We start from the raw sequence: 103,880 nt of genomic DNA, 5'->3' as shown, positions 1-103,880 counted from the left end.
TAAAAAGAAATAAATCAGTTTATATTTGGAAATTTATTTTAACATTGATCATTGAAATTTCAGCATATTAAACGTGAGTCACAACTAAGCTGGTGCCTTATTTAGGACTGTGAAAATGTGAGTTTGTAATCTTACGGAACACATCAAATATGGAGCCAAGATTGGGAGACTGCATACAACACTGCATTCATAAAATAACACATGAAGAACGTTGAAACATGTGCAAGAGGAAATTAACCACAACCAACTGATTCAATTTTCACCCAAAAAAGTTACGTTCATTGCGCAATCCTGTCCGTCATGAAATTACCACACACTGGTATACTAAATTCATACTAACTCTCTGTGAAATCTTCCCGAAAAGAACAGCTGAGGGCTACTTTGATGCTTACACCACTTGCTTCACGTGGCCAACTTGGTTTACACAAAGAATGTAACTCCACAATAATTATGATAATTAAAGTAAAGTACATCGAAACGCAATTTACAAAAGAAAAACCTTGAACTGGTTACTATCGGCTTACTATTAACCTGATGAGTCAAACAATTGTATAATCACGTGGTACTGGTCTCATAAAGTACACACCATGTGGGTTGAACACAAAGAAAAGTTTCTATATTGAAAAATATTGTCAAGACGAGACATTATAATCTCACGCACATTCGCATTTAAGATTGATGATCTTAGAGTTACTGATCAACACGTGGTTCCACCTTACTCACAAAGTAGTGACAAAGCAAATACCGGAAGATATTCTGAACTTCAGACTCGAATTACACTGCGTTGTAATTTAAGATAACTTTAGATACACTCCTGGAAATGGAAAAAAGAACACATTGACACCGGTGTGTCAGACCCACCATACTTGCTCCGGACACTGCGAGAGGGCTGTACAAGCAATGATCACACGCACGGCACAGCGGACACACCAGGAACCGCGGTGTTGGCCGTCGAATGGCGCTAGCTGCGCAGCATTTGTGCACCGCCGCCGTCAGTGTCAGCCAGTTTGCCGTGGCATACGGAGCTCCATCGCAGTCTTTAACACTGGTAGCATGCCGCGACAGCGTGGACGTGAACCGTATGTGCAGTTGACGGACTTTGAGCGAGGGCGTATAGTGGGCATGCGGGAGGCCGGGTGGACGTACCGCCGAATTGCTCAACACGTGGGGCGTGAGGTCTCCACAGTACATCGATGTTGTCGCCAGTGGTCGGCGGAAGGTGCACGTGCCCGTCGACCTGGGACCGGACCGCAGCGACGCACGGATGCACGCAAGACCGCGTGATCCTACACAGTGCCGTAGGGGACCGCACCGCCACTTCCCAGCAAATTAGGGACACTGTTGCTCCTGGGGCATCGGCGAGGACCATTCGCAACCGCCTGCATGAAGCTGGGCTACGGTCCCGCACACCGTTAGGCCGTCTTCCGCTCACGCCCCAACATCGTGCAGCCCGCCTCCAGTGGTGTCGCGACAGGCGTGAATGGAGGGACGAATGGAGACGTGTCGTCTTCAGCGATGAGAGTCGCTTCTGCCTTGGTGCCAATGATGGTCGTATGCGTGTTTGGCGCCGTGCAGGTGAGCGCCACAATCAGGACTGCATACGACCGAGGCACACAGGGCCAACACCCGGCATCATGGTGTGGGGAGCGATCTCCTACAGTGGCCGTACACCACTGGTGATCGTCGAGGGGACACTGAATAGTGCACGGTACATCCAAACCGTCATCGAATCCATCGTGCTACCATTCCTAGACCGGCAAGGGAACTTGCTGTTCCAACAGGACAATGCACGTCCGCATGTATCCCGTGCCACCCAACGTGCTCTAGAAGGTGTAAGTCAACTACCCTGGCCAGCAAGATCTCCGGATCTGTCCCCCATTGAGCATGTTTGGGACTGGATGAAGCGTCGTCTCACGCGGTCTGCACGTCCAACACGAACGCTGGTCCAACTGAGGCGCCAGGTGGAAATGGCATGGCAAGCCGTTCCACAGGACTACATCCAGCATCTCTACGATCGTCTCCATGGGAGAATAGCAGCCTGCATTGCTGCGAAAGGTGGATATACACTGTACTAGTGCCGACATTGTGCATGCTCTGTTGCCTGTGTCTATGTGCCTGTGGTTTTGTCAGTGTGATCATGTGATGTATCTGACCCCAGGAATGTGTCAATAAAGTTTCCCCTTCCTGGGACAATGAATTCACGGTGTTCTTATTTCTATTTCCAGGAGTGTATTTTAGAGCTAAACCTGAAATAAAGGTGATTAAATTTTCAGTTAGGCTGAACTTAAGAAATCCATTGTCCTACGGACTTAGCAGACACGCTCTTAGCCGGAGATCTTACCACTTCAGACGCTCACCGCGGACAGACTGCCCTGGGCCCCTACCGAGCGTGCTCAACAGATACAAACGGAAGTGACCAAAGAGGCAGCTTCCTATACCAACACGAGAAGTGACGGACAGTACCATACTAAGAATAGAAACTTCTCTGCTTTTAGAAAGCGTAGCTACCTGTTCCGACGTTGGTCCTATTGTTCTCTAGCAGACATGCTTGTCTGCTACCATCAAGCATGCAACTAGAAATACATTTGCTCATTCATCCTCTCACACAGAAGGGAAGGGGGATGACAGCATCTTATCATATACAGTATATAAAAGAAAGCGGATGTAGTTTCTGTATGAGACTGTGTGACATGAATTACATATAAACTGCGTTTTAAAGTGTAGTAGTGTGACAGATCGTTCTTTTTTATGTGTAAAAGTAACACGTTTCACTGCTCAGTCTCCTCCCAGATAGTCAGAAACACCACAGTAAATCTAGAAAAGGAATTTATACCGTAAATGACAACATATTTCAGAAATTAACATGAAAGGAATCCAGCAGGGACCTTTCAATATGGTCCTGAATATAGTAATTGCCATTTCATTCAGTTTACCAATATTTGTCGATTTATGGTGCGTCCGTAAGAGGACTCGCCCTTCAAAGAATTGTGTAACACTTTTCAGTTTCTTGTTATAAATTTTCTTTCTATACTCGACCCTGTTTTCTAGAGTAACTATGGCTTGTTTCATTTTATCTTGTAGTGTCATTTCTTAGTGGGTACCTTCGGTATGGGCGACTCCCACTCATTCGTTTGCTTTGTGTGAAACATCAATTTATTAGGTGTGAAACCTGTTGAAGAATGTGGAAGGTGATTGACAACTTGCATGAAAGAAGTTACGTATTCTACCAATTTTGTGTGTTTATGTGGTTTGTATGTCTTAATAACCCTGTTAAATTTTTTAAAGACTCGTTCAACTGGGATTGCTTCTGGGTGAAAAAAGCTTACTAATATGTGCTTTATGCCCTGTGACATCATAAATTGTTTCCAATGCTGCCCAACGAAATATGAAGCATTATCAGTTAGTTAGTTTACCTACTCTTCTCAAATAGTCTCCCTCAGTTCTTCTTCTGGTATTTGTGGATGTTACATTTTTAATGGCATCCATCTTGACATGTTTTCAGAAAATGTCGTAGTGCTACTACGTATTTTACTCCTCATTTACGTCTCGGATATGGACCAGCTGTGTCCAGGGAAACTATCTGTAGAGTATTGGGTGTAACTCAGTATATTTTGACACATGTGACTGTTTTGATTTTTGACATACTGCACACTTTCTTGATACCTGTAGGGCTCATCTTCTCAAATTCGGAAAATAAAAAAGTGTCGCAATTTTTTCAGCGCACTTGCACACTCCATAGGGTCCCCATACTTCATGTGTGTGTCTTATAAATTCGTCGACATAAACTTCAGGAACACACACACACACACACACACACACACACACACACCATTGGTCAGATTTCTCATGTTTCCTATGAAACAAAACGCCCCTGTACTCCTGATACCATTTACTTACCTTTCCACCTTCATCTTGTTTAAGGTATTTGCATGACTACACTCCATCTGCGATCATGCTGTTGTATAATTTTCATCTGCTTACAAAATCTAAGATAATCAAATTGTTGTGTCGTACCTTGCAAAAATAACGTTTTGATTTCTGCATCGTGCTCTGCTAATTCATCAAATTCCTCTAAACCTAGTGGTAGTCTAGACAAGGCATCTGCAATAACATTCTGAATTCCATTGATATAAATGATTTCAAAATCGAATTCCTGTAAATATAGACACCACCTAGCTAATCTATGGTGCAATAGCTTACATGTTTAAAGAAATGACAGTGACTGGTGGTCTTAGTAAACTTTTGTATTCTTGTCCCACAAAAAATTTTCAGACTTTTTAAATACCCATATTACCGCTAAACTTTCCAATTCTGACACAGAGTAAGACGTTTCTGCTTCTGATAATGTGTGACAGGCAAAACTAATGACTTTGGGTACTTCCTAACCCCCTTCCTCTCACATCTGAAATAAACATGCCCCAAGCCCTTGAGATGAGGCACCTCTGCATGGACAAAAACCCTTTGACATGTCAGGGTGACTAAGTATGTTTGCATTTACCAATGCCTGCTTAATATTATTAAAGTCGTCTTTACACTTATCATCCCATAACCAAAGCCTATTTTTTCTTAACAAGTTGAGAAATGCATCAGTGTTCATCAGTTGCTGTGGTACAAATTTACAAAAAACCAAGCTAGTCCTATAAAGGCTTTTAGTTGTTTTTTATTCCTTGGAGCTGGACAGTTGTGTATGGCATCAACTTTTTTCGGATCAGGAAATATACCTTGTTCTAGCACAACATGTCCGAAAAATTTGACTTGCTCCTTATCAAAACTATACTTTTTTAAGTTGGCTGTTACTCCATAATCTGAAAATCGTTGGAGCACCTGCTCAATGAGCCTCATATGTTCTAACTAAGTGGGTGTGGCTACATATACAGTGATTTTGCTAAGCAGTTCTGGTCCTAAGACCTTGTCCAATGCACATATGAACACTCTTGCGCTAATGTTCGTAACTTCTGCCCCACAAACAACTGTAGTAATTTTTCGACTTTCTTCATGGAGCTTTATTTGCGAGTAGGACATTTTGAGATTGAGTATACTGAAATATTTTGTATTCTAAAACTTTAGAACCTGTTCATCCAAATTGTCTGGTCTTATGCATGCTGGTACTATAATCTTATTGATACCTCTAGCATCGAGAACTAATCTTACGGAACCATCTGGTTTGCTTACTGTTAATATTGGACTACAATAATGTGAAAATGAAGGTTGCATAATTCCACATTTAATCATATGATTGCTCCCTGTCTTTACTGCCTCTCTTTTTTCCCGTGGAATAGGATATGACATTACTCAAAATGGTTCATGTGGATAGACTTCAATTTTACATTCATAGCCTTTGATTACTCCTGGCTCCTTCCTGAAAACATTAGCATACTTAAATAACAAGTTAGAAAGTTCTTGTTGTTGTGTCTCATTTAGTACCTGTGATTCACTTAGTTTCTACTTTACCATTTCGTAACTAACCTCAGCGTTCGCTTCTTGTTCAGTATCGAATATGTTTGTGAAATGCACAGCTGGGAAGGAATATTGTACTACGACATTTGACTCTGTTTTTTTTTTTTGTTACTTTCATCAGGTGTTTTGACTAAATCAGTAGAATAGATCTGATCCGTTACATAAAAGTGGCATTTACCATTACCTATATCAATCTGTGTTTTGTACGTTCTAAATGTGTGCATGCCAATAAGTCAATTAACAATAAGTTTGTCAATTATAAGAAAGTTGCACTTCACTGTGTAATGTTCAGTTTGTACAGGAATAAGCGCTTATTGCTTAACCAATTTAGTCTTACTGCCAATAGCAGTTTGCACCTTGCAATTTTGTACAGAAAATATTGGGAACTTACCTTCCTTCTTCAATTCAGAAAAAAATGCACTTGACATTAGGTTGGTAGTTGATCTTGCATCTAAAATTAACTGTGTGTCATTGTTAAATATTTTCATCTTAATGATTGGTTGTACTTGTTCTTCCTTGACCTTACCTACTATATCTAACTCATATGGATACAAATCATCTTTGATGTCGCCTCGTTTGTCAAACGTTAAGATACATGCTTGTAGTTGGGCCTTGCGCCCACTCCCTGAGAGGTCAATAGCCTGGGGCTTTACGATGACCAGTTGGTGTATTCCGATGGCGTGTACTTCACCAATTTATGTCGTCGTTAGCTGCTGTGCAGTTATTTTGCTGCCCAAAGGTTGGCCGTGGCACAGAGTACAACATGGCATTGTCGTCGCACATCGACCACTGCTGCGGCTGACTGCTTCTATTCATATTCGGCATAGTGCCTTGTGATGGTGAATTGGAATTCGATCGTGTGCTGGAATTACCCCTGTTGTTTTGAAAATTTCTTTTAAATCGTTTGTTTTTTCCATTCCTGTTACCGAACTCATTAGCTATGGATATGTAATTTTGCCGTTGGGCGTACCAACCTTTTTGTGTGTTTAAATCGCGTTTTACTGACTGATTTACGTAATTATGTTGTTGTGCCTGACCTTCTATTGCGCTATGGGGTACAGGTCGTTCCTCATAGGTTAAGTCGATCGAATCGAGCACTGACAGAAAATATTCAGAGTCGTGCTCCGACGTTGTGACCAATTTCTCTCTAGTGTGCGATGGTAAACGAATTTTTAAAATTCTTAACACGCCTACTTGCGATATTGGGTTGTCCAGTAACGTGTCTTGTTCAGGTATTTTTCAAAGTAACCACGTAGACTACCGTATTTGCCACTGAATGGTGTGGGATTGAAAACCTCACGTCTGAGTCTTTCTTGCACTGCTTCAGATCAGTATTTGTCGAGGAAAGCTCTTTCAAATTGAATATAAGTGTTGCAACGTTCGGCCACTTTGGTTGCCCATAAGAGCACATCACCTTGCGTATATCCTACTACAAATCTGATTTTCTGTGCTTCCGTCCAGTTGCGTGGAAATACATGACAAAAAGCACTAATAACTACTACGGGATTCATTCTTTTACCTTCGGTAGTGAATGTAGAAAATTGTCTATGCCTCAGCAAACCTTCGTCTGCAAAAATAGTTGATAAACACATGGCATTTTCGGTCGTATTTGTGTCATTATGGTAGTTATCTGTAATTCCAGCTGGTAATTGTGCAGGTATTGGAGTTGTGGATTTACATTTTGCAACCTACAACTGTCACTGGTACCTGCTGCGGGACTCGTGACAATTTGTGAATGTATATCAACAGGTTGTGGTTTGTTTACTGTAGGCTGTGTATTATTTACATTCATATTTAGAGATCTGGCAATATTTTCATCCAAAAGATTGCAGATCCTATTTTCCATGGCTTGTAGCTTAATGTTTACCTGGTTCACGATTTCCTTTTCCTTTTTCTGAATAACCTTATCTACTACATCTGTGTATAACTTCTCTGCAGTGGTATGACCCTTATCCAGCGTACCTGCTTCAGCTTGACTAATGATACCACTCAGATTTTCGATAATCTTCTCCCTCTCCTTCATAGCACATGCTGAGTCAACTTCTAAGGATGCTACCCTCAAAGTAAGCTCTTCTACAGCTAGAGGTACACTTTCATATTCCTTTGTTAACGACAGTGTTTACATTTTTTACTGTCGAAACTAACTGGTTTTGTGTGGCTTCAATGTTTATGTTTGCGTCTGTAATTTTCTTTATCTGTTGTTCTACGAGAGCGTGATGGTCATTAAACCAATCTACCTTCTGTTTTTACTCCGAAATGTTACTGTTAAATTCAGAAAGTACTTCATGATTTACTTGTGTGTTCATATTATTCCATTTTTGGTCTATTTCAGTGCGATAATTTTTGGCTAAGTCATCGAATTTCTGTGAGACCATGTCTTGCAAATCCTTGAATACTTATTTTTGTTCTTGTTTCATTACATGTAGATCTTGTGTGACAGTATTCATATCTTGTGTCAGATTACCGAAATTGGTGTTTTGTTGCTGTTTTACCAAGTTCATATCATGTGTAACAGTGTTTTGCTGCTGTTTTATATGATCTAATTTCGCACATATGTTAGACAGTAGCTGTCATACCGAGTGCTTCAGTTGCACTACTGTGGTTGCTGTCAACTGTAATTCCCAAGTTAATGTTGGTGCTGTGACCAAGTGGTGTTTGTGACATGTTGTCAAGATTCATATTTTGACCACTCTCCGATGTTTCCGTCATGAACGGCATGTCGCTCTGGTAGAGGTGTGATATCGTCTCATCAATTGCAAATATTGTGTCGTCAAGGTCATTCTGTGGTGGCGTGTCGCTCCTGTGAAATTCATCTCTGATCTACTTAAACTTTCTGCAGTAGTTATGCATGGCGCCTGAACTTCAAGTGTTCGATCTTGCTATTCTACGCCATCTTGGCTGATTGCGTTTTCGCCATCGGTATCAATAATGGGCATATATTTTTCGGCCATATTACATGAGCTTTTAAATATAAATTTTTAAAAAATCTTAAAAATTTCTCGCATTAATTATTACACTTGATAAATGCAAATTACATGATGTCACAGCCTGTTTTTTTCATCTATTATGATGCTCAAATTATTGTGTCACAATTCGTTGCTTTACTGACTACACATATCACACAGAAAATTTCTTGTAAATTATTATTTTTTCAGCAATGTTCAAGGAAGAAAATAGTGAAGAAAAGGTTTCTATCTACATCAAAGGAGGTGCTACCAAGCATAACCATGCAAGAAAGTTGCGTAGCCGTCCTACCTTTTGTTGCGCCGAATAAAACAGCTTACTATGGAAAATTTTAGGTGACTTGGGTCCAATTGTCAGTCCATTCAAAATTTTTCTCCTCCACTTTTGGCTTTTTGTAATACTTGCTGCCCCGTTGTGATTCATCCGTACAGAAAATACAGCAATTAGTTTTTGCAATTTATAACAATATCATAAAACAACAATAGTTAACAAACACTATTTACGACCGGTGCCCAGAAGTCCTGGCACACAGATCTTCAATTGCAATATATTTAAAAAAATTAATGAATTAATAATTAATGGATTGAATATTAGTAACTGAATATGAACTGAATTGGTCGAAAAGTCTGCTTGTGCATTGGGCTTCCTTACAATTTTGGTGAAGATGCAGGCAGCTCAAGGACTCTGTGGGCAATGGCGCTTGTCGCAATTACACAAAAATTCACACACATCCATAAATAAAAATGTTTTATATTAGTCTTCTATGTTGTGTTATTCACGCTCACTTAAATACGTACACTTAGACTGTAGTACTTTTGCTCTACAAATGTACACCCTTCTCTCGTACAAGATAAAAAGCTCGACTGTGTTCTACTACTAAAAACAAAAAACAGTATGTCAAAACATGAATGTGAAATAATTAATTAATTGGTTGACGCTTTCCTAATTATTGCCTTTCAATCGGTATTTTATCCTTGATTGTTCTTAAAATACTAACTTAGCGGCATCCTGGGGGTCTTACCTTATGTTCCTGTACACTCAACATTTGGAGAACATCTAATCCAAATGGTCCATGCCCCTAACCCACTTATAAACACAGTGCTCTTAAACCAAGAAGCTAAAGGATGCAGGCTAGATACACTTGAAGAAATACAAATTTTCAAACATCTCCTTTATGATAAAGACATCTTGCTTAATGAACAATTGCAGTTGAAAAATAAGAACTTCTTCGGAGGATTTCAGCCCTTGCTTCATCTACCATGATGATGTGGGACTTTCTGTGACACCCAATGCCAGTGCCCTCTTATCGTCATGTTTACATACGTATTTCACGTAATCATTGTTATTTTCTGTAAGTTTAAGACTTTTTCACATTTGATACACATCAAATGGTGTATCTCTGAGTTTCGTGAAGTTTGCATACATGACTTCTTATAACTGCCTTTATATTAACTTGTAGCGTGGTAAGTCCTTACATACTGCTTATTAACCCATTAAATCTAATACTGTATAAAGCTTATTACACACCCCAATACCTGGCTATGACATCCAGCCTTTATGTTCTTACTAGTAACTTCGGGTATTCCCCGACTATACCCAGCATATTTAATACACTAACCTATGTTCAATGCTGCTTCAAAATTTGTTACACTCCAAATGGTGTATTTCTATTTAAGAGCTTCATGAACTTTGCATGTAACTCCACTGGCTATACTGTCTTCATAATGTTTTGTGACATTGCACGCACCTATTATCCGATAAATCCATTACTTTATATGATTGTCAGTAGCTGGCTATGACATACAGCCATCTGGTTTTCTGATGTATTAATTGTTGATCTCATATTGTGTATCTAACCGCTAAGATGTATGAGACAAATGGTCTTATTATCATTTACAGGCTTTAATTCTTAGCTAATTTCCATATATGTCATTCACTGTTAATCTTAACTTATGGTTTTTTCTTATTAAAAGGTTCCTTTACGCTATATAATGTTATCTGCCTCTCATAGAACTGTACCTTCAGTCATTATGGTTTATTTGCCAGTAACATTTTTAGCTATTGTAACAAATAATTTTATCGGTTAATGTTTATTCTTACTTATGTACAGTACACTTCTTATAAGTCTTTTGCATTTTATGGAATGGTTATTTCAGTGACTTATGATTTTAATGCTATTAACAGTCCGAACTATTGTAATAAACTATCTTCCATAATAATCTCAGTTAACATTTTCTGATTTTAAGTCAGTATTACTCAGCAAGCACATGTGCGTGACCACAAGCTGAGCTCTCTGCATTGCTGTCCGCAGCTCCCAGTTACGACTCGGCACCTGCGGCCCACTTGTCTGACCCGTTTGTGTGGCCTGTCGGCAAAACATTAGTAATAGTGACGCAGTCTTATGAATATGTACTGTATTACTAACATTTTGTTTGACAAGGCCAGTATGTGGCATGTTTTAAATTTAATTTTATATTGTGACATTTATGTAGAAGGCTACATTTTTATAGCCGAATCCTAGGAAACGTTTCTTTGTTAATGCAACTGGAGGCTGAAATTTAATATAATTACATTTTACAGTTGCTGACTCTGCTGAACCATGCAAAAAATATTTAAATAATTATGATTTTAGTTTTGCCAGCACATTGGTATAGATGAGTTGGCTGATAATTGTCAGTTGTTTAGTAACCCCAGAATGTTCGCAAATTGTCTGATAAAAAGGCTAATCTGATATTTCATTTTTGTAATGTTTCCAAGATTTGTTAACAGAGCTATTTCTAATTTGATGATTTGCATTTATGCTGGTTTAGTGAGGTTAGATAATACTTGTTGCATAAATGAATCATACATGAATGATACCTCAGAACTGCTTGTATTGTTGATCTGTAAATGTAGTCACTTCATGTACTCTATATGCACTATTAAATCAATAAATCTTGAGTTAATTGGAACCATCTGAAAGAGCGTACTAATTTTTTCTGATAGTGTACTTTCACCCCCTACTTTCTAGTGGTATTCTATAGGTCACTCCATATATGGTGGGACCATTCGAAAAAGATATATTTTGCGCTCAGTTATTTAGAAAGTATTGTAGCTTTGTGGAGAGCAGGACACTCTGAGGAATCTCCTTCTTGAGATGACTTCCAAAAATTTAAAAGGAAGTGCTTGTCTCTAAGTACTCAGGACAAACTAACACTAGAACTTCTCAATCCCAAGTACTACAATAGTATGTTGGTGAATTGTAAGAAGTACACAAAACAGCATCTTGCAAAATCTAAATATCTAGACAGTCTGTTAGAGGAAGAGCATATAGCTACAGTCATAGACTTCCTTAACATATGAGAAAAGAAATCTGGTATGGGAGAAGGTCAACAGTTAGTGATTTATTAATATTTATTGAAGGATTAGAAATGTTCAATAAGGATTGTTGTGGTTTATGCGCGGTGAATGTTGCCAAGACGAAAATAATGAAGATAAGTGTTACCCACCAAGGTATCAACAGAGGTGAGAAAATAAGTTCTGTAAGGTGCATAAGCAGTGTATATGCTAGGGGCAATAATTAGACAACTAATTTCCCCCAAGTAATTACTCCCAGTGATTTTAATAATGGAGAAATCCAGGTATCTATCGTTAGCTCTTTTCCTAATCGACAATCTGGAAACATAGAACTTCATGGGGCAGGAGCCATGCTCCAGGGCATGACAGTAAAACTAGACAAAATGATTAGGAGATTAACTTTAACATAGCCATGAATCTTTGTTAGATTCTATGAAGTTTCAAGGGAAGGCACAAGTTTATAAATAGATTTCCACATTGTGAAACAAGCGTCACCTGGTTAGCAGCTTACCATAAGTTACATGAAGTACTAGTAATTGACGATTTTGTACAGTATTGAAATGTAATGAATTTCATGGTTGGTTTTGTGGATGTTCTTGTGGGACAGGCTTTACTTTAATGTAATTATTAATTTTTAAATTTCTGTGGAATAGTGACTTGAAACGACCTCGCTAACAGGATTAGTTTTCTATGTACACTACTGGCCATTAAAATTGCTACACCACGAAGATGACGTGCTACAGACGCGAAATTTAACCGACAGGAAGAAGATGCTGTGATATGCAAATGATTAGCTTTTCAGAGCATTCACACAAGGTTGGCGCCGGTGGCGACACCTGCAACGTGCTGACATGAGGAAAGTTTCCAACCGATTTCTCATACACAAGCAGCAATTGACCGGTGTTGGCTGGTCAAACGTTGTTGTCATCTAAGGAGGAGAAATGCGTACCATCACATTTCCGACTTTTATAAAGGTCGGCTTGTAACCTATCGCGATTGCGGTTTATCGTATCGCGACATTGCTGCTCGCGTTGGTCGAGACCCAATGACTGTTAGCAGAATATGGCATCGATGGGTTCAGGAGGGTAATACAGAACGCCGTGCCGGATCCCAACGGCCTCGTATCACCAGCAGTCGAGATGACAGGCATCTTATCCGCATGGCTGTAACGGATCGTGCAGCCACGTCTCGATCCCTGAATCAACAGATGGGGACGTTTGCAAGACAACAACCATCTGCATGAACAGTTTGATGACGTTTGCAGCAGCATGGACTATCCGCTCGGAGATCATGGCTGCGGTTACTCTTCACTCTGCAGTGGAATGTGTGCTGATATGAAACTTTCTGGTAGATTAAAAATGTATGCCAGACCGCGACTCGAACTCAGGAAATTTGCCCTTAAGTATTCTACAAACAGTGCTACCCAAGCATGACTCCAGACTCTTCCTCACAGCTTTACTTCCGCCAGTACATCGTGTACTACCTTCCAGTCTTCATAGAAGCTCTCCTGCAGAACTTGTAGCAGCAGCACTTTTGGAAGAAAGGATATTGTGAACACATGACTTAGCCACCTATGGGATGTTTCAGAACGAAATTTCCACTCTGCAGCGATGTGTGTGCTCATATGAAACTTCCTGGCAAATTACAACGGTGTACTGAACCGAGACTCGAACTCAGGATCTTTTCCTTTTGTAGGCAATCTTCCACAAGTAAGTACCCTACCGAGTGACTTACCTAAGCACGACTAATGACCTGCCCTCTTAGCTTTACTTCCACCAGCTTTTCGTCTCCTACCTTCCAAACATCACACAGGCTGTCCTGAAAAACTTGCAAGACTAGCACTCCTGGAAGAAATATATTCGGAAGACATGGCTTAGTGAGGGTGATTCTAGAATGAAATTTTCACTCTGCAGCGGATTATTCGCTGATATGAAACTTCCTGGCAGATTAAAATTGCGCGCTGGGTTGAGACTCGAGCTTAGGAGCTTTGCTGTTCAGGGGCACATCCTCTACAAACTGAGCTACCAAAGCACGTCTCATGACCCTTTACCAAAGCTATACTTGCGTCAGTACCTCGTCTCCTACCTTCGAGACATCACAAAAACCCTTCTGCGAAACTTGGAAGACAAGCAGCCCTGGAAGAAGATATTGTGGACATGTGACTAACCACAGCCTGGAGGATGTTTCTAGGATGAAATTTTCTCTCTGTGGATGAGAATCTAGTGGATTTTTTTCCTTTTTGGGGACATTTAAAATCCTTTGTGTATTCAATTCTCGTGGTCAGTGTCGATATTCTGGGAAGCATATCATAAATGAATTTGACCCAAATGTGGAACACATGAGGAGTGTTCCAAAATGTACAGCAAAGTATGAAACGCAGGCTCAGCTGCCGCACAGAAGCAGTGGGTGGTCACTTGGAACAATTTCTGTAAATCAAACTGTTTTTAGTAAATGGGTCATTTTTTGCCATGAATAACAAGCTCTTTCATATTTATAAATGTTTTTCGTAAATGTATTATTTTTGCGGCATCAATAATATATTCAATCATAGCTCCTTAGCAAAACGAGGGATTCTCGGACCGATGTTTGTATGAACTTTTTGTAAATTTTTTATGTCACGAATAAATCCTTAATATTTCTGACATGTCTTCATATACCTTGTATATTGTGAAATGTTTCTATGCTCTTTGCCGTTAAGTGTGAATCACTGAACAAAGCCACCGTGTTGCTAAAAATCTACGAACAGTATCCATAGTATTTAAAAAATTTTGGAAGACTGGCAATGGCAGAAAGAACGTCGCTTCTCCTGCGTCGGATCGTTTTAATTCTGTGCCGCTTGTTCTTGGTTCAAACAAAGTCTCAGACTCCATAGATGTACCTATCAAAGTGTCTTGGCAATGGCGAGTGGTGGGAGGAAAGACGAATGGTGGAAGGTGTGTACAAGATAGTGCAGAAGATGGAAAAAGGAAATGCATGTTATAGGAAATGAGTTTGTTACCATGATATACATCAGTTTGAGGGGATGGGATAGATGTTCTTAACAGTGAAGAATTTAAAAGTTGACAAAGCCTCACGATTTAGAAATGCCGGAAAATGCTACATCGTCGGAGTCCTTCAACCAGGATGATCCCCGCTATAGAATTACAATGCCACAGCAAATGGCAGCGTCGTGTACGGGAGCATTGTTGACATCTCTTGTAGGTGAGATTCAAACTCGTTTTGGTGTGTTCTCCAGGAACGATTACGTAATCATGTTGATGAACATGGTGCGTGCATGCGAGGTATGATGTTGATACTTGATTTGTTTACCTTACAGTGACGCCATTTGATGTGGTGAAGACGAGATTACAAACACAACAGAAGAGACTACTGTCAAATAAATGCTACTTATACTGTAATGGCCTTATGGATCATTTATGTCCGTGTGTCAGCAACGCAAATGGTTCCCAGATACCAATACGAATGCCTACGCCGAGCACACATTTCAGTGGAACAGTGGTGAGTGTAGTTGTGTTTATATCTCATGAATCTTAGTTTGCAGAACTGAGTAAGTCGTGGATAAATGTAAATGATGTACGTGTATGAATGCACATTGTACTAGATGTATAGTTACGGAACGGTGATGTTAGTTATTTGGTAATAACTGTACGAATATACGAATGGCTTCCACTAGTATTTTGCGTCGTTGCATCTCCGGTGATTTCGCCTCCATGTTTAATTTCGTTGGATTTATTCGTTTCATGAACTGGAGTATTAACTGAAATCATAATGACAATTGCTTGGTTATTTTCCCATTTGTTTTAAGAATTTCTGTGAACGTTTTATCTAACAATCTCGATAACAGATCTGTTTAACACACTATTAAGCTTACAGTAGTTATCTCAAGACTTAAAGTGGGATCTGACAAGTTGTTGGATTATGTTTAGACCTGTGCACTGGACTCTCTCTGTATTATTTTGTAACCCTTGGTAGTCTTTGTCCGGATAGTATATAGATCTAAACTAATAATCCTGCAAAGAAGATGCAATTCTCATAAAATTTTGTTATGAGAAATTGTTCTTGTTTGATGTGCCTGGTGTGTGTGTGTTGGTGTTATTGGATGCCCCTCCTCCTCAGAAGTTTTGGCTGTTGTGATAGACTGATCTGTAGCATAACCTCAGTTCAGGTGATAATTTCGTTGTGAGTTGCGAAATCCAACAAATGTGAATGCCAAATAAAGGTTCCGGACTTGTAGCATAGCCTGATGTTTACATTCGCATCACAGTTACAAACTATGCTGAATCTAGTTCACTCTTTGTCACAATTTCAGCTACAAAGTAAATTCAGAAAATTTAAATTATGTAATGGGTAAATATCTGATCAGTATTTTGATGCATATGCTGTACATATATCGCACACAAAATAAGGAAAATTGAAGGAGGAGAGGGGCAGTGTGGCTCTCTCTTGTGCCATCCTTTTCATTGCAAAGTAGCATTTACACCCAGCTTCCAGAATTATTTGTTAGATATATTCCGATCTCTGTTTTTTCCCCATCAGGTTTTGTTCTCTGTGGATCCGTATGTAGTACCGTGGAAGTTACTCGTCAGTATCTCGACGCATGTCCTATCATAATGCCCAGATTCCCATTTGTGGGTCGACAGAAGCGTCCGATCCCACGCATCTGCTTTGACCCGTGACGTGAGGGTGTTGTCGTGTGTGACGTCATGACGGCACGGAGTTAGGTTTGTGAGTGTGGCGTGTTTGTAGATGTCGTCGTGTTGTGGTTTGTTGTGCTCTCTGGTGGTATTTTCAGGGTTTTCGTTTGTGTGGTGTAATGGGCTCAGTTTGCTTTTGCTCATTATCCAGAATTGTTCGAGTGTCGGCTGTGTTTGTAGTGTAATTCATTTCAGTGAGTTAACGATTTTGTGTGAAGGTTAATTTAGTGTTGTTCGCTGTACATCGTATGGTAATTTTAGTAAAATTAATCTGTTGTTTATGTTCACGAATGGATATGACGGATAAAATTAACAGTGCGCGGGTCAAGGGAAGTTTTCGATCCCATTGTGTGGCTGTGTATGTTGATATTGGTATCGAGAGATGTTTTTGAGCTATATAGGCCAAGGGAAGTGTTTGATCCTAACTTATGGGATCGGGAGCTGCTGTTGAGCTATATAGGTCAAGGGAAGTGTCCGATTCCAGATGATTTTGTGTTTAGTGGTATTTGTGTAGTTTTGTGATGATGGTTTTTTTCGTTGTTTTTTGTCTAAATTTGTTTATATTTAGTTTGTCCCCACCCAAAAACACCACATTTCCCGCGCTAGTCCCATTAGTGTCATTAGGCTTTTTGTGGAAAGTGCGTGTGTTTGTTTTTCGATGTATTTTCGTTCTCATAATGTGTATGTACCGACTTTATATGCGCCATATTGGAATCTTGGTTTATGGTAGTTTCCACCATATTTGTGACGTCATGGGTCAAAGCAGACGGGCGGGATCGGACGCTTTCGTATTTCCCCCAATTGTTTCCCATATATTGCTTTCCTCATTGCTTCAGTTGATGACCTCCACAACTATTAGCCCATCAGCTACTTAATTTTCGGCATACTTCTGCAATACGTCTCAAACACTTTGATTCTTTTATTTTTTCACTATTTGTGACCCACTTTGATACAGTTTTGTGGCCCAGAAGTATGTTCTCAGAAGTTTATTGAATTAAAGTCCTGTGTTTGCTACATTAAACTTCCTTTAGTCAAAAATGCCTTCTATGTCTGTGCTAATATTCATATGTCTACCTTGCTTTATCCACCATGCGTTATTGTGCTTCTAAGGTAGCAGTATTCTTCACTTCAGCTACTACATAATCCCAAATTTTTATGCAAAATTTGTTATAAATCTTGTTTGTGGTATTCCTCATTACCTTTGTCTGTTTTTGGTTTACTTACAGTCCATATTCTGTGGTCATTAGACTGTCCAGTTCATTCAAGAGATACTTTAATTCCTCCCCACTTCCATGGAGGATTGCAATATAACCGTAAAATCTTATTGTTGGTGTCCATTAATCGTGAATTTTAGTCTCGCCTCTTTTTCGCATGGACCTTGTGTTCCATAGATCCCATTGAGAAAGGGAAGCTTCAGGGATGTGGAACAAGTTCACTTACACATTAATAAAAAGCAAGCAAATCATATAAACATAGCTTGTCAAGTGAGCAAACAGTAAACTGCCATACTGCTTATTGGTGATCAAGTTTATGATAGTTTTCTTTTTTCAAATAAAGTGTAAAGAAAACTATTGGGCTACTTAAAAAAATAGAGAAGCAGAAGCTGCTACCTTATCAGTTACACTGCAGCACTACTGTTAGCTTGATAGTTGATTTCAGTGTCATTTAAAAAAAAAAAAATGCTAAAACAAAATCTCAGCCAGAAGAGCTTAGGCCCCCAGTGATGTCCAAGGAAGGAAGATAAGGATGTAATATTCCATCAAGGGATGGAGCACAAGCTCGGCCTGTTTCAAGGGTGGGGAAGGAAATCGGCTCCGCTGTTTCAAAGGAATTATCCTGGCATGTGCCTTCAGCGATTTAGGAAAGTTGCAGAAACCCTAGATCTGGATGGCCAAAAACGTGTTTGAATCGTCGTCCTCCTGAATGTGGATATAATGTGCTGATCACTCTGCTACCTTGTTTGGTGGCAGTGTTGATGCTTGTCTTTTATTGCCTTCATGATATTGTTGTGCAGGTTGAGAAATTCCTTCTGGGTATTCAAATTATTTGTCAGCCTCCCCCCTCCCCAGGTGTTCCACAGATCTAAATATGTATCTTGTTTCTACGTAAAAAATTTGGATTCCAGTTCTGCTGCAGTTTTCTAGAGTTTTCCATTGCCAAACTTTACAGATACACTGGAGAAAGGTGAGAGTGCAGCAGACAAATTTAGTTCCAGAAATTTTACTGAGTTCGATATGATTATTTTGTCCAGAATATGACAGATGGGGACTACAGTGAGTCAGCCAAAAGCCAAATATCGAGTAGTGAATTATGACATTAGGTTTGAAGTACACATAGATTCCAGAACTGTTATGAGGCAGGTAGAAAAATAAAAGTATTTAATTGTGATAAAACTGGTGTGGGTAATACAGATATAAAATATAGAGTACAACAAGGCAGAAGTTTCTTGGGGGACAAGAATGTTTCCAACAACTGTATGAAGATAGTGGGTAGACTTATAGTTTAATCTGCACTATGCTACGGATTTTAAATGCTGGCCACAAAAAGACCTGTTGCTTTGCAAATGGATTATTTGTAAAGGAGTAACAGAATGGTGAGAAAAGGAAGAAACTAATTAAGCAAGATCTACGATGATGACAAATGATTCAAAAGGTAATTGTTGAACTGGTACAGACGTTTCTCAAGAATATCGGATCATCAGTGATCATAGAAAATTTTTGCATAGAAAGCACCTTGGCATTTTCAAAGAGAGTATGTGGACGAGGTGAATTCGAAATTGATTTGTTGACTGCAGGTTCCTCGGTTTTGGCTGTGTTAGGTATCGATCTTCTGCCCAATAGTGACATGAAAATTTGTGCTGGGCCTTGACTCGAACGCATTTTTCACCCTTATCTTGAGTGGCTACCTTAACCACCACAGTGATCCTTGTGTATGCTTTGTGGGCCGACCCAAACTTTTGTATGTTGCACTGTCTACATCCTTATGTCGCAGTCAACTAAGTTTGCCACCTGGTGCACACAATATTACTTGGATACCTGCAACAAGGAGTGAGACAATGAGGAATCAAGACTAAAGTTGAAACTCCCTGGCAGATTAAAACAGTGTGCCAGACTGAGACACTCTTCAGAACCTCTGCGTTTCTCAGGCAAGTGCTCTACTGACTGAGCTACCCGAGCACAGCTCACGACCTGTCCTCACAGCTTTATTTCAGCTGGTACCTTGTTTCCTACCTTTCAAACTTCAAGGAAGCTCTCCTGTGAAACTTGGAAGACTAGCACTCTTGGGAGAATGCGTATTGTGTAGACATGGCTTAGCTACACCTTGGAGGATGTTTCCAGAATGTAATTTTCACTCTGCAGTGGAGTGTGCGCTGATATGAAACCTCGTGGCAGATTAAAACTATGTGTCGGACTGAGACTTGAACACAGGACCTAGCAAGAGCGCTCCTGTGAAGTGTGGAAGGTAGGAGACGAGTTAAAATTGGAAGTGAAGTTGTGAGGTTGGGTCGTGAGTCTTGCTTGTGTAGCTCAGTCAGTAGAACATTTGCCCACGAAAGGGAAAGGTTCTGAGTTCGAGTTTCAGTCCGCTACACAGTTTTAATCTGCCAGAAAGTTTCATATCGGCGCACACTGCGCTACAGAATGAAAACTTCATCGTGAGACCGAAGTTATCACCGTGTGCTCACCTTGACTTTTAGCACTTGCATGCATGTCTGAAAGAAGAGACACTTAACGATTCACAGCTGTATGAAATAATTCAAATTTGAATTCCTTGACATCAACTGAAATAGTCTATATCAATTCAGGCAGGCTAGGAAAAAATCTTACCTTCATAGTCTCAGATGTTATTCAATTTAGCATATGTTAAAGTGAAGGGCTAAGTAAGGAACACGCAATTTTTTTGTTTTCTCCAAAAAAAACTTCTGCTCAGAGATACAGCCCACCGAAGATGATACTGTGCAAACCATTTTGAAGATGCGAATTTCGGTAAAAATTTTAAAATGTTGTATCTCTGGAACAGTTCTAGATATTTTGTTGGTCTTTTTATGTGAAAGAAAATTGCTTTATGGTTACAAAAAAAATCCTCCTTTTGGGCTTACCTATCGATGTTCTTTTACTATAGTGTTCTGAACTTTTTAATAATTTATGGATTTTTTCAGAAATGCCAATCCATAATTTTTTTCTGATGATTAGTACCATGTAGTTCTAACATCCATGAAAAGGGGAGCTTCCACTTTTAGCTTGAACAGGTTTTATAAATAAATGAATTTTTTGCCATACATAAAACCTTTTTTGTTACACACACTATCACATAACAGGTTCATAAAAATCAAATTCTTGCTGTATTTAACATAATTTTAATTTTGAAATATGAGTAAGAGACTCATTTTTCATGCATTTTAAATGATTCCAAAGTGTATGTGAAAGGTCCAAAGACATAAAGTTTTCAATTTATACAACTTCTGTGCACTCTGTTTCGTACTGAAATTAGCTGGTCAACAAACTAAAAATGTGGTCCACTGCTTCAGTATCTTCCTTTGATAGAGTGATGCCTTCCCGTTGAACCAATAGGAACTGAAGCACTTACAATCTTCAAAACATTGTGAACAGAAAGTGAGCACTTATGGCGTTGCTGCTGTCCTTCAGCTGGAAGCCTATATCCTGCAGCTGGTCCATGTGGTAGCATTAAGTTCACTACAATTTCATTTAACTCATAATTGGTGTCTGTAATCTCTACAATCGACCAGTGACAGTCTCTCTCTCTCTCTCTCTCTCTCTCTCTCTCTCTCTCTCTCTCTCACACACACACACACACACACACACACACACACACACACGCTACAAACATCCCCCTTCTCAGGTTGTGAATCTGAATATTACCCTGCTGTTTCTGAGGTGTTGGCCAAATGAAAGAAATTAATTCTTTCTTGCTCTTTAACGTGCTTGCAATATGAGTTCGCCCATCAGTTTGTTTGGACAAAAGGATGAGGGCTGTTGATGTGTAAGATTTCACAACACTGGTAAAATCCTCAGCATTCTGAATCGCAGCTGTGTCTGGCCTGGAAAGATTGTTTTGTAGCATGGTGCTTCAGCAGGCCTCTTACTCCATTACAAGGCCCCTTCCCGTTTCCAGTATCACTGTATACGCAGTCAGTTGGCACAAGTGACATACTCAATTCAAATAGCTGGTAACGATTTTTAAAATGACTAGCAGCAGCATCAGAAATAATGATCATCTTCTCTGCCCCTGTTTGCAGTTGAAGAATTTTGCACACTGCTAGCAAAACATGTGTTGAGTCATGTCATGTGTCATTACTTATAACTGGCAGCGGAGTGTGCGGTGATATGAAACTTCCTGGGAGGTTGAAACTGTGTGCCGGACCGAGACTCGAACTTCGTAGAGCACTTGCCCGCGAAAGGCAAAGGTCCCGAGTTCGAGTTCGGTCCGGCACACAGTTTTAATCTGCCAGGAAGCTTCAATAGAAGGACCTATGACCTTTGAAGTCTGGTCGCTTCAACCCCACAAAACAACCAAAGACAATAGAAATAAACATTGTAACAAAGAAATTAGTAAGAAACAACTTCAGTGAAGACGTACATTACCCTTGAAAGTTAAAAAAGATATTTTAAAATAAAAACTATCCAACTTAAAAGTAATCACTACATGGTTCTAATCAACAGAAAAATCTAACTCTTCTGTAAATTATAAAAAAATTCAAAAGGTGACAGTAAAAGAACTATGACAGATATGTCCAAACAGAGGATACTATTGTAATTATAAAGCAATTATCTTACAAATAAAAAACTCGTAACAAAATATCTAGAACTGTTACAAAGATACAGCATTTTTAAAAAAATTCCAAAATTTGCTTCTTCAAAATGGTGTTCGCAGTGTCATCTTTGGAGGCCTGTATCTTGGGGCAGGAATTTTTTTTGGAGAAAACAAAAGATGTGTTTCTTACTTACTCCCAAGACTAAGAAGTTAACCCCCCCCTCCCCCCTGAAGTGATATGGATTATTCCAGTTACATTAGGTGTAGATCTACTACCCAATTGCGTCATATGAATGAAATTCAAGTAGACATGTTGTGTTTGGAAGTTTGAGTTGATCTGGGGAGCGTGCACGGATAGCTGTGACTGCTTGCATAAAGTAGCAAATCTAGGATCGAGTCCCAGTCCTGGACAGTCGTGTCTCACTATTGGGTAGTAGATCTATTCCTAACACAGCTGATGTCCAAAAGTTCAGTCATTGAATCAATTAACAATAATTTCGCACAGCTGTATGTTATCAGTTGCTGTTTTTTTTCTTCAGACAAGCATGTAAGAAATGAGGACATGTTGTCGTGCGCACGAGGCTGACACCCAAACACAAAGCCTCAGTGGAGGACAACAGGAATACAGCAAAACCGTGATCCTCGTATTAATTAATCCAGTATAATAATTGCAATAAATAATTAGTTTCCCGAATAATGACACCGGTCTCTCGACACTGTCCCTCACAGGACGCGTTCGTGAAGATCGTGCGGACGGAGGGTGTGACGTCACTGTGGAGCGGCCTGAGCCCCACGCTGGTGCTGGCGGTGCCACTGACTGTGATTTACTTCACGTCGTACGAACAACTGCGGCTGCTGATTCGCGACCGGCACGGTGGCGTGCAGCCCGTGTGGGGGCCACTGGTGGCGGGTGCCGTGGCACGCACGTGGTCCGTGTCCGTCGTCAGCCCACTGGAGCTGGTGCGCACCAAGATGCAGTCCCGCCGCCTCTCCTACCTCGGTGAGTTGTGGGGACACCTCTCTCCGCAACTGGAGGAACCGAATGCCAGACGAGCAGTCGCTCACAGTCGGTGGATAGCTCGTTCCGTCCGCTCGGTAGTAAATCGGGTTCCGAACTGACGGAACGAGTTTTACACTAGGGCCCAGTCTGACACCTACAAAGAACTGCTTATCTGACGTTTCTGCAGCCCCTCCTGACACCCCACTGTATACAGCGTAGTGTTTGGCACCCAGCTGCAGTATCAGACTGCCATTTACTGTCTGCTCTGGACTGATGTTCTCGAGGAAAGGGTGACTTGACAGATGTGACGGCACCTAGGTGTCCACCTACTGACTTGTCTCTTACTCTACTTTGATTAAAATTACAATTTTACCATGAAATTGCTGTTTTTTGTTGGACAGCAAACCTCATTTCTGAGAATTTGTTTGCTCGATCTTTCCTAATTGTCTCGAGAATAAATGTCAGAACCTCAATAATTTTATGATGACATTAAAAGAAAAGACTTTTTACTTAGTTTCGTTTGAGTGTCCGTTACTACTTGTTTCCATTGTTGCACAGTGTTTTCAGTGAGATGATCCTGCATGCCAAATGGATTTCAGAGTTCAAATTTTACAATATACAGTACTAAATGAGTGCAATAGGCCATTTGTTTTCACTTTTCCACATTTTATTAATAATCTTTGCTAATTAATACCAATCAACATTAGTTCAGAATACAGAATGGCTTTCAGCTGTAGTGGAGGGTGACGGCAGTTGTAGTGTTTCGTTTCCTCGGGGTTCTGCCGTGAAAATATAAAATAGAAAATCTGATTGGGTTTTGAATTTTGATGGAATAAGTTATGGATAAGGCGGACTTCGTATTATTGATTGAGCCAGTGCTGTAATTTGACCGTGCGTGGCAGACCGGGTCGGCAACACTACAATAAGCGACTGTAAGGAAATAGCATCAGAAATAAGTTGAAATTTGCCTTATAAGTCTGTTAGAAACGTAGTATTAATTATAATATAGTCTTCTTAATTTTCTTGTAGGACGACCTGTTTTCATTGTTCTCTGTCTGTTGAAAATTCTTTAAGTTGTCACTGTCAGGATTAATTTATAAATTTGGCGATAACCATTTCGAATCACTATTGAAATAACTTTGTTTCGTAATATAGTTTTAATTTCCACTTAAAAGCGTATTTAACACAGCGCTGAAAAATACACATCTTTCGTATGAAGACGGGGGAGAGAGAGAGTAATCGAATAGTTGTTAAAATCAAACACCTACATAAAAAAAATCTAAATTATTTATAAAAATCGGTCGCTGGCACAGCGCTCTCCTGCATGCGTGATCGTAAATCATATCTTTGTATTGGCGGAGGCGCAGTAGTCAAAGTACCGTTACAATGCCTCCTCTACTGACACGCTCCGCAAGCGAGCGTGGCAGTATAGAAAATTTATATATGAGAAAATAAGAAATTAACATATTACAAAAAATATTTCTGAGCACATTGCCTTTGCATATCAGTCTTTGTATACAGTCTTTTTGGTGTGTATCTTCTTTAGGAGTCGTAACATTAATGTCTTTGAACTGCGGCTTATTATCGTTGCTTAGCACAGCGCTTGAGTTCAGTTCACATGATTCGTGTTTACAATGGAATTAATTCGAACAATAAATGTTTCTATTATATTGCTCCAATGTCTTTAAACGTAGTATCGGCTTCTGAGTGTGTGTGTGTGTGTACTGCCTGGATCTCTTGTGTGTGAATTGAAGAAAATCCAAAGTTTGTTCAATGTGTCAACACGAAATTGTGATATCCAGCAGTCGAATTTTGGTGGCGTCCACCAGGGTATAAATGGTCAATGAGGGCACAGGAAACACCTCACTGCCTACGACAGGTGATGAGCTTGTCCTTCACACCAACCTGAAGACCTGCCGGCTTCCACTACACCATACACTTCAAGGCATTTTGACACTACGTAAATATTTCTTGACCAGTGTTCCATCAAGTTGGTTTCTTCTTTGCATTTTCAGTTCCATATCTATGAATCATGTGCTACATGCACAAGTCCTTTGCAGTTCATTAACATCTCCTTAAAATACATTTCTTGATATAATAAGTACATAAATATACAAATATTTATAATTAATCATTACATGAGATATTTACATTGTTGTCATATAGTGCATATACAGAATTAAATGAAAAATGTAGTAAATTTTTACGTTACATTCAATTTCATTGTGCTGACATGTGAATTACATTACATTCAGATTGAAATATACATTTTATTTGTTAGCTCATTCTTTTTCCTTTCTTTCCTTTTTTTGTTCCTTTCCCTATCGTTACACTTGCAACATTTTAACTGTGGCAACTCGCTAGAATATTCAACTTAAAATTCATCTTGCGTCCTGGAATAAAATTTACACATATTTCAAGCTTCGAGACAGCGCTTTGTAGGAGGATAGGTTCATGAGATGGTTGCTAACTACTTCATAAATACTAGTAAAGTCATCTCCTACAGTGGACTACACAAAATAAAATATGATAGACAAAATACATGTTTACTTAATATAATGTAAAATGTCCTATACCTAATACCGTTTCTGAGTGTGGTGTCCCCACTATTGCTGTTTCTAAGAGTGGTACCCCTCTATTACCGTTTCTAAGAGTGGTGCCCCTCTAAATATCTTAAGATCCTACAAGTATGTACATCAGTGTGGTAAGTGTATATATATATCTAGTTCAAGTCAATCATGTTCCTATAAAGTATGTGTGGTTTGTCTTCTTCCTTTCATGAGTATCAAGCAATATAAATAAATGTTTCACTTAATAAATAAATAAATCTTCTTAGTTCTTGTCAGATAATTGCTGCTTGAAACTGGAAAAAATGTAGATTTCTGTACTCACCAATTTTTTTGTTCTTCAGTCTTGTTGCAAATGTAGCATCAGATATACAGTTTTCAGTCCAAAATTTTTCTTTCGTGTCCATGCAAATTATTTTATGGAACGTTATTCTTTTCCTTTTTTTTTACAAATTAATTTCCTCAGCATGAAAATGAAAATTAACACGAATTAACAACAGGGCAAACAATATTTTGTAAATTTCATGCACGTAACATTACAATTGAAATGAATGAGAATTAGTCCAAATTCATTTTCTGATGCTATTAAGTGATTAAAATTAGATAAAATGTCCAAAATTTATAATAATTGCACTTGTGTCAAATCCGGAGTTTGTAAGTCCTGTCACGGTCGCCAATTGTAGTGTTTCCTTTCCTCGGGGCTCTGCCATGAAAATATGAAATAGAAAATCTGATTGGGTTTTGAATTTTGATGGAATAAGTTATGGATAAGGCGGACTTCGTATTATTGATTGAGATAGTGCTGTAATTTGACCATGCATGGCAGACCGGGTCGGCAACACTACAATAAGCGACTGTAAGGAAATAGCATCAGAAATAAGTTGAAATTTACCTTATAAGTCTGTTAGAAACGTAGTATTAATTATAATATAGTCTTCGTGGCTGTTTTCTTAATTTTCTTGTAGGATGACTGGTTTCATTGTTCTCCGTCTGTTGAAAATTTCTCTAAGTTGTCACTGTCAGGATTAATTTATAAATTTGGCGATAACCATTTCGAATCACTATTGAAATAACTTTGTTTCGTAATATAGTTTTAATTTTCACTTAAAAGCATATTTAACACAGCGCCGAAAAATACACGTCTTTCGTATGAAGACAAGGGAGAGAGAGAGAGTAATCAGATCATTGTTAAAAACAAACACCTACGCAAAAGTAAATTTAAAAAAAAAAGATCAAAATTATTTATAAAAATCGGTCGCTGGCGCAGCACTCTTCTGCATGCGCAATCGTAAATCATATCTTTGTATTGGTGGAGGCGCAGTAGTCAAAGTACCGTTAAACAGTATATGTTGGGGTCTGCTTAACTGCAATATCTAAATGAGCCTGATTTCAACATAAAGTTGTTCTCCTCCTGCCTTCTATACTGAATTTGCAGGTAAGTTAGCCCCTCTTGTAATTATAATCTATTATAGATTCCTTTAAAAAAAAAACCATACCCAGTTCTTGAAAAAAAACTTAGGTCACACCCATTTACAAGAAGGGTAATTGAAGTGATCCACAAAACTGCTATCCAATATCCTCGACATCGATTTGTTGTAGAATATTAGAACGTATTCTGAGCTCAAATGTAATGATCTATCTTTGCAATGCCAACCAACACGGAGTTCGAAAATGTTGATTATGTGAAACCCGACACTCACTTATCTCACATGATGTACTGAAAGCTTTGGATCAAGGCAATCAGGTAGATGCTGTATTTCTTGATTTCCAAAAAGCACTTCTCAATATTGCACCTATGCTTATTGTCAAAAGTGCAATCATATAGGGTATGAAATGAAATTTGTGACTGGAATGAGGATTTTTTGGTAGGGAGGATGCAACACGTTATCTTGTATGGAGAGTCATCATCAAATGTAGCAATAACTTTGGGATGTGCCCCAGGGAAGTGTATTGGGATTGTTGCTGTTAATGTTGTATATTAATTACCTTGCAGACAATATTAATAGTAAAATCAGGTTTTTTGCAGATGATTCAGTTATCTGTAATGAAATACTATCTGAAAAAGCTGCATAAATATCCAGTTGATTCTTGATAAGATTTCAAAGTGGTGCAGAGATTGACAACTTTCTTTAAATGTTCAGAAATGTGGAATTTTGCACTTCACTAAATGAAAAAAAATCCTATGACTATAACATTAATGAGTTACTGCTGGAATCAGCCAGCTCATACAAATACCTGGATGTAACATTTTGTAGGGATATGAAGTGGAATCATCACATAGGATGAGTCATGGGTAAAGCAGGTGATAGACTTCAGTTTATTGGTAGAATACTGGGGAAGTGTATTCAATCAGCAAACGAGTTGGTGTGAAAGTCACTCGTGGAAACAGTTCTGGAATGTTGCTCTCATGGGTGGGACCATACCAGATAGGACTAACTGGGGATACTGAACGTACACAGAGAAGGGCAGCACAAATGGTCACAGGTTTGTTTAATCTGTGGCAATGTGTCACAGAGATACTGAAGGAACAGAACTGGAAGACTCTTGAAGGTAGATGTAAACTATTCTGAGAAAAGCCTATTAAGTGTTTCAAGAACACACTTTAAATTCTTACTCTTTGACCATACAACTACTCCCTGCGTATTGCTCGTGTAGGGATTGTGAAGATAAAATTAGAATAATTACTGCATACACAGAGCCATTCCACTATAATTCTTCCTGCACTCCATACGTAAATGGAACAGGTTGAAACCCTAATAATTTTTACTGTGGTACATACAATCTGCCATGCACCTCACGGTGCAGAATGTAGGTGTAGTTTGTTGTTGTTCTGTCATGGGCTTTCTGATGATTGTACTTGTGTAATAAATTGTATTTGAAATATTAATGTATTGCGTTGTTACAAGAATGGTGTATATTGTGTTATTTGCTAGACAATGAGAATTTCATTACAACTTCTTACAATTACTTTTCTGGTGGATGGTGAACAAGTCTGAGAATTAAAGAGCTGTCACACAAGAGCTGCAATATGTGACGAGCGTTGCTGAGGTGCACATTTGTCTGTGTGTGAAGATAGATACTAATCGAGCACATCGGAATGTTCGCAGAGATCGGGGAGGCTCTGAAGACTCTGTACCTGACCCGTGGGGTGATGGGCTTCTGGCGCGGCCTCGGCTCCACACTGCTTCGTGACGTCCCCTTCTCAGGTACGGCTCGCTCTGACCCGCTGGTTTCTGCAGTCGCTCTGCTCGTGTCTGCAGTCCTCAGTACTCACTCTCCTCTTCTCCTGTCTGTCTGCAGCACTGTATTGGCTGAATTATGAGGCACTCAAGAGCAAGTTCGGTCCACCGACACCGTCCGTCAGCTTCTCTTTCTTTGCCGGCGCCGTGGCGGGCTCGGTAAGTCGGATGTCCTTTTGCCTGCAACATTATTGAACGGTTTTTATGTGGTCTGTGTGGTATTTGATTTTGTTAAGAAATTTGCCTTTGGGTTGGTCGGTTGTAGGTGACAGTGTCTAGTCGCTGTTGTACCTCGTAAGTGGAACAAATCGGGACTCGATACTCATTACAAGCGTGCTCTCTCTCTCTCTCTCTCTCTCTCTCTCTCTCTCTCTCTCTCTCTCTCTCTCAGATAGTGTGAATCCCACTCAGTAAGTAGAGATGGAGAATGGAGATAAAAGATGTGTTGTAAGATGTGTTTGTGAAGCTGATTCTCTTTATCGCCTAGTCGGATTGTTTTTTCACAGAATGCCCTGTATTTTCTATGAAGCTCTACAGAAAAACCACTTCAGCTGTTTGCAGTTCTGAGAACAGTTCCTAGGTGTCAGAAGAAATGAGTAGCCAGATGTTGAATGTGGTTTCTTGAACAAAAGGCTATCATTGCTAATTTATCTTTGATTCCTTCTGAAAATGAGATAAATTTTGATAGTTACTAAAATGATGTATCCAATACAGTACAGTATCAGTAACACATACTACTGACATGAGGGGGAGGGGGGAGTACTTTTAAGAAAAACACGCACGTAAGTTGTTGTTGACTTCCATTAACAACATTCTTTTTAAAGAGATACTGATATATATGTAGGGTCCCAGAACCTGAAACATCTTTTAGCACTTATTTGTTGTGTGAATCTGTTTGACTTAAATTTTGTGGATTAGGTTTAGTTGAAAATTTAAAATACTTACAGCATATGATAGAAAACTTCATTAAAAACAATATTTTTCAAAGGTTTAGAATATAATGTACACTATATTTACAGAAGGTGGGCACACAGAATCTGCTCCTCTCCTCCCACAACACCGACCACCACCACCACCACCACCACCACCATCATTGCTATTGCCAGGGTTAAACTAAACTTGACAATATCTCTAATGGTCAGCATATAATAATTATGATGCATATGCATCCCATTAAACAAGCAAGATTCCTTAACAACCGAGTAACATCAGGACTGTGGGTATGCCTCCCTCAGGTGTATTTTAAGCACTTACTGTAAAGATGACATATTAAGCCGGCCGTTGTGGCCGTGCGGTTCTAGGCGCTTCAGCTCGAAACTGTGCTGCTGCTACAGTCGCAGGTTTGAATCCTGCATCGGGCATGGATGTATGTGATGTCCTTAGGTTAGTTAGGTTTAAGTAGTTCTAAGTCTAGAGGACTGATGACCTCAGATGTTAAGTGCTCAGAGCCATTTTGACATATTAAGTTGCAGACAGGCACAATAAATACACTTACACATAAGTTTTTGGTCAAAGTCTTCGTCAGAAAAAGAAAGAAGAACATGCACAAGTCTTTCACACAAGCAGACATACTTCACCCACACACGATCACCAGATCTGGCAGCTCGGACCAGAACGCGACTGTCACGTGGAATGGGAGCAGCAGTCTGGAGGCGGCGGGGAAGGGGAAGGGACAGGGGCAGCATTGTATGGGTGGGGGAGAGAGGAACACTGTCTGGCAAAATGTGCAGCGTCTGGAGGTTGTGTGGAAGGGAGGTGGGAAAAAGGAGAGGAGCAGCGAAAGATGGGAGGGTGCACTGGCAGAAGGCGGCAAACGGAGATGGGGAAGACGAGGATCGGAAGGAGGTGATGAAAACGGAGGGATATGGAAGCTATTGCGCGGAGGGCATGAGCACAGTACGTTATCATAGGTTGAGGCCGGTATAATTGTAGGAGTGGAAACTGTGTTATACGGATGACTCCTGTCTGTGCAGCTCAGGAAAGCTGGCGGTGGAGGGGAGGATCCGGATGGCTAGGGTTGTGCGGCAGCGATCGAAATCCGGCACGTTATGTACGTGTGCACGGTGTGCCGTGGGGTGTTAATTTGCTCTCGACCATTTATCCTGTTGGACAGCTGTTTGGTAGTCGTACCAATACAAAAAGCTGTGCAGGTATTGCAGCAGTACGTGTTACACATGTCGTATGTCTCGTACCGGCCTGAGGAGGTTAGAGTACACGGTGATGGGGGTGGTTCATCTATAGCTACAACACTACTCTGCAATTCCTAATTATGTGCTTGGCAGATGGTTATCATATATATTTACTGTACATACATGTTGTACAAGCAAGTGTCCCTAATGACCAAATGTCATCAGGACTCTGAGTATGCCTCCCTTAGTTGCATATTGCGTGATGAAATACGTATGTCCATATGTGATGAAATGCACACAAGTTTGGGACCCCATAATGTACTGTTGCATGAATTATACGATCTGTCACCGCAAAAACTTATACGTATTTCACTATACGTGGATACGTGTATTTCATCACGTAATATTGAGATGAAATGTCGCCCAGTGTAAACTGGTATTGCCTCCGAATTTTGAATTACAGTACCTTAAAAGTACTGATCTCATTACTCTTGATTTTCTTGTTCTGGTAAACCATATAATCTTATGATGGAGGACTTTTCTCCTTTACAGTCTGCTGGAACTGAGATGAGTGCTTATCTTTCTCTTCAACTAACAACTGAATCATAAAAAAAGAGTGCTTCATCTCATATGTAAACATATTGTACCACCAGCTACAATAGACAGTGTTGTTTGTAATTCAGATGTCTTTTTGTTAATGTCCACTTTCCCCTGACAAGACTCCATGTTTAGATTAGCATTTGTTGTCTACTTTAGTACCTAAGTCAGCAACAGAGTGCCTAATCCAGCACCTAACTCATTACTTAAATGTGTCTTAATTGTCTCGATCTCTGATTGTACAGCTTTTATATTTTCATCTAGTTCATCTTGGTTCGCATTCAAATTTTCACTGAAAAGTTTAAACCACGTGGGTATATTTGCCACGAGCTCTTGTCATGACCGACGTTCGATGACAGAGAAAAATAAACTTAAAACTAGTCCAGATCCACTGTTCACTGTTACAGTGCCGAACATCACTCAGCAGTGTCAATAAATTGATTGCCGAACTGCTTGTAAGTACCTCACAACCTCCATCACTACCACAAACAACCACAGAAATTCAACTCAGACCAAATGTAGATCACTTGTTTTCTTGTGAAGCTCAGGACGACGTGGCACCAGAAGGATGTAGCCAGGATTTTGTCAGAGATATTTGAGAAAAGGGGGGGGGGTTCAGATTTGTTAAAGCTGACATTAAAAAGCTCATGTTTTTTCATTTATTTTGTGACACAGTTATTTGTTTTTTAATTTTATGTATGTAATTTGCTTTCAGGGGGCTTTCATACAAATAGCAAGAAAAACTTATCTTAAAACAGTGTGACACATATTCTCAACATTACAACTTACCTGAAACAGTCAGAATTCCTTCAGCACAACAAAGCATCCAGAGTTCTCCAGTTCAGTCTCAACTTTAATAAAAGTATCTTTCATTTCATTAAAAGTCAATTGATAACTTTTTCCTACAAATTATTTCAATAGTCATATTGAAGCTGTAGCAACCAAATTTGAGCTACAGGTTTGGGATTTTAGCACTGGCTCATGCATTGATTTCAGTTAGAATTCCAATGTATGCAGCTTCACAAATCAGCTTGTTTTAATCCACAGTAATATGGTTTTACAGCATGTGATACTGGTAAACTCCTCTATTCAATGTACAACATACATTGTTGTTTGTATGATGTTTATTTACAAATACCTTAGAGTTGTGACAGTTGAACTCTCTTTTCCATGGATATTAAAAATGAAACATTTCGCAGTAGAACATTGTTCTTGTAGTAAAACTTGAAGATATGATATCTTGCTGTTCCACAAGTGGGCAATCTTTGTGCACAGATACATAGTACATTATGATGTTCGCTAGCCACTTTCCAGCGTAAATATCGTTGAACTACCCAAATTGTTGAAATCTTCCTCAAACCAACATTAAAATTAAATACTATCTTTCTGAGAAATAAATAACTTACCCGAAATATAGATAAATACTGTTACAAGGGAAACGAAAATGTTATTTTTGTATCATTTTGTCTAAAACTTAAGAAACTCCAGTTTGGAGATAATAATAGAACTTTTGAATAGGAACTACTAAACACAAATATATAAATAAAAAATAATTGATTTGAGTAATTTTAAATGGATTAAAGCAATTATTATATGAATGTCTTGTATCACTTACCTTTGCGCTATAGCAACAGGCAAATTACAAACTTTGTTAACTGATTTATATGAAAATATTTTAATGTAGTACAACAAAGTGAAAATGTTATTTGCTTACACTATCCATGTCATATAAAATCAGACAATTCGTTGAAGATTAGATAGGGCTATACATTAAACAAACATTTGTTTTACATGTAAGATGAACTTCTTAGATAATTAATTATTTAAAAATATGTTTGTTCTAATTGAAATTTGTCAGTTATTTCCTAGTAAAAGTCTTCAGTTATCCTCTTGTGTCATGAAATTTAAGAAAATTTGATTATCATCTTCAGGGCTGTTGGAATAATCAGATCTCGTATGATTCTGTTCGTTACAGAAGCTAGAACAATTTTTGATTGTGAAAATGCAAAAAATTTGGAATTATTCAAGCTTACACTTTCTTAAATTTCCTCATTTTTGTATTCATCTGTCATTTCTGGTGACATAGAGAGATCATTTTTTGCAGGAAAGAATGTCATGCACTTAAACGAATCAGCCTAAATGAGGAGAATTTGGATTACTATTTATTTATCGTATGGCTTTTAGTGCCACGATTCTCTGAAGAGATTTTTGCCTTGTCTTTGATGCAGCTCTTTCCATTCAAGCAGAGAGGCTGCACCTTTAAGGGGATAGGAATCTGTCACAAAAGAAAGAATTTTGGAAGAAACTGGCTGTGATCTGTAGTAAGGGACCAACCCTGGAATTTGCCTAAACTGAGAGTGGGAAACCATAGAAAACTATTTCCAAGGTTGTTGGTGGATGGCTTTGAGTCCCACCTCACGACCTGCATCCAGGCATTGCTAGTTCAGCACCTGAATCTACTGTCGGTGGAGAAATTGGAAAACCGGGTTTTCGAACTCTATTTAAAAATAAAATAAAATGCACCACAACAAAATATGGAATTCTGAAATTGCATGATTTTCCTTTGATTGTGCATGTTTGTCATTTGATAGTGCATGCACGTTTTTAGATTTAATTGTGCATGGAATTCCTGGCTACAGTTGTTACAGTATATTAGAATATAAACAGATTTTGGATGAAAAGGGGGCAGTGAGCGGGTATGCAGGGTGCAGTCAGCTCGGTTGAATTCAACCAGCCCCCTGAAAAAATCTTTTAAAAACATGCAAACTATAGACTGTGGTGTCATCACATACTCCTTCCGCTCTTCAGAAACTGGTTTTGGTAATTGAGCGTTGCTCAGATGAACAGATTCGGTGATATTTTACTGTCTGGGTTACTAATGATGGAATTTTGAGCAATTACTTTTTTTTTTCGTGTGCCCATCACCCCTTTGATAATATTTTTGTTGACCGGTGCAAGCTTGAGGTGGCACAGGCAAATCCAAGTGTATTTTTATGCATTGACTTTAATTTAAGGTTATTTGTAAAGATGTTTACCATTCACTGCCTGCTAAAATACTGCAACTCCAAAGTTATGCCAGTCTTCAAGTAACTCCTGTGGTAATATTAAACTGCTATATATAGGTAATGAGGCTGTTGTAGTATTGTGTACCTATTTTTAATGTACCATAACAGTAGTGGACGAATCAGAATTTGTTTCCCCTTTCTTTATTGTTACAGACTTCTCCATAACTAGAAACTAGGCCTGACACAACAGCACAAAACCAATAAATTGCAGCACTTAGACTAAATTTAAGTGCAAGTAGAAACTGAACTGGTTAAAAAACAACTGAGCCAAGTGTGGTCAGCAGTGTACTATATATGGTCTTAGCTAAAGTAGAGATGGGTGATAGCCAATAGTGTTGGGGATACATAAATATTTTAAATATATCAATGCTATTGCGGACTATCAATAGTGCATATCGCTTTCTTGTTGTATGATTGAAAATCAAAATATCTGTCAATTTACTACATGGCAAATAGGTCATGTGAAATTTCATTTAGGTGATTGAGAAGGGGGGGGGGGGGGGGGGAAGAGTCCGGACCTCCGGGGTACATTCTTAGACACTGGCAGGAAGCTGGTGTGACATGCCTGCCAAACTGTGTTGTTCACCAAAGGTGGCGGGTTGAGCTGATGTTATGGTAGACTAATGAACTGTAGACGGAACTGCAGCCGCTCCCGTAAGGTAGCTGAATCAGTGTTGCTGTTGTTGAATCTTCCGAGCAGCAATCTCTGATCTTGTGACTTGTGGACCTATAATAAATTGTCTTTGATGGAATATTGTTGACAGTTTTCATAATGAATAGTGAACACAATAATTCTTTGTAAATTTGTTCAAATGCAGTGTGGAGAGTAGTTCATGCACTGCTGTGATTTCTGTCGTTGGCCTGGTTGGTTTTGACAACAATGATGTATTCCAGATTCCTTTTAAATTATGTAATAATTTTCTTCACAGTACAGAAATATTTCATACTCTGCATTTTGGTCGTGAAGATGAGTGTAATGTCACTTGACATGTACCTGCTGTTGAATTTAAAGTTACAATAAACTGTAAATGCCGCACTAGTATCTCTTATTTTTTCTCATTCTGCTATACTTTATAATCTTCTGATGGTGGACTGCTACTCCTATGCAGTTTGTGCTGGAAATTAGTGCTCATCTGTTTCTCCAACTGTTGTTGTTGTCTTCAGTCCAGAGACTGGTTTGATGCAGCTCTCCATACTACTCTATCCTGTGCAAGCTTCTTCATCTCCCAGTACTTACCGCAATCTACATCCATCTGAATCTGCTTAGTGTATTCATCTCTTGGTATCCCTCTATGATTTTTACCCTCCACGCTGCCCTCCAATACTAAATTGAGATCCCTTGATGCCTCAGAACATGTCCTACTAACTGATCCCTTCTTCTAGTCAGGTTGTGCCACAAATTTCTCTTCTCTCCAATTCTATTAATTACCTCCTCATTAGTTAGGTGATTGACCCATCTAATCTTTAGCATTCTTCTGTAGCACCACATTTCGGAAGCTTCTATTCTCTTCTTGTCTAAACTATTTATTGTCCGTGTTTCACTTCCATATGTGGCTATACTCCATACAAATACTTTCAGAAAAGACTTCCTGACACTTAAATCTATACTCAATGTTAACAAGTTTCTCTCCTTCTGAAACGCTTTCCTTGCCATTGCCAGTCTACATTTTACATCCTCTCTGCTTCAACCATCATCAGTTATTTTGCTCCCCAAATAGCAAAACTCATCTACTACTTTAAGTGTCTCATTTCCTATCTCTGACAGAATTAAAATGTCAACGGCAAATGTCAAAGTTTTATTTCTTCTCCATGGATTTTTTTTAAATTCCTACTCTGAATTTTTCTTTTGTTACCTTTACTATACACCCCCCCCCCCCCCTCCCCCCATGAACCATGGACCTTGCCGTTGGTGGGGAGGCTTGCGTGCCTCAGCGATACAGATGGCCGTACCGTAGGTACAACCACAACGGAGGGGTATCTGTTGAGAGGCCAGACAAACGTGTGGTTCCTGAAGAGGGGCAGCAGCCTTTTCAGTAGTTGCAAGGGCAACAGTCTGGATGATTGACTGATCTGGCCTTGTAACAATAACCAAAACGGCATTGCTGTGCTGGTACTGCGAACGGCTGAATGCAAGGGGAAACTACGGCCGTAATTTTTCCCGAGGGCATGCAGCTTTACTGTATGATTAAATGATGATGGCGTCCTCTTGGGTAAAATATTCCGGAGGTAAAATAGTCCCCCATTCGGATCTCCGGGCGGGGACTACTCAAGAGGATGTCGTTATCAGGAGAAAGAAAAGTGGCGTCCTACAGATCGGAGCGTGGAATGTCAGATCCCTTAATCGGGCAGGTAGGTTAGAAAATTTAAAAAGGGAAATGGGTAGGTTAAAGTTAGATATAGTGGGAATTAGTGAAGTTCGGTGGCAGGAGGAACAAGACTTCTGGTCAGGTGACTACAGGGTTATAAACACAAAGTCAAATAGGGGTAATGCAGGAGTAGGTTTAATAATGAATAGGAAAATAGGAATGCGGGTAAGCTACTACAAGCAGCATAGTGAACGCATTATTGTGGCCAAGATAGATATGAAGCCCACACCTACTACAGTAGTACAAGTTTATATGCCAACTAGCTCTGCAGATGACGAAGAAATAGAAGAAATGTATGATGAAATAAAAGAAATTATTCAGATAGTGAAGGGAGACGAAAATCTAATAGTCATGGGTGACTGGAATTCGATTGTAGGAAAAGGGAGAGAAGGAGACGTAGTAGGTGAATATGGATTGGGGCTAAGAAATGAAAGAGGAAGCCGCCTGGTAGAATTTTGCACAGAGCACAACTTAATTATAGCTAACACTTGGTTTAAGAATCATGATAGAAGGTTGTATACCTGGAAGAACCCTGGAGATACTAAAAGGTATCAGATAGATTATATAATGGTAAGACAGATTTAGGAACCAGGTTTTAAATTGTAAGACATTTCCAGGGGCAGATGTGGATTCTGACCACAATCTATTGGTTATGACCTGTAGATTAAAACTGAAGAAACTGCAAAAAGGTGGGAATTTAAGGAGATGGGACCTGGATAAACTGAAAGAACCAGAGGTTGTACAGAGTTTTAGGGAGAGCATTAAGGGAACAATTGACAGGAATGGGGGAAAGAAATACAGTAGAAGAAGAATGGGTAGCTTTGAGGGATGAAGTAGCGAAGGCAGCAGAGGATCAAGTAGGTAAAAAGACGAGGGCTAGTAGAAATCCCTGCGTAACAGAAGAAATATTGAATTTAATTGATGAAAGGAGAAAATATAAAAATGCAGTAAATGAAGCAGGCAAAAAGGAATACAAACGTCTCAAAAATGAGATTGACAGGAAGTGCAAAATGGCTAAGCAGGGATGGTTAGAGGACAAATGTAAGGATGTAGAGGCTTATCTCACTAGGGGTAAGATAGATACTGCCTACAGGAAAATTAAAGAGACCTTTGGAGATAAGAGAACCACTTGTATGAACATCAAGAGCTCAGATGGAAACCCAGTTCTAAGCAAGGAAGGGAAAGCAGAAAGGTGGAAGGAGTATATAGAGGGTCTATACAAGGGCGATGTACTTGAGGACAATATTATGGAAATGGAAGAGGATGTAGATGAAGATGAAATGGGAGATACGATACTGCGTGAAGAGTTTGACAGAGCACTGAAAGACCCGAGTCGAAACAAGGCCCCCGGAGTAGACAACATTCCATTGGAACTACTGACGGCCTTGGGAGAGCCAGTCCTGACAAAACTCTACCATCTGGTGAGCAAGATGTATGAAACAGGCGAAATACCCTCAGACTTCAAGAAGAATATAATAATTCCAATCCCAAAGAAAGCAGGTGTTGACAGATGTGAAAATTACCGAGCAATCAGTTTAATAAGCCACAGCTGCAAAATACTAACACGAATTCTTTACAGACGAATGGAAAAACTAGTAGAAGCCGACCTCTGGGAAGATCAGTTTGGATTCTGTAGAAATACTGGAACACGTGAGGCAATACTGACCTTATGACTTATCTTAGAAGAAAGATTAAGGAAAGGCATACCTACGTTTCTAGCATTTGTAGACTTAGAGAAAGCTTTTGACAATGTTGACTGGAATATTCTCTTTCAAATTCTAAAGGTGGCAGGGGTAAAATACAGGGAGCGAAAGGCTATTTACAATTTGTACAGAAACCAGATGGCAGTTATAAGAGTCGAGGGACATGAAAGGGAAGCAGTGGTTGGGAAGGGAGTGAGACAGGGTTGTAGCCTCTCCCCGATGTTATTCAATCTGTATATTGAGCAAGCAGTAAAGGAAACAAAAGAAAAATTCGGAGTAGGTATTAAAATCCATGGAGAAGAAATAAAAACCTTGAGGTTTGCCGATGACATTGTAATTCTGTCAGAGACAGCAAAGGACCTGGAAGAGCAGTTGAACGGAATGGACAGTGTCTTGAAAGGAGGATACAAGATGAACATCAACAAAAGCAAAACAAGGATAATGGAATGTAGTCGAATTAAGTCGGGTGATGCTGAGGGAATTAGATTAGGAAATGAGACACTTAAAGTAGTAAAGGAGTTTTGCTATTTGGGGAGCAAAATAACTGATGACGGTCGAAGTAGAGAGGATATTAAATGTAGACTGGCAATGGCAAGGAAAGCGTTTCTGAAGAAGAGAAATTTGTTAACATCGAGTATTGATTTAAGTGTCAGGAAGTCATTTCTGAAAGTATTTGTATGGAGTGTAGCCATGTATGGAAGTGAAACATGGACGGTAAATAGTTTGGACAAGAAGAGAATAGAAGCTTTCGAAATGTGGTGCTACAGAAGAATGCTGAAGATTAGATGGGTAGATCACATAACTAATGAGGAAGTATTGAATAGGATTGGCGAGAAGAGAAGTTTGTGGCACAACTTGACCAGAAGAAGGGATCGGTTGGTAGGACATGTTCTGAGGCATCATGGGATCACCAATTTAGTATTGGAGGGCAGCGTGGAGGGTAAAAATCGTAGGGGGAGACCAAGAGATGAATACACTAAGCAGATTCAGAAGGATGAAGGTTGCAGTAGGTACTGGGAGATGAAGAAGCTTGCACAGGATAGAGTAGCATGGAGAGCTGCATCAAACCAGTCTCAGGACTGAAGACCACAACAACAACCACCTTTACTGCTTGCTCAATATACAGATTGAATAACATCGGGGATAGGCTACAACCCTGTCTCACTCCCTTCCAACATTTCTACAGAATCAAAACTGATCTTCCCCGAGGTCGGCTTCTACCAGTTTTTCCATTCATCTCTAAAGAATTCATGTTAGTATTTTCCTGCTGTGACTTATTAAACTGCTAATTTGGTAATTTTCGCATGTCAACACCTGCTTTCTTTGGGATTGGAATTATTATATTCTTCTTGAAGTCAGAGGGTATTTCGCCTGTCTCATACATCCTGCTTACCAGATGGTAGAGTTTTGTCAGGGCTGGCTCTCCCAAGGCCGTCAGTAGTTCCAATGGAATGTTGTCTACTCCTGGGGCCTTGTTTCAACATAGGTCTTTCAGTGCTTTGTCAAATTCTTCACGTAGTACCATATCTCCCATTTCATCTTCATCTATGTCCTCTTCCCTCCTTTCCATAATATTGCCCTCAAGTACATCACCCTTGTATAGACCCCCCTATATACTCCTTCCACCTTTCTGCTTTCCCTTCTTTGCTTAGAACTGGGTTTACATCTAAGTTCCTGATATTCATACAAGTGCTTCTTTTTTCTCCAAAGGTCTCTTTAATTTTCCGGTTGGCAGTATCTATCTTACCCCTAATGATATATGCCTCTATATCCTTACATTTGTACTTATTCCAATTCTCTTAGTGCCTTACAATCATTGCAGAATCTGTACCCAACTGAGATGGTCCAGCTGATACATGACCGACTGTACTTGCTACAACGGCGGGGTAAGGAGGTGTCCTTCTCCTGGGTGCCTGGTCATGTAGGAATATGGGGGCAATGAACAGGCCGATCGGGCTGCCGAGGAGGCCTGCAGAGAGCAGGATGTGGTCCAGTGTCCTATTCCCTTGCAGTCTGTCATCTCTGCACTCCACAAGAAGTGCACGGAGTTGTGGGAGGAAGAATGGGTGGCGGTGACGGCCAATAAACTGCGGTTGGTGAAGTCAACAACTCGGCTGTGGCGTTCCTCCTGCCGGTTGATCAGGCGGGAAGAAGTGACCCTCACGCGTCTTCGGATCGGGCACTGTCCTCGCACACGTAGCTTTCTATTATGGCGGCAGGATCCCCCGTTTTGTGATGCATGTGGTGTGCACATTTCTGTCCGGTACATTTTAACAGACTTCATTTTATACCGCGATGCTGGGCAGAAGCACAAGTTGATGGGGATCAGCCCTGTGTTTTAGCTAATGACGAGACGGGTGTGTCTAGGGTTTTAAAGTTTTGTGATGTGTCTGGACTCTGGCCTAAACTTTTAGGCTGTAGGTTTTAGTGTATTGCAAAGTGGCTGGCTCCTCCCTTTTTTCCTTGTGGTCAGCCAGCCACTTCCATCTGCTATATTGTTTTAGCTCCCTCTACCACTTTCTTCCTGTGTTGTCCGTGTTTTAGTGCTGACTTCATGCTTCGTTCATTTCGTAGGCACATATTTTTCCAAGCTTGTTACCTGTGTTTTATGTTCTGTTTTATCTTATTGTTCTGAGTATTTTCTTGACACCCGTCTCAATTTGTTACTGAGCTGGCACTGAAGACCTTGCTGTCGTGCACCCATACAACCCTCTCCATCCATCCATCCATCCATCCCTCAGTAATGCTGTATTCCCTGACCTTTTGAAAATTACTGAAATTATACCAGTGCATAAAAAGGGATGAAAAACTGACACTAAAAACTACAAGCCAATATCATTAACCTCAGAACTAGGCAAATTGTTAGAGAGTAATACTAAATCAAATTGAACCATATTTCACCAAACACAATCTGTTAAACAACCTACAACATGGATTTAGAAAAGAGAGATCTACTACAACAGCAGTAGCATCTTTTATACATGAAATATTAAATAAGCTGGACAAAAGTGACAAGGTAATAGGCACTTTCCTAGATATGAGTAAAGCCTTTAATACTGTGAATTGTACCATTCTTCTGTGTAAGCTAGAAGAGTACGGGTTGAGAGGACTAGCCTTGAAATTACTTACCTACTATTTGAAAGACAGGAAACAGTGTGTAAAGCTAACTTATAAAAATAATGAGCAGCTCCTAACAACTAAATCAACCTTCAGGACACTTCAACGTGGCGTGCCTCAAGGAAGCATACTAGGGCCTTTTCTGTACCTCGTATATGTAAATAACTTATTTGAACCCCAAAATTGCACAGTTGTAAGCTATGCCGATGACATATCCTGCATCAGCTGTGGCAGTGATATGCAGTCTGCAGCTAACAGTACCGAGATCAGTTTCAATACTCTGTCCGCATACCTTACAGCAAACAAGCTTCTTGTAAATAAAGACAAAACGGTAATAATGAAGTTCATCCTCGGTTATAATGCTGCCATAACTGATACTGTATTTACATCCCCATTGGGTCTTGCATATGCAAATTCACATTTTTTGGGCATCGTTGTTGATGAACACTTACCATGGAAATAACATGTTCATAATATTTGCAAGAAAATCAGTAGAAATGTGTATCTACTGAAACGGGTCTCAGCCTTCGTGGACCATGATACTTTAAGGCAAATATCTTTTGGGTTGATTCATCTGCACCTTCAGTATGGTATTGAGATATGGGGTGGGGCATCAGCAGTTCATATAGACAGACTTTTTAGATTACAAAGAAAGGCAGTAAGAATGGTAGCCAAGGTAAAGAAGAGAGAGCCTTGTAGAGACATCTTTAGAAAATATAAAATTCTTACAGTGTACTCATGTATATACTGCAGTCAGTCTTGTTCGTGAAACAAAATCCTGAATTTAATATGACAAACAGTAATGTACACAACTATGATAGACGGGAAAAATTTTCATAGAATTGTGACCAATAAAAAGGCAACGGACCACAGCCCACATAGAATGGGAGCAATTTTCTACAATGCACTACCCTGTGAACTCAAGAAAGCAAATCTAAATATGCTAAAGAGTAGAGTGAAGCAATTATTAATAGAGAAGTGTTGTTACTCTATAGAGGACTTTAAGTTGTTGTGCCATCTTGGAAAACAGTGATATAGACAATGTCTCCGATCTATCAGTGGTATGAAAGAATGTAATTATACACTGTATTATGTGTACTGTACTATTATAAATATAAGCTAAATTATGTTACACTATAGAGGAATCTACTTGTAGTGCCCTTTTGAAAAATAGTGTGTACAGACATGTGTCTGATCCATATGATGTTATGAAAGAATGTAAATATTTTAAAAAGAAAGATGATGAGACTTACCAAACAAAAGCGCTGGCAGGTCGATAGACACACAAACAAACACAAACATACACACAAAATCTAGCTTTCGCAACCAACGGTTGCCTCGTCAGGAAAGAGGGAAGGAGAAGGAAAGACAAAAGGATATGGGTTTTAAGGGAGAGGGTAAGGAGTCATTCCAATCCCGGGAGCGGAAAGACTTACCTTAGGGGGAAAAAAGGACAGGTATACACTCGCACACACACACATATCCATCCATACATACAAGACACAAGCAGTTGTATGTATGGATGGATATGTGTGTGTGTGTGTGTGTGCGAGTGTATACCTGTCCTTTTTTTCCCCCTAAGGTAAGTCTTTCCGCTCCCGGGATTGGAATGACTCCTTACCCTCTCCCTTAAAACCCATATCCTTTTGTCTTTCCTTCTCCTTCCCTCTTTCCTGACGAGGCAACCGTTGGTTGCGAAAGCTAGATTTTGTGTGTATGTTTGTGTTCGTTTGTGTGTCTATCGACCTGCCAGCGCTTTTGTTTGGTAAGTCTCATCATCTTTCTTTTTAAATATATTTTTCCCATGTGGAATGTTTCCCTCTATTATATTCAATGTAAATATTTTACTGTATATGTGTAATGTAAGCTAAATTTTCCCGACAATGTCCGAAAACTTTTTGTTATATGCACAGAAAATAAATAAATAGTTATACCCTGTGCAAAATTATACCATATGGCTTCCTCCTTCATTCATTACCCCCATTCCATATTCATTTACTACTTTTCCTTCTCTTCCTTTTCCTACTATCAAATTCCAGTCACCCATGACTATTAAACTTTCGTCTCCCTTCGCTGTCTGAATAATTTCTTTTATCTCATCATACATTGCATCAATCTCTTCATCATCTGTGGAGCTAGTTGGCATATAAACTTGTGCTACTGTTGTAGGCGTGGGCTTTGTGTCTATCTTTGCTACAATAATGCGTTTACTATGCTGTTGTTAGTAACTTACCTGCACTCCTATTTTTTTTTATTCCTTATTAAACCAACTCCTGCAGTACCCCTATTTGATTTTGTAATTATAATCTTGTATTCACCTGGCCAGAAGTCGTGTTCCTCCTGCCACCAAACTTCACTGATTCCCACTATATCTACATGTACATCTACATGACTACTCTGCAATTCACATTTAAGTGCTTGGCAGAGGGTTAGTCGAACCACAATCATACTATCTCTCTACCATTCCACTCCCGAACAGCGCGCGGGAAAAACGAACACCTAAACCTTTCTGTTCGAGCTCTGATTTCTCTTATTTTATTTTGATGATCATTCCTACCTATGTAGGTTGGGCTCAACAAAATATTTTCGCATTCAGAAGAGAAAGTTGGTGACTGAAATTTCGTAAATAGATCTCGCCGCGATGAAAAACGTCTTTGCTTTAATGACTTCCATCCCAATTCGCGTATCATATCTGCCACACTCTCTCCCCTACTACGTGATAATACAAAACGAGCTGCCCTTTTTTTGCACCCTTTCGATGTCCTCCGTCAATCCCACCTGGTAAGGATCACACACCGCGCAGCAATATTCTAACAGAGGACGAACAAGTGTAGTGTAAGCTGTCTCTTTAGTGGACTTGTTGCATCTTCTAAGTGTCCTGCCAATGAAACGCAACCTTTGGCTCGCCTTCCCCCACAGTATTATCTATGTGGTCTTTCCAACTGAAGTTGTTGGTAATTTTAACACCCAGGTACTTAGTTGAATCGACAGCCTTGAGAATTGTACTATTTATCGAGTAATCGAATTCCAACGGATTTCTTTTGGAACTCATGTGGATCACCTCACACTTTTCGTTAATTAGGGGCAACTGCCACCTGCCACACCATACAGCAATCTTTTCTAAATAGCTTTGCAACTGATACTGGTCTTTGGATGACCTTAGTAGACGGTAAATTACAGCATCATCTGCGAACAACCTAAGAGAACTGCTCAGATTGTCACCCAGGTCATTTATATAGATCAGGAACAGCAGAGGTCCCAGGTTGCTTCCCTGGGGAACACCTGATATCACTTCAGTTTTACTCGATGACTTGCTGTCTATTACTACGAACTGCGACCTTCCTGACAGGAAATCATGAATCCAGTCGCACAACTGAGACGATACCCCATAGGCTCGCAGCTTGATTAGAAGTCGCTGGTGAGGAACGGTGTCAAAAGCTTTCCGGAAATCTAGAAATACGGAATCAGCTTGAGATCCCCTGTCGATAGCGGCCATTACTTCGTGCGAATAAAGAGCTAGCTGCGTTGCACAAGAACGATGTTTTCTGAAACCATGCTGATTACGTATCAATAGATCGTTCCCTTCGAGGTGATTCATAATGTTTGAATACAGTATATGCTCCAAAACCCTACTGCAAACCGACGTCAATGATATAGGTCTATAGTTAGATGGATTACTCCTACTACCCTTCTTAAACACTGGTGCGACCTGCGCAATTTTCCAATCTGTAGGTACAGATCGATCGGTGAGCGAGCGGTTGTATATGAGTGCTAAATAGGGAGCTATTGTATCAGCGTAATCTGAAAGGAACCTAATCGGTATACAATCTGGACCTGAAGAGTTGCCCGTATCAAGCGATTTGAGTTGCTTCGCAACCCCTAAGGTATCTACTTCTAAGAAACTCATGCTAGCAGCTGTTAGTGTTTCAAATTCTGGAATATTCCATTATCTTCCCTGGTGAAGGAATTTCGGAAAACTGCGTTCAATAACTCCGCTTTAGCGGCACAGTCGTCGGTAACAGTACCATCGGCACTGCGCAGCGAAGGTATTGACTGCGTCTTGCCGCTTGTGTACTTTAAATACGACCAGAATTTCTTCGGATTTTCTACCAAATTTCGAGACAATGTTTCGTTGTGGAACCTATTAAATTGAAGTCCGTGCCAAATTTCGCGTGTCTGTAAATTTTAGCCAATCTTCAGGATTTCTCGTTCTTCTGAACTTCGCATGCTTTTTCCGTTGTCTCTGCAACAGAGTTCGGACCTGTTTTGTGTACCACGGGGGATCAGTTCCATCTCTTACTAATTTGAGGTATGAATCTCTCAATTGCTGTTGCTACTATATCTTTGAATTTGAGCCACATCTCGTCTACATTTGCATAGTCTGTTTGGAAGGAATGGAGATTGTCTCTTAGGAAGGCCTCTAGTGACACTTTATCTGCTTTTTTAAATAAAATTATTTTGCGTTTGTTTCTGGTGGATTTGGAAGAAACGGTATTGAGCCTAGCTACAATGACCTTGTGATCACTAATCCCTGTATGTCATTATGCTCTCTATCAGCTCTGGATTGTTTGTGGCTAAGAGGTCAAGTGTGTTTTTGCAGCCATTTACAATTCGCGTGGGTTCGTGGACTAATTGCTCGACATAATTTTCAGAGAAAGCATTTAGGACAATCTCGGAAGATGTTTTCTGCCTACCACCGGTTTTGAACAAGTATTTTTGCCAACATATCGAGGGAAGGTTGAAGTCCCCACCAACTATAACCGTATGAGTGGGGTATTTATTTGTTACGAGACTCAAATTTTCTCTGAACTGTTCCGCAACTATATCATCGGAGTCTGGGGATCGGTAGAAGGAGCCAATTATTAACTTAGTTCGGCTGTTAAGTATAACCTCCATCCGTACCAATTCGCACGGAGTATCTACTTCGACTTCACTACAAGATAAACCACTACTGACAGACACAAACACTCCACCACCAATTCTGCCTAATCTATCTTTCCTGAACACCGTCTGAGACTTCGTAAAAATTTCTGCAGAACTTATTTCGGGCTTTAGCCAGCTTTCTGTACCTATAACGATTTCAGCTTCTGTGCTTTCTATTAGCGCTTGAAACTCAGGGACTTTCCCAGCACAACTACAACAATTTACAACTACAATTCCGACTTTTCCTTGATCCAAGCACGTCCTGTATTTGCCATGCACCCTTTGAGATTGCAGCCCACCCCGTACTTTCCCGAGGCCTTCTAACCTAAAAAACTGCCCAGTCCACGCCACACAGTCTCCGCTACCCGTGTAGCCGCCAGCTGAGTGTAGTGAACTCCTGACCTATTCAGCGGAACCCGAAACCCCACCACCCTATCGCGCAAGTCAAGGAATCTGCAGCCAATACGGTCGCAAAACTGTCTGAGCCTCTGATTCAGACCCTCCACCCGGCTCTGCACCAAAGGTCCGCAGTCGGTTCTGTCAACGATGCTGCAGATTGTAAGCTCTGCCTTCATCTAGTAAGCAAGACCGGCAGCCTTCACCAAATGAGATAGCCACCGGAATCCAGAGAGAATTTCCTCAGATCCAAAGCGACACACGTCATTAGTGCCGACATGTGCCACCCCCTAACATTAACCTATCCATTTCCCTTTTTAAATTTTCTAACCTGCCTGACCGATTAAGGGATCTGACATTCCACGCTCCGATATGAGAACGCCAGTTTTCTTTCTCTTGATAACGACGTCCTCCTGAGTAGTCCCCACCTGGAGATCCAAATGGGGGACTATTTTACCTCCAGAATATTTTACCCGAGAGGACACCATCATCATTTAACCATACAGTAAAGCTGCATGCCCTCGGGAAAAATGAGAGCTGTAGTTTCCCCTTGCTTTCAGCTGTTCGCAGTACCAGCGCAGCAAGGCCGTTTTGGTTAGTGTTACAATGCCAGATCAGTCAATCATTCATAATGTTGCCCCTGCAACTACTGAAAAGGCCGCTGCCTCTCTTCTACGTCTACATGTACATGGATACTCTGCAACTGCAAATCACATTTAAGTGCCCGGCAGAGGTTGATTCGTAAGTTCATAGTATTTTTCCAAATGAGCAACAAGGCCTTCGTCGGAGAGAAGAGAGAGTGCACGCGCAGGCGCGCCCGCGCACACACACACACACACACACACACACACACACACACACACACACACACACACACACACAGGCGACTGCAGTCTCTGGATGCTGAGAAGTATGGCATTCTACTTCACTATTTACAACAGTCTGCCATTGTTGGAGTAATTTTTTGATTCTGCAACTGTGGAAATTGTGTGGCTCTGAGATGAATAACTCGTTGAGGCTCATTACGGGTGCATTTTCATCGGGAAAACAAGTTCCTTCAAGGTTGTTTGATACAGAGCAGAAAAGATGAAAGGCTGAGGGCACAAGATAGGGCGAATAAGGTGACTGCGGAATAGCTTCCCAGCCAACTCCTGTATAGTGCTTTTTGTCAGTGTAGCAATAAGGGCTGGGAGTTATCACGGATTAGCATCACTTCACAAAGTCTTCCCGGTCATTCTTCTCGGATTAAGTCTGCGTGGCATCTCAGTTGTTGACAATAAATGTCAGTAGTGATGGTTACACCTCAGGGAGCAGTTGGTAGTACATCACACCATTGCTGTTCCACCAGGAGTATAACATTAATGTAGGTTGATTCTTACAAAGAAGAAGACAGCAACCAGCCACTATTAATATTGCTATTTATTTAAGTAAATAGCTCTGTAACAGGTTTCGAACTGACAAGTTCATCATCAGATGGCTGTTCACATGATTTGCAAGATACACTTTACATAATCGGCAGTTTTCGATTTTTATTCTTCCACTGTGGCAAAATATTCTTGGTGTGTTGGTGCCATCGAAATCTTTGTGTCAACTTTACATGTGGCAAATACTTGTTGGTGTGTGTGTGTGTGTGTGTGGCGCTTTGCACAATATGGTGATTTGAAAATTATATAAGTGCTGCGTATATTTTGGAATATTTGAAAAATACAATCCTGCAATTTTGCAACAAAATCGTGCGGAATTTTTAATAGCACCAACACACAGAGAATATTTCGGCACAGTGGAAGAATAAAATTCGAAAACTGATGATTCTGTAAAGTGTATCTTGCAAATCGTGTGAACAGCTGTCTGATGATGAACTTGTCAGTTTGAAACCGGTTATTTACTTAAATAAATAGCAATATGAATAGCGGCTGGTTGCTGTCTTCTTCTTTGTAAGAATCAACCTACATTAATTGTACACAGCCATGCTCTCACTACGTCAGTTTTAGACAAAATCTTTTGTGTATGCACAAAGGTCTTTGTGTGGGGAGTTTGGGCTCAACCATTCCTTTCTTTTCCTTACGTTAGCATTTCTTGTCACCAGTAAGGATACAGCATAGGAATTATCAGTGTTGTTCAGGAGCCAATTGTTGACAAGCAAGCATAGATGTGCTTGTGGTCACTGATGATATTTATGATTTTGTCTTAGACCATGCAGACCTGTACTGCCTGTGTTTGAACCATCCCCATTACACGCAAATGTCACACCGTAGTGGAATGTTCGCAGTTCGTCACGTTTGCCAATTCTCGAGTACACTGAAGTGGATCATTGTGGATTAATGTGTTTTAATGATCTTCGTCTCAACCCCGTAGATCTTACTGAATGTAGAGTATCACTAATGTCCAAACAATCCTCCTTACAACAGGAAAATCATTTTCCTTGCCGTGCTCTGTCAAATGGCATTAAGCCCATATATAGTGCAAATGTTTCTAGCTACCTCCACTGCTATCACACCTCTATTAAACTCAAACAGAAGAATATGTTGGAAATGTTCAGATTTCTCCCCTCAATTCCATTTTCTAGCGTCCACAACTCCACTCGCAATCTCCAGATGACAAAATGATAATATGTAAACTCAGATAGCTACAGGGAAATACAAATAAATATTACATTTGATAAATAAACCCGTAACAGCTGGAATACCAGCGTGCGAAACAAAAACACTGTAAACCTATGCACCAACCTGATATAAAAAAAAATTTGGGGCATTATCCGAATAAAATGCCGTATACCGGTTTGGTTTTTTAATAGTACTGCACAGGTACCAAGTGCGTCTTTTCTATGTAGATGTTTAATTAATTCAGTCGATTTCTAGCTATTTCAGTGCTACTCCTTCCCACTCTCTCCCTCACTTACACACGTACTGCCATCGTGTGCCCTAATTTTCCTCGGCTCGAAAGATATAGGTGTGATGTCAGTTCACAATTTGCATTTGTGAAGCACCTCCTAATGACAGTCAGCATGATATTTTATGATTTATTATTGTGGTTTAAGGGTAAGAGCCAGATCTGGGGGAATTTACAAAGCATTCGTGGATAAGAGTGAATGGGAAGGCTTAGGACGAGGATTGGTCACAGACTAAGTATACAAGCAAAGGAAAGATTATGGACAATAGGCAAAGGGTAAATTGAGTTTTATACTGAATTATTCTACACTAGGTATATAGTATAAGAATGTGATTAAAAATGTTATTTTCACCGCTTTGGTAACAGCCATATTTTTTAGCAAATAGAATTACCGATCTACCTACGTAACTCTTACGTAGTGCACTGTCACCTCTTGCTTTACTGGTCTTTACTATTGTATTGTTCCACCGTGTGAGTTTACAGAAGGCCAGTTATGTGCCAGTTACTTTGATTTGTGTTGGGATTTCTCCCTTGTACTGGCAAGTGGTCCTTTCAATGTCAAATACCAGAAAACCAATCTGTGTATAATGTCTCGGGTATTAGGATGACTTGCTAATCTCTCTGTGTCATCCCACTATCTGATCTTCCCCAACCTCTCCCTCTTTCATCGCTGAGGCAGAAACTAACAGTACCAAAAGCTGGGAATAAGTTCTCACTTTCAGATATGTCTTTGGGCAATACTCGAATATCACCCCTTGATAATAAGCACCAGCCAGCCATTCTCTCTTTTTGTAATTTTGGAGGACACCTTAATGCCTTTCTGAGCTGATTTTATGTGCTTCGTGCAAATTCGCATATGTTTTAGGTATCTTTATCTATTTTGCATCACAGTGTATTAGGCATTTGTATAACGATTACTGTAGATCACAATTTTTGCTGTTAAACCCACCTTTTCCTTCAGCATGATAATAGTGTGTACATTGAAAGTGGTAATTTAAGTTTACAAATGAGTGAAAAAGTAAAAGAAATGAAAACTACATTTGTTAACGTTTTTACTTATATTCTGGAACAGTGTCTGATTTTGTTTTAGCTGTAGGGACGTATTACCTGTTAATGCTAACAGTACAACTCTGCTAGTTACAATGATATCACTGCTTCAAAGAGGAGACATCAAATTGACTAATACTTGTATGCAATGACTTACCTTTTTTTAGATTGCTGCCATTGTAACGAACCCGTTTGACGTGGTGAAGACGCACCAGCAGATTGATGTCGGTGAAAAGGAAATATACTCAGGTAAGATGTTTGACTGCCACATCTTTTTTTATGTAAGTACCATCACCGAGGTCAAACTGAAAATTTCTACTCGGCCGATTTGAAGGTTTGAGCCATATTGTTTGGAATTACGTGTGCCATATTTTATGTTTGTAGTCATTTATTGTAGTGCTACCAGCCATAACTCATCTTTTGCTCAATGTAATGGTTGTTCTGTAATTTTTCATCTTCCCATCTACTGTGTCTTGCTCACACATTTTGCATGCCATTTAATTTCTTGTTTGTTATTTCATTTGGGATGTAGCTTCCTTGTGCACAAATTCCCTTGTAAATATTTTGTGTGGTATCCATTCCTTTACTTTAACACATCCAGTATTGCTTCTGTCCCCTTTCTATACTGAATATTCCTTTCTCCACACTTTTTATGACCTGTACAAAGAACAGATAACTATATTGTGGAGTTCTGATTTATGTCCATCTCTTGCTGTAAGAGTAAATGTGGAGCTATCTTTCGCAATACATAACTGAATTCTGGAGGAAGTTAAAAGAATGTTCAGGCAGGATTTCTGGCATACAAATATGTCTGATGTTTAACACCTCTTTCACACAGTATTGCCAATAGTTTGACAACATTGTAGAAAGGAAAGGGGGTTACTCACTACATAGTGGACGTATTCAGTCACAGCCAGACACAGTGAGAAAGAATGATAGAAATATTTCGGCCTTTGGATAAAGTCCTACAGAAGTAGAAAACGCGTGCGCGCAACCCCCCCCCCCCTCCCCCAGCCCACCCCCCCCCCCAAAAAAAACAGTTTCTAGGGTGCTAATGCCCATCTACATCGCTGTTGGGCCTTAGTACCCAGAGACAGTGACCGTGTATGCATGAGTTTTTTGTTGTGAGAATGTATGATAATTTTGTGCTTCTGGAGAAAGACTTTGTCCAAAAGCTGAAATATTTCTAGTATTCTTTTTCATCGAGCACATCTGTGACTCAATACCTCTGCTATGTGGTAAGTAAAAACCAGTTGTTTCCATATTACTGTTATTTCGTCATGGGCTTCCCATTGTTTGTGATCTGCTTGACAATTTTTAAACTCTCTCCCCTCAGACACAGATAGCCATTTAGTTGCCCACTCTGACATGCATTATCACTAAATTCAGTTCTTTTTATCCAGTTCCGGTACAACTGGCTCGTGAGCGGAAGGCCATCTGTGATAAATGCCATACTTTGGCAGTTTAGGAGAAATAGCATGTGGAGATCTTGTTGGCTCCAGCTATTTCTCCTGTACACTGTCTAGGGACTATGTACACGATTTGGTGATGATGGCGTTGCTTGACAAGTAGCATTTCCTTAATTATGCCTTCAGTGTTTGATTTTATGTGTGTTTTTCTGTAAGGAAAACAAAGTGCTTTGCAATGCCTGTAAACTATCGTAATATCAATCAACCTCAATGCTGGTAGGTATTTGGCACACATTATGTTTTGCCACTTCCATTATTGTTTTTTTGGTATGATGTCAAGTGTACTGTGTTGTAATTGTGTGTTGATAACCGATTAACATACCCTCACTGTGACACCAGAAGAGAGTGCCTACTTGAAAACTGCAGAAATAAGGGCAACTAAAGTAGTTTACCAGAAAACAGAAATGAGAAGTGATGTGTAATCGCAATTTTTGGAACTGGCGGCCATTTAATGGGAATTGAAGTGACCAGAAAAGTGTGCTGCTGGTTGCATTTACCCGTTCACTGCCAATATGCTCAAGGCGATTTAATCAGTGTGCTTTAGTTTGCCAATATTGTGTAAAATAACAATTAGCGTAATATTGATTTAACCACACAAGGTGTAAGGAGTCCAGAAGAACATCATCTGTGTCGTGTCATTTTTAAATAACAGTCCCCACCTAGGTTTCTACTTGTCGAGCTGTACGATTCGTACACAGACATTTCTGCACATCACCTCAAGAAAGAGATCCATTATGTTATCTGTCTGGCAAATACGAGACAGAAGAATGGTGCATATGTCGAGACGGTGTGTCCGTCATTCAGGAAAGTGTTTATCAATTAAGTGGCAAATGGATAACATAAAAGATTGAATGTTTTTGTGTTGTCAAATTCCTCTCAATTCCTGCAAGAGTATCTTGTATTCATTTAATTTTAGTTACTACTGAAGGAACGATGAAATCAAGAAATTAATATTTTTGTAATTAGAACTTTGGGGCTAAGTTGTTCCAGGTAAATTCTGGGATGATCTATTGTCTACTATAGGTTGCAACTGCCTCTTCATTCCATGCCGAAAGTGAAATTTGCACATTGTACAAACAGCCTCCCCCCCCCCCCCCCCCCCCCCCTGGTCACACCACCACCACCACCACCACCACCATGCCGTGGTTGGCTAAGGCCAACAATAAGTTAGCAGCAATTGACCATTCGAGGTGTCTGACAACTTGTTCCTACTGCTGTTTGGCACCAGTTGTGTATTTCTTGTATTAGAAAGTCCCAAATATCACTAAAACTGTTGTGAAGACGCTTCAGTTCGTCTATCTTCTGGTTGTATACACATTTTCTCTAGATCTAGAACTTATATTCCATAGCTCATAGTGAAATTCGAAAATTGTAGTTGAACTTTCAAAATTAGTTAATGTTTGTACATTGGAAGAAATTTTGTATTCATATTTCCAAAAATGAGGGTGGGGAGTTGGGGTAGGGAGTAAAAGCTTAAGAGACTATGTTCAGCCCTGGCCCAGGGGGAAGCCCAGCCAGAACATCGGCTCTTGGACAATGTGGAACACAGTACACAAGGCACAATAAAGAGTTGTGAAATTTGAGTCCAAATTTAAAGTGGCCACACAACCGTCCAGTAGTGTTGCTGCCCTTTTGACGAGGGCCCTGCTTCGCAGAGAGCAACAGTTCATCCTGCCTCCTGTACTGTGTCTTCTCTCTTGTGACTCACATTTTTATTTTTGCCTTTAATTTACGATCATTTAGTTCCCCTCCTATGTGGAACTGACAAAAGGTCTTCAGAACTCATTAAAAGAGGAAATCAAAGTAATAAAATGTTGAGCTTTGAAATGACAAAATTATAGTAGAAATGTAAATAATAATAATAATAATAATAATAATAATAATAATAATAATAATAATAATAATAATAATTCTTTATAGAACGAGCAGAAACTAGCAAAATACACAAAGCAATCACTCATATAAATACGTTGGCTACACCATTGCAATTTCATAACCACTTCTACAACCCTTTAAATCACATAACGTTAACAGATACAAAGAAAGTAAATTGGAAAAAGAAAACACTACATGGCAAGCACCTGTATCATCTAACACAGCCACACATCGATCAAGACGCATCCAACACATGGCTAAGAAAAGTGAGACAGAAGGATTCATAATTGCAATACAGGATCAAACAATAAACACCAGATATTACAGCAGGCATATTATTAAAGATCCCAATACCACAACAGATAAATGCAGAATTTGCAAACAATGAATAGAAACAGTAGATCACATCACAAGCGGATGTACAATACTAGCAAACACAGAATACCCCAGAAGACATGACAATGTAGCAAAAATAATACATCAACAACTTGTCATACAACATAAACTAATAAAACAACACGTTCCCACATACAAGTATGCACCACAAAATGTAGTGGAGAATGATGAATACAAATTATACTGGAACAGAACCATTATAACAGATAAAACAACACCACATAACAAACCTGACATTATACTCACCAATAAAAAGAAGAAATTAACACAACTAATCGAAATATCCATACCCGAATACAACAAATATACAGAAGAAAACAGGAGAAAAAATTGAAAAATACATCCAACTGGCTGAGGAAGTCAAGGACATGTGGCGTCAGGATAAAGTTGACATTATACCGATTATACTATCAACTACAGGAGTCATACCACACAATATCCACCAGTACATCAACGCAATACAGCTACATCCAAACGTATACATACAACTATAGAAATCTGTAATTATTGATACATGTTCAATTACCCGAAAGTTCCTAAATGCAATGTAACATATACCGTACAGTTAAAAGGAAGTCACGCTTGATCAAGGTCCGTGTCACTTTTCATTTTTATCCAGTCATAACGTCTGAGAAAGCAAAGAAATAATAATAATAATAATAATAATAATAATAATAATAATAATAATATGAGCATACATTGTAATACCTTACACCATTTATCTGATCTCAATAGAGGCTGAACACAGGTGAAGGTGGCATCCTTGGTCTCTCGGTAGGAACCGTCCCAGAATCTGCCTTGAATGACATTGAAAACAGTGGCAAAACCAAATTGTGCTACCGGGTCTGTACACTTTTCAGATTGGACAGTTTCTTATACCTGTCTCTCCATCTCAATGACTTAAAACTACTGTAATTCAATCGAGTGGACAGGACATACTCCTATTCACAGTTATTTGATTCTGTCCTATTCACTTCAGTGAATTCGACTTGTGTAAAGTAATTTAATATTTCTATGAAGACAAAAGTTGGTCTTCTGAGAGAGTGGTAGACCCTCTCTTGGAATCAGAGTGGAAGAGGGACACACAAAGCATGACCTCTGTTTTACACGTTTCCTGTCCTTATCTCGCTTCTCCTGCTACAAATTGAAATAACACTTCAGAAAGTTCTAGATTCACGCCTCCGCCTTTATGCGATTCTGCTGCGATTGCTCCGTTCGTTCCCATTTCTGCAGTTTGAGAGGCCCGATTCTCCAGTGTCACGTCACATTCTAATTTGTGTCGTGTCGAGCACCTCCGCAACTGTGGCTGTTACAAAGTGGGACGAGTGTTTGCTGTCTGCTACATCTGTTTTCACTGTTACTTAATGCACACAGTTTCTCTCACTTCGTTCCGACACACGACTACCACCCGACTTCCTCAGTTCCGAAATACCTCATTACCTTCACCGAGAGGTCTACTAGAAGTAGCGTGCACAAATCGGCCCGTCGCAGAGGTCGGAAAGTCGAGAAAAATGAAGTTTTGCACACCTTTACTGCACGGTCGGTGCTGCAATCTGTAGACGGGTGCCGAGTGTGTGCTGCTTCCGGTGGACCCCTCCTCCCCTACTCCCACCTCCCAGTTTCCCCACCGCTAATCTGAAGTGTTGGCCGTCGCTTATGTGCAGGCAAGAGGAAGCCCGGCGGCCCGTGGTCAGTTGTGGCCAACGCCATGGCGGGCTCTCTCCGTCACAGCAAAGGTGCGTACCTCTCATTCTAACTCTACACGTCATCTCGTGACGTCTTGTTCCTAATCGATTTTGTTTCCTTGTGCTACTGTCGTAACGGTGAGTATCTGCAAAATATTTTCTACTGTTAATTGATATGTGTATGAAGATACATTGTGAGGGTGCTCAAAAATATTTCAAAATGCTGCTGTTTACCTCAAGTAACTGGTCCACTGATACACGACTGAAATTTGTTAGCATATTCCTCACTGCCATCACCTGCATTAACACTACACTTTGACTTGCAAGTTTATGAATCCCCCTCCCACAGTTTTTCATGGTAGGCAGGTTTGTGTAGCTACATCAGTTGCTGACAAAAGCTTCGTTGCTACCAGTTTTGACCTATATGTGGATTATGTACAAAACATTTATTGTGTAATTGTTATGCAATTGTGAACAAAACAGACTGATACCAGTAGTAAATTATAAAAAAAAAATAATAATTTTACAGATTCATATAATTTATCAGTATGTACGTATTGGTTTAAAAATTCATTAGAGCATTTTGCTTTCTAATCCATTACATATACAGGGTGTTTATAAATGAATATCAGTGTTTTAACACTTTATAATATTTATTACATTAAACTTACAGTTATAAATGATATGTCAAACGAAAGAGCAACTCAAACAGTTTTACGAAGAACCGTATAAATGTTCAATGTGGGCACCATTTGTCACACAGCACACACCAAGTCTATAGCCGAGTCCTTCCCAAACCTTGATAAGTGTGTCTTCATTGATTGTAGCAACAGCTGCTTCAATCCGGTTTCATCATTCAGGGATGCGATTTTTTCCTTTGGGGATTCATCAAGGATCGTGTGTACGTGCCTTCGTTACCAGCAGACCTCCCTGAATTAAGAAACCAGATTGATGCAGCTTTTGCTATAATCACTGAAGACACTCTTATCAACATGTGGGAAGAACTCGGCTATGGACCTGATGTGTGCCGTGTGACAAATGGTGCTCACATTGGACATTTATAACGTTCTTGGTAAAACTGTTTGAGTTGCTCTTTCATTTGACATATCATTTGTAAGTGTAAGTTTAATGTAATAAATGTTATAAAGCATTAAAACCCCAATATTCATTTATAAACACCCTGTAGTTGCGTTAATATTGAGTTAAATGGGTGAGCATCTCTGTTACACACATCAAAGAAAGTTTTGCATCACCCTGATTCCCAGAACTCCTGAAGATAGACATTGACAGTGGATATTGTATCACAGACACAGTCCCTTTGACTGTTCAGAGATGTCACTATACCCGCCTGAAGATGTAAACAACCATGCATGAGCAGCACCTCAGACGGAGGGGGTTCGACAGCAGATCATATCCAGTCATCCCTCCAGGAAGGAGGTACATGGCTCGTGTTTTCTGTAGGTCAGTGCCTAGACGATCAATACCACAGTTCGATCACGTCCGCATTGTTACTTTGTGCCAGGAAGGGCTCTTAACAAGGGAAGTGTCCAGGCGTCTTGAAGTGAACCAAAGCAGTGTTGTTCGGACATGGAGGAGATACAGGAACTGTCAATGACACGCCTCGCTCAGGCTGCCCAAGGGCTACTACTGCAGTGAATGAATGACTGCTACCTACGGATTATGGTTAGGTGGAACCCTGACAGCAGTGCCACCATCTTGAATAATGCTTTTCGTGCAGCCACAGGACGTCGTGTTACTACTCAAACTGTGCGCAATAGGCTGCATAATGTGCAACTTCACGCCCAACGTCCGTGGCAAGCTCCATCTTTGCAACCACGACACCGTGCAGCGTGGTACAGATGGGCCCAACAACATTCCTAATGGACTGCTCAGGATTGGCACCACGTTCTCTTCACCAGTGAGTGTCGCATATTCCTTCAACCAGACAATCGTCAGAGACGTGTTTGGAGGCAACCCTGTCACGCTGAACGCCTTAGATACACTGTCCAGTGAGTGCAGTAAGATGGAGGTTCCCTGCTACTCTGGGGTGGCATTATGTGGGGCCGACGCACAGCGCTGGTGGTCACAGAAGGCACTGTAACGGCTGTACAATACGTGAATGCCATCCTCCCACCGATAGTGCAATCGTATCGGCACCATATTGGTGAGGCATTCGTCTTCACGGACGACAATTTGCACCCCCATCGTGCACATCTTGTGAATGACTTCCTCCAAGATAACAACATCGCTCGACTAGAATGGCCAGCATGTTCTCCAGACATGAACTCTACCGTACATGCCTGGGATAGATTGAAAAGACTGTTTGTGGACGATGTGACCCACCAACCACTCTGAGGGGTCTATGCGGAATCGCCATTGAGGAGTGGGACGATCAGGACCGACAGTGCCTTGATGAACTTGTGGATAGTGTGCCACGACGATTACAGGCATGCGTCAGTGAAATAAGACGTGCTACTGGGTATTAAAGATACCTGTGTGTACAGCAATCTGGACCACCACCTCTGAAGGTCTCCCTGTATGGTGGTACAACATGCAGTGTGTGGTTTTCATGAGCAATAAAAAGGGCAGAAATGATGTTTGTGTTGATCTCTATTCCAATTTTCTGTACAGGTTCCGGAACTCTCGGAACCGAGGTGATGCAAAACTTTTTTTGATGTGTGTTTTACACATCACTAATAATCACTCACTGTCTGGACACATCTTGTCTTTCATTGCACACAATGGCAAATACCTCTCTCGGCAGGCCTGCTTATATTATTCTTAATATGCTCACGTCACAACTCTTCTGAAAACTTATTTACTACTACTACTGCTGCTGCTGCTGCTGCTGCTTCTACCACCTCCATCACCACCACCACTACTACTATTGTGTTAATACCAATGCAAGCTACTGAATTCATCATCAGTTTTTGTCTTTAACTAGCTGAAAATTGAGAACTAAACTGCAGTTCCCTGTCGGCAATAGCTCCAGTTAAATATTAGAAAAAGATAATATTGCATAAGAAAGACTGACATGTATATTTAAGAAATGGGTACAGAAAGACAGTAGACAAGTTCGATGGTAAGCATACCTTATCTGTATGAGGTAGAGGGATCATTGTAGTAGTCACTTGGGTGGTGGACACAGCTGTTCACATATTGTCAGTGGTCATTGAGCTCAATATAAGTGGAGTTATATAGTGAATCTGAAGAACAGTAGCCCGTAGTGAGGTAAATACATGTTTCAACTATGCAGGAATGAAGTTTTTGCCAAGGTTGCACTGTTGGCATATTAAGAATGGCTTCAGAAGGTCTTATGACAGGCTTTTTTGCCACAGTGAGCAACAGAGGTACAGATGTCTCCAGGTAGTGAGAGTGCATTAGTGACATGTAATAACAACACTGGTGCTCACCTATTTAACCCAATATTAAGGCAACTACATGTAATGCATTAGAAGGTGAGATGATATGATGATTTTTTTCGGCTGGTAAGTACATACTGATACATCACGGGAATTTGTAGGATTTTTAATTTTTTTACTGTTTAGTCCTGATATTATTGTCTGCATTGTTCATAATTACCATGTGTCAGAAGATGATCTAGACCAGGGATCTCCAAGCTACGGCTTGCGGGCCGACACCAGCCCGCAAACACCATCGATCCAGCCCGCATTGACGGGTCATATGTGCCCCTGTCTGGCCCACCGTTATTTTCTTTTATTGCAGTCGAACCTTGCTTATTGAGCACCTCTCATAAGGAGTAATTTGCACAATGAGTAAAAGAAACTGAATCGCTTAACGAACGATTTTTCACGTAGAGAGTTTGTTTAGTGTTTTTTTTCCCTTCTGTCTGTACTAACAATTTCAAAAACCAACACTTGGCCTGGATCGCTCTCTTTACCCGTTATGAATGAACACACAATCGTGTGTTGTCCTATAGACTAACACTCTGTAAAGTAGAAGCTATATTCAATCAGCTGTACTGAATGCAATGTGCCTCTCACCGCAATTATCACCACTGCTCGGGCTTTCGCAGCAGTGTTGCAAATTTTCCACAAAGATGTTCCAAGATCTTTTCTTCACCTGCGTGTGTTAACTCTTTTCCTTGCAATGTCTGTTTATGAATTCCAGTTCTGATTTTTTTAACTAACACAAATTCATTAAATGTGCCTGTAAAGCAGTAGCTATGCGTGCTATGAATTTAATTAATAATCGTGCTATGCCTCTCTTTTGACAGATTTTGAAGCATGGGCATAAACAAATATCTCTTGACAACTTTCTTCTAAAATAGGCTGTACTGTATTATGAATAAAAAATTACAATATTGTATTATAATTCTGTTTGAATACCTGTTTCTTTGGAATGGAATGTATTGATCTAAGTTTTTTCACAGAGATAAGTAGTATAAAAATGGGAAAAAAGCTATGTACAAACTTATGCAACTGATCAAACTGTGAGAGTGAAAGACTCTTATAAAGTTCCAGCAATGATGAATTAAATATTTATCTTTACAAATCAACCATTTCCATTTGAAGGTCATTGGCAAGACTTCCTAAATTGGTGTTAAAAGGATTTTGAAAAATCTTGATATCAATAGCAATTTTAGAAGAGACATTTTTTGTTCATTGAGACTGAAACAAAACAATTTTTTGTCAAAAGGATTTAATATAAGTGTATAAAACAGGCAGGAGCCAGTTTGTTTCTTGTAAATTTAAATTGAAGTTGTTCATATGTTGAGTTAAATCTGTACAAAATAACAACTTCCATAACCACTCATTGTTTTGTAATTCAGTCAGAGGACGATTCCTTTCGTTCAAGAAAATTTTGATAGTTGTTAAGAGTTCAAAAAATCATGTCGGAGCTTTTCTGCAGCTAAGCCAGCGTACTGCTGTATAATATGGTAAGTCATTCCTTCAGTCTCTTCAATAAACTTGCAGAATTAATGATAATTGAGAGCATGTGATCTTACATAGTTAACAGCTGACATGACTGACATTCAAACTTTTGACATATCCAGACATTTTCGACATTTTCTACTGCCTCTGACTTGAGAGCAACAGTAGCTTTATTTGTTCGTCACATTCTTGCCATCATCAGTTGTGATACACCTTAAGTTTTTCCATTGAACATTGTTTATCTGAACAACATTTTCATCTCACTTAAAAGTTTCTTCCTCTGTGGCCATGCCGTGAATACTAAGAATGTCAAGCAGCTCTTCATATACTTAATGATTCTCGTTTATTCCTCAAATCAAAATTAACACTTCTGGAGTATCTGAAACGTCTTCTGACTCATCCAGAGTCAAAGAGAATGGCTCTAAGTGTTGAGTTTTCTCAGACAATCAAGTTAATATATTTCAGCAATATCATTTACTCTTCAAGCCACAGTGTTTGCTGACAAACTGAGGTTTTCAAGTAAACTACTTTTTCCTGGTCACATCTCTTCAACTGCTGCAATCGTGCAGTCCTTCCGAATTTGCTGTAAGTAGATGTTTTTACATACTTTGCTGTTGAGTGAGCCATGCAGAAACTAGCAGGACTTGGTGCTTCTTGTTCAGCATTCACTCAGATGCTGTTCAAAGATGTGCGTGTTTCTAATCATTGACTTCTATTGAATTTGAATTAAGTCAGAAAATGCTAGTCCCGTAATGATGTTTCATATTGTATTGTTTGAGAACTGATATTGTTTCATTGCAAATTATACAGATTGCCTTATTACTTGACTCAGTCACAAAATATTGATGCCCCATTGCTTTTTAAAATTTATGCACTCACTTTCTATCCTCCTTTACTTTTCCATATTTGTACAAACCTACACAAGGGATGTAACTGCAAATAAAAATTATGCCAATTAATAGTATTAAGAGCAAGGGTTCCGAGTAAAGAATTGTACGGGCTTTGTCTTTAAGGCAATTTTAATCGAACTGGATACTCACTGTTAAACACACTGTATGTCGACTAAGAAACTTTTGTCACAATACATATTAGTCCCAGTATATTTTGTGCTTCAGATCACACATGTTGCCTCTACCCACAAGATAGTGCTGCACTACTGCACTTCTCTACTTTCCCAAAGACACTAATACTAAAATTTAGCATTGTCAGAAATAGTTGTAATAATACATAAAGCGCAGCACACACATCAGCTGTTACTGCAGCAATGAAATGATCTGGACACTCACCCGTACGTGACAACAGAAATTGCGGAGTTGAGTCCGCCCCTGCTTCCTGTGTTATAGATATCTCACTCTCTGTCTAGTCCCGAAACAAAAATTTGTGCGTAATCTGACACTGCAGTATGTCAGTATGCTGTTCAACTTTTCTCTAACTGTGCAAGCGGTGGCCACAGGGAACTGAGAGATAACCCCTATGACTGCTGCGAGGCAAGCAGTGTCGGGATGAGAAGATATCCCACAGTGCTTGCATTATGTTCTGACCACTCGTTGTGATGTTAACGATAACAGAAGTAACGAGGTTTTGCAAAAGTGTGTTAAGACAGTCATGAGTGGTATGTATTTGTAGAAATGTATATGAAATTAAATTAAAGCCACATCTCAAGATAAAACAATAAGCAACTCGCTGCATAATGACCACTGCGGTGCCACTCGGTGTCAGTTTGTGGCAAGCATCACGAACACTTCTGAATTGTACCGAGAACAAGGGTATACGGCTTCAACAAAACTTAGGGCTAAAATGTTTGGAGGCTTCTGATTGAGACCAAAATTGGTATCAACACCTAGAAAGTTTTTGTCAGCAGCTGACAGCATAGCTACACAAATAGGTCTTTCACAAAAGTTAAGTTTCATTGAGTTCTGCCAAATCCTTAATAGGGAACCGGGCACAGTTTTGTTTGTTGGAAAACATTTCCTATCAAATCACATTTCCTTCTAAGAGATCAGAAGCAAAGAACTTGTGGCTGAATTTCAAGAATAAGACGGACAGTGAAGACATTTAAGTCCCAACTGAAACCTTTTTTGCTGTATTCGGTACTCTGTCATCGTACAACTGCAAGTGAGGCTTTCGCGAGCTCTTCGCTCTGCTTTGAGTTTTTAGTTTGGATAGGACCAGCAAAAACAAAGATTTACACAACCTGTGCAGGCAAATTAAATACTGTGGCTGCCGTCAACACGGTTGTCATTATCTTCAGAAAAAGTTAAAAGTTAATTCAAATTGTAAAAATAGGTCAGTAGGTAGGACACAAGAGACGTAGCAGTTTGAACTGAAGACAATTGACAGACCCCTACCCCTTCGTGTTTGCTGACTCTGAACACAGTAGGCTTCCGTACAGGTGAAGTAGCTCTCACTGGGCTAGAGGTGAAAATGTTCTACAAGAGAAGAGACAATAGAGGATTGATTAAAACCGGATGAAAGATTGATGACAGCTTCCAATTTAAATTGATTTGGGTGAAGTTAGTATATGTGTAAATAGTGTGACTTCACAAATATGAAAAATTCTGTTTTTGGTTATGTCACGGTTAGTATATTAGACAGAAACACGGAACAGTTGAGCCTTTCACTGTACACGTCCAGTGCCCCATTCTGCAGCTGCCGTTTACGTGCCGTCGTACGTGCACTGCTCGGGTTTTCCCACAGTGCAGTGCACATTTGTATGCGTCCTGAGCCACTGACCTCTCACTGCTGCGGACAAGTTACTTCTGTATCTTTGTAAATAAAAAAGTTTCAAGTATTTATCGTACAACTTGTATGCCTCAACGTGTGCTGCTATTTGCAGAAAACCTCATTTCGACGGCTGGAATCACTCGAGATATGGCGATTATTAGAACCGCACGATACGCAATGCAGAAGGGTGCGAACAGATGTGTGGTGCACAAGTGTCAGACGAATATAAAAGCCAGTAACGTGAGAACTAAATGTTCTGCTCTTAATTTTAAATAAAATTTTGATATCTCATCTGCATTTCATTCGTTGCAATGTACGAGCTTAAATCGACTGTACGTAAAGTGTATGCAGTGTGTTTTCACCTCTGCAAACTTTTTAAATTTTTGTGTAAAGTTTTATGTAATTTGATGCAGCACAGTAAGTATGACTGCATAATGAAAAGAAACTCATTCTTTTATCTAGTGTATGCATCGGACTGCAATATGTGTAAAATTCAAATCCTTTTCTCCAAATAGTTTTTAAAAAATCGGCCAATAATTATTTTGTATTGGCCAGAACGCCATCTCTCAGCACAGGCACCGGCATTTGGCAGGCAGTACAGCCGTAACGGAAGTCACCCTCAGCGTGAAATGCAGAGAGCTGCTCTGTAGCAGGGAAAGTGTTAATCTCGTTCGAGAGGGAAGTGTGAAGAAGAAAATTGTAGAGGAATAACTGAGGTGTGAGTACAGAAAGCAGGCCCAGGTGTATGCTGGGTGCGGTACTTGAAGAGAGATGGAGAGGTCTGCACGGGGCGGAATAATGTAGACAGCGGCATCGAGCTAGTCTCCAAACTGGTGACTACAGTAACACCAGTTGGTATACTCTGTACGGATAAATTAAATATTGCTACAGACCTTAATATCCCGCAAGGAGTTCTGCGTGCACAGGTACTTGGATCGTGTCAGGTTTCTTGTCCGTCTCCTAAAAATCGAATGCAGTCAGCAAAGGACATTTCGATATTGCATTTTGAAAACCATGGCTGTAGTTGAAAAACTGATCTGTCTCTACACTCTGGGACACAGGCAGATAGTGTTGTTGGTAATGAGGATCACCCTGTGGCTAAACATGCCTTGGTGCACGGCCAGCACATCTTGGCACAGTGTTACACCGTCCGGGTTATCTGGATACTTCCCACTGACACCAACCTGTCAGAACTCCAGAGATGGGAACATGCACTTCAGTATATCCTCTCTTCTCGTTACCCGCCAGGCCTCAACCTCCGCTAATTTCAAGTTGCCGCTGCTCATACCTCACCTGCCATTCAACAACATCTTTGCCTCTGTACTTCCGCCTCGACTGACATCTCTGCCCAAACTCTTTGCCTTTACAAATGTCTGCTTGTATCTGTGTCTGTGTGTGTGTGTGTGTGTGTGTGTGTGTGTGTGCAAGTGGATACCTGTCCTTTTTTTTTCCCCCTAAGGTAAGTCTTTCCGCTCCCGGGATTGGAATAGCTCCTTACCCTCTCCCTTAAAACCCACATCCTTTCGTCTTTCCCTCTCCTTCCCTATTTCCTGATGAAGCAACCGTTGGTTGTGAAAGCTTTAATTTTGTGTGTCTATCAACCTGCCAGCGCTTTCGTTTGGTAAGTCACATCATCTTTGTTCTTAGATATATTTTTCCCACGTGGAATGTTTCCCTCTATTAAAAACATGACAGTAGATTGAGATGTGCTAAATGAAACACATTTGACTGTCAAGAGGGCAATGCAGGAAGCCTTCGGTGACTACCACAGCAGAATATTGTCAGATGAGCTATAATGAGACCCAAAGAAATTCTGGTTATATGTAAAAGACTTAGTGGCACAAAAATTAGTATCCAGTCCGTAGCGAGTGAGACAGTAACTGAAATTTAGGGTAGCTAAGCAAGAGCTGGAAAGCTGAAGCATGGAACTTCGGGAAAGCAGGAAAAGGTGTGGACGGGGCCTTACTCAGTTAGCGTTGGTTGCACAGTAAACACACACACTTTATTTAAGGTAATAATTATCAACAATCATTTTAAAGGAATTGACTGTAACACAAATTACACTGACAGCTGAAGGCATTATTAAGAAAAAATTCAAATTATTTGTCGGCTGAAGGCCACAAGCAATACCACAGAATGATTAATGGCTGAAGGCCTGAATTACAAATCAGGAAGATAATTACATGCTGAAAATATTAAAATAAATTCTAAAACAATCATAAAATTACTGACTGTAACACAAGCTACGCTGACGACTGATGGCCTTATTAAGAAGATATTCAAATCATTTGTCAGCTGAAGGCCGCAATAGGAATAATTTAAACATAATATTATTTTTTTACACAATTAACACAATCTGACCAAATAAGAAGGGTGTGATCCACAGACACTGCTCCAAAGGTCGACCTGGGAAAGTCCCTCAAACTTAAGTAAGGTGAGATAGGCAGCCAAGAGTTAAGCTCACTTAACAGGATGGGAACTCAAACTAGGGGCAGCTTAAACGCTGACCAACACACTCGCAGAATCCACCTAAGATGTGATAACCAGCACCATGATAGAATAACAGTTAACATCGTCAAATGATGAGCAGTCACTATTCAGCTACAGGACGAATTGCGTGTAGACATGAATGCTAAGAAGACAGAAATGGTGGAAAGACCAGATACAAATCATCTACTGAGACGACCTATCGAACGACCGACCATCAGTCGTTACCAATCGAGTCAGGCAAGGGAAACGTTGGAGTATAACTCTTCTGTCTGACAACTTGATGGCATGAGGTCACTTCAAAGGACGGACACACACACACACAAGTGAAAGTTGCACTACTTAAATATAACGATCCATTCAACTTAAACCTGCTGAATCTGGACCTCGACGTGGTTGTACACTCTCAAGACTACGTCCTTCCATTGGGCAGTGCATATATTACCAGTTCCCTCGACTTGTGCTGGCACTGTCGGACCTCACTGCTGCTCCGTCCCCAGCGAACTACCGACACACCCGACCCGAAAACACTTCACGTCCTTCCAAAGATAGTAAGGGTACTAGATATTGATAAATGCTGTTGCTGCCACTCAAGGACAGACAACGCTAGCAAATGTAGTGGTGCCAGTGAACGGACTAAGAAAACCAGAGGTCACAATCCGAATACATGATGCCAACCTGTCCACGGCACAAACACTAGCAGGAGCATGGCTCAAAAGCCACCTGTCCCTTTATGAAGGAAAACTGAGGAGAATTGCCCCAATTTAATCCTTGTGCCACTGAAAGCTGACTGAAATCAGTATTAGTGTCAGTAATGTTCAGAAATAACTGAAATCATTAAAATTGAACAAAGTCCAGGATCCAGTGGAATCCCTGTTAAGATTCTATACTGAGTTTGCAGCTGAGTTAGCCTCTCTTCTATCTATTTAAATCACTGGAACAAAAAACATGTCCAGTAGTTGGAAGAAAGCATAAGTAACACCCTGTGCGAGAAGAGTAATAGAAGTGATCCACAAAACTACCATATATCTTTGAAACTGATTTCTTGTACAATCTTAGAAGATATTCTGAGCTCAAACATAAGGAGGTATCTTGAACAGAATGACCTCCTCCATGCCAGTCTGCACGGATTTCGAAAACATTGATCGTGTGAAACCCAGAAACCCAACTTGCACTTTTCTCACAGGACATACCGAAAGCTTTGGTTCGAGGGATTAGGTAGATGCTGCAGTTCATGATTTCTGAAAAGCATTTGTCTCAGTACCACACCTACACTTATTGTCAAAAGTTCGATCGTATGGGGTATCGAGCGAAATTTGTGATTTGATTGAGGACTTTTGGTAGGAAGAATGCAGCATGCTATCTCGGATGGAGAGTCGTCAGATGCACGTAGAGGGAACTTTGGGTATGCCCCAGGGAAATGTATTTGAACCCTTGTTGTTCATATTGTATATTAATGACGGTGTGGACAATATTAATAGCGACCTTAGTTTAATGCCGATGGTGCAGTTATCTATAAGGGAGTACTGTCTGAAAGCAACTGCATAAATATTCAGTCAGATCTCGATAAGATTTCAAAGTGGTGCAAATATTGCCAACTTGCTTAAAATGCTCAGAAATGTAAAATTGTTCACTTCACAAAACGAAAAAGAAGCTTATAACTACAATATTAGAATCGGCTAATTCATATAAAAAACACGGGTGTAATACTTTGTAGGGATATGAAATGAAATGATCACTTAGGCTCAGTTGTTGGTGAAGCAGATGGTAGATTTTGGTTTATTAGTAGAATACTTGGGAAATGCAGTCAGTCAACAAAGGGGATTGCTTACAAACCACTCATGTGACCCATTCTAGAATATTGCTCAAGTGTGTGGGATGTGTACCAAATTGAACTGTGAGGCGATGTTGAACATATACAGTAAAGGGCTGCACAAATGGTCACAAGTTTGTGTAACCCACGGGAGAGTTTCACAGAGATACTGGGAACTAAACTGGAAGACTGTCGAAGGCAGACGTAAACTATCCCAAGAAAGTCTGTTAACAAAGTTTCAAGAATCGGCTTTAAGTGATTACTCTAGGAATATTCTACAACCCCCTACATATCGTTCACATTAGGATCGTGAGGATAAGATTAGAATTATTACTGCATGCTCAGAGGCATTCAGACAGTCATTCTTCCCTTACTCCATGTGTGAATGGTATGGGAAGAAAACCTAATAACTGGTTCAGTAGGACGTACCCTGTGCCACACACTTCACAGTGGTTTGCAGGGTATAGACGTAGATGTAGGTGTAGGTGTGAGACGTGGGGAGACGGCATGATGAGATATAGTCGAAATCCAAATGTAGACTGTGATTCAGCTACTTCAGTCCTGGATGTTACTGAGTCATGAGGAAGTGCTCCTCTGTGGCCAGACGCCATCTCAAAAAACTCTCAAAACTGTTTATCTCCTACCCCCACCTTGGCCTGGATCTATCCATAACTTCTATAAGAGCCTCCGAACTTCCCCCGCGTTCCCTCATAGTGAACAAACACTGCCTCAGTTTCTGGAATTCCCTCCCATCACCATAGAGAATCGAGAACCTAAACAGATGGGATACACAGTCATGATCCTGTCCTCCAAAAGCCTCTGCCTCACAGAAGTATCAGTCCTTTTGAAGGTCTTATCTGTTGCCTCACTCCCAAGTTCAGTCGGCTTCTTTCCTTCATCTGGGCCCCACATTGGAAAACCTTCTTCACCACCGACCTTAGCAATCCGACCCAACTCCACTGCCCCCAAATCATCCCCTGTTAACTTCCCAGAATTTCCTAACCTTGAACCTTGCCTCATTGTCCTTCCCAAAATCCCTCAACAGGAAATCAACCTTACATCTGCAGAAAGAACTGCAATCCACCACCTAAAAACTGGTGCTGAACTTCTACGTGCCACAAAGGCTCGGCAACTATGGCTCTGAACTGCGAACTGTCTGACTCGTCCACCTAAAAACACTGCCACACTGACCCCATTCCAGAAATACAACACGATCTTCAGTCTCGTCTCAAATCCTTTGACCCATCCCAGAATCCCCTTCCCTGAATCTATTTCTCTTGTCACCCCTATCACTCCCAGCACTCCTTTCCTCCATGCTTCCTAAAGTCCATAAAGACAAACACCTAAGACACCCCATTGTGTCAGGTTACTGTGCCCTCACTGAGAGAGACTCTGCTCTCATGGACTGACACCATTAGTCTGTTACCCATAGTCTACCTTATTATATAAAGGACAACAACCATATCCTTCACAGACCCTCCACAGTTCTTGTTCCATTACCACGTAGCACCCAGCTAATTGCTGTTTATGCCACCTCCCTCTACATTAAAATCCCTGATGCCAGTGGCGTTGTGGCTGTTAAATTGTACCTTTCCCAGTGCCCAACCGACTCCAAACCTACAACCTCCTTCCTAGTCTCTATGACTGACTATATCACCACCCGCAATTACTTCACCTTTGAAGATATCAGCTACAAACAAATCCGCGGTACAGTAATAGGCATCCGAACGACACCATCCTTTGCTGACCTTTCGACGGGCAATCTTCGTAACTGGTCGGGCTCCCAAACCCTTCACTTAGTTCGGATTCATTGACGACATCTTTGTGATCTGGACCGAGGGTGAGGACACCCTATCCACTTTCCTCCAGAACCTCAACACCTTATCTCCTATTCGCTTTACGTGATCCTCCTCAGCTCAAAAAGACACTTTTCTCTGATGTTGACCTCCACCTCAAAGATGGCTACGTCAGTACCTCTGCCCGTATGAAACCTACCGACGATCGGCAATACCTCCGTTTTGACAGCTGCCACCCATTCTGTACCGAGAAGATTCTTTCACGCAGCCTCGCCGCGTGTGGCCATCACATCTGTAGTGACGAGCAGTCCCTCTCAAAATATACTGAGGGTCTCACTGATGCCTTCACAAACCGTAATTAACATCCCAACCTCGAACAGAAACAACTCTCGTGGCTTCTCTCTCCGGTCACTCCCACCGACCAGCCACAGAGGAGCATTCCTTTCCTGACTCGGTACCCCACCCGGGACTGAAGCTGCCGGATCACATCCTCTGCTAGGGTTTCAACTAGCACTAGTTGAGCCCTGAAATGAGGAATATCCTACCCACTATCGTCCCTACCCCTCCCACAGTGGTGATCTGCAGCTGTTACCCCACCCCCCACATGGCTTACACCCCTGCAATTGACCTAGATGCAAGACCTGTCCCATCACCACCCACTTGCCACCGGATTTGCCCTCTATTTTGCAAGACGACGCAACGACTGTGGTTAAGGTCTTACGGTTTTGTGTCCTGTCCAATTTGTTGCCTCGGATTTTAGGGAGAGGATTTTAATGTGCTGCTGGGTGACTGGCTCACCCAGGCTTTAGGTAAGAGGTTCGCCAGTCACGATTACCTACTTGTTTCACTTCGATTTCTGTTCTCTTTTCCTTGTGTTTCCTTTCCTCTTTTAGTGCGTTTCTTCTCCTCTTGTTTTGCCTCTGTATGTGAGGATTTGGAACTGCGTCAGGTCTGTGTCTTTTAGCCGTTCTCCTTGTTCGGTGTCCATCTTCGTCCCTTCACTGCATGTGTTCCTGTTTCTATGCGTTTGGGCGCTGATGACCACGCTGTTTAGCGCCCGAAAACCTCAAACCACACACACACACACACACACACACACACACACACACACCAGTCCAGTCATAAGCATCACCTATCCCATCAAAGCCTGGGCTACCTGTGAAAGCAATCGTGATCTACGAACTAAGCTGCAACCACAGTGTAGTTTTCTACACGGACTAGTATCTGATAAGCTGTCCGTTCGCCTGAATGGTCACTACCAAACTGTGGGGAAGAGACAGCTGTACCACCCAGTTGCTGATCATGTGTCCCAATGCTATGTACTTCACTTTGATAACTGCTTCACAGCCTGTGCTGTCTGGATCCTGTCTCACCAACAACAGCTTTTCTGAATTGTACAGGTGGGAGCTGTCCCCACAACATACTCTTTGTGTTTGTGCCTGTAATCTACCTGGTCTCAGCCTATGGTAGTCATAGTCCTCCAGTTATCAATCTCCCTCCTTTCTACCACTTTAGCAGTACACAGCACACAGCATCCATTCTACCAATGTGCCCACTAGTCCCCTCCCCTCTTTCCATTTACCCCTCCCCCCCCCCCCCTGCCCCTGGCACAGTGTCCTGTAACATTGTTGCCATTGTGACCTGGACTTTATTGATAAGGTAGCTGGTACTTAGAAAAAACACCTGCCTTCTCACTTGTACTGTACAGCTGCTGATTATGTGCCATTAGTAGCCTAATATTTACTTGATTACAATGGTATTTTTCAAAGAAAATATGTTTTACATCTAAAAACTCAGAGTTCTGTTTACAGTTCATTATTAGTTGCCATACAGCTTTACAACAAACACTACTAGATGCCATGTAGCTAACTGAACTGTTCAATCCCTGGTTCTAGGTATTCAGATAATTTGTAGAAAGAGTACTTAGAGAGGCATGTTTTTAATTTTCTTTTGAATTGGTAGATATTCTCAGTTTCTCGCTTTCCGTTAGACAGAAACTAGTCGAATATCTAACCGCCAAAATACGTAACTCCGTTCTAAACCCTGTAAGAGGAGTCAGTCTACTTTCTGTCTCATATCGTGACTGTGTATATTGCAGTTTTAGTTGAAACTGATTTTTAGTGTCAGCAGCAAAATGCATTAAGCAGTAAACATATTGGGAAGTGTGCGCAAGAATTCCAGTATCCTTAAAAAGTCTCCTGCAAGATGTACAGTGATCTGTTTTACCCAATATTCTTATTGCTCATCTCTAACAACTAAACACTATGTTACTTTAGATAAAAAATCTACTCAATAAGTGGCTGTAGGAGAACAGAGATATAAAAATGTATTTCTAAAACCGTGCCCTGAAATGAGGTCCATTCTGTCAAAGATTTTGCTAACTACACGTAGAATAGCTTTTCGTCACCCACCCAATCTCTGCCATATTCTTGCCAGACCCTATGCTCCTTCTGCTCCTACCACTGTGACTGTCCTCACTGTAAGACTTGCTCTGTGCACCCTCCTACCACCACCTACACCAGCCCTGTAACTGACAAAACGCACTACGAAAGGGAGAGCCTTCTGCGAAACGACATGTCATATACCAGCTGTTATGTGAACACTTTTCGGTCTTTACCAGCACATTATCAGTTAGGATGAGTGAGCACAGGCAGAGGGTGTACACTGGCAACACACAATACCCTGTCGCAGAGCACGCACTGCAGCGTTACAGTTGAGACCTCGACGTGTGCGTCAGCCCCACGTACCACGTGGATTTGTCCCCCGGACACCAGTTTCTCAGAACTCTGCAGGTAGGCACTTGCACTGCAACACATCCTCAGATCTCGCCACCCGTATGGCCTTAATTTACATCTATTTCTTCAGTCTCAGCATTTCTTCACGGTAAATATACCTTTCTTCAATCCGTCTTAGTTTTCAACATCTTTCATTTGCCGACCCGTCTATTTTTCGCCATCCGCGTCCCCTCTCTGTGATGTACAATGCACTCACTTTCCTCTCTTATTAAGTGGTGTATGTTGTTTTAGCAGTAATCACTGCCTTGCAATTTAACATATCTTCCACATTTAAGCTCTCGGGTTGTCAAATCTCGTTCAGAGCAGTCCCTGACAGTCTTTCTTCCCTTCTCATCACATCCAGTAAGTCTCCTCTGACTCGGGCATTCTCGGTGACTTTTCTGAACCCTACAACTTTTCCTAACCGTCACTAGTCCTTTTTCTTCAACCCTCTCCATTCTTATCCAACCCCTCTGCCAGAAGAAGGTGCCACTGGCACCGAAAGCTTGCGAACTATGATACATGTTAATATATGTGTTCTGCTACTGCCACTTGGTGAGTAGATTTTTTGGTCTTTCCAATTACTTATATTTTCAAAAATTATTGCTGCTTCTCCTTCACTGGACGGTAAGTTCATATTAACAGAACATTCTGAAACCAAAATGTAACTTGAAAACCAAAGCACATTTCAAAACTGGTTGCATTTACATAGGAACGAAAAATTTTACAGAATTGGAAAATCGGCAATGAGAAGCAGATTTCCAGAATTGATTTTGAAGTGTTTACATAACCATCCAGAAGTGCCATTGGGAAATTGGTTTATGAAATCTGGTTTTGAGAGCCCTATGTAAACGGGAAGGTTATGTAGAAGGGAAAAGGAAGCGAGGAAGGAAGAGATTCCAGATACTGGATGACACGATGGACGGTACAACATACAGCAGCCTTAAGAAGGAAGCAATGGACCGCAGAAAATGGAGAGGCAAAGGACCTGCTAATATAACAGATAACTGATGATGATGACGATGAATGATGATGATGATGATGATGATGTAAACGGGAGTTGAATTTAAAGCTGTGGTAACAGTTCTTCCATGTGAATCTTGTGTGTTGACAGGCTCTGCTCTGAAAATTCTTTGTTCTGCTCCATTTGCTTGTTGTGATTTAACCCACATTCTTTGACCATGTATGGACTAATTACATTCGTTCCATGTGTCTGCCACTCCATTTACATGGGACTCCCAAAACTGGATTTTGTGAACAGTTTTCCCAGCACCACTTCTCTGTGGTCATGTAAACATTTCAAAATCATTTCTGGATATCTGCTTCTGTAGCCAGTTTTCCAATTCTGCAATTGATTTTAGTTCCCATTTAAACTCAAATTAGACTGAAGCTGTTTATCCCTCATCTAATTTGAGACAAATAGAAATAGTACTGACTAAATAATAAACTGTAACAGATGTTTTCCAGGCACCATATTTAACTGGGTTAGCACATCCTCTTCAGACCTTAACATCTAAAGAAGACAGTGAAAAATGGTTTCTGAAATTCAGTTTTTGACTTTTGAAAGATGTGTTGCATGTAAATGTAGTGTGTGTGTGTGTGTGTGTGTGTGTGTGTGTGTGTGTGTGTGTGTGTGTGTGTGTGTGTGTTTTACCACGTGTGTATTCTTTGTTCAGGAGGTTGGTGTCGTGTTCATTTAATGGTTTAAGATTTTGTGTACCTTTACATGTTTCAATGAAGTGTTTGACTGCCTTGAGTGTTTAGACATTTTCGTACACTATATTGCTATTGTAGGATTCATGAACAAATCCAACAAGAAATAGTACCTCCAGACATTTAAAGGATCATATTCTGTTGATTTTCAGTGTGTACTAAAATCAAGAAACGGAGAAAAATTTGCCTCTTGCCTGGTATGTGGGTGTGATTTTAATATTGCACGTGGTGGAAGGAACGATTTAAGTATTCATGTGAAGTGCAGTAAAAACGTAAGTTATGTTAAATCGAAGGAAGATAATAATAAAATCAACACCTTTCTAGCCAAGTCTGGAAACGTTTACAGTGACATAACTAGTGTCCGTTTACTTCTTTTTTAAGAAATATTGCTGTGCTCACACAAAAACAAAATGCATTGTAAATGGGAAAAAATGCATCATCTGAAGTTGTCAGGTGCCTTCAGAATTGATCATTTTCTTAGGCAATGGATGGAAGCAGTGATACAAATATGGAGTTGCATCCTGTTGTTACATTCTATGATATTCTGCAGGGAAAAGTAGTGAGCACTGTGCTATCCATACAAGTGTTGGATGTGGACTCAACAGGATGAAATATACACTCCTGGAATACACACCGTGAATTCATTGTCCTAGGAAGGGGAAACTTTATTGACACATTCCTGGGGTCAGATACATCACATGATCACACTGACAGAACCACAGGCACATAGACACAGGCAACAGAGCATGCACAATGTCGGCACTAGTACAGTGTATATCCACCTTTCGCAGAAATGCAGGCTTCTATTCTCCCATGGAGACGATCGTAGAGATGCTGGATGTAGTCCTGTGGAACGGCTTGCCATGCCATTTCCACCTGGCGCCTCAGTTGGACCAGCGTTCGTGCTGGACGTGCAGATCGCGTGAGACGACGCTTCATCCAGTCCCAAACATGCTCAATGGGGGACAGATCTGGAGATCTTGCTGGACAGGGTAGTTGACTTCCACCTTCTAGAGCACGTTGGGTGGCACGGGATACATGCGGACGTGCATTGTCCTGTTGGAACAGCAAGTTCCCTTGCCGGTCTAGGAATGGTAGAACGATGGGTTCGATGACGGTTTGGATGTACCGTGCACTATTCAGTGTCCCCTCGACGATCACCAGTGGTGTACGGCCAGTGTAGGAGATCGCTCCCCACACCATGATGCCGGGTGTTGGCCCTGTGTGCCTCGGTCGTATGCAGTCCTGATTGTGGCGCACACCTGCACGGCGCCAAACACGCATACGACCATCATTGGCACCAAGGCAGAAGCGACTCTCATTGCTGAAGACGACACGTCTCCATTCGTCCCTCCATTCACGCCTGTCGCGGCACCACTGGAGGCGGGCTGCACGATGTTGGGGCGTGAGCGGAAGACGGCCTAACGGTGTGCGGGACCGTAGCCCAGCTTCATGGAGACGGTTGTGAATGGTCCTCGCCGGTACCCCAGGGGCAACAGTGTCCCTAATTTGCTGGGAAGTGGCGGTGCGGTCCCCTACGGCACTGCGTAGGATCCTACGGTCTTGGCGTGCATCCGTGCGTCGCTGCGGTCCGGTCCCAGGTCGACGGGCACGTGCACCTTCCGCCGACCACTGGCGACAACATCGATGTACTGTGGAGACCTCACGCACCACGTGTTGAGCAATTCGGCGGTACGTCCACCCGGCCTCCCGCATGCCCACTATACGCCCTCGCTCAAAGTCCGTCAACTGCACATACGTTTCACGTCCACGCTGTCGCGGCATGCTACCAGTGTTAAAGACTGCGATGGAGCTCCGTATGCCACGGCAAACTGGCTGACACTGACGGCGGCGGTGCACAAATGCTGCGCAGCTAGCGCCATTCGACGGCCAACACCGCGGTTCCTGGTGTGTCCGCTGTGCCGTGCGTGTGATCATTGCTTGTACAGCCCTCTCGCAGTGTCCGGAGCAAGTATGGTGGGTCTGACACACCGGTGTCAATGTGTTCTTTTTTCCATTTCCAGGAGTGTAGATAACCTGATATTATCACAGTTGAATTCTCATAACATGTCAACTGAAACTGTGTAACTTTCTGCTCCGACAGTGTTCCTGTTAAGATAGGACACAAAAATGGGATTTCAGCAATTCTAAAAGATGTTCAACCAGGTATTGCCATTGTAGCTTGCATTGGCCACCTGATTAATCTAGCCACTGAAAAAGATACTGGAAGATTACAATTTAAAGCAGATGAAATCCTTGTTGATATATTTTATTTCTTGGAGAAGAGAGTCAAAAGAAAAGAACACTTTCAGAAATTTCAGAACTTCCACAATAAAGAGGCAACAAAATAAATTTGGAAGCATATATGCACTAGGTGATAATCTTTAGGCAGATGTTTGGATAGACTAATGGACCAGTGGGACCCACTTCTTTCATTCTTCAAGGAAACAGTAATATTATGTAACCAAAACCTTTTCACGAGCTTGACATCTTTCAGAATGCCTAGAGTTGAAAAGTAAGACTTCTGCTACGACAGGTGAGGAAAAATTGTTTATACTCCTGTCCTCAGACTTGAACAAGGCCTTTTGCACTTTCCTTCCTGTGACTATTTCTGTATTTAATGTATTGAATGTTGTTCTTCAGACTTCTCCCCACATGTCTGGAAACATTTACACTGACGTAATTAGGGCCGAGTGTCTGTTTACTTTCTTTTTTTAAGAAGTATTTCTGTGGTCACACAAAAACAAAATGCATTGTAAATGGCAAAAAGTGCATCCTCTTAAGTTGTCAAGTGCCTTCAGAATCAATCATTTCCTTTGACAACAGATGGAAGCAATGATAAGATTATGGAGTTGCATCCTGTTGTTACATTCTATGATATTCTGCAGGGAAAAGTAGTGAGCACTGTGCTATCCATACCAGTGTTAAATGGGTACTCAACAGGATGAAATATAGATAACCTGATATTATCACAGATGAATTCTCGTAACATATCAACTGAAACTATGTAGATTTCTGCTGTGACAGTGCTCCTGTTACGATACAACACAAAAATGGGATTTCAGCAATTCTAAAAGATGTTCAACCAGGTATTGTCATTGTAGGTTGCAGTTGCCACATGATTAATCTAGATTGATGAAGCACATACGTAGGTCTCCTCCTTTTTCAATAAACCTTTCTCCCAAGATTCGTAGGAGCCCTACTGCATCTCTGGTGCCCGTATTCTGTCTAGAGTAGTTTGGCTTTAGGCGGAATACGGGCACCAGAGATGCAATAGGGCTCCTATGAATCTTGAGAGAATGGTTTATTGGAAAAGGAAGAGACCTATATATGTTCTTCATCGATTTAGAAAAGGCATTTGACAATGTGGTTTGGGACAAACTGGCGACTATAATGAGGGAAAAGAGAGTTGACTGGAAAACCAGAAGACTTGTAAACTCATTATATCTTAATCAGAAAGCGTCAGTTGAAGTGAGAGGAGAAAGCACAAACTGGATCAGACTAGGAAAATGAGTAAGACAAGGATGTTATCTATCACCTACTCTTTTCAACCTCTACTTGGAAAATATGTTTTACCAATGATCATTAGATGACAAAGGAGTAGAAATTGGAGGAAGAAGAGTAGGGTGTTTGAGGTTTGCTGATGACATGGTCCTTCTAGCCACAGGGAAAAAGAATTTGCAGTATTTGGTGGACACCATTGAAGCTAAAGGAAAAAATTACGGAATGAAAATTAACACAAGGACAACAAAAGTATTGACACTAGGAGGAAATAAAAATTATGCTGAATGGAGAAATACTAAAACAGGTGCAAAATTTTAAGTATCTTGGAAGCAGGATAGACACTGACTGGAAGTGCACCACAGAAATTAAAACAAAGATAGCAGTGGCAAAAGAGGCATTTTATAAGAAAAGGAGATGTTTCTTCAGCAGTCTGGACAGAAAACTCAGGAAGAGACTCATAAAATGTATTGTATGGGGTGTTCTTCTATATGCCACTGAAACATGGACTTTGAGGAACAAAGACAGAGAAAGGCTCTAGGCTTTTGAGATGTGCATATGGCGGAGGATGGAAAGAATAAGTTGGATGGACAGAGTAAAAAATGAAGAGGTACTGAGTAGGGTGGGAGAGAAGAGACAGTTACTAGAAGTAAGAAAAAGAAGAAAAAGAAATTGGATTGGGCATATATTAAGAAAGAATGAATGACTGATAAAAACCGTTCATTAGGTTATGTAGAAGGAAGCAAGGAAGGAAGAGATTTCAGATACTGGATGACATGATGGACGGTACAACATACAGCAGCCTTAAGAAGGAAGCAATGGATCACAGAAAATAGAGAGGCAAAGGACCTGCTAATATAACAGAAAACGTGGTGGTGGTGGTGATCTAACAGCTGAAAAAGATGCTATAAGATTACCACTTACAGTGGATGAGATCCTTGTTGATATATTTTATTTCTTAGAGAAGAGAGTCAAAAGAAAAGAACACTTTCAGAAATTTCAGAACTTGCACAATAAAGAGGCAAAAAAATTTGAAGCATGTATGTACTAGGTGATAATCTTTAGGCAGGTGTTTGGATAGGCTAATGGACCAGTGGGATCCACTTCTTTCTTTAAGGAAGCAGAAATATTATGTAATCAAAACATTTTCGTGAGCTTGACATCTTTCAGAATGCGTAGAGTTGAAAAATAAGACTTCTGCTACAACAGGCGAGGAAAAATTGTTTATGTTCCTGTCCTCAGACTTGAACAAGGCCTTTTGCACTTTCCTTCCTGTGATTATTTCTGTATTTGACAAATTGAATGTTTCCCTTCAGACTTCTTCCCCAAAAGTTCACTTTTTATTAGAACTTCTAATGGATGTGCTAAAGCAGCCCAATACTGCCAAAAGCTCCTCACTGCTTGAAGTTGAGTACAACTTGATTCAACATCAAAGAAGTGAAGATGAGTTAGTTATTGGCATTCAGACTTCAAACATAGTAAATGATCTACAGTAAACAGATACATCCCTTTTCTTTTCATCAGTGAGAAACTACTTTTGTACTGCCTGTGACTACATCATCAAGTTTCCACTCAAGGATGATGTGGTAAAACATTCTGAAGTTGCTAGGTTAAACATAATTCAAGATGCACAGTTTTCTTCTGTTCATTTTTTCTTGGAGAAGTTGCCTGTGATATGCAAGGAAGATAATGAAACTACAGGTGAAGTGGCAAATGAGCTTCAGAGCCGATTTGTCTGTTTCCGTGGGCTACAAGCAGATAAATGCATATTACGTATAGACACAGGCAGCAGGTAAGCTACTTTCTATTTTTATCATGAACCATGAATGAATTGGTGAGTTATAAGTTTTCTGCTCATATGATATCGCAGATTTCTTGTGGCTCCTTCTATTTTTAATCTTTTAAAGCAAATGGAGCATTGTACTTCATTGATATCACACTTCTTATAATACTTCCAGACTAGAGATGGTGCTATTCTGTAATACAACTGATGTCTGATGACACTGTGAGAAACTAGTATACAGAGAAGATGGGGCAAGTCTCATACTCTGTAAGTTCGTGTGTACTGTCCAGTAGGTCACCCCACATATTAACAGGTGCATTATTCTCTGAGCAAGACTGTACCAATGCTTATGTGATGCGTTTGTCCCTCATTTCTGTTGGCATTTCCCATTTTCTATTATAATGCAATATTTCAAAGCACTGGAAATTTTGCACATAAAAATTACTCTCTTTTGTAAAAAAAAAAGTTTTTTAAAAACCAAAAATTTTGGCACTGATGCTATGGCTAAATTGATATTTCAGTTTTTTACCTTGTTATTAGTAAAAAAATTTAAAGAAAAACACCTGTTTTAACCGAGGCCAAACAAATACTAAAAAATATTGGTTATTCAAAACTAAAATATCAGTACCAGATTTAACCGGTTGGTTTTTCCCATCCGTAGTGTGTTACTGCTACCACATATGTGTATATTGCATTGTTAACTGGGAGGCCCCTTCCAGTGTGTTAAGACATAAATTGTGAGTCTTTGCAGTCGACACCACTTCAGCGACTGGTGCATCGGCGACAACACGTATGTCCCGAGTGGAGAAAATCCCTGACGCGGCCGGGAATCGTACACGGGGCCCTGTGATCGAGAGCTGGCAAAGCTAACCGTGAGCTGCTGAGGGGTTACGGTTGCCGACATACTGAAATAAGTCTTTGTGTAAAAGAAAAGGAAACCAAATGACACTACGTAAAAGACAGTGTTCGTTAACCGTGTTTGTATTGCTAATACGTAAAATAAAAGACGACGAGAGCTACGGAATTGTATGAGGCACTACATTTAAGTTGATGCATTCAGGTCATATATTATATAGTCCCGCTTACAGTCTGGAAGACTGAGAAGCAGCAACACTGATGCGTGTAAAGTTGGCAAAATGGCCAGGAAAGCTGTGTGCTGACTGCATGCCACTCTGTAGTGCATCCACACAGCAGGAACGAACACGGTGGTCTGTCTACATACCTCGGGCCTTCGAGGCCTGGGTGGGGAGATCTTTAAGATGTGTGAAGTCTTGTCAGCCAAAAATATGGCATATTGTTATACTTGGGTGCAGATTGTTTGTTAGGTTAGGGATATTTTTGCTAATAATGCGCCATAATCAGATACTATTACTTCGTTACCCTGTTTAAGCTCAATGTGTTTTGGAGGTACAACTCCATTTTCAAGGACTACATTTGTACTCAGTAGTGAGCCTGTTGTCATTGTCGTCGTCATTGTTGTTGTGTTGTGTTCAACCCAAAGACTGGTTTAATGCAACTACTTATACTAGTCAGTGCTTTGCAAACTTATCAACTCTGACCGATCACTGCAACATACATGCAGTTGAACCTGTTACTGTAGTCAAATGTTGGTAACGCTCAACAATTGGCTTCAGGATGTGTCCTGTAACTGATCCCTTCTTTTATTCAGGTTGTACAATAAATCTCTTTTGTCTCCCAGTTTGATTCAGTATTTGCTCATTAGTTATTCTATCCAACCCGCAGCAGTTCAGCATTCTTCAGCACAGTATCACATTTCAAGAGCATCTATTGTCTTCTTGTGCGAACTGTTTATCGTGCACATGTAAGAGATTGCGCTCCGGACAAATACCTTCAGCATAGATTTCCAAACATTTAAATTTATATTCACTCTTATCAGATTTCTCATTTTCAGAAAACATGTTCTCCCTACTTCCAGACTGCATTTTATATCCTCCCTCTTCGGATAGTGTCAGTTACTTCACTGCCAAAGAGCAGAACTCATAATCTTGCTCTCTCAGCATTGCACAGTTTTACTCGACTACATTTCTTTGCCATTATTTTACTTCTGCTGGTGTTCATCTTATATCCTTATTTTCATGACACTGCCCTTCCAAATCCTTTGCTGTCTCTGACACAATTGAAATGTAATCAGCAAACCTCAAAATTTTGATTTCTCCTCCCTGAACATAAATTCCTTTCCCAAATTACTCCTTTATTTCCTCTACTGCTTACTCACAGTACGTACGATGTAACACCGAAGTTAGGCTACGACCCTGTCTCTCTACCTCCTGATTTCTGCTTCCTATTCATATATCCAGTTCCTAATTGCCATTTGGTTTCTACAGAAGTTGTGAATAACCTTCCACTTCGTGTATTTCATCCCTTTTGAGAGTGTATTCCAGTCAACACTGTGAAAATCTTTCTCTAAATCTACAGGGCTATTACAAATGATTGAAGCGATTTCATAAATTCACTGTAGCTCCATTCATTGACATATGGTCACGACACACTACAGATACGTAGAAAAACTCATAAAGTTTTGTTCGGCTGAAGCCGCACTTCAGGTTTCTGCCGTCACAGCGCTCGAGAGCGCAGTGAGACAAAATGGCGACAGGAGCCGAGAAAGCGTATGTCGTGCTTGAAATGCACTCACATCAGTCAGTCATAACAGTGCAACGACACTTCAGCACGAAATTCAACAAAGATCCACCAACTGCTAACTCCATTCGGCGATGGTATGTGCAGTTTAAAGCTTCTGGATGCCTCTGTAAGTGGAAATCAACGGTTCGGACTGCAGTGAGCGAAGAAACGGTTGAACGCATGCGGGCAAGTTTCACGCCTAGCCCGCGGAAAATTGGACGTGTATCTGGACATGCTGGAAAATTGGCTCACGCCACAACTGGTGACCGACAGCGCCGACTTCATCTATCAACAGGATGGTGCTCCACCGCACTTCCATCATGATGTTCAGCATTTCTTAAACAGGAGATTGGAAAACCGATGGATCGGTCGTGGTGGAGATCATGATCAGCAATTCATGTCATGGCCTCCACGCTCTCCCGACTTAACCCCATGCAATTTCTTTCTGTGGGGTTATGTGAAAGATTCAGTGTTTCAACCTCCTCTACCAAGAAACGTGCCAGAACTGCAAGCTCGCATCAACGATGCTTTCGAACTCATTGATGGGGACATGCTGCGCCGAGTGTGGGAGGAACTTGATTATCGGCTTGATGTCTGCCGAATCACTAAAGGGGCACATATCGAACATTTGTGAATGCCTAAAAAAACTTTTTGAGTTTTTGTATGTGTGTGCAAAGCATTGTGAAAATACCTCAAATAATAAAGTTATTGTAGAGCTGTGAAATCGCTTCAATTATTTGTAATAACCCTGTACAAATGCTGTTGTCATAGGTTTGTCTTCTTTCAACCTATGTTTTAAGATAAGCCAAAGCTTCAGTATCACTATGAGTTCCTAAATTTATCCAGAACCCAAACTGATTTTCCTAAACTTTATGTTCACCAGTTTTTCCTTCCTTTTGTAAATAATTTGCACTGGTATTTTACAACTGTGAAGTATGAAGTGGACTGTTCGGTAATATGCACATCTGTCAACATCTGCTTTCTTTGGGATTGCAATTGTTATATTCTTCTCGAAGTCTAAGGATATTTTGCCTGTCTCATATATCTTGCATACTATGTGGAATATTTCTGTTATGAGATTGCTGATAAATTCGGCATTGTCAGCCCATAAGCTCCAGTTTTGTTATGATTCATTGTCTCTGACTATTATTAAATCTGAGGGAATGTCTTCTACTCCATGTGGAGTTTTTTGTTCTTTCGGTGTTGTATCAAATTCGTCCTGCAGTATTGCATTTCCATTCTTATCTTCGTCTACTTCCTGTCTCCTTTCCATAATGTTGTCTTTAAGTTAATTTTCCTTGTATAGCCCTTCCCTTCTTTGCTTACTACTTGCTTACCATCTGAGCTCTTGATATTCATACAGCTGTTTCTCTTTTCTCCTAAAGGCATCTTCACATTTTTGTGACCAGAAGGTCATTTGTGTCCCACACAAAAGTTTCTTTCCCTGAGTTCACAGGGATATGAAACTCCCATACCTGCGTGGTGCTCCAATCTAGTTGTGAATGTATGTTTGGAGCCAGAGTCGGCTGTGCATTGTGTGCCTTGTGTTTTGGTGGTTTTATGTAATTTTTTTTTTTTTTCTCTCTGGGCAACAGATAAACTCAATGAAGGTATTTATTGTCTTTTTTTACATTGTTTGCTAGAAATTTACAAATTTGTCCATATATTTTCTAAAAAAAAGCACTTTTAAAATTATTTAATGGTTCTCCATACAGCCATTGTATATAAAGAATTTCCTTTGTTCTTATTTTTGTATAAATTTAATATTTATATATTATATTTGGTGATGTAATCGTATCCTTGCCAAAGGCAGGAAACCAGTTTTTACAATAGTATGCGAAATTTTAATGAATTTGGTCACGAAATGGTTAATATTCCTACTGGCAGGATGTATTCATCCCCAGTCAAGTCTGCTTGTACAGATTTGTTTTTCTCTTGTAGACATTCCTTCTTTGCCCATTTTGCAATGCCTGTCAATCTCATTTTTTATAAGTTTGTTTCCCATTTGCCTTCTCCACCTAATGTGTTTTATATTTTCTTCTTTCATCAGTTGAAATTAGTGTACTTACCACATGGTACTGAAGTACTTCTACTAGGTCTTGTTTTTTGCCTGTTTGATCAACTGTTGCCTTCACTTGTATCATCCGTCAGAGCTATTCATTCACCTTCTATGTCTGTGTGTTCATTTGGTCAATATTGATTTTTGTTTAATTGTTTTTCATTTTTATTCTTCGGCCATATTCCACTCATTAGTGTTGAAAGAACACAACATGAGCCAAACAATATTTTACTGTTAAATACATCTAGAACGAATATTTGTTGTAGAACTCCGTGAGTAGATGAATGAAAGAGGAAACCTCCAGGTAGAATTTTGCGCTGAACACTATTTAATCTTTGCAGATATATACACTGGGGAGTGATCTGGTGGCAAAAGGTTTCAGATTTATTGTATAATGATAAGCAAAGATTGTGAAGCCAGATTTTAAACTGTAAAACATTTCCAGAGGCATATGTGGGCTTTGACAATAATTTGATAATGAACCTGCAGATTAAAACTGAAGAAATTGCAGAAAGGTAGGACATTAAGGAGATGGGACCTGTATCAGTTGAAAGAACCAAAAGTTTTTGACAGTTTCAAAGGAGACGCTCACCAACAATTGACTGCAACAGGGGGAAAGGAATACAGTAGAAGGTGACTGGGGTAACTTTGTGGAAACGACACAGAATCGTCTAGGCGGAAAGACAAAGACCCAGTTGAAATACTTCAGTAACACATGATGTATTGAATTTAATTGATGAAAGGAGCAAATATACAACACAGTTAGTGGAGCAGATCCCCTCCCTGGGGACACCGTCTTATCGTAGGCTCCTTCAATGCTGGGTGGGAGGGTTTGTGTGTTCTGATGAGGTAGAGAGCTGTACGGGGGGCAGCATAACTACTGGCAGGTTCGCCCAAGCTGGAGTGTTCTTGACTGAGGAGCCAGACAAAGTGTCTCCCACACCATAGGGTAGGAGGGACTCTATAGGTTAGATCGTCAACCCCTCTAGGGGGGAGCTAACCCTGATATCAAAGCCTGGTCCTCCAGCTTGGGGATTGAGTGCAGGGTTGATACCCCTGTCTTGTAAAAAATCTATTCTTGCAAATAATTCAACAAGAAATGCTGGACAGCCCCTACGTAGAGAAACTATGCTAGGAAACATGGATTTATCGGTGCTTAAATTGGGAACGTGGAACGAGTGTATACTGTTGCAAACACGAGTGATGAATAGTGTTTCAGAAGAAGTGCCAAGGTATGGAATGGGAGTTGTTGCACTGCAGGAAATCAGGTTGAAGGGAACCAGAACTTCTCCATGTACTATTCAGGGAAAGACGAAAGACAAGGGGAGTATGGAGGTGGGTTTATAGTTTAAAAGGATCAATTATTGCTTTCACCCCATATAATGAAAGAATATGTACTCTGCATAAGAAAGGCAAATTTCACAATGTGACCTTCATGAATGTATATGCACCAATGGAAGAATCAGATGAAGATACTGTGGACATCTTCTATGATCAACTACAGGAGGTGTGTGACAGAATACCCAGATATGAATCCAAAATAGTTCTTGGTGACTATAATGCAAAACTGGGAAAGGAAGAGGTGTTCAAAAGTGTGTTTGGTAAGGAAAGTCTGCATGATGAAACTAATAATGATGGTATGAAGGTTGGCTAGTTTGCTTCTGCAAACAAGTTGAAGGCAGTAAGTACCTGTTTTCCAAGGAAAAATATCTACAAAGGGACATGGAAAATACCAGGAACAAACGACGCAAACCAAATAGACCATATATTGATATCGAAGAGGTGGGTGTCCACTATGGTAAATGTGCACACTTTCTGAGGACCTGATTCTGATTCTGAGCATTACCTAGTAGGAGCCAAAATGAGACAGAAACTTGCCATGGTTGGCAGAGGAAGTGGTACGAGAGTAAAGAAATGGAATGTTGAACAACAGAAAGATAGTACCAGAAAAAATTGAGACAGGAGTTATAAACAAAAGATGGTGGAGATGATACAGACAAAGAATCGAACTCTATTAAAGATGCCATTAGGACAACAGCACATGAAATACTGGGGGAAGCAAGAAGACGTAGGAATGAAGACTGGTATGATGATGAATGTAGACAGGCAGTGGAACAGAAAAAGGAAGCTAGACTCAAATGCTTGCAGTGGGATACTACATCAAATCAGGCATTATATAATGAAAAGAGAATAGAGGCAGCAAGGTTATGCAGGAGGAAAAAAAGAAGCCATGAAGAGAAAGATAGAGGAGATGGAAGAGCACTACCAAAGGAATGAAAGCAGAAAATTCTACAAGAAAATTAAAGAAGGAACTCAAGAATATAGTAGACCAAAAGTAACAGCTTGTGAGGACAAAGAGGGAAATTTGATGACAGATAAACAAGATGTTCTGGACAGATGGAGAGAATATTTCAAGGGAATTTTGGAGGGCAATCCTACCAAGAATGAGGAGCCACTCTATTACACCGTAGATCCAGAAATAGAAGAATTAACATTAGATAAAGTATGGAAGGTAGTGCATTGTTTAAAAAAATTATAAAGCACCCGGAACTGACGATATAACTGCAGAGCTGCTAAAAAATGGGGGAACTGATCTTCATAAGTGGATCAAGTTTGTACGGAATCAGGAAAGAATCCCAGAAGAATGGAATTTAGGTGCAATCCAACCAATACACAAAAAAGGAGACAAGATCTGCTGTTCAAATTACTAAGGAATTACCCTGCTGAATGTAACCTACAAGATCTTCTGTAGTATTATCTACAACAGATTAACACCATATGCAGAAGAGATTCTGGGGAAGTATCAGTGTGGATTTTGACCTAATAGATCAACAAGATACCAGATATTTGTGTTGAGGCAAATACATGAAAAGGCATAAGAGTATAACATTGAGCTTAATAACCTCTACGTAGACTTTAAGCAGGCCTTTGATTGTCTCGATAGAGCACAAATGCTAAGTGATTTGCTGCTGCTTGGTCTACCATTGAAGTATGTCTCACTTATTCAAGCAAGTGTTGCAGTGCGAGTGGATGGGAAACTGAGCAATTGGTTTAGCATTAGTAAAGGAGTCAGACAAGGGGACGCACTCTCTACAACGCTTTCAATCATACTCTTGAAGCAGCCATGCGGAAGCTTCAGATATCTGGTTACATAGGCGCAAAGTTGACTCAGATATGTGCATATGCTGATGTAGCAATTATTAGTAGAAGAAGGGTATCACTATAGAGGACAATATATGAGCTGAAAGAAGTCACAGGATCTAGAGGCCTTTCTATTAATGAAATAAAGACTAAGTACATGAATTTCACTAGGAAAGAAAATAACAACATGGATAGACTAGCAGCAGACAGTTTCAACTGTGAACATGTGCAGAAGTTTGACTATTTGTGCTCTAATATTAACAGCTCAAATTCCATGTCAACTGAAATAAAACTGCGCATCCTAAGTGGTAATAGATGCTTCCACATGTTTAAGAAATTGTTGGCCTCTAGTTTATAAAATAGGCAGCTGAAGCTGCAACTATATAAGGTCATCATCAGTCCAGTTGTAACTTATGGATGTGAAACACTGGACACTAATGAGTCTTGATAAGCAACAGCTAAGGATATTTGAATGTAGAGTGCTGTGTAAGATCTATGGGGCAGTTCAGGATAATAATGGTTTCTGGAGATCTAGAACAAATACTGAGCTAGACCGCCTCATACAAGGAGCTGACATCATAAGAATTGTAAAGAGAAGAAGAATAGCCTGGCTTGGGCATGTCCTCAGGATGGATACTGGAAGAATGACTAAAAAGATTTTTGAATGGAGGCCAACTGGAAGAAGACAAAGGAAGGCCACAAAAACGGTGGATAGATGATGTGGAAGAAGATATAAAATCTCTCAGAGTCTGAGGATGGTGGAAAACCACACAGGAGAGGGCAGAATGGAGGGAACTTGTTGTTATGCTGTGAGGAGGAGGAGGAGGAGGAGGAGGAGGAGGAAAGTGCAGTAGATAAATGGGAATTCAGACATATAAAAAACAAGGCTGATAGGAAGTGCAAATGGCAAAGCAGCGATGGCTATAGGAGAAATGAAAAGCTGCAGAAGTATGCATGACTGGGAAAGATAGATGCTGCTTATGGAAAAGTTAGAGAGACCTTTGAAGAAAAGAAAAGTAGCTGTATGTATATCAAGAGCTTATATGGAAAACCAGCCCTAAGCAAAGAAGTATATAGAGGCGCTATCCAAGGAAAATGAATTTGAAGACAATATTATAGAAAGAGAACAGAAAGTAAATGAAGATGTGATGAGAGTTAAGATACTGTAGGATGGATTTCACAGCTGTTCCACTCTTGAATAGCTCATGAGAAAAGTCGACACCAAAGCCTTCTCATACATCATCAGATTTCTCTTATTTTGTTATAAAAGCCATTTCTCCGTATGTATGTGGGAGCCCACAAAGTACAAAGATTATACAGAAAGCAGGTTATGTTTTGGTATTTAGAAAAGAGTATAGGAAAAGATTATTTTATTCATTTGAAAGCGATACTTTTCATTACAGTCTCCACACAAATTTGAGCACTTGCAATAGCGGTGAACGAGCTTTGAAATTACATTGTGATAATATTGTGCCTCCTGACATTTAAAACAGTTAGTCACATCCTCCCACAGTTGTATGTTGTCACGAAAGTGTTACATTGTGATCCACATCTTCGTGGTTGGAAATAGGTGGTCGTCATTGGGTGCAAGATCTGGAGTGTATGACAGATGAGGAAACGCCTCCCACTTGAAAGTATAGATTACTTCTCAAGTGTGATTTGCTGTGTACAGAGTGAATGTTACCGTGTGAGAACAAAAATTTTTAAGCTCAACTTTCCTTACACTTATTCTGGATTGCTTTTCTCAAGTTTTCCAAAGTAACTGAACAAGAGCTCTGTCACTTTGACTTGGCGGCTTTCTTGAATCTTCATTCGTTTTTGCGACCAGTTCGTCAGTCACAGTGGTTGGTTGTCCACCTCGTTCTTCATTGTGAACATTAGTTTGGCCACTTTTAAACCTTACACACCACTGGCACACTCCACATTCAGTGATTACATTGTTTCCATACACCTAACACATGTGCCTTTAAATTTCAGTCAGTTTATGTTTTTATCCCCAACCAAAAACTTCATTACCGACCACACTTCACAACTAGGAGATTTTAAATTGCAGCATATATTTAAAATTTTATTTTGAAATAAAGGAAAGTGACACAAACCCCCCGCCATTTTTGCTGCAGGCAAAAATGTAATCTATTTTCTGGATAGGCTTCGTATTTTCACTTTTGGTGGAGAAAGTTGGTGGTTGAAATTTAGTGAAAAGAACTTGCCGCGACAGTCTTTTTTTAATGATAGCCACCCGAACTAGTGCATCATCATCCATAACTCTCTCTCTCTCTCTCTCTCTCTCTCTCTCTCTCTCTCTCTCTCCCTCCCCCTCTCTCCCCCTCTCCCTCTCTCTCTCCCCCCCTCCCTCCCTTCTCTCTCTCTCTCTCTCTCTCTCTCTCTCTCTCTCTCTCTCTCTCTCATGTCACAATAATAGAAAATGTGCTGTCCTCCTGTGAACTTTTTTGAAGTCCTGCATCAATCCTATCTGGTAAGGATCTCATACCACATAGCAATTTACAGAAGACGATGGACCTGTATAGTGTTGTCAGTCTCTTTAGTAGATCTGTTGCATTTTCTAAGTGTTCTGCCAAACAAACAGTCTTTGGTTCACCTTCCCCACAATATTTGCTGTGTGCTTGTCCCTGTTTAAGTTATTTGTTATTGTAATCCCTACACTAATATCTACGTAGATATTCCACAAACCACCATACGGCACATGGTGGGGGGTACCCTATACCACCTAGTCATTTTGTTTCCTGTTCCACTCACAAATAGAGTGTCTGCATGTCTCCACATGAGCCTTAATTTCTTGTATCTTATCTTCATGATCCTTATGTGCAATGTATGTTGGCTACAGTTGAATTGTTCAGCAGTCAGCTTCAGATTCCAGGTATCTAGATTTTCTCAATAATATTCCTCGTACAGAATGTCACTTTCCTTACAGAGATTCCCATTTGAGTTCCTGAAGCATATCCATAACATTTGTTGTTCGAACCTACCGGTAACAAATCTAGCAGCCCGCCTTTGAGTTGCTTCCATGTCTTCCTTTAATCCTACCTGGTATGGATCCCAAACTCTCAAACAGTACTCAAGAATAAGTCACACCAGTGTCCTGTATGCAGTTTTCTTTACAAGTGAACCACACTTTCCTAAAATTCTCCCAATAAACCGAAGTCGACCTCTTGCGTGGCTATCACAGTGCTCACATGCTTGTTCCATTTCGTCTTGCTTTTTAATATTACACCCAGATATTCAAATAACGTGTCTGTGTCAGGCAGGACACTACAAATGCTCTATCCAAATATTGTGGGTTTGTTTTTCCTATTTATCTGCATTAGTTTATATTTTTGTACATTCTGAGCCAGCTATCTTTCATCACTGTTGTGGATTGGCAAGAGAGCCAACCCACTATGAGAGGAAGCCGAAAGGCACGCGTTTTAGCTCACGCAGGCTGACGTGAGGTCTGGAACAGGTCAAGGAAATGAGACTAGCAAAAAAGGACGTAGCTGTGGAATACTTAACTTTAATCCATAAATAGGAACATCGCTCTTGACGGTACAGGTTTTACAGCATCAATAGTAACTGGTAATGGCGCCTTGCTGGGTTGTAGCAAATGACGTAGCTGAAGGCTATGCTAACTATTGTCTCGGCAAATGAGAGCGTATTTTGTCAGTGAACCATCGTTAGCAAAGTCGGCTTTACAACTGGGGCGAGTGCTAGGAAGTCTCTCTAGACCTGCTGTGTGGCGGCGCTCGGTCTGCAATCACTGATAGTGGCGACACGCGGGTCCGACGTATACTAACGGACCGCGGCCGATTTAAAGGCTACCACCTAGCAAGTGTGGTGTCTGGCGGTGACACCACAATCACACCAGCTAGAAATTTTGTTTAAGTAATTTTGTATCCTCCTGATGTCACTTAACTCTGACACCTCCCGTATGCCACAGCATCTTCAGCAAACAGCAACAGATTGTTGCCCTCCCAGTCCACCAAAATCATTTATGTATGCAGAAAATGCTAGTGGTCCATCACACTTTCAGGGGCACTCCTGATAATGCCTTTGTCTCTGGTGAACATTTGCCATTGAGGACAATATACTGGGTTCTCCTACTTAAAAAGTCTTTGAGCAATTTGCATAATTGCTCCATGTGCTGGTACCTTTGTTAACAGCCTGTAGTGGGGCACTGTGTCCGAAGCTTTCCAGAAATGTAGAAATTTGGAATCTGCCTGTTGCCCTTCATCCATAGTTTGCAGTGTTGAGAGAAAATGGCAAGCTGAGTTGTGCTTGAGTGATGCTTTCTAGAACTGTGCTGATTCTTGGACATAAGCTTCACAGTCACAAGAAAATTTATTATATTTGAAGTGGGAATATGTTCAAGGACCTAGGTATTTAGCTGAATCAACTAACTTTAAATTTGTGAGGTTTATCATGGAACTGAGTGTTAATGTGAGTGTTAATGCTTTATTTTTTTTCTCTCTCTCTAGTACTCTTGTGAAGGACCTTATGTTTTATTGTTTATCATCAGTTACCAGTGTTTACGCTGTGCGGACGTCGTGTCTAAATAATACTGCGGTCGGTTTTGATCTTCTGATGACTTTACTGTTCAGTAAACGACAGCATCGTCGGCAGACAGTTTGAGAAGCCTGCTTGTATTGTCTCCTAAACCATTTTTATAGGTCCAGAATTGCAGAGGGCCCAAGACCTCCTTGGGTGACCCCAGATATCTCGATAGCTTGAAGAAAGGCAAACATTATTGACTAGAATATCTAGTGTCTGAGAATAGAAGTTGGAATATTTGCAGGAAGGGAAATTTTGTGGCAGAAGGACGAGAAACGGAAACTACTCTCAAATGTGGTGCTAACACACTGACTGTGTTCTTAATCGTAAGTGCCACAAGAAACAGAGACCCACCCAAGGGGCGAGAGTAACGCTGCTCCGTCGTCTGAGGCAGAATGAGTGCAGAATCTGTAGCAGGACTTGGAGCAGTGCTTATAAAGGCACGCATTATGCGCCTCCCACATGATGCTGCACTGTTCTCCAGACTTCTGTTCCTCCCAGGAGCTTCTTTACAGCTGGTCACATAATCTCCTGCCTCGTAACATCTCTGCTGACGTTGAGCTACCCTTCTGTGTGCACACATTGTGCAACATTGCAGTTCTAAGTACGCACTCTTAGTGACTCCCACGACTCATTCACAACTACTCTCTGAAATTCTGAAGGTAGCAAGGATTAAACACTGAGTGTAAGATCATCTCTAACTGTGCAGAAACCAAACTGCAGTCAAGAATCGAATGATACGAAAGGGGATCAGTTGTTAAGAAGGGACTGGAACAGGCGTGTTGGTTTCACCCAATGCTATTCAATTTATATGTCGATTGAGCAATAAAGGGGAACACGAGAAATTTGGAAAGGCAGTTAAAGTTCAGTTAGAAGAAATAAAACTTTGAAATATGATGATGACATTGTAATTCTGCCAGAGATGGCAAGTGTCTTTCGAGAGCAGTTGAACAGAATGGATAGTGTGTTGCGAAGAGATTATAAAGTGATCATCAACAAAATTAAAGCAAGGGTAATGGACTGTAATTGAATAAAATTGGGTAGATGCTGAGGGATGAGATTGGGAAATGAAAACCGAGAAGTATAAGGGCTGTCGAAAGAAAACAAGCCGGGAAGAAAACAGTAAGTAAACTGTTTATTATTTCAGAAGTAATCACCATAACTAAATGGGAATATTGAGAAACCTCACCTGTCCATTTTTTGACAAAAAAGAGTGAGCTAAGATTTTGTACTTAAAATGTATTGGCTGGTTGTGGTAGAGAGAAACCCTTTTCTGTGTTTCTATACATCCGTTGTATCACCTAAACTGAAGAGAAACTCCATATACACAAAAGGTATGGGATTTCTTGAAATTTTAAGTTGCCAGCACTGTTGACTATCAGTGTTACTGAATTTATCCCACTGTGAGACAAGACGGTTAGTGCCGTCGTGGGAAATTTTTGCGATTGCCTACATAACCACAATTGTACCCGAGTGTGGTGCATCCTTTCTTCCAAAGCACATTGATGGCTACAAATGTCTTTCTTCAGAGTTCCAAAAATATGGGAAGAAAATGGGGTCGTATGGATGCTGCGTAAGGGCTTCCCAGTGAAACTTCTGCAGCGTAGTCGAAACGACCATGGCAACTTGTTAACCAGTCCACGAAGGGGTGCACGGCTGGGTACAGTCGGAATTCTGAAGGCAAGCACAAACATTATTCTGTGAAGGCATTGACTGTCTTGTATCACAGTGGGATAAATGTGCTAACAGTTACAGTGATTGCTTTTGAAATAGTAAGTAGTTTACTTTTTTTCATCCATCTCATTTCCATTTGACTGCCTCTTAGAAGATTACTTTTGCTATTTGGGTAGCAAAATAACTAATAGCGCCAAAGTAGAGAATATATAAAATGGAGACTAGCTATAGCAAGGAAAGCATTTATGAAAAAGAGGGAATTTGTTAATATCAATAAAAATTTAAGTGTAGGGAAGTCTCTTTTGAAGACAGACAAAAATATGGAAACACCGTTACCATTATCTTCGTAATACTCTGTGGGAAACCCGTTGGCATGTGAAAAAGTTTCGATTTGTCTCCGTATGGATAAATACTGGTCCTGTATGGTGTTGTAGGGAATCTTATACTATTCTTCCTGGAAAATAGTGACAGGTATGAGTAACAATGATGGAGGTGGATAGTGATCGTGAACACTTCAAAGTAGACTGCAAAGGTTCAAGAATATTGAGATCTGGTGATGGTGATGGCCAGGGGAGATGTGACAATTCATCCTCGTGCCCAAAAAACCGGTCCCGGACAACGCGAGCTGTGTGAACGGCACAGTGTTGTCTCGGAACACGTTGTCACCATTGGGGAACGTACATTCTACTATGGAATAGACACGATGGCCACTGCAGTACTGTGACCTTGTAATTGGGTCCACAGAATTGCTGCGCAAATCGTCACCGATCCACCCTGCCGTGTTTCACTCTTGGTACGTAATGTCAGCCAGAAGTTGGAAATAGTATTAGACGAGACTCACTGACCAAATTACTTTCTTCAATTGCTCCATAATTCAGATTTTATTGCTCTGACACCACATTTTCCTGTTACGGGATTTTGCATCATCTTGATGGTTTTGGAATTCCAGCTTGCCCTGCAATTCCCTGGTTATGGAGCTCCATTCGTGTTATGGTGCAGGCAGGACTTGCAAGTCAGGCTTCCATTTCTGCAGTGACTTTTGAAACTGTCATCCTTTTATTTTTTGTTACAGGCCTCTTCCGTCACAGTCACGCGACACGTGCTTTCGAACACATTGTGACTTAGCGGATGATGTTTTCCTGCTTTCCCTGTACTCGGTATAGATCTTCAATACAGTACCTCTTGAAACATCAAACACTTTGACTGGCTCGGTTACAGAACTGCCCAAGATACGATCACCAACAATTTGCCCACGTTCGAATTCACTTTGCTTTGACACGATACTATCACACTACACAGAATGCAAAATGTTGAGAACATTGTACAGGTGCTGTTCGTGGTCAAATATGACGGCACAACGTGCAGTTTTGACTAGCATCTGCATTACATTTGAGCACACATTTCTCGCTGTGTTTCCTTATTTTTGACCGACCCGTATACTGATCGGTGTTGTCATTCCCCACCTTCTTAGCCGAGGTCACTAAGGTACACCTGCAGGGCAGGGCTATACTTGGAAGTAGTGGGTTGGAATCCTGTGGTGGAGCAACTGCCAGTGTTCTGTCAGTCAGGAGGAAGTTGTGGTCTCGTATTTAATTTTATTTAATCAGGGAGACAAAACAACAGTGGTCCTAGCTCCCTATTACCCGAACTGAAACTAAGTTTATTGTGGGTTATCTCTCCTTGCCATTCTAGTAAAGCCAGGTAGTAATCTTTGAAGAGTAGTAGGTGAACCTTACTGGTTCTTTCTGAGGCACACTCTCTTGAGGAATTAGTGACCCAAATATTGTACATCATTTGGCTTCCAGTTGCTTTGTGTCGGAAACCTATCTGCTTGTTCATTACCACCAGTTCCTGAGTGAACAGCTACCAGTGCAGGTTTACCTTGCCGCTTTCTCCTAACCTCACCGGGGTTTCGTCGCATTCTGCGACGACCTTCGATCTCGTCGCAGGGCCTGATGAAACTTTCAGAACTACTCGTACGTTTTAACAAATGTAGAGACCACGACACGTATAGCATCTTTGTCGATTCTCCTCTCTGTGCACTCTGAGTGCAAATATATTTGCCCAAAATTCTGCAAAGTGAGGTCGTGCCCTCTGGTCTAGGCTGCACCTCGTGTACCCAGGCCCCAGCAGTATTGTTGTTCATTTTTCCACTGCTTCCTGCCGGCAGCTTTATGTCGAAAGGTTTGTCGAAGCAGCTCAAAACTATTATATAGTTGGCCTGCATTTCCTGTACCGTTCCTGTATTTACTGCATTCTGGATATCGTAACTGTATGTGTTATGGTTAGGCAGGCTAATCTCTGCACCTTTCTGAGCTCCTTAGCAGCCACTTCATTCCACTGTACTGTAGCCCCGTAAATTATTATAGTTTGTTATGGAGACACACATCCAGTGTGCGCTCATGGGGTTTACACCCCAGTTTTTACTAAAGGCTCTGCTAGTGCTGGTGGCGTATAGTTCCTGTTTGGCAAACTCTGCTCCCTTGTTGTGGATTAAATCCCAAATGTTCCACAATGTCACACAAAGTGAGGGCACGCGACGCTCTCGACGGCGGTTTGTCCGTCGCGTGGAGCCGTTTAGCTCGGAGGCCCCGTCGGTGATATTCGAGATGAGAGGCCTCGTGTCAGCACGGTGTTTTTGAACCTCTCCTCTCTCTCGTAGTCATAAAACACAAATGTGGTGCTACACTAAATGCATCCTACCTTTAGTCACTCACACACAGCAGACACAGTTAAGAGACGACTCTCGTACGATGCTTGGGAAAGGTCCGCTGTGCGTAGAGGAACAAAGGCCCTTTTCCGATTAAGCAGCTGAAGCTACGTTTCTGGGTCTCCCAGCGGACATTACTATATAACTTTACTTTTTCTGGTGTTAAATAATAACAGATATCATTGTGCTCATGTAAATATTAAGCTAACAGTAGCAGAAAAATCATTGCTACTCAAAGCAATTGAAGGAGTAGCAGCTCCCTATCCCTATTCTCCAATGAAGTAGCTGGCCTCTTAATTTGGATATGATATTTGTGGTGTGAAGTGGTGTATATGTGATTTAAATATGCGAAATGAATGATAGCCAGATGTTAATGTGGCGTATAGAAACAAGACTTGCTACTTAAGTGTTCTTATTTTCTCTCTCTCTCTCTCTCTCTCTCTCTCTCTCTCTCTCTCTCTCTCTCTTTTGATTTGAGTGTGTGTGTGTGTGTGGGGGGGGGGGGGGGGGTTGTAACACCTCCGTTTTTATCCTGACCTGATCTGATCGAATAGCAGCCCAATATTTATTATTAACATGACCGTGAACCTAATGGGGCTGTTAATCGGAATTGACTGCTACGGAAGTTGTTACTTTCCAGTTCGTACTGTGCAATACAATAATACTGAATGTATGGTAATAAGAAACACCAACACAGTTTTACTAATTACGAACTTATATTCTGCTCAAAACACAAAAAGGAGACAGCCACTGCCTTCGTCATACATATCTAATTACGGCTAATCTCAGCACAGGCTTTCTTCATTTTCCATTATCGTCACACGCTAATCCATCACTGCATCCAACACTGCAATCCAAGGTTAGGCCGGCGCGGTAGACGCAAAACCAAATATTGGCACTAGTAACGTCACTGATCACTTTCCCGGTATTAATTTATTATTTAGGTGTCTAACCACGGCGATGGTGACACCCTTCTTGGTTAAAGACCCTGTATTTCAAAAATGGCCTACACACACACACACACACACACACACACACACACACACACACACACACACACCATTCCCGCCAACCACTCTGGTGCATCACGACACTCGCTCTCTCAACACGTCACAATCGATTGTTCGCCCTATCGACCCGGGCCGAGTGCAAAGTTATAGCCTACAGACCCCTTCCAGTGTGTGTGTGTGTGTTTTTTTTTAAAGTACATTTGCTGTAGAAAATTGTTTTCGGGTTAGCTTGTTACATTAAATACATAGGAGCAGCTCTCAGCTCTTTCAGTCCGTTACTTTCCTGATTAAGGCAGCTCGGAGTTTTTTAGGGATTTAATGTGACGAGCTCACAGGGAGCAGTTTATGCATCTTTTCTCAAATGTTCATATAATTTTGGCATAAAACTTTCAAGATACTAGTGTGTCCTTGCAGTTTCAATACATCAATATGGCAAAACGTTTTTGTGTTCTAAAAACATTGATTCTGTAAATATCTGTTTATACTGTTTACAGAAGTTAGAGAAGAAAGTTATTTTTGACGATAACTCAATAATGCGGAATTTCTGAATTGATTTATCTCGGAAAGCTTTGAATCCTAAAGTGCTGGTCCTGGTTATTCCTTTTGGTTTCTCTCTCCATTCCCATCCCTGCCCCTCCAGTAGTAGTGAAATGTCACGGAGGCTGTCAGTAGAAACCCGATAACTCCAAAAGCCTCGAGATGAGACAGTGCTGTCGGTCATTTTCAGTTGTTTCTCATGTTACCACTGTGCCACCCCCACTCCCAAACCAACCACTTGCCTTGGAGGTGCCAGGCAGCCTGCACTGTCCTCTTTCAGCTAATATGTGATATTTGCACCAAATTAGGTTGACATTGCTCCACACATTCCACACTTGTAATGGACACATCTGTCCGTTTCCACCACCACCTATGGGTCAGTTGTCGCCAGTAGTGTTATCGTTCAGTGTAGTACCGGTGAATACTGTCGATACGACACTAATGTTTTCGACAACTGTTAATGCTGCCCCCTTCCACCTAATCCCCCATCCTCAGCAAATCTCCCGTGACAAAATACCATCGAAGCTGGCATTGGTCGGCCTAGTAACACTATAACTATAGATCTGATGATAATGTTTGTCACTTCCAATATTTTTAGCACTTCACCACCTCCCAGTTGTGCACTATGATTGCTAGTGGTACAAGGAGCACCTATCATCCAACCTCCACCCCCAGTAATTTTTTGTTGTTCTGGAAGACAGGCCATATTTGTACCAAGTTTGATTGACACATTCCTCCTGGCATTTCAGAGCTACTTAAGTCAGTGTGAAACTGCAAAAATACACGAGCGTGCACACATGCGCACATGCAAAACTGTTTGAGGATGAACCACTTAACACGTGTCATCAGATGGGCATGCAACTAGACAGAATTCCCGCACTCACTTCTGTGGAAGTATGTAATATACTCAGTACTACTTGTCTCTGGTATTGGATTGGAAAAGGAGAACCAGTTGCATGTTGCCTGGCCACCGTCCTGCCCTGATCTGATGCTTCTTTCTTGTTCTTGTATAAATAATAATATACTTTTTTGAGTCATATCAAAAGCCTCATGTATGTGACATCTATTCCTAATGTAGAAACACTTCTTGCCAGCATATCTGTACCATCTGATGAGATCGCTTGGTGCTCAATGTACCGAATAGAGTGCAACAGAAATTTCTGCGAAGATATTATGCTTGTATCGAATGTAGTCATTAGAACACCTTCTGTAATGCACTACATTGCTGAGTGAACTGTGCATTGCTTTGCTATTCTTAAGGCACAGGTGCATTGATTATCCTTTTATCTTATATTTCCAAGCTTGCACTTTACTTCCAACACCAGAAGTTCATATTCCACAGTTGTCGTATTTTGACTCTTCTGTTAGCTCCTTCATCTTGTGCGCATCCTTTTCGATTGCCCTGTATATGAGTAAATTAAGAAACTGAGGCTAGCTGTAATTAATAAATATAATGAATTTCTAATAGGGAAGGGAGTTCTTACGACCCGCAGAATGTGCTCCCTTTAACTGAGCTTAGGGTAGCAAAGTTTAATGCCATTCTCTACGACTCCTTTCGCTCAGCACAGGTCCATCGTACTTGTTTCAGATCCCCCGAAGCGAGGTAGCTCAATGGCGGAAGTTCTGCGCCGCATCTACTCGCAGCACGGCATGCGTGGGCTGTTCGCAGGACTCGCGCCGCGCCTCGTCAAGGTGGCACCGGCGTGTGCAATCATGATCTCGAGCTTCGAGTACGGCAAGAGCTTCTTCCGCAGGTACAACGAGCGTCGAACGCCACAGCGGCGAATGCCACAGCGGCATGCCGGGCAATACCGGACGACGGTATCGGCCCCCGCACCTGGCGTGCGTGCCGGGAATGGGGCGATGGAGGCACCGGCGTGGCAGAGCCGCCGGTCAGATGAATAGGGTGGGGGAGGTTTTTGGCTGGGTCGGAAATTGTCAGCAGGCCGGTAGCGGTTTGATCCCTCAGTCTGCCCTCAAAAGTGCGTGCCGGGCAAATTTTTTATCCCCTTGAGAGTACAAGTTGAATGCTGCATATTTCTATATTTTTGGGAAATTTTTTGTTCTCTAAAGTATGGCAGGTTACAGTGAAGTCACTTCATGTAAAAGCTAAATGATTTATTTCTATACCCATCAGAATAAATAATTTGTGATGCAAATATTTTTCTTTTATTCTGTTACTAGCTCTTGTTTATTTCATTATTTGCCCCCTCTGGGATGGTTTCCAAGTTTTCTGATACTTCTATTGTCTTCACCTCCAGTATAAATAGAAACGGCTTTAAAGTTTATGATATTAGAAAATTATTTTAAATTCTGAATGAAAATAATATTGAGGTAGTGAAATCCACGAGATGCCTCAATTAGTATTTGAATTTCTTGTAATTTCCTTCCTCTTAAATATTGTGCAGACTGTCAGGGGACCAGGAAATAGGATTTCGGTGTGAAAGAAAGCAAAAATGAACACAACACAGTAAGGGAGAATACACTAGAGGTGTGCAAAAATGGAAGAAACATTTCAGTGAGAATTCTTTTTAGAAATATAGAAAATTGGAATTTGTACGAGTACAGTGAGACTGAGTGCAGGTGGGAAGAGAGTAAATCTCGTCAGTTTAGAATTTGGTACAGTATTGGCGGCATTATTTCTTCCTTACAGGAAATTTTGTGCACGTATAGGTTTAAATGTCGATTGCCATGCAATTGGGTATTTTTGGGTCGAATGATTCTGGCAGACTGACGTGAGCACAAAGTGGTGGATGGGCAGGACGTGGCAGCAGTGACCGGGGTTCCACTGCAAGTAGCTGGAGAGATCTGCCACAGGCTACACGGGCGAGACTCGAACCGGCACTCCCGTACTGGCCTGGTGATATTTGTTTTAAGCTGTAACAGTTGCACGCAGGGATTCCCTATATTTCTGTGCTCGGCGTGTGACGCCCTTAGTTACCACTAATAATAGTTTTCACCAGATAAAGGGTAACATACCGGTGGATGGGTCAGCTAGCAATGTTTTCCCCAAAGGATTTCCTGTTTAGATTTATGCTCTGTTAATGGATTTTATAGATTTTTATGATATTATGTGTAGTAATGTGGCAACAGATGTTTGTTAACCACTTTAAAATGTAGTGTATATTCTGAAATGCAGTGATGTGACGATGCACTGTAGCTGATATGTCTTGCAGAGCTTATATTTGTGGTTTCATTTGGGCATTTGTCCCATAAAGGGAAAAACGGTGGCACGGCACTTCCTGTGCCTGTAGATTTAATATCTGATGTCAATGTAGAATTAAAAGAAGGAGAGGAAGCAAGAAGAATAAGAAAAAGCAACAGCAAAGTTGTGCATTTTATTTAAAATTGACCTATAAAATTGTTTTCAATGTCGATCACAGGAGTCTTATTAGTGTTGAGCAAGGTGAAGCTTGCACTGGCAGATGTGTGTTGCTCTATTAACTGCAAGATAATTTACTGTTTGTGAGAATGTTATGTTAAATCATTAAGAGTTGTGACTGGAGATCCACTTGCATCACAATATCCCACTTGTGCATCACAAATACTGACTTTTAAATTTTATGTGTGGGATTTAATTACCTAAAAAGACTGTTGAGAAGGGCATGTTACATGTACACAGTAATAATGTATGAATAAAGGACTGTGAAAATGGTATTGTAAGTGGATTCAGGAAGTATTTGGTCTGAAATTGCTTTGTCAGAATCAATGGAACTGTTTTTTGTGCTTCCTTTATCACGTACTGCCAGCAAGGGGAAAAGTGCACTTACTCTGTGTGTGTGTTGTGTGTGTGTGTGTGTGTGTGTGTGTGTGTGTGTGTGTGTGTGTGTGTGTGTGTGTGCGCGCGAGCGTGTGTGAGGGGAGGGGGGAGAGAGAGAGAGAGAGAGAGAGAGAGAGAGAGAGAGAGAGAGGGAAAAGTGCATAACTCACAAATTTAAAAAAAAAATCTATTATTAAAAAAGGCCAGTGAGCTGCTTCTACATCCACTCTCCAGTGAATAATTTCTATTTTAAGGGTGTATAAAAATCTTGCAGGCCCACCACATAGAAGAAACGTCCTTGTTTCAATTTCGTCTTTTTATCTGTCCAGAGTTATTTTTTGGTTTTTAATGGTGGTTGACTCATTCCAGTGAGTAGATTCCCACCAATGCCTTTTCTTTCCTTCTCTGCTACAATGAAATAATTGTAATATTCTTGCAGTATACCATTTGTAACAAACTGTGATGGAATTACATATTTTCCATTCCTGGCAACAAGAGTCATACATTCAAACTATTGTCCAGTTGTACTTCCTACTTTGTTACTCAGTACAATAGAACCCTGACATTTTTCCTTGCTCCTAACTTGAATTTATGTCTAATTTATGTCATTTCCCCTTCACTTTGAATACACCTTTCTGTTCCCAATTTCTATACAGGAGAACACACTCACTTACAAATTGGTGTCATTTTGTTTCTTAGTTAATTTGTGCTTATCACTTTATGCACTTCAAGCAGTTTCCTCAAGTTGTATGTACTACTCAACACATTGTAAACTTGGATGTATTATTACTTTGGCAGTGGGTAGATGGAATACTCTGTTCCTTTTACATACATTTTTAATGCAGTTTTTATGGGAAATATATTTCTTTTATAAACTTTGTACTCTATAAAATACTTATAATAAAATGTTTGAGAACACTGTTAATGCTAACCATTTTCGTAACAGACTTTTACTCTTTCTCCTGTCCTACAAAGGTCTCTTTGCACACTTTTGAGGAACTAAAATATTGTAGAGGTAAGTGCAAACATCTACTGTTGAATTGAATGAACGTGGACTGTGTTGTACAGTCTGTCATCCTTCAATTAATCATTATTATGTTCGTACCACTAATTTGAGAGATGATTGTAGCAAGACAAACCAAAACCTTGGCAGTGATCAAATGGTTCGTGGCATGCCAACTCAGAACATGCCAATGATGAAGTGGATAATGTTAGAACAGTAATTAAGTATATATTTAACTTACATGCTGGACATGCAGGTTCAACATTCTTAACTCAAAGAAACAACGTTTATATGATTCCTTAACAAAAATAATCAATTTTTGAAAACATATAATGTAATTGGATGGATAAAAAGTATACTCAGAAAGTGCCAGTGGAACACACGTACCAAAATGTATTGAAATTTGCAAGCTCTTTGAGCCACTGACTCCTCCTCCTGGCACAAGATTTAAAGGAGAAAGAAGAGGGGCGAAGGAAAAGGACTGATGAGGTTTAGGAAACGGGGAGGGTCCAGAAAAAAGTCACCCAGAACCCTGGATCAGTAGAGACCTACCACATGGGATGAGAAGTAGAAACTGATGGTTGAGGACTGAGGAAAACCTGAGAGATAGGGTAATACTTGGAAGATAG

The 103,880-nt window shown here is 40.6% G+C and overlaps 1 protein-coding gene across 2 annotated transcripts; it reads left to right on the top strand.

Moving 5' to 3' along the window:
• The first annotated feature begins 14,640 nt into the window (after positions 1-14,640).
• Positions 14,641-102,143, top strand: LOC126109599 (probable mitochondrial glutathione transporter SLC25A40). Of its 2 annotated transcripts, XM_049914640.1 has the most exons (8): positions 14,641-14,958; positions 15,074-15,255; positions 22,953-23,223; positions 28,898-28,996; positions 29,091-29,188; positions 51,429-51,510; positions 56,666-56,737; positions 100,077-102,143. In XM_049914640.1, exons 1-8 carry the CDS (start codon positions 14,841-14,843, stop codon positions 100,391-100,393), a joined length of 1,239 nt encoding a protein of 412 aa, XP_049770597.1. In that variant the 5' UTR covers positions 14,641-14,840; the 3' UTR covers positions 100,394-102,143. The 2 variants fall into 2 exon arrangements, with proteins under 2 accessions (XP_049770597.1, XP_049770598.1); XM_049914641.1 differs by lacking the exon at positions 56,666-56,737.
• Positions 102,144-103,880: the final 1,737 nt, after the last annotated feature.

Source organism: Schistocerca cancellata, chromosome 12 (assembly GCF_023864275.1).
Source record: "Schistocerca cancellata isolate TAMUIC-IGC-003103 chromosome 12, iqSchCanc2.1, whole genome shotgun sequence".
Taxonomy (NCBI): Eukaryota; Metazoa; Arthropoda; class Insecta; order Orthoptera; family Acrididae; genus Schistocerca; species Schistocerca cancellata.
Note: the sequence above shows the minus strand (reverse complement) of the source record. Positions and strands in the feature narration are given on the sequence as shown.

Bases quoted from the DNA above. Each gene is read 5' to 3' on its own strand.
- LOC126109599 (XM_049914640.1), top strand. From the start codon at position 14,841: ATGCCGGAAAATGCTACATCGTCGGAGTCCTTCAACCAGGATGATCCC. The intron at 15,256-22,952 runs GTGAGTGTAGTT...TGTCCCTCACAG, and splicing joins CACATTTCAGTGGAACAGTG to GACGCGTTCGTGAAGATCGT. The intron at 56,738-100,076 runs GTGCGTACCTCT...TACTTGTTTCAG, and splicing joins CTCTCTCCGTCACAGCAAAG to ATCCCCCGAAGCGAGGTAGC.